The sequence below is a fragment of the Haematobia irritans genome, chromosome 5 (assembly GCF_050003625.1).
Source record: "Haematobia irritans isolate KBUSLIRL chromosome 5, ASM5000362v1, whole genome shotgun sequence".
Taxonomy (NCBI): domain Eukaryota; kingdom Metazoa; phylum Arthropoda; class Insecta; order Diptera; family Muscidae; genus Haematobia; species Haematobia irritans.
In genome coordinates this window covers 118530674-118652569 of record NC_134401.1, presented here as the reverse complement: position 1 = coordinate 118652569, position 121896 = coordinate 118530674, and the positions used below count along the sequence as shown (strand labels likewise).

The window sequence follows — 121896 nt, the reverse complement described above, 5'->3', positions numbered from 1 at the left end:
TTCTCAGACCGCAAAAGGATGCTCGCAGGGGAAAAATTTGGCTGCAATGAAGAGGTGATCGCCGAAACTGAGGCCTGTTTTGAGGCAAAACCGTAGGAGTACTACCAAAATGGTATCAATAAATTGGAAGGTCGTTATAATCGTTGTGTCGCTCTCGAAGGGAACTATGTTGAATAATAAAAACGAATTTTGACAAAAAAATGTGTTTTTCTTTGTTAGACCGGGGACTTATCAGCCAACCTGTTATGTTAGAGAAGCGATTTTTTTTTTGAGGGTGTACAATATTTTATTAAAATATTTGGTCAATTCGACAACAAAGCTATTTAACCGTAAGAGTAAATAAACGGGAAAGACGTACAATATTCAGGACATCCATGCAAGTCCAACGTGATTAATTACTATCTCATTGTGTCGTGTATTTACATACCAAATTACTATGAAATCTGTTAAAATGATACCTCAATTCGAAACACCCTATACTTATCAAGCACCTTCGTATGCAAGAAAATGTCTTTAATATTCACACAATTTACACGCTCTGCTAATTGTAATGTAATTATACTTTCAAAACTATAATAATAATTTTCAAATTTGAATTCATGTTAACGAATGCTATCGAGTTAGTTTAAGAAACTATTCACATTTAAGTATATTCAATTTGAAAAACATCGGTCATCTCATAGCTCACAGAAAATCGGAAATATTGAAAAAAAAATATATAATAAATTAAGAAAATGTCTATCTTCGAAATTCTATTGGTTATGGTACTGACCACCGTTTCAAAATCCATTGCCAAAGGTAATTTTCAATTTTAAATATCCTTGAGGTATTTTTGTTCTTTAATGAAAATAATTCTAATCCAGATAAAATGATCAATTGTTATTTGGGTTCTTGGGTTAATGATAATCGACCTGAGCGCTATACTTTTCAACCGGAAATGATATCCCGACATTGCACTCATGTCAGTTATGCATTTTTTGGTGTAACTCACTTGGGTTCATTTGACGAGTCAAAGACCTATACTGGCCCGGAAAAAGGTATTGTAATCTTTCTATGGAAATCACAAATTACAATTACGCACTATATCTTTTAGATTGGATTGAACGTATGTTGGCTATGAAATTCCAGTATCCTAAACTGAAATTTATAGCTGTGGTGGGTGGTGACATGGTTCCATCTTCTCGACTTTCTTACGTGGCCAAAAATGCCCGGACTCGTCGAATTTTCAAGCTTACAGCATTGGAAGCTTTACAACAAATGGGCTTTGATGGTATGGATTTGCATTGGCTTTTGCCAGGTAGTTCTGGTAATGGAGAGGACAAGGCTAATTTTGTATATTTGCTGGAAGAAATTCGAAGTGGGTAAGATTTAATATGACTTGGAGGAAGTTGCCTATGGTTTAGTGGTTTAGAGCAGCCTAAGCTCACAGTCACAATCCAACCATTGCACTATGGGGCCAACGACCGGATTTTGAGGCAAAAACTATAAAAGTTCATTTATCGGTTTAAAATTTGAAACACATGTTGTACATAACGTCAGAAGAGCTCATAGAAATTTTCAAATCGATTCGCCCACTGACACGCCCACTGAAACCGTTAATATTTATACTACTCACTAGACTGTGGTTTTGTATTCAGTGTTTAGGTCGCAATATGTGTATTGGGTCAGGATAGAGCCTTATTGATTTTGGAGGAAATCGGTTAAGATTTAGATATAGCTCCCATATATATCTTACGTTCGATACGCACATAAAGGGTGATACGGTCAAAATTTGGTCAATATAAACTTGACGCATTTCTTTCAATTTTGCATTTAAAAAACCTGAACACCCCTCATTTTGAAGGTGTGTGTGTGTAGAATGTTGCTCCTATTTTGATTTTGGAATTCACTCTTCAGTTGTCAAAATGCCGCCCAAGCAAGAAGAGCAGTGTATCAAAATTTTGCTCGCGCATCGCGAAAATCCGAGCTACTCGCACGCAAAGCTGGCAAAATCGCTAAAAGTTGCCAAATCAACCGTTACAAATGTAATTAAAGTGTTTGGGGAACGTTTGTCGACAGCAAGGAAGTCTGGATCGGGGGGAAATCGAAAACCGGAAGCCGCTGAGACGACAAAGAGAGTTGCCGGTAGTTTCAAGCGAAACCCTAACCTCTCTCTCCGAGATGCCGCAAATAAGCTGAGTGTATCGTCTACAACCGTGCATCGAGCCGGACTATCGACATACAAGAAGGTAGTGACTCCAAATCTCCAAAGCGATGATAAACAAAATACGACGGCAAAAGCGCGATCCCGGAGGCTGTACACGATGATGCTGACGAAGTTTGGCTGCGTGGTAATGGACGACGAAACCTACGTCAAAGCCGACCACAAACAGCTTCCGGGACATGAGTTTTATACGGCAAAAGGAAGGGGAAAGGTAGCAGATATTTTCAAGCACATAAAACTGTCAAAGTTCGCAAAGAAATATCTGGTTTGGCAAGCCATCTGTACCTGTGGCTTGAAAAGCAGCATTTTCATAGCTTCCGGGACTGTCAACCAAGAAATTTAAGTGAAAGAGTGTTTTAATAAACGTCTGCTGCGAGCAGCAGTTCAAGGCAAACTGGCTTTCTGCGGCGAAGAAGGTGGACAAGGTGGCTGTACAAAATCTGATGGCAGGTGTCAAGCGTGAGGCCCGGCAATTCGGATTTGGAAAAGCGAAAGCCTAACTGAATATTTTTCCTGAATTTTATACTAATTGAACTTGAAAAAGAAATTTAATTTGATTTTTTAAATAAACGATTTCACCGATTTACAAGCGTTTTCCCTTGACCAAATTTTGACCGTATCACCCTTTAGTTCTCCAAACCAAAAATGACTACATTTCCTGTTCTTAGTTTTAAAGAAAATAATCTCCTTTTTGGAATAACGGTGACTGGAAATGTCACTTACTCCCACGAATGGTATGATGTGCCTAACATTGTCAAACATGTGGATTTCATAAACGTCATGTCTTACAATTATACAAATGACCCGGAAAATGATTATGTGGCCCCTCTTCGTGGACATTCAGAATATTCAGTGGAGAAAACCATAGATTTCTGGCGTGACCAAGGTAAGTAATAGCACAAGTCGATGGTAATGGAAATAGTTCATCTTCTTATAAACAATAATTTTCTATAAGAATATATTCGATATATGATACACAGTTAAGTTTTTTCTGAAAATTTCGTTGAAAATTTCAATTGAAAAATTAATTGGATATTGATCCAATCCAATTTCAGGATTGAGTAAAAAAAAAAAAAAACAAGTATATACGGCCGTAAGTTCGGCCATGCCGAAGCTTATGTACCCTCCACCGTGGATTGCGTAGAAACTTCTTCTAAACACTGCCATCCACAATCGAATTACTTAAGTTGCGGTAACGCTTGCCGATGGCACGGTATCTTAAAACCTCCTAACACCGTCTTCTAAATTGTATGTAAGTCTATACGTGGTATATATTAAATCAAACAAGATCGATCAAATACGTATATAATTCAGTTTGACAAAATTTTCTATAGATATAAAATTTTGACAAAATTTTCTATAGAAGTAAAATTTTGACAAAATTTTTTATAGAAATAAAATTTTTACTAAATTTTCTATAGAAATAAAATTTTGACAAAATTTTCTATAGAAATAAAATTTTGACAAAATTTTCTATAGAAATAAAGTTTTGACAAAATTTTCTATAGAAATAAAATTTTGGCAAAATTTTCTATAGAAATAAAATTTTCTATAGAAATAAATTTTTAAACAAATTTTCTATAGAAATAAAATTTTAACAAAATTTTCTATAGAAATAAAATTTTAACAAAATTTTCTATAGAAATAAAATTTTGACAAAATTTTCTATAGAAATAAAATTTTGACAAAATTTTCCATAGAAATAAAATGTTTACAAATTTTTCTATAGAAATAAAATTTAAAAAATTTTCTATAGAAATAAAATTTTGACAAAATTTTCTATAGAAATAAAATTTTGACAAAATTTTCTATAGAAATAAAATTTTGACAAAATTTTCTATAGAAATAAAATTTTGACAAAATTTTCTATAGAAATAAAATTTTGACAAAATTTTCTATAGAAATAAAATTTTAACAAAATTTTCTATAGAAATAAAATTTTAACAAAATTTTCTATAGAAATAAAATTTTGACAAAATTTTCGATAGAAATAAAATTTTGACAAAATTTTCTATAGAAATAAAATTTTGACAAAATTTTCTATAGAAATAAAATTTTGACAAAATTTTCTATTGAAATAAAATTTTAACAAAATTTTCTATAGAAATAAAATTTTCACAACATTTTCTATCGAACAATACAATTTTTACAAAATTTTCTATAGAAAAAAACTGTTGACAAAATTTTCTATAAAAATAAAATTTTGACAAAATTTTCGATAGAAATAAAATTTTGACAAAATTTTCGATAGAAATAAAATTTTAACAAAATTTTCTATAGAAATAAAATTTTAACAAAATTTTCTATAGAAATAAAATTTTGGTAGATTATTTTTGACTCGAGTGGCAACCATAATTATGAACCGATATGGACCAATTTTGGTATGGTTCTTAGCGGCCATATACTAACACCACGTTCCAAATTTGAACCGGATCTAATGAATTTTGCTCCTCCAAGGGGCTCCGGAGGTCAAATCTGGAGAACGGTTTTTATGGGGGCTTACATATAGCCCGGACCGATATGGACCAATTCTGGCACGGTTGTTAGAGACCATATACTAACACCATGTTCCAAATTTCAACCTTATCGGATGAAATATGCTTCTCTTTGAGGCTCCACAAGCCAAATCTGGGGCTGGGTTTATATGGGGGCTATATATAATTGTGGACCGATGTGGACCAATTTTAGCATGGTTTTTAGAGACCATATAACATACCAACACCATGTACCAAATTTCAGCAGGATCGGATAAAATTTGCTTCTCTTAGAAGCTCCGCAAGCCAAATCTGGGGATCGGTTTATATGGGGGCTATATATAATTATGGACCGGTGTGGACTAATTTTAGCATGGTTTTTAGAGACCATATACCAACACCATGTACCAAATTTCAGCCGGATCTGATCCATGTACCACATTTCAGCAAGATATATAATTATGGATCGATATGGACCAATTCTGGCACGGTTGTTAAAGATCATATACTAACACCATGTTCCAAATTACAACCGGATTGGATGAAATTGGCTTCTCTTAGAGATTCCGCAAGCCAAATCTGGGGATCGGTTTATATGGGGGGCTATATATAATTATGGACCGGTGTTGACCAATTTTAGTATGGTTTTTAGAGACCATATACCAGCACCATATACCAAATTTCAGACGGATCTGATCCATGTACCAAATTTCAGCAAGATCGGATGAAATTTGCTTCTCTTTGAGGTGTATACACAAAAAAATATCTAATTCAATTACAAAATTAATTGATCCAAATTATTTTTAATTGAAATGTCTTCAATCACGAAAATGGTAGTATCAATTACAATTTAATTGAGCATAAAAAAATACTTGCTTACAAAATTCATTGATTATTAATTTTTTAATCGATTCAATTAAATTTTTAATTGATGTTGATGACAAAATTCAATTAACCTTTTAATTAAAAACGAAACTATTTTTAATTACTATACAATACTTCAATCACTTTCTATAAATATTTTTAATCCTTCTTTAGTTTGGTTGAAACATTGATTGTTTATAAAAAATTAATTAAAAATTAAAACAAATATCCATAATTTTTAACTGACTCTTCCAAGCTTGATTAAGAAGTTAATTGTATCAATTAATTTCTTAATTAAAAATTTAAAAAATTTTAATCATTGACTTAATTGACTTAATTTTTTTTGTGATTAAAAAATTAATTGTATCAATTAATTTTTTAATTAAAAATTCAATTTCTATCAACTTTTTAATTAGGAATATTTTGATATTTTTTTTCGTTTAGTGATGATTTGGGTACTACATTAATATTTAAATGAGATCTGTATTATAATTTTAGTTTTATGCCTAGATTTAAATCTAAATAATTCCTTAAAAATGGTTTTATTTTCGAGAAGCCGCATCTTTGACTCAGAATCTATACCAAAAACCCTTAAGGGAAGTTCAATATCCTTGAATCCAAAATAACCTATTTTGAGCGTAGAAAATAAATTGACTGTGTTTCTTTTTCTGAATATGCATAAACTTGTGTTTTGCTCACCGCAACTCCAAAATATAATAAAAGTCAGATAAAGCTTTATTTATTAAACGTAATTTATTTCATTTCTAATAAGTTATCATAAGTTAATTTAAAATAGCTTAACCAAAATTGATTAATTGTAATCTAATTCATTTTGCTATGACACTACCTCCACACTGACTCCACACCATTTTGTTTTCCATTTAGGTGCTCCAGCAACTAAATTAAACATGGGCCTAGCATTATATGCTCGCATATATACTTTAGAGGACCATTCTTTAGTGAACGTTCCTAATTTTTTTATATGTGCTATTGAGAAAAATCCACCAATGGAATTTAACAAGGACAAAGTGACAGCTGTTATTCGTCATGTATGGCAGGATAGAACAACAAATTTTATTCCTCAAGAATTGAGAAGGATAAGTCTTGAGACAATTGATACCCTCGAGATGAAAATGGATTATGTCCAAAAGATGAATTTAGGAGGAGTGATGGTATGGTCTTTAGAAAACGATGATTACTGGGGTATATGTGGAAGCAAATATCCGTTGTTGACTTCGATTGCTTGGAAACTGGATGAAAGCTATATATGTCGAGATAAACCTGATGTTAAATGCTAAAAGTGAGGCGAAAGCATAAATCCCAATTCTTCTTAATTAAATTCTATTTTAAATTTCTCGTTTTAAAGTTGCAGGAAATTATCTTGAATTTGAAAATAAACTATCTTTTTAAATATTATAATTAAAATATGTGAAAACAAAACGTTTCGAAATCGTGTATCGCAAATGTTGCTCTTTTGTTGGAGTTTTTTTTTTATAGCCTTCACTATTGTAACACAAAGAAATATTAATCTCAGACCCCAATAGATATATTCCAGATCGTGGTAACATTATGAATCAATCTAGCTTGTGTCCGTCCGTCTGTTTGTTGAAATCACATAAAATTCAAAACGAAACAAGCTATCGCTCTAAAACTTGACACAAGTGGTTTTCATTGATGTAGTTCGGATGGTATTGCACACATTGGATCACCTTGCAGGATAGAAACCTTCATTAACCGATGCCCAGATTTGACTTCCGTACACGATGCCACTCGAGCCAAAAATAATTTGACAAAATTTTCAGAAAATTTTGTCAAAATTTTATTTCTATAGAAAATTTTGTCAAAATTTTATTTTTATCGAAAATTTTGTCAAATTTTTTCTTCTATAGAAAATTTTGTCAAACCTTTATTTCTATAAAAAATGTTAAAATTTAATTTCTATAGGACATTTTATACAAATTTTATTTCTATAGAATATGTTGTCCAAATTTTATTTCTATAGAAAAGTTTGTCAAAAATTTATTTCTAAAGAAAATATTGTCAAAAATGTATTTCTAAAGAAAATTTTGTCACAATTTTATTTCTATAAAAAATTTTGTTGTTGTTTTTTATTGCAGCTTAAAACCATACATTGACTAAACTACAAGTGTAGCTTAACCAACAGCGGAAAAGAATGTTTGTCAAATTTATTTGGACAAAGCCCTATAGACTGCAAGATGGTTGGATGGACGCACGTTTCGGAATTACCACATTCCTCATCAGCATCCTCTACTTGCAGCAAAACTATCAACCAATTATCAGAATAAATTCAGGCAGTTTATTAAACCCAACAAAAACCACACTTGAACCCTCCGAAAAAAGGTTTTACATTGATAGCCGGCTTATGCCGAAATAAATTCGAAACAAACATATCTCTTTTCCTATGCCACTGTCAAATCATCGATTTGAATTCACATGGCTGGGTTTATTTTGAGCGTGCCTCCTCTTCTTTTTCCATATGTTTTGTTTTGTTATTGTTGGTTTTGTTCTTTAAGCATTGTTGTTGTTTTTTATTGCAGCTTAAAACCATACATTGACAAAATTTTATTTCTATAGAAAATTTTGTCAAAATTTTATTTCTATCGAAAATTTTGTCAAAATTTTTCTTCTATAGAAAATTTTGTCAAAAATTTATTTCTATAAAAAATTGTTCCAAAATTTTTATTTATTGTTTATTTTAATCATGCAGTAAATGTATGATAAAAACAAGAAAAGTAGCATTGGCTGCTAAGGCCATCAGCAAATTTTCAAAATTTTATTTCTATAGAAAATTTTGTCTAAATTTAATTTCTATAGGACATTTTATCAAAATTTTATTTCTACAGAAAATTTTATACAAATTTATTTCTATAAAAAATATTGTTAAAATTTTATTTCTATAGAAAATTTTATCAAAATTTTATTTCTATAGAAAATTTTGTCAAAATTTTATTTCTATCGAAAATGTTGTCAAAATCTTATTTCTATAAAAAATTTTGTCAAATTTTTATTTCTATAAAAAATGTTGTCAAAATTTTATTTCTATCGAAGATCTTGTCAAAAATTTATTTCTAAAGAAAATTTTGTCAAAATTTTATTTCTATAGAAAATTTTGTCAAAATTTTATTTCTATAGAAAATTTTGTCAAAATTTTATTTCTATAGAAAAATTTGTCAAAATTTTATTTCTATAGAAAATTTTGTCAAAATTTAATTTCTATAGGACATTTTATACAAATTTTATTTCTATTGAATATGTTGTCCAAATTTTATTTCTATAGAAAAGTTTGTCAAAAATTTATTTCTATACAAAATTTTGTCAAAATTTTATTTCTCTAAAAATATTGTCAAATTTTATTTCTATAAAAAATATTGTCAAAATTTTATTTCTATAAAAAATATTGTCAAAAATTTATTTCTAAAGAAAATTTTGTGAAAATTTTATTTCTATAGAAAAATTATGTCAAAATTTTATTTCTATAGAAAAATTATGTCAAAATTTTATTTCTATAGAAAATTTTGTCAAAATTTTATTTCTATAGAAAATGTTGTCAAAATTATATTTCTATAGAAAATTTTATACAAATTTTATATCTATAGAAAATTTGGTCAAAATTTTACTTCTATAGAAAATTTTGTCAAACGTTTATTTCTATAAAACATTTTGTCAAAATGTAATTTCTATAGGACATTTTATCAAAATTTTATTTTAATAGAAAATTTTTAAAAAATTTTATTTCTACACAAAAGTTTGTCAAAATTTTATTTCTATAGAAAATTTTGTCAAAAATGTATTTCTAAAGAAAATGTTGTCAAAATTTTATTTCTATAGAAAATTTTGTCAAAATGTTATTTCTATAAAAAATTTTGTCCAAATTTTATTTGTTGTTTTTTTTTTTTTGATTTCAGCTTAAAACCATACATTGACTAAACTACAAGTGTAGTTTAGTCAATGTATGGTTTCCAACAGAGGAAAAGAATGTTTGTCAAATTTATTTGGGCAAAGCCCTATAGACTGCAAGATGGTTGGATGGACGCACATTCTCCATCAGCATCCTCTACTTGCAGCAAAACTATCAACCAATTATCAGAATAAATTCAGGCTGTTCATTAAACCCAACAATAAACCACACTTGAACCCTCCGAAAAAAGGTTTTATATTGAGAGCCGGCTATTGCCGAAATAAATTCGTACAAACTTTTCTCTTTTCCTTTGCCACCATCAAATCATCGATTTGAATGAAGTTTCTATAGAAAAATTATGTCAACATTTTATTTCTTTTGAAAATTTTGTCAAAATTTTATTTCTATAAAAAATATTGTACAATTTTATTTCTATAGAAAATTTTGTGAAAAATTTAGGTCTGAAGAAAATTTTGCCGAAATTTTATTTCTATAGAAAATATTGTCAAAATTTTATTTCTATAGAAAATTTTTTAAAAATTTTATTTCAATAGAAATTTTTTTAAAAATTTTTATTTCTATAAAAAATATTGTCAAAATTTTATTTCTATAGAAAATTTTGTCAAAAATTGATTTCTAAAGAAAATTTTGTCAAAATTTTATTTCTATTGAAAAATTTGTCAAAAATTTTATTTCTATTGAAAATTTTGTCAAAATTTTATTTCTATAGAAAATTTTGTCAAAATTTTATTTCTAAAGAAATTTTTGTAAAAATTTTAATTCTATAGAAAATCTTGTTAAAATTTTATTTCTAAGGAAAGTTTTGTGAAACTTTTATTTCTATAGAAAATTTTGTCAAAATTTTATTTTAACAGAAAATAATTTCATTTAATTTTTTAATTTTTTTTTTAATTCGTCATATAATGTTGCATTAAAACGGAGATTAAAATATTTGTTCAATTCAACTTGAAAGCTATTTGATCGTAAGGTAAAATAAACGGGAAAGACAGTACAATGTTCTGGTTGATTCACAAGCAGGACACTCATGAAAGTACAAAGTGATAATTTACTACTACATGGTATCGAGGGCAAATTATTTCGAAAGTTGTCAAGATTATACATCAATTCGGAACACTCTATACTTATGCATGAAAATGTCTTGAATATTAAATAATTTATAAATATAATATACACGCTCGGCTAATTATAATTTATTTATACTTTCAAAACTATTACAATATCTTTCAAATTTGAGCACATGTTCCGGAATGCTATCGAGTGAATTAAGGCAACTATTCATATTTAAGCATATGTAATTTGACAAAAAAAAAAAAAAAAACGTCGGTCGTCTCACCACTCAAAGAATATCGGAAATATTAAAAAATATTGTGAAAATTTTTATGTTATAATAAATTAAGAAAATGTCTATCTTCGAAATTCTGTTGGTTATGGTACTTACTACCGTTTCAAAATCCATTGCCAAAGGTAATTTTTAATGTTAAATATCCTTGATGTATTTATTTCTTTAACGAAAATAATTCTAATTCAGATAAAATGATCAATTGTTATTTGGGTTCTTGGGTTAATGATAATCGACCTGAGCGCTATATCTTTGAACCGGAAATGATATCCCAACATTGCACTCATGTCAGTTATGCATTTTTCGGTGTAACTCACACAGGTTCCTTTGACGACTCAAACACCTATACTGGTCCGAAAAAAGGTATGGTAGTCTATCTAAGGAGATCACAATTACGAACCATATCTTTCAGATTGGATTGAACGTTTGCTTGCTATGAAACTCCAGTATCCTAAATTGAAATTTATTGCTGTGGTGGGTGGTGACATGGTTCCATCTTCTCGATTTTCTTATGTGGCCAAAAATGCCCGGACTCGTCGAATTTTCATGCTTACAGCTTTGGAAGCTTTACAACAAATGGGCTTCGATGGTATGGATATACATTGGCTTTTGCCAGGTAGTTCTGGTAATGAAGAAGACAAGGCTAATTTTATATATCTGCTTGAAGAAATTCGGAGTAGGTAAGATTCTCAGATCAATAATCCAACGAAACCAGCACTTTAAATACGAATGTAGTTTTTCAAATTCGAATTTCAATTTTACCACACACAAAGAAAATTTCATTAAAAGTCAGCCAACGAAAAATTTTCACTGATATAACGAAACATTTTCATTAATACAATGAAAATATTCGTTATTCGAAGTTTCACATCTTTAGAATATACTTCGAAACCCACTTGTCTATCTAATTTGGAGCCATCAGTGTAGAAATCTATATATCTTTTATTCCCCGGAGTCTGTGTACACCACGCCTCACTGTTGGGAATTAGAGTTTCAAACTTTTTGTCGAAAAGTGATTTCGCCAGAGTGTAATCCACTACGTTAGACAGATCTGGCATTATTTTGAGGACCGAACTGTGGCCGTACATTTTTCCGACCGCAGCGATAGCTCACGCAACCGCACAGCCTTTGCAGCTGACTGTTTGGCCAAAATGTCTAAAGGCAATAGATGCAGCATGACATTAAGGGAATCTGTTCCTGTCTTATTGAATGCGCCTGAAATACACAAGCACGCCATACGCTGAACTTTATCTAAACCTGTCGGTTGCTGAAGTGCCGGCCACCAGACTACAACACCATATAGCATTATAGGTCTAACCACTGCCGTGTATAGCCAATGTACAATTTTTGGTTTTAGTCACCACTTTTTTCCTATTGCCTTTTTGCACGAGTACAAAGCTACCGTGGCTTTCCTCGCCCTTTCTTCAATATTAAGCCTAAAGTTCAGCTTCTTGTCCAGAATAACGCCAAGGTATTTTGCACACTCACCAAAGGGAATTTTCAATATCCCCTAAGGATTGGGCTTAACCGTGGGAGTTTTGCGATCTTTGCAGTACATGACTAATTCTGTCTTGGCAGGATTTACTCCAAGGCCATTGTCTTTTGCCCATTTCTCAGTCATCCGTAGGGCTCTTTGTATAACATCTCTGATTGTGGATGGGAATTTTCCCCTGACTGCTAGGGCCACATCGTCTGCGTATGCCACCATCCTTTCTTTTTCTAGGGAAACCAGAAGGTTGTTTATAGCAACATTCCAAAGAAGAGGTGATAGAACTCCTCCTTGGGGAGTGCCTCTGTTCACATACCTTTGTATGTTTGCTTGTCCTAGTGTGGCTGAAATACGTCTCTTCATTAGCAGTTCGTCTAACAGCCTGAGTATACATGGATCAACATTCAGAGTTGCCAGTGAATTTAATAACGAGCTCGGATGGACGTTATTGAATGCCCCCTCGATGTCTAGAAACGCCATGATTGTGTATTCATTGACAGATAGTGAGCTTTCGCTAAAGCTGACTAGTTCATGCAAAGCGGTCTCAGTAGACCTGCCCTTCGAGAATGCATGCTGTCGTTTCGAGAGCAAACTTGAATCGACGCTAGTTCTAAGATAAATGTCTATCATCCTCTCCAGAGTCTTAAGTAGGAATGAGTATAAGCTGATTGGTCGGAAATCCTTCGCACTCGAGTGAGAGGCTTTTCCTGCTTTAGGTATGAAAACGACTTTTGTTTCCCTTTTGTCGGAAATCCTTCGCACTTTTGTGTCGGAAATCCTTCGCACTCGAGTGAGAGGCTTTTCCTGCTTTAGGTATGAAAACGACTTTTGTTTCCCTCCAATTTTGTGGAATATATGCAAAGTTTATACATCCTTTATATATCACCGTCAACGAAGGGATAATTCGGTCAGTCTCTGCTTGTAACTCCGTCGGAGTAATTCCATCAGGTCCGGGGGATTTGAATGACCCAAAGCTATTTAACGCCCATTTTTTCTAGATTCCGATACAATTTCCTCTATAGGAAATGACCGTTGAGCCACTGTGGCACCGCCAGAACATGGTCCAATCGTCTGATTTCCAGGAAAATGTGTGTCCAATAGTACCTCCAGCGTCTCAACACTGAACGTTGTCATGTTGCCCTCCGATGTTTTAATGAAACCTGGAGCGGAGTTAGTGGTTGCTAGTACCTTCCGTAGTCTGGAAGCCTCGGACGAATTCTCAATACTGCTGCAGTAAACATTCCAAGAGTTATGCTGAGCCTTTCACAATTCTCGCTTGTATCCTTTCAGATTCTTCTTGTAAGCGTCCCAATCCTCAGGAGCTCTGGTGGACTTTGCTTTGTTAAATAGATTCCTGCAGGATTTCCTCATATTACTTACCTCCGTAGACCCCTTGGCTTCCCTCTAGGGCATGCAGCTTTCAGTGAGATGTTGAAGGCCTTAGTAATCCGCTCCACTGTGTGTTCGATATCTGGCACAGTGCTCATATTTGTCTCTGGTATTTCCGGTATCATCATATTGAACGATTCCCTATACCTATTCCAAAGCTTTCCTAACATTTGGCTGAAATATGGTCTTTGAAGTACGAACAGCCAATCTGAAACTGATGTAGCGATGATCTGAGAAGCTATGTTCCCTCAAAACTTGTCACTCAGATATCTTATAATTCAGTTCCGGAGAGGCCAATGTGACGTCCCAAACCTCTTGCCTGTTTTTGGTGACGAAGGTTGGTGCATAGCCCTTATTGCAAACTACCAGGTTACTACACAAATTAAACTCTATTAGACTAAGCTGTCTCGATTCTGAATTTATGACAAGCGATCAACGATTGTCACTAATATTTTTTATTTGCTTTTAAATAATTTTGTTTCTCTGACAAGAGGAATCTTCATACGTTTAAAATTTCACTTCTCCGAAAAGAAAACTAGTCTATTCCAATTGTATGGATAAACGCTTTATAGAACTTAAAGAAAATGAAGCTGTCAACTTCCAAAGGATTTGATTTAATCACCTAGAAGAGTATATTTGTGTTCCTTTGTTGTTCCCAAAACGAAATTTTCGTTTGTAAAAAAAAAAAAAAAATATTTATATGACTTTGTAGTTCCCAAACGAATTTTAAGGTTTGGGAGTCCATTTTAATTCAATTTTTGCTTCCTAAAAATGTTTTCGTTTGATTTGAAAAACTTTTTCTTTTAATGCTTTTGTTGTTCCCAAACGAAATTTTGCTTAAATTTTGTTGTTCCCAAACGAAATTTTGCTAAGTTCTCTGAACTAATGACTATATTTCCTGTTCTTAGTTTAAAAGAAAATAATCTCCTTTTTGGAATATCGGTGTCTGGAAATGTCACTTACTCTCACGAATGGTATGATGTGCCCAACATTGTCAAACATGTGGATTTCATTAACGTCATGTCTTACAATTATACAAATGACCCGGTAATTTTTGATGTGACCCCTCTTCGTGGACATACTGAATATTCAGTTGAGAAAACCATAGATTTCTGGCGTGACCAAGGTAAGTAATAGCACCGGGCGATGGTAATGGGAATAATTTATTTTCTAATAAACAATAATTGTCGTTGAGAATGAAACGGATATAAGAAAAAAGTTGTAAAAATGAAGACAAGTTTTTATAGTTTTACACAAGCAGGGGTATTTTTGAATTTGGAAATTTAGATGTAGAGTGTGTGAAAAAAAAACCTGATTTTATTCAAAAACAAATATGATATTCTCAGTTCATTCATTAACAAAAAAAAAAACTTTTATGTGTAAACTTTAATTACTTCGATGCAAAAATTTTTACCTTCCCTTAACAATTCTGATATTACTTTCGAGCCAAAGTTGTGTCTTCTTTAAAAGAAAGACATTTTATAGGAAGCTAACTAGGTTAGGTTAGGTTGCAGCCCGATGTATCAGGCTCACTTAGACTATTCAGTCCATTGTGATACTTCTCTCTCCATTGTGAACTTCTCTCTTAGGAAGCTAACTAGCTTTGAATCTATGCTCTATAAAATTAAAATTTGAATACTGATCTTATTTTTGGATTTTGCACAATTTTTTGGGATGTATTAGCCATTCATTCTATTGATTATAAGGCTATAAGACCTTGGGTGGGTCGGTTGCTTGAATGCTTCGGTTCCTTGATGATCTGTAGTGGATGAGAACGTCGCCTCACAGAAAAAAAATTCACGAAACTTTTTCCAATTAAAGTCTAAATTGAGTTTTAAAATATATCCAACTAAAAATGTAATTGATTCAACAAATTTTTTAATTGAAACAAAAATTAATAGGATCAATTAATTTTTTAATTGGATCAATTAATTTTCTAATTTAATCAATTAATTTTTTAATTGACGTTCAATTAATTTTTTAATTGGATCAATTAATTTTTCAATTGACGTTCAAATTTTTTAATTCATACTATCAATACTGTGATTGAAAACATTTCAATTTAAAAATTTATTGTATCAATTAATTTCGTGATGGAATCAGAAAAAAGTCTTTTGTGTGTTCGGTGGTTCAATTCGGCTCGTTAATGATTGGTACTCAGCGTTGCCACAATGTATTTTTATTTTGGATCAATATTTTTCCAACATTGGACCAAAATTCGTACCAGCGGACCATTTTCCCAATTAAATTGCTATAATTTAAAAGTTTTCCAAAATTTCACTCCGATAAAAAATTTCTATAGAAAATGTTGTCAAAATGTTATTTCTACACAGAAAAAAAAATTTCCGTAGTTAAACTAACGCTAAATTTAACTTATTTTTATTGGAAAAAAATTATTTTATTTTTTTTTATTTAAATTTTATTATTTTTATCAAAATTTTCCACAGCTTAATGAAATCTTCATTTTTTTAAGTATATCTCAAAAATTGTATGAACTAAACGTGAGTATAAAGTTCACATAAGTTCAATATGAACTAAAACAAATGAAAATTTTCGTACGATTCCCAAAAATAGTAAGAATGATTTGGCGCCAATGATTTTCTTCTTTATTTTTAGTTAATTTTTCTTCTTTGAGATGATGTAATTTCGTGAACTGCAGTTAAAAAGTACAACAGGGCATTAAAATTTCCTGGTTTTAACAACGCTTTCTGGAAATCTCAAAATCTGGAGTAAAATTTAGTTCAATTTTCGTGCGTGTTGCAGTTCATTCTTCCTATAAAACAGTTCACTTTTTTTCGGTGTATGGAAAATTTTGTCTTCATTTTATTTCTATAGAAAATTTTGTCCAAATTTTATTTGTATAGAAAATTTTGTCCATATTTTATTTCCATAGAAAATTTTGTCAAAATTTTATTTCTATGGAAAATTGTGTCTTCATTTTATTTCTATAGAAAATTTTGTCCAAATTTTATTTCTATAAAAGGTTAGGTTAGGTTAGGTGGCAGTCCGATGTATCAGGCTCACTGGAGAACTTCTCTCTTATCACTGAGTGCTGCCCGATTCCATGTTAAGCTCAATGACAAGGGACCTACTTTTTATAGCCGATTCCGAACGAAGTTCCACGTTGCACTGAAACCACTTACAGAAGCTTTGAAATACTCAGAAATGTCACCAGCATTACTGAGGTGGGATAATCCATCACTGAAAAACTTTTTGGTGTTAGGTCGAAGCAGGAATTGAATCCACGACCTTGTGTATGCAAGGCGGGCATGCTAATCATTGCACCACGGTGGCTTCTTCTATAGAAAATTTTGTCCAAATTGTATTGCTATAGAAAATTTTGTCCAAATTTTGTCCAAATTTTATTTCTATAGAAGCTTAGGTTAGATGGCAGCCCGATGTATCAAGCTCACTTCGACTATTCAGTCCATTGTGATAGCACATTGGTGAACTTCTCTCAAGCTCAATGACATGGGACCTACCTTTTATTGCTGAGTCCGAACGGTGTTCCACATTACAGTGAAATCACTTAGAGAATCTTTGAAACCCTCAGAAATGTCACCAGCATTACTGAGGTGGGATAATCCACCGCTGAAAAACGTTTTGGTGTTAGGTCGAAGCAGGAATCGAATCCATGACCTTGTGTATGCAAGGCGGTCATGCTAACCATTGCACCATTTTGTCCAAATTTTATTTATATATTTATAGAAAATTTTGTGAAAATTTAATATCTTTAGGAAATATTGTCAAAATTCCATTTCTATAGAAAATTTAGCAAAAATTTTATTTCTATAGAAAATTTTGTCAAACTTTTTCAGAAAGTTATTGCAAAATTTTGTTTCTATATAAAATTTTTACAAAATTTTGCATAATTTTGTATCTATAGCTTTTTTTAATGTTTATTTCTGTACAAAATGTTGGGAACATTTTATTTCTATAGAAACTTTTGTTAAAATTTGATTTCTATAGAAATTTTTATCAAAAATTTATTTCTACAGAAAATTTTGTCAAAATTTTAAAAATTTTGAAAATTTTTAAAATTTGTCGAAAATGGACTAAAATCAACCAAATTCCATTTGGTCCGACATCGGATCAAATTTAAAAGCAAATAAGCTTCGGCATCGTTAGTGGGTTGACAGTGGGTAACAGATTTAGGCCGGTTTTAGTTTTATTGACGACTACCAGACAAAATACACTACTTGCTAGTCTATGAGCTCTCAGTGGTAGAACTGTAGATGCGAAGATCTCAGTGATGCCAACTCTCAAAGGAAAAAAAGCACCAAAAATATTTTATAACTTCTTACATACTAATTCCCAGCACAAAAATTAATTCAAACAGCTAAAATTCAATGTACTATTATTTTTTTAACATTTTATTTTTTTAGTTTAAAATTTAAATTTGTCGACATAAAATTTGGAAATATTCGCTAGTATTTTGTAGTATGTGAACGTGAAGTCTGTTTATTATTTTAGGCGTCCCCGTCCGACTTTAGACTTTTCTTACTTGTTTAAAACTCAATTAAGACTTTAATTGCAAAAATTTTCATGAAATTTGTTTCTGTATGAGATCTGTATTCGAATTTTAATTTTATATCTAAATATAAAGCTAAATAGTTCCCTAAAAAATGGTTTTATTTTTGAGAAGCCTCATCTTTGGCTCGGATTCATTATCAAATCCTTAAGGGAATTTCATTATTTTTACAATCTAAATCAATTCTTTTTTGAGAGTAGAGAATAAATTGACTGTGTTTATTTTTCTAAATCGGGGAGTAAGTAAACTTTTGTTTTGTTCACTGCAGCTCCAAAATATTATAAAATTCATATAAAGCTATTTTTATTAAACTTAATTTATTAACTTAAGTTATCATAAATTAATTTAATGTATTTTAATTAAAGTTGATTAATTTTTCTATGATGTCTACCTCCACATTGACTCCACACCATTTTGTTTTCCATTTAGGTGCCCCTGCAACTAAATTAAACATGGGCTTAGCATTATTTGCTCGCATATATACTTTAGAGGACAAATCTTTAACAAACGTTCCTAATTTTTATATATGCGCTATTGAAAAAAATCCTTTCATTCAATTAGACGAGGATAAAGCAACAGCTGTTATTCGTCACATATGGCGGGATAGAAAAACAAATTTTCCTCAAGAATAGAGAAGGATTAGTCTTGAGACAATTGATACACTTGAGATGAAAATGGATTACGTCCAAAAGATGAATTTAAGTGGAGTGATGGTATGGTCTTTAGAAAACGATGATTACTGGGGTATATGTGGAAGCAAATATCCGTTATTGACTACGATTGCTGGGAAGCTTGATGAAAGCTCTATATGTCCAGATAATCCTGATGATAAATGCTAAAAGTGAGGCGAAAGTATAAATCTCAGTTCTTTTTAATAAAATTCTATTTGAAATTTTTCGTTTTATTCCGGTGTCAGGACATTAAAAAATTATCTTTTGAAATTCCATATAATTAGAATATTTGATCACAATGATTCATTTGGATTTTTCGTAGAATTAAAGCCAAATAAAACAAAAACGTTTCGAGAAGGGTATCGGAAATGTTTTTTTTTATACCTACCATGATAGAATGGTGGGAAAAGACGATTCTGTGGCAAACTTCAGGACGATAGCCCCATTATTGAAGACTGTAGCGTGATTACAACAGACATACAGACGGCTAGACGGACAGACGGACATGCTTATATCGTCTTAAAATTTCTCCCTAATAATGAATATATATACTATATATAATCGGAAATCCATATTTCGATGTATTACAAACAGAATGACAAACTTATTATGTTATACCCCCACATAATAAGTTTGTCATTCCGTTTGTAATACATCGAAATATGGATTTTCGATTATATAAAGTATATATATATTCTTTATCAGGGAGAAATTTTAAGACGATGTAAGCATGTCCGTCTGTCCGTCTAGCCGTCTGTCTGTTGTAATCACGCTACAATCTTCAATAATGCAGCTATCGTCCTGAAATGTGGCACAGAATCGTGTTTTCTGCACGCAGGCCAAGTTCAAAGATGGGCTATATCGGTCTAGGTTTTGATATAGCTTCCATATAAATCGATCGCCCAATTTAGGGTCTTGGGCTTATAGAAACCGTAGTTTTTATCCAATATGTTATGCCTGAAATTGGAAATCTAGCGGTATTCTAAAACCATAAAGAGGTGTGCCGAAAATGGTGTGATATCGGACCATGTTTTTGTACAGCCCCCATATAGATCGTTGTTTTTGATATAGCCTCCTTGTTGTTGTAACAGTTTATTGTGATTTCATCCATTTTTATGTTATACGCTCTGGTACTTCAGCTAGTGGCCAGATCGAGGAACTCTGCGGCTAAGGTGGGTGCATCCAGAGTGATCTGGTGGTAAGTGGGGTTGGTTTAGCAGGGCAAGAAAAACGATGACGCGTGTCGTGTGGCCCTTGGTTGCAAATTGGACATACGTCAGCTAAAAATTGGGCTAAAACTACCCTCGTCTGCCGTGGGAGGTCTCTTTCCTCTGGTGCTATGGGCGGTGGACGGACTCCGAGAACAGGATTAACCTTGTAACTGCTCACCGCTTCAGCTACAGTATCTTCATGAATCCTGTTCAAACCTGCCTGGTACGCTGCTTGATCTAGAGTCTCTCTTTTGTAACGCTGGATCTCGCGCTCTAGATGATGTATATCAACCCTTACGTTCCTGGGTGGTGGTTGTGTATCCATGAGATGGTGGTTTGGATGATTACTGCGATAACAATCCAGGAGATACTGCTTTGACAACATATAATTGCGTCTTGGCACAGGGATGATCTTTGTCTCCACATAAAGGTGATCCAGGGGTGTGCTGCGGAGACACCCAGTCGCAGTTCTAAGGGCAGCGTTCCACTGCGTGTCACTGGTCTGCGGTGTCCACTCTGGAGCTGCATAGTTTACCACAGACCGGCCGATTGGCTTATAAGTAGTTAACAAGGTTTCTTTGTCCGCACCCCAAGTACTGCCGGCAAGTGACTTGAGGAGCTTGTTTCTACCGCGGATCTTATTACATATTGCAGTGGCATGGGCAGATGACCTTAAAAGTCTGTCGAATGTTACCCCGAGTATCTTGGGGTAGTTTACTGTCGGAATTATTTCGCCATCGACTCTAACATTCAACTGCCTACGCACTTCCGCCGTCCATGTAGTAAACAGTGTAACTGAGGATTTGGTGGCAGATATCCTCAGATTTCTGGCAGTGAAATAACTGGTAAGATCAGCAATGTAGACGTTTAAACGATCGCATATGTCATCAACAATGGCCCGGATGCCATGATTGTCGTCCGCATATGATACAATCTCTACGCCATCTGGAGGGGGTGGAATCGAGGACAGGTTGATGTTAAATAGTGCCAGAGATATCACCCCACCCTGGGGAACTCCCTGTTTAACTCTACGGTGTTTCGACTTTTTGTCCCTGAATTCCACGTACGACTGGCGTCCACACATATAATTCAGAACCCAACGTTTCGTTCCTGCCGGTAGGCACGTATTCTATTCATGTCCTCGACTAATGTGGCATGGTTGACCATATCGAATGCTTTCGATAGGTCAAGCGCCACGAGGACCGTCCTATGACATGGCTTGGGCCCCCTATTGATATGTGTTGACAATGGCATCTAAGGCTGTCGTCGCACTGTGTACCTTACGGAATCTATGTTGATGGTGGGCAGCTGGAAAATTCTCCACAAGGCTGGGGAGGAGTAGTGCCTCAAGTGTCTTGGCTACTGGCGAAAGAAGGGATATCGGTCTGTATGATTCACCTTTACTCGAATCTTTGCCTGGCTTCAGTAGTGGAATCACCCTTCCCATCTTCCAGACATCGGGTATAACGAGTGATTCGAAGGACAAATTGAGGAGTCTGGACAGGTACTCAACTCCCAGTATTCCCAGGTACTTCAGCATTAGCATTGAAATTCCGTCGGGGCCCAGCGCCTTGGATTGTTTCGCGCTGTGTGTCATCGGGTCGGAGACCACGTATGCGACGAGTGGCTCTCTTTTTCGCTCTATCACTCTCGCGATGCTCGACAAACTGTCGGTTGAAGTATTAGGCGCATCTCTTCGGATCAGTCACGTCGCCAAAGGTGACTGAAATCCCATCATCCCTTGTAGAGGGGTCGAAAGGGCTCTCACTGTTGACCACAATTTACCTGTTCCTGTGCCTAGGTTACATTGCTTTAGGTGCTCTAATCATGTGTTCCGCTTGTGCTCGTCGACTATCTTACTAATCTCTGGATTCAGCTCCCTGATTCTAGAATCAGCAGGGTTAGCACGACGGCGTTCATCACGCTCGTCTGCGAGTCCCGCCGCTTCAGCTGGGAAGTTAGGCCTCACTTGGGCAATTCGACCAGCTGGAATGAAGCGAGCGGCTGCTGCGTTGATGATGTCCCGGAACACCCTCTGGGCAACATGAACATGATAGGGGGACGGGAGCTCACTGAAGCGGCCATCTATATATTCTCTGAAGCCTTCCCAGTTGGCTTTCTTTTGGTTTATGAACGTCCAGCGTTCAGAGGTTATGACATCGGAGGGTCGGTTAATGGTGAGAATTATGGGGAGGTGGTCTGAACCCAATGAAATGACGTGTTGCCAGGAAACGTCATTTATCAGACCAGTCGATGCTAAGGATAAATCTGGCGAACTGCTGCAATCACCCATAATTCTCGTGGGGGCCTCTTTGTTCACCGTGCAAAATGTGGAGTCATCTATCTGCTCTGCCAAAGTTATGCCTCTCTGGTCATTACCCAGGAGATAATGCCAAAGTTCGTGGTGGGCATTAAAGTCTCCTAGAACCAATCGGTTATGCCCGCACAACAGCCACTCAATGTTTGGGCTATAACCTGGAGCACAGCTACCAACCTGCGGTATATACACAGTGTATAGCTCTATCTCGGCAGCCCCAGACTTGACTGCTACCCGCATACATTCCATGTAGGGGTCACTAGTGTCTGGCAGAAGCGGAATAAGCTTACACTGCACGGACCGGTGTAATATGAAAGCAAGGCCACCACCTCCATTCCTAGTGCGATCCTTACGCAGCACATTGTACCCATCACAATGGCGCAAGCTACAGGTCTCATGTAGCTTTTGCTCTTGGATCGCCGCGACCCTGATCCTCTTCCGATTCATAAAATCTACTATTTCGCTAATCTTCCCTCGAAGCCCATTGCAATTAAATTGCAAAAATGATGCACTTTCCGGAACTGGTACAACAATATTCGGTGTTGGATGCTGCGGCGGAGAATATTGTTGTGCGGGAGATGTCGGGGGGCGTCGCATAGTCTGATGACCCACTGCTGCTATCATTGGCACAGCATCCTGCTACGTAGTCAGTATGACTATACTCCCGTAGCGATGTTAGGCCGGAACAATTCCGGAAGTGCAACCATTCCAAGCACCGGTTACACCTCACCGAAACCGGTCCGGGGTTCTGCTCTATCCCGGCTCGGGCCAAAAGCAAACGGAGAAGGTTCCCCGGGATGCACCCCCTCCAACACAAAAAGACGGACGAAACAACACGTACACTGATGTGGCAGCCGCTGGCCGATGAGTTGGACCCATCGGGTCAATCCGGTACAGAGAACCCGCAGTCGTGGTATTGAGCCTCCTTGTAAAAAATTTTGACAAAATTTTCTATGAGAATAAAATAATATAATATAATTTTCTGTAGACAAAATTTTGACAAAGTTTTCTATAGAAATATATTTTTAATATATGAATAAAATTTTCAGAAAAATTTTGCAAAATCAGGTTTTTTTTTAAATGGATGTTTGGTAAATTGTTCTCCAAAGTTTGGTAGATGGGTCGATAGGCAATCTTGTCTTTAACTTTAAAGTTCCCATATATTTTAACCAATGAAAAGATATCTAAAATTAGGTTTATATCTGTAAGAGTTTGATATTGCCCTCATATACAGCGGTCTATAGATTTAATATCTTGAGCAAATAGAAGTCTAAAGGATGTTGTCTAAAAATCGTAAGGAACGAATTTTTTGCGTGTATATATTGAAACCTCTAGGAAATAGCAAACGAAAAATTGTCCAATTTTCAAAATTCAAAATGTCCAATGTAGAGAGGTTTCTTTGTACTTATCAAGCGCTCTAGTATGCAGGAAAGTGTTCAGTATATTAAAATATTAAACACGCTCCGCTACAATTTTAATTATACTTTCAAAAGTGTAACAAAAACATTTAAATGTTAATACATTGGGGCAAATGGTTAAGCAGCATATTAAAAAATATTCGAAAAATATCACTCGTCTCTTCGCTTAAAAACAAAAAATCGGAAATATTGAAAACATTAAGAAAAAATTATAATAAATTAAGATAATGTATATCTTGGGAATTCTCTGGGTTATGATATTGGCTACTATTTCAAAAACCATTGCCAAAGGTAATTTTCAATACTAAATATGCTATTTTTTGTAATCAAAATAATTCCGATCCAGATAAAATGATCAATTGCTATTTGGGCTCCTGGGTTAATAATAATAAACCGGAACGCTATAATTTTCAACCGGAAATGATATCTCGACATTGCACTCATGTCAGCTATGCATTTTTTGGTGTAAATGATTTAGGTGCATTTGATGCCTCACAGACCAATACTGGCCCTAAAAAAGGTATGGAAATCTAACCAAAGAAATCACAAATTGCAATTACGGACTTTATATTTTAGATTGGATAGAACGTTTGCTTGCAATGAAATCCCAATATCCTAAATTGAAATTTATAGCTGTGGTGGGTGGTAACATGGTACCTTCTTCACATTTTTCTTACGTGGCCAATAATACCAGAACTCGCCAAATTTTCAAGCTTACCGCTTTGGAATCGGTAAAAAAAATGGGCTTCGATGGTATAGATTTGCATTGGCTTTTGCCAGGTAGTTCTGGTAATAAAGCGGACAAGACTAATTTCATACATCTGCTGGAAGAAATACGAAGTGGGTAAGATTTAACATGACTTGGAGAAAAGTCGATCAGTTTTTATGATTTATAGTAGTTCAGGCTCACCGATTCAACAATCCATACATTAGGATAACACAGATGCAAAATTAAATTATTTTTGGGGGAAACAAAATTATATACCAACGACGGTTTCTTTTGTTTTTAATGTTATCCATCCTAAAAATTTTCATTCCGCACAAATGTGGAAAAGGGTACCATAAAGAATATTTATTAACATTTAAAAAGACATTCTTACCAATAGAAGAAAACTCGATTGGCCTAAATTTCGTTTCAGAGGAAAGATTTTTCGTTAGCAGAATTCTACAAAAATTGTAGATTGTTTACTGTTTTGGAAGCGTTTGCAAATTATTCCTCTACAACTAAGAGTTACATCATAAATTTTCTATACAAATAAAATTTTGATAAAATTGTCTAAAAAAAATAAAATTTTGACAAACTTTTCTATAGAAATAAAATTTTGACAAAATTGTCTGTAGAAATAAAATTTTGACAAAATTTTCTATAGAAATAAAATTTTGACAAAATTTTCTATAGAAATAAAATTTTGACAAAATTTTCTATAGAAATAAAATTTGACAAAATTTTCTATAGAAATAAAATTTTGACAAAATTTTCTATAGAAATGAGATTTCGACAAAATTTTCTATAGAAATAAAATTTTGACATAATTTTCTAAAGAAATAAAAATTTTTTCTATAGAAATAATTATTTGTTTGTTTTTGATTTCAGCTTAAAACCATGCATCGACTAAACTACAAGTGTAGCTTAACCAACAGAGGAAATGACAAACATTATTTTCCTCTGTTGGTTAAGCCACACTAGTAGTTTAGACAATGCATGGTTTTAAGCTGAAATCAAAAACAACAAAATGATTGAAGAATAACCCAACAATAACAAAACAAAACGAATGAAATAAAATTTTGACAAAATTTTCAATAGAAATAAAATGTTGACAAAATTTTCTATAGAAATAAAATTTTGACAAAATTTTCTATAGAAATAAAATGTTAACAAAATTTTCTATAAAAATAAAATTTTGACAACATTTTTTATAGAAATAAAATTTTGGCAAAATTTGCTATAGAAATAAAATTTTGACAAAGTTTTCTATAGAAATAAAATTTTGACAAAATTTTCTATTCAAATAAAATTTTGACAAAATTTTCTATTCAAATAAAATTTTGACCAAATTTTCTATAGAAATAAAATTTTGACATAATTTTCTATAGAAATAAAATTTTGACAAAATTTTCTATAGAAATAAAATTTTGATATAATTTTCTATAGAAATAAAATTTTGACAAAATTTTCTATAGAAATAAAATTTTGACAAAATTTTCTAAAGAAATAAAATTTTGACAAAATTTTCTATAGAAATAAAATTTTGACAAAATTTTCTATAGAAATAAAATTTTGACAAAATTTTGCATAGAAATAAAATTTTGACAAGATTTTCTTTAGAAATAAAATTTTGACAAATTTTCGATGGAAATAAAATTTTGACAAAATTTTCTAAAGAAATAAAATTTTCAGAAAATTTTCTATAGAAATAAAATTTTGACAAAATTTTCTAAAGAAATAAAATTTTTAGAAAATTTTCTATAGAAATAAAATTTTGACAAAATTTTCTATAGAAATAAAATTTTGACAAAATTTTGCATAGAAATAAAATTTTGACAAGATTTTCTTTAGAAATAAAATTTTGACAAATTTTCGATGGAAATAAAATTTTGACAAAATTTTCTATAGAAATAAAATGTTGACAACATTTTCTATAGCACTACATTTTTTTTAAGCTACACTTGTAGTTTAGTCAAGGCATGGTTTTAAGCTGAGATCAAAAACAACAACAATAATGATTGAAGAGAAACCAACAATAACAAACAAAACGAATGAAGATAGAGGAACACGCTCAAAAAAACCCAGCCAACTACATTCAAATCGATGATTTGACGGTGGCAAAGGAAAAGAGATATGTTTGTACGAATTTATTTCGGCATAATCCGGCTATCAATGTAAAACCTTTTTTCGGAAGGTTCAAGTGTGGTTCATTGTTGGGTTTAGTGAATTGCCTGAATTTATTCTGATAATTGGTTGATAGTTTTGCTGCAAGTAAAAGATGCTGATGAGGAATGTGGTAATTCCGAAACGTGCGTCCATCCAACCATCTTGCAGTCTATAGGGCTTTGCCCAAATAAATTTGACAAGCATACTTTTCCTCTGTTGGTTAAGCTACACTTGTAGTTTAGTCAATGCATGGTTTTAAGCTGAGATCAAAACCAACAATAATGAAATAAAAATTTGACAAAATTTTCTATAGAAATAAATTTTTTTCTAAAAAATAAAATTTTGACAAAATTTTCTATAAAAATAAAATTTGGAAAAAAATTTCAATAGAAATAAAATGTTGACAAAATTTTCTATAAAAATAAAATTTTGACAACATTTTATATAGAAATAAAATTTTGACACAATTTTCTATAGAAATAATTTTTTCTTCTATAGAAGTAAAATTTTGATAAAATTTTCTTTAGAAATAATTGTTTTTCTGTAGATATAAAATTTTGACAAAATTTCCTATAGAAATGAAATTTTGACAAAATTTTCTAAAGAAATTAAATTTTGACAAAATTTTGTATGGAAATAAAATTTGGAAAAAAATTTTAATAGAAATAAAATGTTGACAACATTTTATATAGAAATAGAATATTGACACAATTTTCTATAGAAATAATTTTTTTCTATAGAAATAAAATTTTGATAAAATTTTCTTTAGATTTTTTTTTCTATAGAAATAAAATGTTGACAAAATTTCCTATAGCAATGAAATTTTGACAAAATTTTCTATAGAAATACAATTTTGTCAAAATTTTCTTTAAAAATAAAATTTTGACAAAATTTTCTGTAGAAATAAAATTTGGAAAAATTTTCAATAGAAATAAAATGTTGACATTTTATATAGAAATAAAATGTTGACATTTTATATAGAAATAAAATGTTGACTCAATTTTCTACAGAAATAATTTTTTTCTATAGAAATAAAATTTTGACAAAATTTTCTTTAGAAATAATTTTTTTTTTATAGAAATACAATTGTGACAACATTCTCTATAGAAATAAAATGTTGACAAAATTTTCTATAAAAATAAAATTTTGACAACATTTTATATAGAAATAAAATTTTGACACAATTTTCTATAGAAATAATTTTTTCTTCTATAGAAGTAAAATTTTGATAAAATTTTCTTTAGAAATAATTGTTTTTCTGTAGATATAAAATTTTGACAAAATTTCCTATAGAAATGAAATTTTGACAAAATTTTCTATAGAAATGAAATTTTGACAAAATTTTCTATAGAAATAAAATTTGGAAAAAAATTTCAATAGAAATAAAATGTTGACAACATTTTATATAGAAATAGAATATTGACACAATTTTCTATAGAAATAAATTTTTTTCTATAGAAATAAAATTTTGATAAAATTTTCTTTAGATTTTTTTTCTATAGAAATAAAATGTTGACAAAATTTCCTATAGCAATGAAATTTTGACAAAATTTTCTATAGAAATACAATTTTGTCAAAATTTTCTTTAAAAATAAAATTTTGACAAAATTTTCTGTAGAAATAAAATTTGGAAAAATTTTCAATAGAAATAAAATGTTGACATATTATATAGAAATAAAATGTTGACACAATTTTCTACAGAAATAATTTTTTTCTATAGAAATAAAATTTTGACAAAATTGTCTATAGAAATAAAATTTTTAAAATTTTCTATAAAAATAAAATTTTGAAAATTTTCTATAAAAATAAAATTTTGAAAATTTTCTATAAAAATAACATTTTCTATAGAAATAACATTTTGACAAAATTTTCTATAGAAATAAAATTTTGACAAAATTTTCTATAGAAATAAAATTTTGACAAAATTTTCTATAGAAATAAAATTTTGATAAAATTTTCTATAGAAATAAAATTTTGACGAAATTTTCTTTGACTCGGAACTGTCACCATCATTATTGTGAGTGAATAATCCACCGCTGAAAAACTTTTTGGTATTTTGTCGAGACATTGAATGAACCCATGACCCATCGTATGTAAGGCGAGAATTGCACCACGGTGGCTTCCGTTCCACCACTACTCCCTCCGTGTTCTTGTTCTTGTAAGGCGAGAATTGCACCACGGTGGCTTCCGTTCCACCACTACTCCCTCCGTGTTCTTGAACCCAGTATGCATCGTCCATTGGTTATGTTTCGTGTTGTCGCTTTTCCGCCAACATCTTCGCCACAATGGCGAAGATGTTGGCTGTTAACCTATGTTGACTTCTTAGGCTTTTGGAGCAGAAATGATATTAAAGTACCTTTCATGTACTCAAACGAAATTTCGGTTTGTTTTAAACGATTTTCTTTTGATCACCTTATTATGTTCACAAAGGATATTTTCGCGTGCTCCAAAGTAATTTTTAATCCCATTTTTGGTGATTTATGCCAAGGGCATCGTTGTTTTTTAAATCACAACAAATCTCTATGCAAACTAAGTTTTATTTTATCTAGTTGGTGCTAATGATTGCTTCATCCCAGAGCAAAAAATTTTTGTGAGGTTTTCCTTTAATATTTTCAATAAATTGTAAATTTTTTTTTTTATTTGCTTTTAAAGAAATTTTTTCTGACCAGAGGAAACTTCATACGTCTAAAATTTCGTTCCTCAGAAAAGAAAACTCTGCTGTCCCAATTGTCTGATTGACGTGTTTTATGGGTAAACGCCTTAGAGAACAAAAAGAAAAGGAAGCTCTCAACGTCTAAGACGTAAGAATTAATCACGTAGAGGAGTATATTTGTGTTCCTTTGTTGTTCCCAAATGAAATTTTCGTTTGTTATACAAAACTTGTCTTTATATGACCTTGTTGTTCGCAAACGAATTTTCAGGTTTGGGAGTACCTTTGAGTTCATTTGTTGCTCCCAAAAACGTTTGCGTTTGATTTAATTTTTTTTTTTTCTTTAGATGCCTTTTTTGCTCCAAAACGAAATTTTCTTTAAGGACTAACAAAACTCATTGATAGTAATCATTATTTTCATTAGTTCTCCAAAGCAAAATGACTACATTTCCTTTTCTTAGTTTTAAAGAAAATAATCTCCTTTTTGGAATAACGGTAACTGGAAATGTTCCTTACTCCTACGACTGGTATGATGTGCCTAACATTGTCAAACATGTGGATTTCATAAACGTCATGTCTTACAATTATACAAATGACCCAGCAAATGATTATGTGGCCCCTCTTCGTGGGCATTCTGAATATTCAGTGGAGGAAAGCATAGATTACTGGCGTGAACATGGTAAGTAGTATCACAGGTCGATGGTAATTGGTATAATGGATGTATATACCATGGTTTTGTTAGGATATATGATGCTAGCATTGATCTACATAAAAATGTTTTTATTTTCCATTTAGGTGCTCCCGAAAGCAAATTGAACATGGGCGTAGCATTATATGCTCGCATATATACTTTAGATAACTTTTCTTTAGTAAACGTTCCCAACTTTTTTATATGCGCAACTCATAAAAATCCAATCTACGAATTAAACAGGGATAAAGCAACAACTATTATTCGTCACATATTGCAGGATAAAACAACGAAGTTTAATCGTCGCGAATTTCGAAGGATAAGTCTGGAGACAATTGATACACTTGAAATAAAGATGGATTACGTCAAAAAAATGAATTTAAGTGGAGTGATGGTTTGGTCTTTAGAGAACGATGATTACCGGGGTATATGTGGTAGCAAATACCCCTTATTGAGTATGATTGCTTGGAAGCTTGATGAACGCTATACATGACGAGATATACCAGATGTTAGATGCTAAAAGTTACCCAAAAGGATAAATACGATTCTTCTTAACTAAATTTTATTTGAAATGTTTCTTTTTAACCCAGTGTCAGGAAATTAACTTCAATTTGACCAAAAAAAAAAACTATCCTTATAAATTCTATAACATATAATTAGAATGTTTGATCACAATGATTCATGTAGATTTTTCGTAGTATTAAAGAAAAAAAGCGTTTCGGTATCGGAAACTTGTTGGAGTTTCATTTATCCATCATAGGCTAACGACATAATAACCCCATAAAGTCTTTATATTCTGGATCATGGTAAAACTCTGAGTCTATCTAGCTCATATCCATCCGTTTGTCTGTTAAAAGCACACTTATTTACAAGTGATTTTGATTCATGAAGGTCGGATGGTATTGCAAATATCTGAATACTTTAAGGTAACAGGTTGGCTGATAAGTCCGCGGTCTGGCACATAAATGGCGTCGCTAGTATTAAATTATTATATTTTATAGAATTTTTATTATATGATATATTATTTTTATATAGTACCAACCTTCAAATGATTCGTGTCAAAATTTGACGTCTGTAAGTCAATTAGTTTGTGAGATAGAGCGTCTTTTGTGAAGCAACTTTTGTTATTGTGAAAAAAATGGAAAAAAGGAATTTCGTGTTTTGATAAAATACTGTTTTCTGAAGGGAAAAAATACGGTGGAAGCAAAAACTTGGCTTGATAATGAGTTTCCAGACTCTGCCCCAGGAAAATCAACAATAATTGATTGGTATGCAAAATTCAAGCGTGGTGAAATGAGCACGGAGGACGATGAACGCAGTGGACGCCCGAAAGAGGTGGTTACCGACGAAAACATCAAAAAATCCAAAAAATGAAGTTTATCGAGATAGCAGAGGCCTTAAAGATATCATAGGAATGTGTTGGTCATATCATTCATCAATATTTGGATATGCGGAAGCTCTGTGCAAAATGGGTCCCGCGCGAGCTCACATTTGACCAAAAACAACAATGTGTTGATGATTCTGAGCGGTGTGTGCAGCTGTTAACTCGTAATACACCCAAGTTTTTCTGTCGATATGTGACAATGGATGAAACATGGCTCCATCACTCCACTCCTGAGTCCAATCGACAGTCGGCTGAGTGGACAGCGACCGGTGAACCATCTCCGAAGCGTGGAAGGACTTAAAAGTCCGCTGGCAAAGTAATAGCCTCTGTTTTTTGGGATGCGCATGGAATAATTTTTATAGATTATCTTGAGAAGGGAAAAACCATCAACAGTGACTATTATATGGCGTTATTGGAGCGTTTGAAGGTCGAAATCGCGGCAAAACGGCCCAATATGAAGAAGAAAAAAGTGTTGTTCCACCAAGACAACGCACCGTGCCCAGGGTTGGCCTGTCGCAAACTGTGATTTTTGCGACATACGTTTACGACGGTTTAATACGTATGTCGCAAAAGTCGTAAACCTAGTGTAGAAAACCTAATTTAGAATTAAAGAAATTGTGAATATTTTTTTAATTTAAGTTAGTTAAGCTCCCCGATAAAAGGTATGCAAAAATGTTTTATATTGTATTTATTCAAAACTCTACTAGATTTACATCTCTCATTCACAACTTCAAACTAATCTTGGTTTTCGTGGTCCAAGCTTTAGCTGCACCAAAGAATGACTAGCTACAATTTTGAAAATGTTTAATTAGTATGGAAATTGGCTCTATTAAGCCAAAAAGTGAGTTTATAAAATTTTCTCTAAACAGTTTCTGCAGTAATTTGTGAAAGGTTAACTATGAGCGAGTACCGACCGTCACGTTTACTGCACCATCGAGTAGTTTATAGTAATTTTGGCTTCGAGTTTACAATTGAAATAATTAACATATATTCTCAAGTTTTTTAAACTCGTTAATATTTTTATGAACATTCCTGAGAATTGAAACTTCTTCGCATATATCATCATCTTGGATATCATTCGCTGCCTATCTGAAGGGTCTAAAGTATTTGGTTTGCGACGTTTGCTACTTTTTCTACATTTACGACGTGTATGTGACGTTTACAACTTTGCGACAGTCGCAAACATTAAAATGTTTGATACAGACCATCTCTGACCGTGCCACAAGTCATTGAGAACGATGGCAAAAACTCATGAATTGGGCTTCGAATTGCTTCCCCACCCAACGTATTCTCCAGATCTGGCACCAGCGACTTTTTCTTGTTCTCAGACCTCAAAAGGATGTTCGCAGGGAAAAAATTGGCTGCAATGAAGAGGTGATTGACGAAACTGAGGCCTATTTTGAGGCAAAACCGAAGGAGTACTACCAAAATGGTATCGAAAAATTGGAAGGTCGTTATAATCGTTGTATCGCTCTTGAAGGGAGCTATGTTGAATAATAAAAACGAATTTTGAAAAAAAATGTGTTTTTCTTTGTTAGACCGGGGACTTATCAGCCAACCTGTTATATGCCCACATAAACCGATACCTAGATTTGATATCTGGAGCCCCTAGTAAACATGCCTAAATTGATTCATATCGGTTTATAATTACATGTATGTACATAACCACCATGTACATAACCACCATATAAACAAACTTCCAAATTTGATTTCTAGACCTCTTGGAGGTACAAATTTCATTCGATTCGGTTGGCATTTGGTGTACGATTTCAGTGTACAGAGAAACAATCACGAAATTAATTGATTCAATTATTTGTTTAATTTAAATGACAATATCAATCACAGTTTTAATTGGACATTAAAACATTATTTTATGAAGCTATTGAAAAGAAAACGCCGGATACTAATATCACAAGCCTAACTAGATATATGTTTCTTTGCTGACTAATGCAAGTTTCCATAGTCTTTGGTGTAGATCTGGCGGGGTGAGATTAAAAAAACTGAAATCATCTCACCACGCCACATCTACACTAAAGACTATGGAAACTTGCATTAGCCAGCAAAGAAACATATGTCTAGTTAGTTTTGTGGGATTGGTATCTTGCTATCTATCAACCAATTATCAGAATAAATTCAGGCAGTTCATTAAACCCAACAATGAACCACACTTGAACCTTCCGAAAAAAGGTTTTACATTGATAGCCGGCTTAGTTTAGTCAATGCATGGTTTTAAGCTGAAATCCAAAAAAACAGTAACAACATTTTATTTCTATAGAAAATGTTGTCAAAATTTTATTTCTACGGAAAATTTTGCCGAAATGTTATTTCTATAGAAAATTATGTCAATATTATCTTTCTATAGAAAATTTTGTCAAAATTTTATTTTTATAGAAAATTTTGTCAAAATTTTATTTCTATAGAAAATTTCGTAAACATTTTATTTCTATAGAAAATTTCGTCAAAATTTTATTTCTTTAGAAAATTTTATCAAAATTTTATTTCTATAGAAAATTATGTTCACATTTTATTTCTATAGGAAATTTTATTTCGATAGGAAATCTTGTCAAAAATTTATTTCTATATAAAATTTTGTCAAAATTTTAATTCTAGAGAAAATTTTGTCAAACTTTAATTTCTATAGAAAATTTCCTCAAAATTTTATTTCTATAGAAAATATTGTCAAAATTTTATTTTTATAAAAAAATTTCGTCAAAATTTTATTTCTATAGAAAATTTCGTCAAAATTTTATTTCTATAGAAACTTTGTCAAAATTTTATTTCTAATAACAATTTTGTCAAAATTTTATTTCTATAGAAAATTTTGTCAAAATTTTATTTCTATAAAAAATTATGTCAAAATTTTATTTCTATAGAAAATTTTGTCAAAATTTTATTTCTATAGAAAATTTTGTCAAAATTTTATTTCTATAGAAAATTTTGTCAAAATTTTATTTCTATAGAAAATTTTGTCAAAATTTTATTTCTATAGAAAATTTTGTCAAAATTTTATTTCTATAGAAAATTTTGTCAAAATATTATTTCTATAAAAATTTTGCCAAATTTTATTTCTACAGAAAATTTTGTCAAAATTTTCTTTCTATAGAAATTTTTGTCAAAAATTTATTTCTATAGAAAATTTTTTTCAAATTTTATTTCTAGAAAAATTTTGTTAAATTTTATTTCTATAAAAAATTTTGTTAAATTTTTGTGTCTATTGACATTTTTTCAAAATTTTCTTTCTATAGGAAATTTTGTCAAAATTTTATTTCTATAAAAATTTTTTTCTATAGAAAATTTTGTCAAAATTTTATTTCAATAGAAAAATTTGTCAAAATTTTATTTCTATAGAAAATTTTGTCAAAATTTTATTTCTATAGAAAATTTTGTCAAAATTTTATTTCTATAGAAAATTTTGTCAAGTCGAGCAAAAATCTGGATGTATCAACAGAACCTACATTGCCAACTACATAATTACGTGACTCAGAGCCCTGGCAGTGATCTATGAGGAAAATTTTGTCAAGGAAAATTTTGTCAAAATTCTATTTTTATAGAATTTTTTTTTCAAAATTTTTTTTCTATAGACATTTTTTTCAAAAATTTATTTCTATAGAAAATTTTGTCAAAATTTTATTTCTATAGAAAATTTTGTCCAAATTTTATTTCTATAGAAAATTTTGTCAAAATTTTATTTCTATAGAAAATTTTGTCAAAATTTTATTTCTTTTTTTTATTGCAGCTTAAAACCATACATTGACTAAACTACAAGTGTAGCTTAACCAACAGAGGAAAAGAATGTTTGTCAAATTTATTTGGGCAAAGCCCTATAGAGTGCAAGATGGTTGGATGGACGCACGTTTCGGAATTACCACATTCGTCATCAGCATCCTCTACTTGCAGCAAAACTATCAACCAATTATCAGAATAAATTCAGGCAGTTTATTAAACCCAACAAAAACCACACTTGAATCCTCCGAAAAAAGATTTTACATTGATAGCCGGCTTATGCCGAAATAAATTCGAAACAAATATATCTCTTTTCCTATGCCACTGTCAAATCATCGATTTGAATTCACATGGCTGGGTTTATTTTGAAACGTGCGTCCATCCAACCATCTTGCAGTCTATAGGGCTTTGCCCAAATAAATTTGACAAACATTCTTTTCCTCTGTTGGTTAAGCTACACTTGTAGTTTAGTCAATGTATGGTTTTAAGCTGCAATAAAAAACAACAACAATGCTTAAAGAACAAAACCAACAATAACAAAACAAAACAAATGAAAAATTTTATTTCTATAAAAAATTTTGTGAACAATATTGTCAGAATTTTATTTCTATAGATTTTTTTTTTCAAAATTTAATTTCTATAGAAAATTTGGTCAAGATTTTAAAATAAAATTCTAAACCTTAACCTATAATAAATATACAAAAGATATGTTAGTCAATTGACAATAACTAACTTATCAAAAATAATTTAAAAATGTAATTTTTATTTGTTCAACCATGTGTCATTAGTATACCTCATTAAAAGCTGTAATTATGCATTCACAACTTTAACAAAAATTTTCAATTATTGCTAGAAGTTAAGGAATATACAACTCCAATTATTGCTATTGACTATTCGCAATTTTTTTTTAAATTTGATTTTAGTTTAGCAAGTTATTTCGAAAAACAAAAAATTATGATTATATTGCAATTTTTATTTATAATGTCAATATTTGCCAATGCAAACACCCTGGTCACAGGTAACCTTCAGTGCTAATGAAACCACAGTAAATGTTCCTCTAATTAATACTTAACCAAAATTGTTCTCTTCATGCTTCTCGAAGATAAAATGATCAATTGTTATTTTGGTTCCTGGGCCAATGATAATCGTAGATACCAATATGAATTTATACCTGCAACAATACCACCTCTTTGCACCCATATCAGCTATGCATTTTTCGGCATAAATCACTTGGGTGTAATTGATGACTCGCACACTAAAGTTGGCGAAAATGCAAGTATGAGTGTTTCTTCTTTAGAATTGAAAATTCTTTTAAAATAGTAATGCTAAAAGTTTTCCTCAGATTGGATTAATAGTATAATTGGATTGAAATCAAAAGACCGCAAATTAAAAATTTTAGCTGTTGTTGGTGGAGACCAAGTATCATCTTCCCATTTTTCACGAATCGCAAAACACTCCTTAACTCGCAGTATATTCGTAGAAACCGCTATAGAATTTTTAGAACAAAAGGGCTTTGATGGCATGGATTTACATTGGTTGTTACCGGGAAGTTCTGGTGTTGCTGAGGACAAAAGTAATTTTGTTGGTCTTGTGCGAGAATTTAAGAAGAGGTAAGATAAGATCGACATTTAGACATTGTTCTTCACTGAGAGTTGAATGGAGATTTATCCAAATAATATTTCTCCATGTTCCAGTAATAGGAAATAGCAACGAATTCGATAATACTCGGACGGAGAAGTTTAGTAGATAATTAATTTTCATATTTTAATATTTTTTTTCCATAAGAATTATAATATGACCCAATGGTTCATTATCTCCCCCCGCCAGTACTATAGTGAAGTCTATGGACATACAATTTTTGTTTTCTGATTCAATCACGAAATTAATTGATCCAATTAATTTTTTAATTGAAATATCTTCAATCACAGAAATTATAGTATCAATTAAAAAAAAATAATTGAAGATCAATTAAAAAATTAATTGATCCAATTAAAAAATTAATTGATACTATTAAATTTTGTGATTGATTTTTGTTTCAATTAAAAAATTTGTTCAATCAATTAAATGTTTATTTGAATATTTTCTAAAACTCAATTAAGACTTTTAAGTGGATTTTTTTTGTTTTTTTTTTTTTTTTTTTATACCCTCCACCATAGGATGGGGGGTATATTAACTTTGTCATTCCGTTTGTAACACATCGAAATATTGCTCTAAGACCCCATAAAGTATATATATTCTGGGTCGTGGTGAAATTCTGAGTCGATCTGAGCATGTCCGTCCGTCCGTCCGTCCGTCCATCCATCGGTTGAAAACACGCTAACTTCCGAACGAAACAAGCTATCGACTTGAAACTTGGCACATAATTATATATAGATCCGGCTGAAATTTGGTACATGGTGTTAGTATATGGTCTCTAACAACCATGCAAAAATTGGTCCACATCGGTTCATAATTATATATAGCCTCCATATAAACCGATCTCCCGATTTGGCTTGCGAGGCCTCTAAGAGAAGCAAATTTCATCCGATCCATCTGAAATTTGGTACATGGTGCTAGTATATGGTCTCTAACAACCATGCAAAAATTGGTCCACATCGGTCCTTAATTATATATAGCCCCCATATAAACCGATCACCAGATTTGACCTCCGGAGCCTCTTGAAAGACCAAAATTCATCCGATCTGGTTGAAATTTGGTACGTGATGGGGTATATTAACTTTGTCATTCCGTTTGTAACACATCGAAATATTGCTCTTAGACCCCATAAAGTATATATATTCTGGGTCGTGGTGAAATTCTGAGTCGATCTAAGCATGTCCGTCCGTCCGTCCGTCCGTCCGTCCGTCTGTTGAAATCACGCTAACTTCCGAACGAAACAACGACTTGAAACTTGGCACAAGTAATTGTTATCGATGTAGGTCGGATGGTATTGAAAATGGGCCATATCGGTCCACTTTTACGTATAGCCCCCATATAAAGGGACCCTCAGATTTGGCTTGTGGAGCCTCTAACAGAAGCATATTTCATCCGATCCGGCTGAAATTTGGTATATGGTGTTGGTATGTGGTCTCTTACAACCATGCAAAACTTGGTCCACATCGGTCCATAATTATATATAGCCCCCATATAAACCGATCTCCAGATTTGGATTGCGGAGCCTAAAAGAGATGCAAATTTCATCCGATCCGGCTGAAATTTGGTACATGGTGTTGGTATATGGTCTCTAACAATCATGCAAAAATTGGTCCATATCGGTCCATAATTATATATAGACCCCATATAAAACATTCTCCAGATTTGACCTCCGGAGCCTCTTGGAGGAGCAAAATTCATCCGATCCGGTTCAAATTAGGCATGTGGTGTTAATATATGGTCGCTAACAACCATTCCAAAATTGGTCCAATCACACAAAAATTGGTCCATATCGGTTCGTAATCATGGTTGCCACTAGAGCCAAAAATAATCTACCAAAATTTTATTTCTATAGAAAATTTTGTCAAAATTTTATTTCTATAGAAAAGTTTGTCAAAATTTTATTTCTATAGAAAATTTTGTTAAAATTTTATTCGGTTCATAATAAAATTTTCATCATTATTTATTTATTTCTATAGAAAATTTTGTCAAAATTTTATTTCTATAGAAAATGTTGTTCAAATTTTATTCGGTTCATAATCATGGTTGCCACTCGAGCCAAAAATAATCTACCAAGATTTTATTTCTATAGAGAATTTTGTCAAAAGTTTATTTCTATAGAAAATTTTGTTAAAATTTTATTTCTTTAGAAATTTTTGTCAAAATTTTCTTTCTATAGAAAATTTTGTCAAAATTTTTATTTCTATAGAAAATTTGGGAAAATTTTATTTCTATATAAAATTTTATTAAAATTTTATTTCTGTAGAAAATTTTGTCAAAATTTTATGTCTACTTCGATTGTGGATGGCAGTGTTTAGATGAAGTTTCTACGCAATCCATGATGGAGGGTACATAAGCTTCGGCCTGGCCGAACTTACGGCCGTATATACTTGTTTTTTTTTTTTTAATTTAAGTGGAAAATGTTCCGTGAAAATTTTTTCTGTGAATGCTTTAGCACCTAGAAAGATACTCCTACCAAAATATTGGTTAAATTTAACCAATAGATTTTTATGTTTTTTTCGTAGTTTCACGGCAAACAAGCTTCAATTTGGAATATCGGTTACTGGAAATTTCACATATGCCGAAAAATGGTATGATGTACCCAATATAGCAAAACACGTTGATTTCATTAATGTCATGACTTATAATTACACAAATGATAAAAGAAACGTGTATCCTTCTCCACTTTATGGAACTGAATATTCCGTTGAGAAAAGTATCGATTTTTGGCTCACAAATGGTAATTATATTAAAATAGAGTGAAGTAAGTGAAAATATATTTTTAAATTGAATAAAATTAAATTAGTTTAAGGCAAAATTAGGTTCAGGTTAATAAATAAACGAAAATAAAATAAATTATATTAAACTAAATAAAAATAAAAATTTCTTTTAAATTATTTCAATAAATATATTTTTTTTATTAAATTAATTGATTAACAACCATAATAAAAAAATTGTTTTGTAAAACAAACCTAACACAGCGATAATGTCAGCGAATCCATAGCGGATTTTCTTCAAAATCCACTCGTAATACGAAAAGAATATTATTCAAATGCATTTATAAATGTGAGTGATTATTGTGAAATTCTAAAAATTAATTTTAACGTTAAAAAAAAATAAATTTTCCTTGAGTTTCAGCCTAAAAATTCTTCTGTTAAAGTTTCAACTTATCTTTAATATTAAAAAAATTTAAGAATATCTCTTTTCCGATTTTTATGTTTGATTTGGTTTAAACAGTTTCATTTAATTTAATTTATTTTTTTATTTTAACTAATTAATAATTTAATTTTTAATTAATTAATAATTTAATTAATTAATAATTTAATTTTAGTTTAATTTAATTTAAGTTTATTCTAATTTACATTTATTATATGTAATAACATCTGACTTTAAACTATTTATTTAGGTACCCCTGAAAGCAAAGTGATTATGGGTTTAGCATTATTTGCACGAGTATATACTATCCAGGACAATTCTTTATTAGCCGTTCCTAATATGGGTATATGCGCTCTCAAGAACAATGCAACCCTTGAATTTAACGAAGATCGAGCAACAAATGTTATTCGTCACCCGTGGGGTACGGCAAGCTTTGAGTCAATTGATACAATTGCGATCAAAATGGATTACGTCCAAATGATGAATTTAGGAGGAGTAATGGTATGGTCATTAGAAAACGATGACTTTAATGCTATGTGTGGACGCAAATACCCTCTATTGGCTACAATTGCACGAAAGCTTGATGAACGCTATGTATGCAGACACCTACCGGGTAGATGTTAAATATGATTTTTGATTTGATTAAAATCAAATATAATAAAATAAAAGGGCGTAGACTGTCGGAATCTATCCACCAGATTTTGACGAAAACATAGGAAGAGCCTATACGTAATGGGTACTTTTCCGAAATAGAAAAGGCATGACGTTTTGTGACGCAACCAAAAAGTGGTAAACATTGGAAGGGTCAAAAAGGGTAAACATTGGAAGGGTCTTTATGTAATATGTAGTTTTAGCCCAAAATATCGACAAGAAAAAAAAGACACGAGAAAAAAGTTACAGAAGGAAAATTTTTCTCAAAATCTTATTTCTTAAGAAAATTTTTTCAAACTTTATTTCTATACAAAATTTTGTCAAAATTTTATTTCTATAGAGAATTTTGTCAAAATTTTATTTTTGTAGAAAAATTTGTCACAATTGTATTTCTGTGGAAAATTTTGTAAAAATTTTATTTTTATAGAAAATTTTATAATTTTTTTTTTTAAATTGGCAACATTTTTTTCTAAAGAAAAATTTGTTAAGATTTTTTTCTATAGAAAATTATGTCAAAATTATATTTATACAGAAAATTTTGTTAAAATTTTATTTCGTTATTGTTGTTTTTGATCTCAGCTTAAAGCCATGCATTGACTAAACAACAAGTGTAGCTTAACCAACAGAGGAAAAGTATGCTTGTCAAATTTATTTCCTCTTTTGGTTACTTTTCCTCTGTTGGTTAAGCTACACTTGTTGTTTAGTCAATGCATGGCTTTAAGCTGAGATCAAAAACAACAATAACGATTGAAGAGAAGCCAACAATAACAAACAAAACGAATATTTTATTTCTATACAAAATTTTGTTAAAATTTTATTTCTATAGAATATTTAGAAAATTTTGTCAAAATTTTATTTCTATAGAAAATTTGGTCAAAATTTTATTTCTACAGAAAATTTTAATTTTACAGAAAATTTTGTCAAAATATTATTTCTATAGAAAATTTTGTCAAAATTTTATTTCTATAGAAAATTTTGTCAAAATTTTATTCCTACAGACAAACATTTTATTTTTTTTTATTCTTATTTATTTTTTTATTTATCTATAGAAAATTTTGTAAAATTTTATATCTATATTTTATTGCTATAGAAAAATTTGTCAATTTTTTTTTATATAGAAAGTTTTGTTAAAATTTTATTTCTATAGAAATTTTTTTAAAAATTGTATATCTATAGAAAATTTTTTCATAATTTTATTTCCTTAGAAAATTTTATCACAATTTTATTTCTGTAGAAAATGTTGTAATAACTTTATTTCTATAGAAAATGTTGTAAAAATTTTAGTTCTTTAGAAAATTTAGTCAATATTTTATTTCTATAGAGAATTTTGTCAACATTTTATTTTTATGGAAATTTTGTCAAAATTTTATTTCTATAGAAAATTTTGTCAAAATTTTATTTCTATAAAACTTTTTTTTTAAAAATTGTATATATATAGAAAATTTTTCCATAATTTTATTTCCATAGAAAATTTTGTCAAAATTTTATTTCCATAGAAAATTTTGTCAAAATTTTATTTCTAAAGAAAATTGTGTCAAAATTTTATTTCTATAGAAAATGTTGTCCAAATTTTATTTTTATAGAAATTTGTCAAAATTTTATTTACTTAGAAAATTTTGTCAAAATTTCTTGTTGTTGTTTTTTTGATTTCAGCTTAAAACCATACATTGACTAAACTACAAGTGTAGCTTAACCAACAGAGGAAAATAATGTTTGTCAAATTTATTTGGGCAAAGCCCTATAGACTGCAAGATGGTTGGATGGACGCACGTTTCGGAATTACCACATTCCTCATCAGCATCGTCTACTTGCAGCAAAACTATCAACCAATTATCAGAATTATCAGAATTTTATTTCTATATAAAATTTTGGCAAGATTTTATTTATTTAGAAAATTTTGACAAAGTTCGAAAATTGAAAAATTTTGTCAAAATTTAATATCTTAGAAAATTTTATCAAAATTTTATTTCTATAGAAAATTTTGTCAAAATTGTATTTTTTTTAGAAAATTTTGTCGAAATTTTATTTCGATAGAAAATTTAGTCAATATTTTATTTCTATAGAGAATTTTGTCAAAATTGTATTTTTATGGAAATTTTGTCAAAATTTTATTTCTATAGAAAATTTTGTCAACATTTTATTTCTATATTTTTTTTTTTGTAAATGTTATATCTATAGAAAATTTTGTCAAAATTTTATTTCTATAGAAAATGTTGTCCAAATATTATTTTTATAGAAAATATTGTAAAAATTTTATTTCTTTAGAAAACTTAGTCAATATTTTATTTCTATAGAGAATTTTATCAAAATTTTATTTTTATAGAAATTTTGTCAAAATTTTATTTCTTTAGAAAAATTTGTCAAAATTTTATTTATTTAGAAAATTTTGTCAAAATTTTATTTCTATATAAAATTTTGTCAAAATTTTATTTCTATATAAAATTTTGTCCAGATTGTATTTATTTAGAAAATTTTGTCAAAGTTCGAAAATCGAATAATTTTGTCAAAATTTAATATCTTAGAAAATTTTGTCCAAATTTTATTTTTATAGAAAACATTGTCAAAATGTTATTTCTATAGAAAATGTTATAAAATTTTTATTTATATAAAAAACATTTCCAAAATTTTATTCTTATGGAAAATTTGTAAAGTATCCCTTAGTTGGAGAGAAATATTTTGCAAAATCTAAAAATGTTGGTAGAATTCTACCAACTGTGACAACCGTGGTAATAATACGCCTTTTGGTGGGATCACTTTTTCATCAATTGGGCGAGAAATCTGGCATTGTACAGCCATATTCTCGAGTATATAATAATGAATGAAGGTACGTATATTAGCCATAATCATTTTTCCTTGTGAATTCCATAAAACGGTGGCCATTACCTCTTCGCCGGGTGCGACAAACTTATTTTTATTTAGCGCACGTGCGGCCGGTTCTGTCTACTGTTTCGATAGGCAAGATCAAAATTTTCAAAAATGATTACCTAGAAAATGAAATTATTTAAAAAGTATCGCAATGTGGCAAAAATATGGCACAATAATTCAAAAAGTATGATTTTAAGTGAATGGCACAGAAAAAAGTTGTACAAAAGTATCAGAAAATGACAATTTTATCAAAAAACATAGGTTGCAACGTCGATATTGACCATGGGAAAATTCATTAAAACATTTATTTCACAATAACCATCGAAGGAAAAAAATCCATATCGGTTGGCGATTAATTTTTGGATTTCCGAGACCGATGAGACCAAAAAGTCCTTTTGTGATGTCTTCCGCAGCGTTATTAGAGGTTTTCTCCCAACGTGGGCATTATTTTCCGTTAATAGGGACGTCATTTTTGAGTTGAGGTTTTGGGTATTTGATGGAGAATTTAAGGGATTTTGTTTGACTGAAATGCGTGTCCGTTTTGGGAATTATTTGGAATGAAAGCATCCTGATTTGGGTACAAGTGTTTGAAAAATACAAGCAATACACGTTTCGGTAATTCAAAGTACCCACCCTCATATAAAGTTCAACCCGACCGAACTTTACGTCATTCTTAAATTTTAATTATTGCTTAGGGCCACTTAATGCATAGACACGATCTGAGTTTTCCTCTTGTTTTGTCATTCCACCGTCATGTATATACCTAACGTCCCATTATTAGCTACAACTTTAGGGGTGTACATCATTTACAAAATTATTATCTTTAGCAAAATGAAAAAATCATTATTACTTATCCTCTTAGCTATGTCTATTAGTTTAGCGAAATCTGCAAGTAAGTTTCCTTCAATCATTCCATTTGGGATCGAATTAAAATGAAGTTTGTGTTTTCTTTTAGGAAAAATGATCTATTGTCGCTACAACTTTCAGTCCTTTTATCGTAGTGATGAGTTCTCATTTGAACCCGAAAATATCGATCCAAAATTATGTACACATTTAGGTTTTGGCATTTTCAATATAACCCAAAATGGGGAATTGGAAACAAAATCATCACATCTTAAGGATCAATTTGGTAAGATTATCACAAAATAATATCCAAATGGAAATCTAATTTCAAGTATCACCACATATCATCATTTAGGTTTGATTAAACGCACAGTGGCTTTGAAAAAGAAAAATACAAAACTGAAAATATTGGCTATTGTTAGGGTCTCTTATGATGGGCTTGACAACAACAAACGTACCAGTTTCGTATATACTTCAGCGAATTTCATTTCACAAAATGGTATACATGGTTTAGATTTGAATATTGTGCTACCACCTGAAATAGATGTGATGGTACTTCGAAATCCCTATGAAACGTTAATGAAGGAATTGCAAAAGAAGTAAGTTTCTTGTATAAAATGGAATATATAGACATCATTTTAAAGTAAAGGTGTTGGAACTCCTTTTTGTCGAGTACCCTTATTCACATTTGTATGTTTAATTGTCCTAGAGTGGCTAAAATATATCTCCTCGTTAAGAGTTCGCCTATCCTCCTATTTTTTTACTTAATCCAAAATACAAATGTAGTGTCTACTTTATATATTGGTCAATATATGAAAGGACTTCTAATGAAGAGATGTATTTTAGTTACTCTAAAGTAAGCAAACATACAAAGCTATGTGAACAATGACAGGAGGGGGTCTGTTGCCTTCACTATGGAATGTTGCTATAAACAGTATTTTGCTCTTGGAAAAATATATGGAAAGAAGAGTTTTTCTGTAGAAAAGCCATATTTTAGCCACTCTAGAGCATTCAAATATTCAAAGATATGTGAAAAGTACATAATATTCCCTAATGACGATTTCTTTCATATTTACTTTTGTATGTTTGTATAAATATAATTTTTCTCACCTTACCAATTTTTTACTTAATCCAAATACAAAGTTAGGTTAGGTTAGGTTAGGTTAGGTGGCAGCCCGATGTATCAGGGTCACTTAGACTATTCATTCAGTCCATTGTGATACCACATTGGTGAACTTCTCTCTTATCACTGAATGCTGCCCGATTCCATGTTAAGCTCAATGACAAGGGACCTCATTTTTATAGCCGAGTCCGAACGGCGTTCCACATTGCAATGAAACCACTTAGAGAAGCTTTGAATCCCTCAGAAATGTCACCAGCATTACTGAGGTGGGATAATCCACCGCTGAAAAACTATTTGATGTTCGGTCGAAGCAGGAATCGAACCCGCGACCTTGTGTATGCAAGGCGGGCATGCTAACCATTGCACCACGGTGGCTAACCATTGCACCACGTAGACCTCGTACCAAATTTCAACCGGATCGGATGAAGTTTGCTCCTCCAAGAGGGTCCGGAGGACAAATCTGGGGATCGGTTTACATAAGGGCTATATATAATTATTGACCGATATGGATACATTTTTGCATGGTTGTTAGAGACCATATACTTACAACACGTACCAAATTTCAACCGGATCGGATGAATTTTGTTCCTCCAATAGGCTTTGGAGGTCAAATCTGGGGATCGGTTTTTATGGGAGTTATATATATTTATGGACCGATATGGATCAATTTTTGCATTGTTGTTAGATACTATATACTAACACCACGTACCAAATTTCAACCGGATCGGATGAATTTTGTTCCTCCAATAGGCTCCGGAGGTCAAATCTGGGGATCGGTTTATATGGGGGCTATACGTGAACGTTGTCCGATATGGTCCATTTGCAATACCATCCGATAACCTATATCAATAACAACTACTTGTGCCAAGTTTCCAGTCGATAGCTTGTTTCGTTCGGAAGTTAGCGTGATTTCCACAGACGGACGGACATAGCTAGATCGACTCCGAATTTCTCCACGTCCCAGAATATATCTACTTTATGGGGTCTTAGACCAAAATTTCGATGTGTGATGGGATTTCCCATCTCGAATTTCTCCACGTCCCAGAATATATATACTTTATGGGGTCTTAGACCAAAATTTCGATGTGTGATGGGATTCCCCATCTCAGTAATGCTGGTGACATTTCTGAGTGTTTCAAAGCTTATCTAAGTGGTTTCGCCACAAGACGGAATACAGTTCGGACTCAGCTATAAAATGGTGATACCTCATCATTGAACTAAATACGATAAGTTCACCACTGTGGTATCACACTGGACTGAATAGAGTAAGTGATCCTGAAAACTACCTGAAATAACCTAACCTAAACTGAAATAACCCTACGAATATATTGTTCGTTCCTTATTGATTACGCGGTCCTAGTATTATCCGAAATTAAAACAGAAACCTATTAAGGGTGCTAAGTAATGAGCAGCAAATTGCCTCCGCTTGTCACTCCAAGGCATGGTGAAAACATCACTGTGGACTCTTTATCACCCAAATCCATGACACCTGAAGGAGGGATCCAAAGGCATCGAATTCGATTTCAGAGAGAAATCATCAAGAATCATCCATCTGATCGCACCAGTGATGAAGAAAAAGGTATTAGATGTGGCGGATACAACGGCGATATCTGTATCGGCATATCTGTTTTCCTGGTGGAGAAAGGGGGGCTAAAAGTCACTGCACTCAAAGAACGTATTTCTTTTCCAGGAAAACGTAGTTGGTTTCACTGCAATGTGGAATGCCGTTCGGACTCGGCTATAAAAAGGAGGTCCTATGTCATTGAGCTTAACATGGAATCGGGCAGCACTCAGTGATAAAAGAGAAGTTCACCAATGTGGTATCACAATGGACTGAATAGTCTAAGTGAGCCTGAATAGTCTAAGTGAGCCTGATACATCGGGTTGCTTCCTAACCTAACCTTTACCGATAAACGAAAATTTCGAAAACTACAATTTTTGGACTGGTAGACTCGTAACTCATGTGAACCGTCTTTTTATCTTTCCCCCAACCAACCTCGTGTTTACTAAATAGGAAAAGGTTATTGAAAGTAACTGCAAGAATGTTCAATAATTTAAATGTTCCGACCATGAATATGGATATCGTCTCTCATGGTTCACCATGAAGAAGGCAGCTTAGAAGGACCAGTGCAGTTCTATTCAATCTACGATAAGATATATCTAGGTACTTAACTAGCGATATCTGACAGCATTCCAAGACGTATACCCCCAGGCTAAGTCTGGTCATTCGTCTCATATCACGAGGCACCTCTTTAAGTGTCTTACGAAACCGAAAGACCTGATACCTATTGCGCTCTGATCGCGTTCAAACGGGGAGAAAACATTTTAAAAAGTGGAAAATTCTATTTCTCCAAATGTTGAATGATCAAAAACCCCAAAAGTCTACATTTCCAAATATTTTGAAGTCTAATGATTGAAAAGTCGTCTTCTTGCTGCAGGGTAATCGAAACATTTTAAATTCAATCAAACTTTTCACTAGAATTGCATACAAATTCCTTTTCTAACCTCCACGAGCCAATCGACTTCCTCTTTAGATTCAAAAGTCAAGACCTTTTACTTGGTATCTCCATAAGTGGATTAACTGATCATGCACGTTTGTTTGCATCGTGGGTTCATTCCTATGTTGCCTTCATCAACATTATGGCCTACAATTATGCCAGGGAAGATACGCTCAGTTTTGATGCACCTCTATCGTCAGAGAGTGGAAGGATTGGTGGACCTGGGGGCATATCAGATGTTAGTACATGCGTGGATTATTGGTTACGTATTGGTAAGATAATGTGATATTTGAAACTTTTGTTCTCTCGCTCCACCGTTTCATTTAATTTTTTTTTTTTGCCATTTAATTTAGGTGCACCAGCTGATAAACTAAACTTGGGTATAAGCCTTCTTGGTTTGGTGTATAGAACGGATAATGCTCTAGTGAAACATGCTGATGCAACTGGAATACTGATAGAGAAATGGCATTTTTCACAAATATGTACGCAAAGAAAGCATTTCACAGAGTCCTTTGACGAAGCACAATCAGTACCTTATATGGCCAATGCATCTACATGGATTTCTTTTGAGAATGCTCGCAGTATTGAAATGAAAGTTGAATTGGCTATAAATGCAAATTTGAAAGGTATCATGATTGCCGATATTGATGATGATGATTTTCGTGGAATGTGTGGTGAACGTTATCATTTGATTAAGTTCGCTAAACGAAAGCTCCAACGTCGTTATGACACCATAAATGGAATATCTTGTTTGAGAGGAGATGCATTCCTAAATCGTTGTTTCAAGGAATATTAAATCGATTGCAATATTAATAATAAGGAAAAGAAAATCTGCTCGATCCATGTATGGAGGGAGATATGAGAAGTTGAACAGTGAAAAAAAAAAATAATAAATACTGGCGTTTGCATAAAATTTCTAATAATGATATTTAGAGTCCTTGCTGTTTCTACAGGCTTCGGAAAGCCAAATTGAGACATCGGACTATATGGAATTTTTTCGAATGTTTGAAATTTGAAGTATCGTCTATTGGCTGCCACTACATTTTCCCATTTTTCTGGTGACTAATGTCTTTTGAATCAATCCGCAAATCGACCTAATTTTTGGCTCATCATTACGGTTGCCACAGTTGGTAGAATTCTACCAAATATAGAAGATTTTTTACAGTTCTTAAAGTTTTGTTAGATTTTGCAAAATATTTCTTCTCTTTCAGTAAGAGATACTTCTATTTTCTATAGAAATAAAATTTTCACAAGTTTTATATAGAACTAAATTTTGACAAAATTGTCTATAGAAATAAAATTTGGCAAAATTTTCAATAGAAATAAAATTTTGACCAAATTTTCTGTAGAAATACAATTTTGACAAAATTTTCTATAGAAATAAAATTTTGACAAAATTTTCTTTAGCAATAAAATTTTGACAAAATTTTCTATAGAAATAAAATTTTGACAAAATTTTCTATAGAAATAAAATTTGACAAAATTTTCTATAGAAATAAAATTATGAAAAAAAAATTCTATAGATATAAAATTTTTAAAAAATTTTCTATAGAAATAAAATTTTGACAAAATTTTCTATAGAAATAAAAATTTCTATAAAAAAAATTTTGACAAAATTTTCTATAGAAATACAATTTTGACAAAATTTTCTATAAAAACAAAATTTTGACAAAACTCAATAGAAATAAAATGTTGACAAAATTTGCTATAAAAATAAAATGTTGACAAAATTTACTATAAAAATAAAATTTTGACAAAATTTTCTATAGAAATAAAATTTTGACAAAATTTTCTATAGAAATTAAATTTTGACAAAATTTTCTATGGAAATAAAATTTTGGCAAAATTTTCTATGGAAATAAAATTTTGACAAAATTTTCTATGGAAATAAAATTTTGACAAAATTTTCTATAGAAATAAAATTTTGACAAAATTTTCTATAGAAATAAAATTTTGACAAAATTTTCTTTAGAAATAAAATTTTGACAAAATTTTCTATAGAAATAAAATTTTGACAAAATTTTCTATAGAAATAAAATTTGACAAAATTTTCTATAGAAATAAAATTATGAAAAAAAAATTCTATAGATATCAAATTTTTAAAAAATTTTCTATAGAAATAAAATTTTGACAAAATTTTCTATAGAAATAAAATTTTCTATAAAAAAAATTTTGACAAAATTTTCTATAGAAATAAAATTTTGACAACATTTTCTATAGAAATACAATTTTGACAAAATTTTCTATAAAAATAAAATTTTGACAAAACTCAATAGAAATAAAATGTTGACAAAATTTGCTATAAAAATAAAATGTTGACAAAATTTACTATAAAAATAAAATGTTGACAAAATTTTCTATAGAAATAAAATTTTGACAAAATTTTCTATAGAAATAAAATTTTGACAAAATTTTCTATGGAAATAAAATTTTGGCAAAATTTTCTATGGAAATAAAATTTTGACAAAATTCTCTATGGAAAGAAAATTTTGACAAAATTTTCTATAGAAATAAAATTTTGACAAAATTTTCTATAGAAATAAAATTTTGACAAAATTTTCTAAAGAAATAAAATTTTGACAAAACTCAATAGAAATAAAATGTTGACAAAATTTGCTATAAAAATAAAATGTTGACAAAATTTTCTATAGAAATAAAATTTTGACAAAATTTTCTATGGAAATATAATTTTGACAAAATTTTTTATAGAAATAAAATTTTGACCAAATTTTCTATAGAAATAAAATTTTGACAAAATTTTCTATAGAAATAAAATTTTGACAAAATTTTCTATAGAAATAAAATTATGAAAAAAATTTCTATAGATATAAAATTTTTAAAAAATTTTCTATAGAAATAAAAATTTCACAAATTTTCTATAGAACTAAATTTCCACAAATTTTCTATAGAAATAAAATTTGACAAAATTTGCTATAGAAATAAAATTTTGACAAAAATTTCTATAGAAATAAAATTTTGACAAAATTTTTTTTTAGAAATACAATTTTGATAAAATTTTCTATAGAAATACAATTTTGACAAAATTTTCTATAAAAATAAAATTTGACAAAATTTTCTATAGAAATAAAATTTTGACAAAATTTTCTATAGAAATAAAATTTTGACAAAATTTTCTATAGAAATAAAATTTTGACAAAATTTTCTATAGAAATACAATTTTAACAAAATTTTCTATAAAAATAAAATTTTGACAGAACTCAATAAAAATAAAATGTTGACAAAATTTTCTATAAAAATAAAATGTTGACAAAATTTTCGATAGAATTAAAATTTTGACAAAAATTTCTATAGAAATAAAATTTTGACAAAATTTTTTATAGAAATACAATTTTGATAAAATTTTCTATAGAAATACAATTTTGACAAAATTTTTTTATAGAAATAAAACGTTGACAAAAATTTCTATAGAAATAAAATTTTGACAAAATTTTCTATGGAAATAAAATGTTGACAAAATTTTCTATATAAATAAAAATTTGCGAAAATTTTCTACGGAAATAAAATTTTGACAAAATTTTCTATAGAAATAAAATTTTGACAAAATGTTCTATAGAAATAAAATTTTGACAAAATTTTCTATTGAAATAAAATTTTGACAAAATTTTCTTTGGAAATAAAATTTTGACAAAATTTTCTACAGAAATAAAATGTTGACATGATCTTCTATAAAAATAAAATTTTCTATAAAAAAAAATTTTGACAAAATTTTCGATAGAAATAAAATTTTGACAAAATTTTCTATAGAAATAAAATTTTGACAAAATTTTCTATAGAAATAAAATTTTCTATAAAAAAAAATTTGACAAAATTTTCTATAGAAATAAAATTTTGACAAAATTTTCTAAAGAAATACAATTTTGACAAAATTTGCTATAAAAATACAATTTTGACAAAACTCAATAGAAATAAAATGTTGACAAAATTTGCTATAAAAATAAAATGTTGACAAAATTTACTATAAAAATAAAATGTTGACAAAATTTTCTATGGAAATAAAATTTTGACAAAATTTTCTATGGAAATAAAATTTTGACAAAATTTTCTATGGAAATAAAATTTTGACAAAATTTTCTATAGAAATAAAATTTTGACAAAATTTTCTATAGAAATAAAATTTTGACAAAATTTTCTAAAGAAATAAAATTTTGACAAAATTTTCTATAGAAAAAAATTTTGACAAAATTTTCTATAAAAATAAAATTTTGACAAAACTCAATAGAAATAAAATGTTGACAAAATTTGCTATAAAAATAAAATGTTGACAAAATTTTCTATAAAAATAAAATGTTGACAAAATTTTCTATAGAAATAAAATTTTGACAAAATTTTCTATGGAAATAAAATTTTGACAAAATTTTCTATAGAAATAAAATTTTGACAAAATTTTCTACAGAAATAAAATTTTGACAAAATGTTCTATAGAAATAAAATTTTGAAAAAATTTTCTATTGAAATAAAATTTTGACAAAATTTTCTACAGAAATAAAATGTTGACATGATTTTCTATAGAAATAAAATTTTGCAAAAATTTTCTATAGAAATAAAATGTTGACAAAAGTATTTTATATACATCACCAAGCGTCTTATTTTTCTCAGTGCATATTTTATTTAAATATTTTATGGATGGTAAATGCCATGGTACATGTCGATGAATATTTATTTTTGAAAGTCTAAAAAATGAATACAAATGTTCATAGGTTGCTAAGAGAATTCAAGTTTCATTGGCTGCCCCTTATTTAATTGTTGGATTTTCCGGTCAAAATATAAAAATATTTTCCTATAATTCACGATATTATTTTTATTTTCCAGAAAATGACTACTAAACTTCTTGATGTATTATTGATCATTTGTATAGTGCCCAGAGTTTTCGTAAAAGCAGCAAAAAATGAAAAAATGGTCAATTGCTATTTGGGTTCATGGTCCTATGATCGTCCCTCTGAAGAAAATTTAAATGCTGAAGCAATTTCCATAGGTCTGTGTACCCATTTGAGTTATGCTTTCATTGGTTTAACTGATGCTGGAGCATTGGATATACAAAAATTCAAAAATGATAAGGAAATTGGTAAGACATACCATTCGCATCCAATTTAAGTTACACGGCAAATTCAATTTTCTATTTTCCTAAAGATTGGCTTAAACGAACCGTTGGCATGAAAAAATATAAACGTAATTTAAAAGTTATAGCTGTTATACGCGGTGATTCCTATATATTTTCCGATCCACAAAAGCATAGCATTTTTAAGGATTCAGTATTGGCATTTCTTAAAAAATATGGATTTGATGGCATAGACTTGTATTGGGTGTATTCGGATACCGATAAGGATACAGAGACGGCATATACCGATAAAAGGAATTTTGTTCTTCTTTTGCGGGATTTACAGGAAGCGTAAGTCGTAAAATCAAGTACATATATGTGAAAAAAGAGTTATCATAGGAAAGTGTAGGGGTTTGGGGTAAGCTACAACAAACTGAAAAAAAAACTTTGTCATGAGTACAAAATTTTTGTGTCCTTAAAATACGAATGATAGTTTAGCTTAGTCTTCAATGATGTATTTCGTTGATACAATCCACAAAAAGTTTACATTAATTTAAAGATTTTCACCTTCACTTAAGGATTTTGGTTTTGATTCTAAGTCAAAGGTGGGGCTTCTTTAAAACATGGACAGTTTTTAGGGAGCTATGTAACATAAAATCTAATCTTTATTTTAAAGAAGCAGAATCTCGGAATCAATACCAAAATCCTTAAGGGAAGGTCAACATCTTTGGATCCAAGTAAACAAGTTTTTGAGTGTAGGCTCTATGAATTTAAAATTAGGATACAAATTTAATTTTTCGAATTTTCTTTCCCTTTTTATGATTTATTAACAAATATAAATAAAATTAAAAAAAAAAATCATATTTTAAAGTAAATATTTTCTTAATTTCCAAAAAAGCTTTGAAGTAAAGATGCAAAAATCCTAAAAATTAGAATTAGCCTGTATTTCTATAGAAAATTTTGTCAAAATTTTATTTCTATAGAAAATTGTGTCAAAATTTTATTTCTATAGAAAATTTTGTCAAAATTTTATTTCCATCGAAAATTTTGACAAAATTTTATTTCTATAGAAAATTTTGTCAAAATTTTATTTCTATAGAAAATTTTGTCAAAATTTTATTTCTATAAAAATTTTTGTCAATATTTTATTTCTACAAAAATTGTTGTCAACATTTCATTTCTATAAAAATTCTTGTCAACATTTTAGTTCTATGGAAATTTTTGCTAATTTTTTTTTGTATGGAAAATTTTGTCAAGATTTTTTTCTATAGAAAATTTTGTCAAATTTTTATTTATATAGAAAATTTTGTCAAAATTTTATTTCTATAGAAAATGTTGCCAAAATTTTATTTCTCTAGAGAATTTTATTAACATTTTATTTCTATAGAACATTTTGTCAACATTTTATTTCTATAGAAAATTGACAAAATTTTAATTCTATAGAAAATTTTTGTCAAAATTGTATTTCTATAAAAATTTTGTCAAAATTTTATTTCTATAAAAAGTTTTGCCAGCATTTTATTTCTATATAAAATCTTGTCAAAATTTTATTCCTATAGAAAATTTTATCAAAATTTTATTTCTATAGAAAATTTTGTCAACATTTTATTTCTATAGAAAATTTTGTCAAAATTTTATTTCCATCGAACATTTTGCCAAAATTATATTTCTATAGAAAATTTTGCCAAACTTTTATTTCTATTGAAAATTTTGTCAAAATTGTATTTCTATAGAAAATTTTGTCAAAATTTTATTTCTATAAAATTTTTGTCAACATTTCATTTCTATAAAAATTCTTTTCAACATTTTATTTCTATAGAAATTTTTGTTATTTTTTTTTTTGTATGGAAAATGTTGTCAAAATTTTATTTTTATAGAAAATTTTGTCAAGATTTTTTTTTCTATAGAAAATTTTGTCAAAATTTTATTTCTATACAAAATTTTGTCAAAATTTTATTTCTATACAAAATTTTGTCAACATTTTATTTCTATACAAAATTTTGTCACAATTTTATTTCTATACAAAATTTTGTCAAAATTTTATTTCTATACAAAATTTTGTCAAAATTTTATTTCTATAGAAAATTTTGTCAAAATTGTATTTCTATAGAAAATTTTGTCAAAAATTTATTTCTATAGAAAATTTTATCAAAATTTTTTTTTTTGTATTGAACATTTTCTCAAAATCTTATTTCTAAGGAAATTTTATCAAATAAAATAAAAAATAAAATATTTCTATAAAAAGTTTTGTCAAGATTTTTTTCTATAGAAAATTTTGTCAAAATTTTATTTCTATAGGAAATTTTGGCAGAATTTTATTTCTATATAAAGTTTTGTCAAGATTTTTTTCTATAGAAAATTTGTCAAAATTTTATTTCTATCGAAAATGTCATTATTTCTATAAAAATTTTTGTCAAGATTGTTTTCTATAGAAAATTTTGTCAAAATTTTATTTCTATAGGAAATTTTGCCAGAATTTTATTTCTATAGAAAATTTTGTCAAAATTTTATTTCTAACGCAAATGTTGTCAAATTTTTATTTTTTGTATTGAAAATTTTCTCAAAGTCTTATTTCTATAGAAAATTTTTTTTAAAATTTTATTTCTATAAAAAGTTTTGTCAAGATTTTTTTCTATAAAAAATTTTGTCAAAATTTTTTTCTATAGAAAATTTTGTCAAAATTTTATTTCTATAGGAAATTTTGCCAAAATTTTATTTCTACAGAAAATGTTGTCAAAATTTTATTTCTTTATAAAATTTTATCAATTTTTTTTTTCTATAAAAAATTTTATCAAAATTTTATTTTTATAATAATTTTCTATAGAAATAAATTATTAGAAATAACTTTTCTATCGAAATATAATTTTGATAAAATTTTATCAAAATTATATTTCGATAGAAAAGTTATTTCTAATAATTTATTTCTATAGAAAATTTTGTCCAAATTTTATTTCTATATACAATTTTCTCAAAATTTTATTTCTGTAAAAAATTTGTAAAAATTTTATTTCTATAGAAAACTTTTCAAAATTTCATTTTTATAGAAAATTTTGTCAAAATTTTATTTATATAGAATATTTTGTCAAAATTTTATTTCTTTAGAAAATTTTGTCAAAATTTTATTTCTATAAAAAATTTTTGTCAAAATTTTATTTCCATAGAAAATTTTGTCAAAATTTTGTTTCTGTAGAAAATTTTGTCAAAATTTTATTTCTAAGAAAATTTTTTTCAAAATTTTATTTCTATAGAAAATTTTGTCAAGATGTTAGTTCTATAGAAAATTTTGTCAAAATTTTATTTCTATAGAAGATTTTATCAAAATTTTATTTCTATAGAAGATTTTATCAAAATTTTATTTATATAGAATATTTTATAAACATTTTATTTCTTTTGCAAAATATTTCATTCTTCCTTCGGTTACATATTATATTGTCTTAACTTCCATTGAATTTCCTTATCTTTAGCATGGATCCATTAAATCTCCAATTGGGAGTAAGTGTAAGTGGTTCGGTGAGTACAGCACATGCTTGGCACGATGTCCCAAGATTATTCAAATTTGTTCATTATGTCAATGTTCTGGTCTATAACTATACGGATGGTACAAAAGCAGCACATACGGCACCATTTAGTGGTACCGATGACAATAACGTGCAAATGGATATACATTATTGGTTAAAATCGGGTATGTAATGGATTTTCGATTCCCCATTGGTAAACGCTATCGATAATTTCCAATATTTCTTCCTCGCTTAAGGTAATTACGATAAAATTAACATAGGTGTAGCCCTAATTGGACGCATGTTTAAATTGAAGGAGAAAAGGCATAATGAACCAGGATCCGAGATTGCAACCGGTAGAGAAAATCCATATCTACCTTATTATGAAATCTGTAAATTGGTTCAGGATTACAATAGGACATTTGATGATCATGCTGGTGCCTCATATGCTTATTTGGATGATAATTGGATTACGTATGAGGATGCCCATAGTCTTGCCCTTAAATTGGATATGATTATGGAAAAACAATTGCGTGGTATCGCCGTATGGTCGGTGGAAAATGATGATTATCGTGCCCAATGTGGAGAGCAATTCCATTTGTTGCAATTCATTAGGAGATATTTTAGTCGTTGGTATTATAGAGTTGGTAGTTTATCGTGTAAATCGTATGGTGAGAAACGTGCTTATTGTTACAAGGAGTATTGATTGGAATTTAAATAATGTAAAATAATGAGAAATAAATTTATTTAATAAAAAAACTTGTATTTTTTTGTCACGATGGCTACTTTGTCAGTTCTATAATTTAAAGGGTGATTATTATCTTTTTCGCAACACTGTTTTAAACAACTGACGCACATTTCAAAAATCTTCAGTTTGGTCTATAATTTAATCATGAATCGAATAACGCTTTAAAATTATTGAATTTTTTTTATCAAAATGCGTACTCTTTTAAGAAAGTTCATCGAGCTCTTCTTCCATTTTATTGTGACTAAATTTTGCTTCAAATTTGCATTGGTGGACATTAGACGCTTACATAGATTTACCGGTAATCAAAAACTTACTACTTGCAGTATTAATATGTTAACTTACCTTACATATTAAAATTAATATGTTAACTTACCTGTGTACCCACTTTGAACTCTGTTCATAGGTTAGGTTAGGATAGGTGGCAACCCGATTTATCAGGCTCACTTAGACTATTCAGTCCATTGTGATACCACATTGGTGAATTTCTCTCTTATCACTGAGTGCTGCCCGATTCCATGTTAAGCTCAATGACAAGGGACCTCCTTTTTATAGCCGAGTCCGAACGGCGTTCCACATTGCAGTGAAACCACTTAGAGAAGTTTTGAAACCCTCAGAAATGTCACCAGTATTACTGAGGTGGGATAATCCACCGCTGAAAAACTTTTTGGTGTTCGGTCGAAGCAGGAATCGAACCCACGACCTTGTGTATGCAAGGCGGGCATGCTAACCATTGCACCACGGTGGCTCCCTAACTCTGTCCATAAAGGAATGATTTAAACCCCAGGCGAAGACCAGTCATTTATATGTCTGTGGAACCACGTTAGCCCACTTTGGACCCCGTCCACAGGAGAAAATCTTAAACCCCAGCCGGGAAATTTTTGTCACTGTGGGATTGCATTAGCCCACTTTGGACTCCGTTCACTAGAGAAAGTCTTAACCCGGCCGACGTTACGAACCCCGATCAAGGGCTGTCCTCCCTTGTCGTTTCAAGTTCGCCTTATCCCATTTCGGACTGTTTATGAGAGAAAGTCTTACATCTCGCCAACCATATCAAATCTGTTGCAATACTATGCTATTCAAATCGCAGAACACGAAAATAGACCACGCTTGAAAACGAAGCACAACCCAAAAAGAAATTTTTGGTTCATATTCATATATGAAATATTGGGGTTAATTTTGATAATGAGCTCCAAAAATAAAATGGAGTTAAACCCTAAAAAGAAATAAAAATCATAAAAAATTGATGTTGTTGTCTTCCATATAATTTTTTTGGGGTCCTACTTCATTGATGTTTTGAGGCTCATTTTCATGTGGAAATTGACCCCAAATCCGAACTTTCACAATATATTTGTGCACCGTAAAAATGAGCCACAATAAACTATGACTGATTCCAAAAAACACGGGCCTATTTTCACATTTGATTTAAAACACCCTTGTGAAAATTAACCCTAACTGCGGGATCGATCAGGGTCCCAAGAAAATGAGCTACCCAACGCAAATGAAATAGGACCTTATATATTGGACAACGCTTTATAAGACCCGTAAAAGTGAGCGCCAACAAAATCGACCCCAAAATCTAGGGCTTATTTTCTCTTATGATTTAAAAGGACGTATGAAAATTGGTCCTAACTAATTGAAAAATATGAAGTTTTAAATACAATCTCAAAAAAGAAGTTGAGGTTCATTTGAATTATGTCAAGTTTTATGCTCATTTTCATGGGGAAATTGACTCCATGAAAATGAGCCCCAAATCTGAAATTTAACAATGAATTTGTGCACCATAAAAATGGGCCACAATAAACTATAACTGATTTCAAAAAACACGGGCCTATTTTCACATTTAATTTAAAACACCCTTGTGAAAATTAACCCTAACTGCTGGATCGATAAGGGCGGTGTGAAAATGAGCCCCAAGATAATGAGCTACCCAACGCAAATGAAATATGTCCTTATATATTGGACAACGCTTTATAAGACCCGTAAAAGTGAGCGCCAACAAAATCGACCCCAAAATCTAGGGTTTAATTTCTCTTATAATTTAAAAGGCCGTATGAAAATGGGCCCTAACTAATTGAAAAATATGAAGTTTTAAATACAATCTCAAAAAAGAAGTTGAGGTTCATTTGAAATATTTCAAGATTGAGGCTCATTTCCATGTGGAAATTGACCCCATGAAAATGAGCCCCAAATCTTAACTTTCACAATGAATTTGTGCACCAAAAAATGAGCCACAATAAATTAAAACTGAAAGGGTCTATTTTCACATTTGACTTAAAACACCCTTGTGAAAAGTAACCCTAACTGTTGGATAAATCAGGGCAGTGTAAAAATGGTCCCCAAGAAAATAAGCCCTATGTGTGAGAGCCAACAAAATCGACTCCAAAACCTGGGGTTTATTTTCTCTTATGGTTTAAAAGGCCGTGTAAAATTGTGCACTAAATAATTGAGAAAATATGAAGTTTTAAACTCAATCTTTTGTATTTATTTTCAAAATGCAAATATACCCGAAAATTAAATAGATTTAATCCCACAAAACATCAAAATTTAGTGTTGTTTTTCAAAAAAAAAATCGCCGTTCCATTTCATTGAGATTTTGAGGCACAGTTTTATGGAGCTCCTATTTATAGTGCCATACCCCAGTGAACGAAAATTGACCCCACTTAAAACGAAATCAAATCTCAATGCGTTATGAAAATGAGCCCCAAAATCTAAATTAAGTAGGAACCAAAAAACTTATATGAAAAACAACAAAACCAAATTCTTATATTTTTGGCGAGGACCTTCATTTTCTTTTTGGGTTTGTTTATCATATGAAAATAAACGTCAATATTTCAAATGAAAATAGAGTCTTAATTCATTTAGGTTTTAGGGCTCATTTTCATGAGACCCCAAAACATAGGGCTTATTTTCTCTTAAGATTTAAAATGACGTATGAAAATTGGCCTTAAATAATTGGAAAAAAAAAAAACAAGTATATACGGCCGTAAGTTCGGCCAGGCCGAATCTTACGTACCCTCCACCATGGATTGCGTAGAAACTTCTACGAAAGACTGTCATGGACAATCGAATTACTTGGGTTGTGGTATCTTAAAACTCCTTAACATCGTTTTCTAAATTGTGAGTTAGTCCATACGTGGTATTAGACAATACATAGAGAGCCAGAATTGAAATATGGGAGTCGCTTATATGGGTTGTGTGATTGGGAATCGATTTATCTGATGGCTATATATAACTATAGACCGATATGGACCTAATTAGGCATGATTGTTAACGGCCATATACTAGCACAATGTACCAAATTTCAACTGACTCGTATGAAATTTGCTCCTCCAAGAGGCTCCAAAACCAAATCTCGGGATCGGTTTATATGGGGGCTATATATGAATATGAACTGATATGGACCACTTTTGGCATAGTTGTTAAATATCATATACTACCACCACGTACCAAATTTTAACCGAATCGGATGAATTTTGCTCTTCCAAGAGGCTCCGGGGGTCAAATCTGGGGATCGGTTTATATAGGGCCTATATATAATTATGGACCGATTTCGATTTGCATGGGTGTTTGAGGCACTATATTAACACCACGTACTAAATTTCAACTGAATCAGATGTCTTTTGGTCTTCCAAGAGGTTCCGCAAGCCAAATCGGGGGATCGGTTTATATGGGGGCTATATATAATTATGGACCGATGTGGACCAATTTTTGCATGGTTTCAGAGACCATATACTAACACCATGTACCAAATTTCAGCCGGATCGGATGATATTTGCTTCTCTTAGAGGATTCGCAAGCCAAATTTGGAGGTCCGTTTATATGGGGGCTATACGTAAAAGTGGACCGATGTGGACCAATTTTTGCATGGTTGTTAGAGACCATATACTAACACCATGTACCAGATCGGATGAAATTTGCTTTTCTTAGAGGATTCGCAAGCCAAATTTGAGGGTCCGTTTATATGGGGGCTATACGTAAAAGTGGACCGATATGGCCCATTTGCAATACCATCCGACCTACATCAATAACAACTACTTGTGCCAAGTTTCAAGGCGATAGCTTGTTTCGTTCGAAGTTAGCGTGATTTCAACAGACGGACGGACGGACATGCTCAGATCGACTCAGAAGTTCACCACGATCCAGAATATATATACTTTATGGGGTCTTAGATCAATATTTCGATGTGTTACAAACGGAATGACAAGTTAATATACCCCCCTTCCTATGGTGGAGGGCATACAAAAAAATTAAATTTTCAATACAATCTCAAAAAAGAAATTGTGGTTCATTTTCTTTTGAAATATTTGGGTTTATTTTCAAAATGCAAATGGGCCCAAAAATCAAAAAAATGGTCTACATCGGTCGATAATTACATATAGCCCCCTTATAAACGATCCTCCGATTTGGCTTGCGGAGCCTCTAAGAGAAGCAAATTTCATCCGATCAGGCTGAAATTTGGTACATGGTGTTAGTATATGGTCTCTAATGACCATGCAAAAATTGATCTACAGCGGTCCATAATTATATATAGCCCCCATATAAACCGATCACCAGATTTGACCTCCAGAGCCTCTTGGAAGACAAAAATTCATCTGATTCAGTTTAAATTTAAATTAAATTTGGTGTTAATATATGACCTCAAACACCCATGCAAAAATTGGTCGAAATCGGTCAATAATTATATATAGGCCCCATATAAACCGATCCCCCAGATTTGACCTCCGGTGCCTTTTGGAGAAGCAAAATTCATCCGATCTGGTTGAAATTTGGTACGTGATGTTAGTATATGGTATCCAACAACCATGCAGGAATTGGTTCCTATCAGTCCATAATCATATAAAGCCCCCATATAAACCGATCCCCAGATTTGACCTCCGGTGCCTTTTGGAGAAGCAAAATTCATCCGATCTCGTTGAAATTTGGTACGTGGTGGTGATATATGATATTTAACAACCATGGCAAAAGTGGTCCACCGATCCCGAGATTTGGTTTTGGAGCCTCTTGGAGGAGCAAATTTCATCCGATCCGGCTGAAATTTGGTACATGGTGTTAGTATATGGTCTCTCACAACCATGCAAAAATTGGTCCACATCGGTCAATAATTATATATAGCCCCCATATAGACCGATCCCCCGATTTGGCTTGCGTAGCCTCTAAGAGAAGCAAATTTCATCCGATCCGGCTGAAATTTGGTGCATGGTGTTCATATATGGCCTCAAACACCCATGCAAAAATTGGTCGAAATCGGTCCATAATTATATATAGCCCCCATATAAACCGATCCTCAGATATGACCTCCGGTGCCTTTTGGAGAAGCAAAATTCATACGATCTGGTTGAAATTTGGTACGTGGTTGTAGTATATGATTTTAACAACCATGCCAATAGTGGTCCATATCAGTCCATAATCATATATAGCCCCCATATGAACCGATCTCGAGATTTGGTTTTGGAGCCTCTTGGAGGAGCAAATTTCATCCGAGTTAGTTGAAATTTGGTACATTGTGCTGGTATGTGGTCATTAACAACCATGCCTAACTAGGTCCATATCGGTCTATAGGTATATATAGCCCTCAGATAAATCGATCCCCAATCACACAAAAATTGGTCCATATCAAGTTCATAATTGTATATAGCCCCCATATAAGTGACCCCCATATTTCAATTCTGGCTTTCTACCACGTATGGACTAACTCACAATTTAGAAAACTATGTTAAGAAGTTTTAAGATACCACAACCCAAGTAATTCGATTGTGGATGACAGCCTTTAGTACAAGTTTCTATGCAATCCATGGTGGAGGGTACATAAGATTCGGCCTGACCGAACTTACGGCCGTATATACTTGTTTTCTTTAAATTTTTGCCATTGATACTTTGAGGCACAGTTTTATGGAGCTCCCATTTGTAGTGCCATACCGCAGTAATCGAAAATTGACCGTACTTAAAACAAAACCAAATCTCAATGCTTTATGAAAATGAGCCCCATGAAAATGAGCCTCAAAATCTAAATGAAGTTCTACTTCCAAAAAATGATATGGAAAACAACAAATGTTTGTTTTGGGGGGAGGGCCCTCATTTTCTTTTTGGATTTGTTTATTATATGAAAATAAACGCCACTATTTTAAATGAAAATTGAATCCTAATTCATTTAGGTGTTGGGGCTCATTTTCATGTGATCTGTGGTAGCTCCATTTTTTTCGTATTTCATTTATGATTATTCTTTTTTATTTTGTTTAGCGGTCTAAGAACTCGATTTGCAATTTCAAATTAATCTTTCAAATGTTTTTTTTTTTTTTTTTGGTTAATCGAATACCCATATTTATTTTTTCCTCTTTGTGGTTTATTGCGATTAAATTAAAAAGAAATATTTTCAATAAATTCAAATTTTTTGTATCTGTCATATTACTTGTTTCGTGGAATGTCTCATATATTATACGATGATACCCAATTTGTAAATTTTTTACATTTCCAAATCAACTATATATTTTATGATGACCTTGATGGCATAACAAAATCATAAGTTTATTGACTAAAAGCTTAATGGTAGAGAATTTTTATTTTCGTTCGTGGATTTCTTGCCTTAATAGTGAAACCAATGAAATATTCACCATTACTAAGATGATAGAAAATTGTTGTAATGCTCCTTATAAAACAAAAATCGATACCGTCATGTACACATATACGAATATAAGTAACATAGATACCTTAATAAAAGTTTTGAGGCGACACATTGTCCAATCACTTACTCGGTGACCCATAGACCGACCTCTATTATTATTTGTTGTTGGGTATATTTTGAAAGGACCTTTGAGAGTGTTTGCGCATTTTAGGATTTAAATAAAAGTTTTATGTCTGCCTCTTCAGGGTCTTCACATAATACAAAGCACAATTAATTATCCTCACACACACACACACGCATATTCAAGCAAACCAATACACAGTCTTTCACACACACGCATACCCACTTAAAGGTTACAATGGCTATGAAAAAGCATCCTTTTCTCTATCGTTATTTTTTTTTTCTAAAAAAAAAGGCAAAGCCAACCAACAAGTGATGGCCAGAGGTATGCAACAAACGAAGAGATAAACAGGAAGGTATTATGAAAGTATATCCTTAACGAGGAGGGGGTTCCCTTGTTAATGTTTTCGATTCTTTTTTTTTGTTATATATCCTTTATAGGGTATCAGACATGTGTGTGTGAGCTCTTGTGATTGTGTGTTCGCATTTAAGGATATCCTTTAAATTTATGAGCAATTTTTGCAAAATTTCTAAGACTACATTCACAGTCGGCACCTCTGCCAACGATGCCATTCTATTAAGTATTACCAAGGGAAAAATATTGCCATCAGCAATTTTCGTTTAGTCTTTTTTTTCCCAACCATAATTATTAATTAATTACTTTTTTGAGGGGGATTACTTGTTGGCTAAATTTCCATGTAAACTCTCATGGCAAAGTGTAGTAGATTACTGCTGTACAAGTATCGAATATAATGGAAATGGAAAAAGTATCTCTTGCCAAATGATGGCGGCTTAGGTAAGATTTTTCGATTGCCAAGGTGTTGGCACTGGCATATTTGCCAACAAGTCCCACATAATTTCGATATCAATTGCCAATGAAAAGGAAAGTCTCAATAGGAAAAAAATTAAATTTTTTAATTTTTTATATCCTCAATCATACACGCAAAGAAACAAAAAACGTTTGAAAAACGTGTACCGAAAACGTTTTTCTTTTGTTAGAGTTTTTTGAATTGCTTCGAAAAGTATACACTTTTATCACCAAAAAAATTCGTTTGTTACAAAATTTTTATTTTTTCAATAAAAAAAGTTATTTTTGAACGAACAACACAGTCCATTTCGTTTATATCAAACACTGTTCTTTTCTGATTTTAGGTCTTTAATAAGACACATTTTACAGTTCATAGTAAAAATTTAATATAGTAGAATGTAATATTGAACATTTTTTCGGAATCTTCCGACCATATCTGGAATATATGAAAAACAAAAAAAAAACTTTGGTCGAAGCAGGGATCGAACCCACGACCCTTGGCATGTAAGTCGGACGTAGCAACCACTGCTCCACGGTGCCCAACTAAATGTATTTTTCTGTTAAATAAACTTTGTTTAATCGGCTCGTGGACGCCGCAAGCTATGCTATATAAATATAACTTGTATGGGTAATTGTCTATTGATGACAATAACGGCTACATAGCTCAGTGGATAGTGTGTTAGCTTACAAATTGCATGGTCCGCGGTTCGATTCTCCGTCCAGGCGAAAGGTAAAAAAATATTTAAAATTTATAAAATCGTATAATTTCTTCTACATTGTTTGTATTACAGAAAAAGGTGCTAATAACTAAAAAACTTCGTGGAAGTGAGAAAGATGTGAGGGAAAATGCAATTTGCTAGAAAAAAAGTTTTTTTGAGGTAGTCTTTATGAAATTGTTTTTACATCCTGGAAGAGAATAAACGTTTATCACAAAACGTATATACTTTTCTTCCAAATACACTTCCTTTCAACGAAAAGCAAATGAGAAACGAACTTTGTTTGTCTAAAAATTCGTTTGGGAGGAAAGAATTATTTTTTGCGTGTAGGATGAGGGGTATATTCGATTTTTCACTCCGTTTATAATACATGAAAATATTGGTCACAGACCCCAGAAAGTCTATATCCCAGCAAAAAAAAATTGGAAGTACTTCTAAAGGCACAACTTTAAAAGCACTTCCAAAAATGTTCTTCCAAAGATGTTCTTTATTTTAACTACTCAGGAAGTTCTTTTAATTAAATTTTTTATAACTCGCTGTTTTCATATTTTTAAAGGGCAATTTTAACTTTTTTTGTTTTAGTGCCATCATGTTAAAAACAGAGTAAGGATTAATAAAATGATAAAAATGATTTAAATTTTGTCGAAAAAAATTCTAAATTCATTCTAGAACAAGTATATACGGCCGTAAGTTCGGCCAGGCCGAATCTTATGTACCCTCCCCCATGGATTGCGTAGAAACTTATACGAAAGATGGTCATCCACAATCGAATTACTGGGTTGTGGTATCTTAAAACTTCTTAACATCGTTTTATAAATTGTGAGTCCATACGTAGTATCTATTAGACAAAAAAGGTATGTGTAGGTAAATCTACAAATAATTACGAATCGCTATGGACTTTTGCACGGTACGTAGAGAGCCAGAATTGAAATATGGGGGTCGCTTATATGGGGGCTATATACAATTATGAACTTGATATGGACCAATTTTTGTGTGATTGGGGATCGATGTATCTGAGGGCTATATATAACTATAGACCGATTTAGTTAGGCATGGTTGTTAATGGCCACATACCAGCACAATGTACCATTTCAACTGACTCGGATGAAATTTGCTCCTCCAAGAGGCTCCAAAACCAAATCTCGGGATCGGTTTATATGGGTGCTATATATGATTATGGACTGATATGGACCACTTTTGGCATGGTTGTTAAATATCATATACTACCACCACGTACCAAATTTCAACCAGATCGGATGAATTTTGCTTCTCCAAAAGGCACCGGAGGTCAAATCTGCGGATCGGTTTATATGGGGGCTATATATAATTATGGACTGATATGAACCAATTCCTGCATGGATGTTGGATACTATATACTAACATCACGTACCAAATTTCAACCGAATCGGATGAATTTTGCTCTTTTAAGGGGCTCCGGAGGTCAAATCTGGGGATCGGTTTATATGGGGCTATATATAATTATTGACCGATTTCGATCAATTTTTGCATGGGTGTTTGAGACTATATATAAACAACACGTACCAAATTTCAACTGAATCAGATGAATTTTGGTCTTCCAAGAGGCTCCGGAGGTCAAATCTGGGGATCGGTTTATATGCGGATGTGTTACAAACGGAATGACAAAGTTAATATATCCCCCATTATATGGTGGAGGGTATAAAAAAATTATCACAAATCTACCAAATTTAAAAAGTTTTGTTTTTGATAAAGTTTTCGTGGCTATTATGAAAAATTTGGTCAAAATTTATTTCTACAGAAAATGTGGTCAAACTCGAAACATGGTCCGATGATCACCATTTTCGGCACATCTCTTAATTTTCCTAGAATACCTCTAGAGTTCCAATTTCAGGCAAATTGGGTAAAAACTACGGATTCTAGAAGCCCAAGAAGTAAAATCGGGAAATCGGTCTATATGGGGCTATATCAAAACATCGACCGGTACTCACCATTTTCGACACACGTCTTTATGGTTCTAGAATACCACTAGATTTCCAATTCCAGGCAAATTGGAATTCGAACCTACGGATTTTAGAAGCCCAAGAATTAAATCTGAAGATCGGTCTATATAGGGGCTATATCAAAACATCGACCGGTACTCACCATATTCGACACACGTCTTTATGGTCCTAGAATACCTATATTTCAAATTTCAGGTAAATTGGATTAAAACTACGGACTCTAGAAGCCCAAGAAGTAAAATCGGGAGATCGGTCTATATGGGGGCTATATCAAAACATGGACCGATACACACCATTTTCGGCACACCACTTTATGGTCCTAGAATACCTCTAGATTTCCAACTTCAGGCAAATCGGATAGAAAATAAACTTTCTAGACTCCCAAGAAGCAAAATCGGGAAATCGGTTCATATATGATGGCTATACCAAAACATGGACCGATAAGCACCATTTTCGGTCCTAAAATACCTCTAGATTTCCAATTTCAGGCAAATTGGATAAAAACTACAGTTTTTATAAGCCCAAGACTCCAAATCGGGAGGTCGGTTTATATGGGGACTATATCAAAACTTGGAGCGATATAGCCCACCTTCGAACGTGACCTGCCTTCAAACAAAAGACGAATCTGTGCCAAATTTCAGGATGAAGGTGCCATTATTGAAGGCTGTAGCGTGATTACAACAGACAGACAGACGGACAGACGGACATGCTTATATCGTCTTAGAATTTCTACCTGATCAAGAATATATATACTTTATATAGTCGGAAATCGATATTTCGATGTGTTACAAACGGAATAACAAACTTATTATACCCCCGTCACCATTCTATGTGGTGGGTATAAAGATAAGTAAATATTTTTGCGCAAGAAAATTTATTAGACGGTATTAATTTTTTTCACTTGTTAAAGAAAATTTTGTAATTTGAAGAAAAAAATTGGAGTTCCAAATTGCAAAAATTTCTTTAAAGTCATACGAAGCTCAAGATGGGCGCATTTGTAGTAAAATTTTAACATTTAAAGAAATTTTGAACTATTTTGTGAAAAGTATGAATTGCTTCTTTTGTGTATATTATTTTCCTGTTTTTATACCCTTCACCACTACTGTGGTACAGGGTATAATAAGTTTGTGCATTTGTATGTAACGCCAAGAAGGAAAAGTCTGAGACCCATCGTTTAGTATACCGATCGTCTTAGAATTAAATTCTGAGTCGATTTGGCGATGTCCGTCTGTCTGTCTGTCTGTCCGTCTGTCTGTCTGTTGATGTATTTTTGTGTGCCAAGTACAGCTCGCAGTTTTAGTCCGATTGTCCTAAAATTTAGTATAGGGTCCTGTTTCGGCTCAAAGACGATCCCTATTGATTTTGGAAAAAATCGGTTCAGATTTAGATATAGCTGCCATATATATTTTTCACCGATTTGGTCATAATTGGCGTGTATATCAACCGATCTTCCTCAAATTCCGTACATCCGAATATTTTATGAGTCTCGAAAAACTTGCAAAATATCAGCCAAATCGGTTCAGATTTAGATATAGCTCCCATATATAGCTTTCGCCCGATTTACACTCAAATGACCACAGAGGCCAAGTTTTTGCTCCGATTTAGTTGAAATTTTGCACAGGGAGTATATTTAGCATTGTAGCTATGGGTGCCAAATTTGGTTGAAATCGGTTCAGATTTAGATATATCTCCCATATATAGCTTTCGCCCGATTTACACTCATATGACCACAGAGGCCATTTTTAAACTCCGATTTAGGTGAAATTTTGCACTGGGAGTAGAATTAACATTGTAGCTATGCGTGCCAAATTTGGTTGAAATCGGTTCAGATTTAGATATATCTCCCATATATAGCTTTCGCCCGATTTACACTCATATGACCACAGAGGCCAATTTTTAGCTCCGATTTAGTTGAAATTTTGCACAGGGAGTAGAATTAGCATTGTAGCTATGCGTGCCAAATTTGGTTGACATCGGTTCAGATTTAGATTTAGCTCCCATATATATGTTTTTCTGATTTCGACCAACATTTTCCTTGTAAAATCGCCACTGCTTAGTCGAAAAGTTGTAAAAATGACTCTAATTTTCCTAAACTTCTAATACATATATATCGAACGATAAATCATAAATAACTTTTTGCGATGTTTCCTTAAAATTGCTTCAGATTTAAATGTTTCCCATATTTTTTTACTAACATTGTGTTCCACCCTAGTGCATTAGACGACTTAAATTTTGAGTCTATAGATTTTGTAGAAGTCTATCAAATTCTGTCCAAATCGAGTGATATTTAAATGTATGTATTTGGGACAAACCTTTATATATAGCCCCCAACACATTTGACGGATGTGATATGGTATCGATAATTTAGATGTACAAAGTGGTGCAGGGTATAATATAGTCGGCCCCGCCCGACTTTAGACTTTCCTTACTTGTTTTTTACTAACATTGTGTTCCACCCTAGTGCATTAGCCGACTTAAATTTTGAGTCTATAGATTTTGTAGATGTCTATCAAATTCTGTCCAGATCGAGTGATATTTAAATGTATGTATTTGGGACAAACTTTTATATACAGCCCCTAACACATTTGACGGATGTGATATGGTATCGAAAATTTAGATCTACAAAGATTTTAGACTTTCCTTACTTGTTTTTTTTTAATTCCATGAACTAAAATTAAGTTTAATTGGCTTTAGTGAAATAGAGGGTTCACTTTCTTTTGAGTATACATAATATAACCCCCATATAACGACGAATTCCGGGGCCTCTCGAAAGAGCACAATTTAATTTTCGATCTCTCCAATCTCCCCTATGTGATTTCTTAGGCTTCTAAACACCCAAGTTTGTATTCGATTTGGTCGAAATTGGAAATCTAGGGGTATTTTAGGTCCATAAATTGGGTATCCCTATATAGACCGATCTTAAAATTGGAATTCTTGGGCGTCTATACACCTCACTTTTTATCCGATTTGCCTTAAATTAGAGATATAGAGGTATTTTAAGTCCATTAATTGATGTGGCGTCCATGTTTTAGTATAATCCACATATAGACCGATCTCCCGAATTGACTTTTTGTGCATCTACACTGAAAAAAATATTTACGTGATATTAAAGATTACGCAACCTCAATTTTAGGATGCTCAATTTACACACTATTAAGGACAAATTTCTTTAAAATAATGAAATTGTAATTAAAAGAAAGTTTAAAATCTTAGCTTCAAAAATTTTTTTCTTTAAATTTAGGAAACACATTTTGAAAATTTGTGTCCCTTCGTTAAAGTTGCATGGCTTTAAACTAAGGCAAATTTTCGTTAAAGTAACGAAACACATTTTTGATTTAAAGAAATCGTCCTTAAATTCACAGAAATTTAAATTCACAGAAATATTGAATCTTTAGATTTAAGAAAAAACGCTTCAAATATAGGCTAAGACTTATTTTGAGGATTTAGCATCTTTGGTTTAAAGTTTTTTTTCGGAATAAAGAAAATAATTTTTATTTCGAAATATCCGTCATAATGTGGATTTTTAAACTGAATAGCTTTATTAATATTGCGGAAAAATAGAATGAAAATTCGATAAATGAGATCTGTATCCTAATTTTAATTTTATAGATCCGAGATTTAAAGCCAGATAGGTCGCAAAAAGATTTCCTTATTTTAAAGAACTCGCATCTTTGGCTCGGAATCAATACCAAAATCCTTAAAGGAAGGTCAAAATCTTTGGTTCCAAGTAAACTTTTTTCAGTGTAGACACAACAAATTTTATCAGATGTGGTCGAAATTGTAAATCTTGAGGTATTTTAGGTCCCTACGTAGGGAGCCACCGTGGTGCAATGGTTAGCATGCCCGCCTTGCATACACAAGGTCGTGGGTTCGATTCCTGCTTCGACCGAACACCAAACATTTTTCAGCGGTGGATTATCCCACCTCAGAAATGCTGGTGACATTACTGAGGGTTTCAAAACTTCTCTAAGTGGTTTCACTGCAATGTGGAACGCTGTTCGGACTCGGCTATAAAAAGGAGGTCCCTTGTCATTGAGCTTAACATGGAATCGGGCAGCACTCAGTGTGATACCAATGTGGTATCACAATGGACTGAATAGTCTAAGTGAGCCTGATATATCGGGCTGCCACCTAACCTAACCTAACCTAACCTAGGAGGGCCAAATGTGGTGGATATCGGTCCAAGATTTGGTGGTATGGCTCCCATATAGATCGAACTTCCGATTTGATTTCACGTGCTTTTCACCAATTTGCCTGAAATTGGAAATGGAAAGATATTTTAGGTCCATATAGGAAAATGTCAAATTTAGTTTATATCTGCGAGAGTTTGGTAAATATCTCGTATTAATTTTCTGAGGGGATAAATGGCGCATTCATCATACAAATTTGCTTGAAAATTAAATTACATTCTAAATCCAATTATCAATAAATAAGAAATAATACAATAAATAGTTGTTTACCACCTCAAATGAGTAATTGAGTTTTGAGGCATAAATCAATTAAATTTATAATTAACCCAATTAAAGAAATATTGAAAGTGCCGAAGAAATTAATTAATTTTTTTAACAAGAATATTTTTAATTTTCCATTAATTCTATGATTGATATTATCATTTTCGTGATTGAATTTGTCAATTAAAAAGCTTATTATTTATTTATCTATTACTTAATTTATTATAATTACAAATTGTAATAATCTTATTTATACGTGTACTAGCTACTAGAGGCTATCGGCGTACAAAAATTTTTATATCGTTATTGAAAATGTTTTGTAATATAAATAATATTTTTGTTTTCTGTGTATCTCATGTTATCAAACTGCAGTGCTAATTATTTTTATTTACATTTTTTGTTCTACTTAATTTATGGATTTTAGCACCAAAAACAAACCACAAATATTTGCTAACCGTATTTAAGAAATTTTCTAATTTAAGATCAATATCATTACGTTTTTGTTTTCACCTTTAAATTTAATATGCCAAAAAATTTATTTAAATAATTAACACTAAAGCGATAATATTAGAACTAAGTTGTTTGGTTTTGTTTCTTTACTCCGTCGATTGAAATTGTTGGCATTGCATTAGCATATTTACAAATTAATACCAAAAACCCATATAACCAGATCATCTTTGTGGGAGTGCATTTAGCCAAAGAGGTTTTTCGTTTTTTTTTTTTTTTTTTTTGGGGTTTCTCGTATTTGTTTTTTGTTAATTTCCACAACTGCTTCCACAATTTTAATTTACACTTGTTATCATCATCTTGGGTATTTTGGCAAAGGCGCGAGAACTTTTCACTTCATTTTGGTATGGCATGTAATTACTAAACAAGTTACTTACATGTGTTACAAAAGTTTGTTTTTTGTGGCATTTTGGATTTGTTAGATCTTTGCCAGCATATTGTAAAGGACGGACGGATGGTAGCAGGGGCAGATATGGCCTGCAATTTTCACTGAACAAATTAGGCTTAACATTAGGGACTAGATAAAAAATTGAAAATTCATTAAATTTATGTATGAAGAATATGGATTATAATCTGAATCCAATATGTGACGTTGGGTTTTGTTTTTCACAATTCGAATTTGAAATTTCGCAAAATCTCGAATTTATAAAAACAAAAAGGGTTTGTTTTGAATCAACCGCATATCGATGTCCTCATTCCAGAGTACGCAAAGTCGACATAGCATTTTTTGATGGAGTTCGTTGTTTTTTATTCGGATTGATGTGAATTGTATCCTGTCAAAAGTTCGAATTTATTGGACAAAAGTGATGGTTAATATTAAATCTAAAGTTTCAATATTTCAGTTAATTTAAGGAAAATTTATTTAATTAAAAAATGTGTTTCTTTACTTTAAGGAAAATTAGCCTTAGTTCAAAGACATGTGACCTTAACGGAGGGACGCAAATTTACAAAAATTTTTAAAGCAAAGTTATAAACTTTATTTTAATTAAAATTTCATTATTTTAAAGAAATTTGCCCTTAATATTTTGTAAATTTCGCATCCTAAAATTTAGGTAGCACAATCTTTAATATCACGTAAATATTTTTATACCCTGCGCCACACTGTGGAACAGGGTATTATAAGTTAGTGCATATGTTTGTAACACCCAGAAGGAGACGAGGTAGACATATGGTGTCTTTGGCAATAATGCTCAGGATGGTTCCCTGAGTCGATATAACCATGTCCGTCAGTCCGTCTGTCTGTCCGTCCGTCCGTCCGTCTGTCTGTGAACACATTTTTGTGATGAAAGTCTAGGTCGCAATATAAGCCTTCAAATTTGACACGTGTTCCTTTTTTGTGTCAGAATAGAACCCTATTGATTTTGGAAGAAATCGGTTCAGATTTAGATATAGCTCCCATATATATCTTTCGCCCGATATGCACTTATATGGCCCCAGAAGCCAGAGTTTTGGCCCAATTTGGTTGAAATTTTGCACTAGGAGTACAATTAGTAGTATAGTCATGTGTGCCAAATTTGATTGAAATCGGTTCAGATTTAGATATAGTTCCCATATATATCTTTCGCCCGATATGGACTAATATGGTCCTAGAAGCCAGAGTTTTGGCCCAATTTGGTTGAAATTTTGAACTAGGAGTACAATTAGTAGTATAGTCATGTGTGCCAAATTTGATTGAAATCGGTTCAGATTTAGATATAGCTCCCATATATATATTTCGCCCGATATGCACTTATATGGACCCAGAAGCCAGAGTTTTATCCCGATTAGCTTGAAATTTTGCACAAGGAGTACAATTAGTAGTATAGTCATGTGTGCCAAATTTGATTGAAATCGGTTCAGATTTAGATATAGTTCCCATATATATCTTTCGCCCGATATGGACTAATATGGTCCTAGAAGCCAGAGTTTTGGCCCAATTTGGTTGAAATTTTGCACTAGGAGTACAATTACCAGTATAGTCATGTGTGCCAAATTTGATTGAAATCGGTTCAGATTTAGATATAGTTCCCATATATATCTTTCGCCCGATATGGACTAATATGGTCCTAGAAGCCAGAGTTTTGGCCCAATTGGGTTGAAATTTTGCACTAGGAGCACAATTAGTAATGTAGTTAATTGTACTCAATTTGATTGAAATCGGTTCAGATTTAGATATAGCTCCCATATATAGCTTTCGCCCGATTTACACTCATATGACCACTGAGGCCGATTTTTTACTCCGATTTAGTTGAAATTCTGCACAGGGAGTATAATTAGCATTGTAGCTGTGCGTGCCAAATTTGGTTTGAATCGGTTCAGATTTAGATATAGCTCCCATATATATGTTTTTCTGATTTCGACAAAAATGGTCAAAATACCAACATTTTCCTTGTAAAATCGCCTCTGCTTAGTCGAAAAGTTGTAAAACTTACTGTAATTTTCCTTAACTTCAAATATATATATATATATATATATATATATATATATATATATATATATATATATATATATATATATATATATATATATATATATATATATATATATATATATATATATATATGTATATATATATATATATATATATATATATATAAGTTAACACAGTTTCGAGTGCTTAGTCACTTTTGTAAAATAACGATCCACCCTAATAATATCATTGTGTTACCAAAATGAATTAACACCTCAGCGAATGATCAACCACAGCATTTCTTGCCAGACAGTAGTGTCAGCAAACAAACGTTTCCCAGCCTAAGCGAAGATACCGGGAAACTTAACACCACGCACGAGGCGCAGTGTCAGCGAATACCAACTTATGGGCACAGGCAACAAACACTAACGATAGGTAGCTTTAAGTTCTTGGTAATTGTTTAAAGTTTAGTTTACTTACGGAACTGAAAATAAATGGTACGTCTGGTAATCAGGTACCGAAATAAAAAACAAACTCTTTTTATTAATATTCAGTAAATAGGATATTAATTAACTGGCGCTCAACGTGAAATAAAATAGAAAAGAATTATTTACAAAAAATAATAAAAAAAAGAAAAAACAATCCAAATTATAGACAAACAACTGGTGCTCAAAGTGAAATAAAATAGAAAAGAATTATTCACAAAAAATTTAAAAAAAAAAAAAGAGAAAAAACAATTAATCCAAATTATAGACAAACATTTGGTGCTCAACGTGAAATAAAATAAAAAAGAATTATTCACAAAAAATATTAAAAAAAAGAAAAGAAACAAGCAATCCAAATTATAGACAAACAACAAAGCTAGTGGGTGAAGAAGAACTAGACAAACAACAAAGCTAGTGTGTGAAGAAAAATTTAAAGTCACCAGGCTTCGAAATAGCCTGGGCAGCGAGAAGGAAGGAAGGCAAAAGTAACGTCAGCAACATCAGCAGTGAGAAGGTTTAACAAAGGAAGGAAGGAAGGCAAAAGTAACATCAGCAACAGAAACAATTCATCAACACCAGCAACAGAAACCATGATTAATAAACTGTAAGCTTAGTTTAATATTATTGATTTTCTTAAAAAAAAAAAAAACAAAAGATTTTTTTTTATTTTATTGTTAAAACGTTTCTAAATATAAATAAAAAATCGTAATTATAATTGTAAAGGGTGACTGAAACGAACAAAGCTTGAACTCATATAGCAAATGAATGAACCAAATATAAATCAAGAACTCGACAATTTGATTGACCATTTCAATAGAATTCCAGTGGACAGAAAAACAGACGAAAATAAAACAATGACAGCGACTGCAGAACATTTACGTGTGCTCATCGATACTGCTATCACAGCAGCTTTAAGTGTTCAAAAGGAGACATTTGAAAAACAGTTAGACGAAATTAATAAAAAGTTCAATAGTCTTTCAACCAAAGCCCCTGAGGTCGAATCGTATAGGGAAATAGAAATCCTTCCAGGACGTCAGTGTGACGAATCCCTTGACATAGTAAAATCACTACCTGATTTTGAAGGTAAACACGAATCATACGTTTCGTGGCGCCAAGCGGCGCATACGGCCTATAAAATATTCGAGAAATTTGAGGGAAGCTCTAAACATTATCAGGCAGTGGCAATTATTCGTAATAAAATAAAAGGTCCGGCAGACATGGTATTGTCCTCCTTCAACACAGTCCTTAATTTCAAGGCAATAATTGCCCGACTTGACTTCACTTATGCGGACAAACGTCCCATTTACCTCATCGAACAAGAACTCTCTACACTTCGCCAAGGGAGCATGACACTCCTGCAATTCTATGACGAGGTAGAGAAAAAACTGACTCTGCTTACAAATAAGACCATAATGACGTACGATGCGAGAACCGCATCAGAGTTCAATGCCAAATACAGGTTAGATGCTCTACGCGTATTTATTTCGGGCACAAAAAAAGAATTGAGTAACGTACTCTTCGCAGCTCAGCCAAGCGACCTGCCATCAGCCCTTGCATTGGCCCAGGAGGTCGAAGCAAATCGTGAAAGATATCTATTTGCGATAAATTTCGCCAAGTCCCGTGAGGACAAAGAAAGACAGCGAAGTGATCCTCAACCAGCAACTGGGGCGCGGAATAAAAATCCCCATTTTACTAGAAGACAAGAATCTGGTAATAAAAATGACCAAAGACGTGATACAATCGAACCAATGGAAGTGGACGATTCGTCACGCTTTAGGCAAACAACAAGGTACCAACTAAATAATACCGGCACTTCACAGAGCCAACATTATGATCAATCAAATACACCGGCATTTAAAAGGCCACATAGCGGTACGACTAGATTTACCGGACCCAAACAACAGAGAATCAATATGATTTCACAGGAAGCTCCTCAGACGGAGCAGGAGTATGACGAATTGGCAGAAACGGAAGTAAATGACGTTGATGCCGATACTACAGATGATTATGACCATATAAATTTTTTAGGAATGGCTCCCTGCTACCATACATAGAAAGAAGTATAGCAGGGAGGACAATCAAATTATTAATAGACACTGGGGCTTCGAAAAATTACATAAAACCTATAAAAGGTTTAAAAAACGTCGTCCCAGTAGATCGTGCTTTTGTAGTGAAATCCATTCATGGTTTCACTACCATTAAAGAAAAGTGTGTCGCTAATGTTTTCGACACTAATAGCTTCTTTTTTATTCTCCCATCGCTCTCAACGTTCGATGGTATAATCGGCCTTGATTTGTTAACACAAACAAGTGCAACATTAGATTTTAAGAATAAAGAAATAAGAACAAAAACTGGAGTAGAAAAGCTTCTATTCCTTGCATGCGCAAATGTAAACTTCACAAAAATTGAGGACATTGAAGTGCCTCCAGTAGTATCTGCGAAATTTAGGGAAGTGATTAGGAAATTATCGGGAGTTTTTGCAAACCCCAATGAATCACTGCCCTACAATACTAACATTATTGCCACCATACGCACCAATACCGACGAACCAGTGTACTCTAAGCTATACCCTTACCCCATGGGCGTAGCGGACTTTGTCAATAAAGAAATAAAAGACCTGCAAAAAAATGGCGTGATAAGACCATCCAGATCCCCATACAATAACCCCATTTGGGTTGTTGACAAAAAAGGGAAGGACGAGCATGGAAATGCGAAAAAACGTCTCGTGATAGATTTCAGAAAATTAAACAATATAACTATCGACGACAAATACCCCATCCCAGAAATTACGGCAATTCTTTCAAATCTTGGTAAAGCAAGATTTTTCTCAACACTCGACCTCAAGTCAGGCTTCCACCAGATCACACTTGCTGAGCGAGACAGGGAAAAAACGGCTTTCTCAGTTGGAAACGGGAAATATGAATTTTGTCGGCTCCCTTTTGGGCTGAAAAATGCCCCCAGCATCTTTCAGAGGGCCATAGACGACGTGTTGAGAGAGCAGATTGGAAAAATGTGCTATGTTTATGTGGACGACGTTATTATTTTCTCTGAGAACGAAGAAGACCACGTCAAGCACATCGCATGGGTGTTAGAAAGACTGTATGAAGCTAACATGAGAATTTCTCGAGAAAAATCACACTTTTTCAAAGAAAGTGTAGAATACCTTGGGTTCGTTGTAACCAGAGGAGGAATAAAAACAAGTCCGGAAAAAGTTGAAGCTATCCGTAACTACGACCAACCCACAACACTTTTTAATGTTAGGTCATTTTTAGGATTGGCAAGCTACTATAGGTGCTTCATTAAGGATTTCGCATCAATAGCAAAACCACTAACCGATATCCTTAAGGGAGAAAACGGAAAGGTTAGCGCATCCCAATCCAAGAAAATAAAGGTAAACTTCAATGAGAAACAGCTTCAGACCTTCGAGAAACTGAAGGAGATTTTGGCCTCTGAAGAGGTCATGTTACTTTATCCAGACTTTAAGAAGCCATTCGACCTAACAACGGACGCGTCCGCAATGGGTTTAGGTGCGGTTCTTTCCCAAGGCGGTAAGCCAATAACGATGATATCAAGGACATTGAAAGACAGAGAACTAAACTACGCAACGAACGAGCGTGAGTTGTTGGCTATTGTTTGGGCTCTTCAGAAGCTAAGAAATTATTTGTACGGCGTGAGAAAGCTTAACATTTATACCGACCACCAACCTCTTACGTTTTCCGTTTCTGACAGAAACCCAAACGCTAAGATTAAACGTTGGATGGCATTTGTAGACGAACACAATGCGAAAATCTTCCACAAACCAGGTAAGGAAAATTATGTGGCAGATGCGCTCTCACGTCATAATATTCATACTCTGATGGCAAAACCGGCATGTGCCATTAATGTTCCTTGTTCCCAACGCTGCCACGTCACCGAAGAGGCACCCTTCTCGGATATTGCTACGATACATAGCGAAATATCCTTAACTCAGACAATTGAATCCACCGAGAAACCAGTCAATTGTTTTAGAAACCAAATAGTTTTACATGAGTCAATCCACCCTTCACGTCGTAATTTCATCATTTTCTCAGAAAAGACTCGTCATATCATCGACTTTACTGATCGTAACACTCTGATCGATGAAGTTAAACTTGCGGTAAACCCAAGCGCTGTAAATGCAATACATTGCGATTTGCCGACGCTAGCCTGTATCCAACATCAATTAGTAAGTTATTTCCCTTCCACTAAATTTTGGCACTGTAAGAACATGGTTCAAGACATTTTCAATAAAGACGAACAAAGGGAGATAGTCGTCATTGAACACAACCGAGCCCACAGAGCGGCTCAGGAGAACGTAAAGCAAATTCTCGCCGATTACTATTTCCCGAAGATGGTTAAATTAACGAATGAAATAGTTGCCAATTGCAAAATCTGCACAAGAGCCAAATACAATAGGCACCCTATAAGACAAGAAATGGGAGCAACACCGTTGCCACATCATGTGGGCGAGATGCTACATATTGATATTTTTTCTACAGACAAGAAGTACTTCTTGACCTGTGTCGATAAATTTTCTAAGTTTGCCGTAGTTCAACCAATACCATCACGCACTATTTTAGATTTAAAAGATCCAATTATGCAATTAATGAATTTTTTTCCGGACACAAAGAATATCTACTATGATAATGAACCATCACTAAAATCTGAAACTATCAAATCCTTATTACGAGACCAATTTGGTGTTGAAATTGCGAATGCTCCTCCCCTCCATAGCACTTCTAACGGACAGGTTGAGCGCTTCCATAGCACTCTGTCTGAAATTGCGAGATGTTTGAAGTTAGAAGGAAAGACAAGTGACACTACCGACCTTATCTTACTGGCGACTATAAAATATAACAGGACGATCCACTCTGTGACGAACAGAAGACCAATAGACGTCATTCACTCCGCTTCACCCGATGTCAGGGAGGAAGTGAGGGAACAAATTACAAAAGCACAACAGTCGTCGCTAGATAGAAATAATGCTTCTAGGCAGAATAGAATATTCGAAGTGGGCGAATCGGTACTGGTCAAAAATAATAAAAGATTGGGAAACAAACTTACTCCTCTGTATTCGGAGGAGATAGTAGAAGCAGACCTGGGAACAACAGTTCTTATAAAGGGGAGGGTGGTCCACAAGGACAATCTGAGATAAACTTCAAAATTCAAGCTACCTCAATGTTATTTTCTGTCATACACTTCTTTTAGGATCTGGATACTAGTACTCATTAGACCAATGGCTTCGAAACTGATTGACTTTACTGGCAATGACTATATACCAATCGAGGATGGTGACGTGGTTGTTTGGAGCGACTTTGATTTCGTAGGACGCACATCAAATTTGACCACCTACTCGTACATTGCGGACGAAACAAAACAACTAACGAAACATTTCCCCTCATCGCACATGGTAGAAATACTTAACTCCGACACAATGCGCATAGAAACCCTGCTAAAATCTCTAGAAGTCCACCATAGACAGGCCAGAAGTATTAACATCCTGGGAACAGCACTTAAAGTAATTGCTGGAACCCCGGATTTTGATGACTTCGAAAATCAAAAATTTCGACAACAGGAACTAATTGACTCCGTAAACAGACAAATACTGATAAACACGAAGACCCAAAAACAAATAAACCAATTGACTGATACCGTAAACAAAATCCTCGGAAACACAAAGGCGCGGATTGATACTGGTCATTTATACGAAACACTTCTGGCCAGAAATAGAATCATAATCGCGGAAATAGAAACACTTTTGATTTCAGTCGCCCTCGCAAAAGCCGGTATAATAAATCCTGTTCTCTTAGACTCCACGGAGACACAGCAAATACTACAATCAAATTTCGTCAATGTAACTATCTCAGACCTATTAGAGGTATCATTTATTAAGGTATTTTTAGATGATAAGCTTTTACACTTTGTAATCAAATACCCAAAACCTACATTAGAATGTAAGAAAATTTGCCTCTACCCTGTGCAACATAATGGAACGGTATTAAACTTGGGCGACGATAACAATGTCGCTAATTGTGGAAGTCGTATAATTCCAATTGAAAAATGCAAAGCTGCACTAACTGCTTCGTTCTGTAGGCAATCTCCAGAACCAACGTGCGCTCTACAACTTCATGCAGGTGATGTGGCACACTGCAGCACAAGGCCGAGTCACCTCGACCCATTGCAGGTAATCGATGACGGTGTGATCATCATTAACGATAACACTGCTACTATAAAAAATGCAGAAGGCTCTGTTACAACAGTTACTGGTACCCACTTGGTAACGTTCGACAATGAAGTCAGCATCAATGGATCCGTTTTTAAGAACCCGAAAGGAATACTAAAAAGAAATCCTACCTCAGCAGCGACAACAATCGTCAATGTCACGAAGCACCAAGAAATATTGAGCCTCCCATACCTCCAGAGGCTAAGCCTGGAAAATTTAAGACACATCAACGAAATCAGAGATAAAACAATCACACGACCAGCACTTTCAGGCATTGCAACAATTTCTCTAATCCTCATCTACTTTGTAATTTCTAAATTACGTCAAAAACGGGTAGTAAGACGTCAGGATATTGAAGCAGTTATCGATAGCTACAAAACGTCCGAGGACGGCCCTAACTTAAGTAAGGGAGGAGTTAACACAGTTTCGAGTGCTTAGTCACTTTTGTAAAATAACGATCCACCCTAATAATATCATTGTGTTACCAAAATGAATTAACACCTCAGCGAATGATCAACCACAGCATTTCTTGCCAGACAGTAGTGTCAGCAAACAAACGTTTCCCAGCCTAAGCGAAGATACCGGGAAACTTAACACCACGCACGAGGCGCAGTGTCAGCGAATACCAACTTATGGGCACAGGCAACAAACACTAACGATAGGTAGCTTTAAGTTCTTGGTAATTGTTTAAAGTTTAGTTTACTTACGGAACTGAAAATAAATGGTACGTCTGGTAATCAGGTACCGAAATAAAAAACAAACTCTTTTTATTAATATTCAGTAAATAGGATATTAATTAACTTATATATATATATATATATATATATATATATATATATATATATATATATATATATATATATATATATATATATATATATATATATATATATATATATATATATATATATATATATATATATATATATATATATATATATATATATATATATATATATATATATATATATATATATATATATATATATATATATATAACCGTATTCTCCAGATCTGGCCCCCAGCGACTTTTTCTTGTTCTCAGACCTCAAAAGGATGCTCGCAGGGAAAAAATGTAGAGGTGATCGCCGAAACTGAGGTCTATTTTGAGGCAAAACCGAAGGAGTACTACCAAAATGGTATCAAAAAATTGGAAGGTCGTTATAATCGTTGTATCGCTCTTAAAGAGAACTATGTTGAATAATAAAAACGAATTTTGACAAAAAAATGTGTTTTTCTTTGTTAGACCGGGGACTTATCAGCCAACCTGTTAATGCTGTTCATTGATGGCTTGAAGAATTCAACGAAATCTAATTTGCGTAAATATTTGTTTATTTACAAACATAAACATAAGTGTTTTTATCATTTTGGTGGGAGTCGAACAAAACTTTTACGACTCCGACTCCATCAAAATCTGAAGACTACGACTCCACATCTCTGGTCAGTGTTCGAAATGGCTCCAAAGCTCTGACTCAGCACTTTTTTTAAAAGGGCTGTTCAGTTTTTTAGTTCTTGCTCTCGGAGCCCTATGAATAAAGTGCCAAAGTGAATGAGCGGCACTGAAAAATAGGCTCTTTTCGAGCTAATTTAAACGAAAAACTCCTGCTCACAAAACTCTTTCATATGTGACACAAAAAATATGTAGTAGAATGTGTGACATAAATTGAAATTGGTTATGCCATATGTGTATTTTTTTTAACTTGAAATACAAATGAAATGAATGGAGACGGGCAAACACGTTGTGAGTTCTGATTTGATTTTTTAATTGTGTTCGTATATAATTTGTATATAACCCTCTAAATATTAAACCACGATAGTAAGCCAGATTTAATGATTGATCGATTACATTTTTTGCTAACAACTTCACCAGGCTCTTCATTGGTTTGAAAATTTGTCCACAGCGAATTATCAATATCAAATTTTGGTACGGCATATTGCTGATTTGCGAAAATTTTTTGCCAACAAAATTTCTGTTAATTTCCGTTATTTTAAAACTTTAGTAAATTTTAAATGTAAGTGTCAATAACACATATTCCAACAACATCGGGAATTGTTAAGGAGATGCCACAAATTCTTGATTGTTTTTTCAAACCATTTTCTTTCAATGGGTCTTAGTTGGTTCTATACTGGACTGATTACCGCCTTTCGGAACGCTCTACATTTATGCGCCCATATACACAACAATTTACTGACAGTTTATCGAAGGAATTTGTATGGTAACAGTAGATTTAGCGTTTACGTTAACTTTCATGAATATGGGTGTTATTTTGAATTTTGTTAAACTTTTTCACATACTTTCATAGTTTCTTGTTATCCCCACATTTGCATATTTTTATTTCCAATTGTTTCCCTAGAAAAATGTTTAAAATTTACAATTTTGCATCTCAGTTATGTATACAAAATTCAAAACAACCCTCATTTTATAGAACAGTTCTAGGAGTTTTTAAAAGGCCTGCTCATTTCATTGGCAGTTGTGAGCGGAGCTGTCATGTCGGCCCGCTCTTTTTGAAAAGCGCCGACCTTCATGTGTGCTCCGGGATTTTATGTTTTTTTTCAGCTCATTTTGAGCAAAATTCAAACACTGTCTCTGGTATTAAGTATATGATTTGTAAGAAAGAGATCGACTAAAGCCGTTTGTTTTCTTTAAATAACGTTTTCTTACGTCAGCTTGTGTACGCCCAACAATGTGGTCTACATTAGCGTAGCTAGACAATTTTCCTAGGGGGGGCTATAGGTAAAACTTTATAGACTGAACTTATAGGTTCAACTAATGTTTTATTTCATAAAATTGAATAAAAAATAGACATCAAAATAACTCGACAATCAATTTATAATAAAGCAACTAAAAGTACCCTACGGAAAATTGGTGCAAATTGCCACTGAACTGGTACCTGAGCTCCAGTTTGTTCCAATTTTCACATTTAGTGAAATAAAATTATCAGAATAACCTTTTGTTCGACATATTTCAAAAGTTTTTTTCTATTTCGGGTTCGATTAGGAGCCCAAATTGAAAGAGATTTCTAAGAGTTTGTCCGAGACTGGTTCCTGAGGACCTGTTTATGGGTTGCTCCTGCTAAATTGTCCCAGGACGTGTCCTTTGGGATGAGTCCAAGACGCGTCTTAAAATATAAGTTTACTCCGTCAATGACAAACCCATGTTAAAGTGGACGGTCCCTTCCATACGTTTTGACCAGAACTGGGACTGGTCCATACACAGTTCTGTGGCAAAAAATTGGGAGTTGTTCTAAAGGCACAACTTTATATATATATATATATATATATATATATATATATATATATATATATATATATATATATATATATATATATATATATATATATATATATATATATATATATATATATATATATCCTTAAAATTGCTTCAGATTTAAATCTTTCCCATATTTTTTTTTACTGACATTGCGTTTCACCCTAGTGCATTAGCCGACTTAAATTTTGAGTCTATAGAATTTGTAGAAGTCTATCAAATTCTGTCCAGATCGAGAGATATTAAAATGTATGTATTTGTGACAAACCTTTTATATATTGCACCCAACACAATTGACGGATGTCGTATGGTATCGAAAATTTAGATCTACAAAGTGGTGCAGGGTATAATATAGTCGGCCCTGCCCGACTTTAGACTTTCCTTACTTGTTTTCAGTATGGGCTTATTTGTCATAGGACGGATGTCCACCATTTCAACAACCTTTGCATTGAATTTGCATCACTTCTTGAAGTGTGATCCGAATTTAGTGTTTCGACTCGAACGAAGGGCTGCAAATTTCAAAGATTCGTGTTCATATTAGATCAATATATTCTTTCATATTAGGTCAATATATTTTCAGTGCGTGTACTTAAAATAAAGAACATCTTTGGGATTACATTTTTGGAAGTGCTTTTAACGTTGTGCCTTTAGAACAACTTCCTTGGAAGCTTATCAAGTTTTTGCTGGGTAGGGTGTAATGAACTTCATCAATTAATTTTAATTATTGATTTAAGATGAAAAATATATATTATTTTGAGGGTAGCTTGTTTTTCTATAACCCGTAGTTTAATGTTTTTTGGAGAGCAAACAAAATGGCAGTATTTTTTGTCAGTGTATATCTATATACGTTTTTATGACGGTTTGTGTCACATTTCATTTGTTACTTAACACAAAACTGTTAATTGGAATGAAATTTGTTCGTTGAGGCAAAATGTTACACTTCTATGTCTATTAACATTACTTTTGTACATGTGATATACTGAACAACCATAACCACACATAGATATCTAAACAGATTAGTTACAAAAATTATAATTATTACCATGAACCAAAAGAAAAACAATATTTAACACAGTTATGCCCTTAAATCTTTTTAAACTTTTGAATATACGAGTATATTGTATTTAAATTGTTATGTAAATTAATTTCTTAAATTAATAAAACTTTTTCATTTCACGAATCCTTTGCCCTTTACAATTTTCAATGTTAATTTTATTCCCATTTTCTTAGAATGGTGCGCGAATGAACTTCCAGTTGACAAGATTGGTGTGTGTGTGTGTTTTGGAAAACAAAAGCCTCCTTGGCTTTGTCGTTGTGTCATGCCGGTGTAATTTTGCATTTACATACTTATTGCCCAAGCGAAATAAACAAAAAACGCGAAATTATAATTTTCAAAATTGCACACATGTGCAAACATTTGCATATTTTGAGAAAAGTTTGTCATAGCTCATACCTCAGGCATAGTGTTTCAATGCCAACTGGAAAGCTTAGCCCAACTAAACCGAAAATTAAAAATTTTAAAGATATTGACTTTATAGAAAATTTTGTCAATAGTTTGTTTCTATAGAAAATTTTATTAAAAATTTTATTCCTGTAGAAAATTTTGTGAACATTTTCTTTCTAACATATAGAAATTTTTGCCAAAATGTTATTTCTATTGAAAATTTTGTCAAAATTTTATTTCTATAGAAAAATTTGTCAAAATTTTATTTCTATAGAAAATTTTGTCGACATTTTTTTTCTATAGAAAATTTTGTCAAAATTTTATCTCTATAGAAAATTTTGTCAAAATTTTATTTCTATTGAAAATTTTGTCAAAATTTTATTTTTATAGAAAATTTTGTCAAAATTTTATTTATATAGAAAATTTTGTCAAAATTTCTATAGAAATTTTATTTCTATTGAAAATTTTGTCAAAATTTTATTTCTATAGAAAATTTGGTCAAAATTTTATTTCTATAGAAAATTTTGTCGACATTTTTTTTTTCTATAGAAAATTTTGTCAAAATGTTATCTCTATAGAAAATTTTGTCAAAATCTTATTTCTATTGAAAATTTTGTCAAATTTTATTTTTATAGAAAAGTTTGTCAAAATTTTATATCTATAGAAAAATTTGTCAAACTTTTTTCCTATTTCTATAGAAAATTTTGTCAATAGTTTGTTTCTATAGAAAATTTTATCAAAATTTTATTTCTGTAGAAAATTTTATGAACATTTTATTTTTATAGAAATTTTTGTCAAAATTTTATTTCTATAGAAAATTTTGTCAAAATTTTATTTCTATAGAAATTTTTGTCAAAATTTTATTTCTATAGAAATTTTTATCAAAATTTTATTTCTATAGAAAATTTTGTCAAATGTTTATTTTTATAGAAGGTTTTATCAAAATTTTATTTCTATTGAAAATTTTGACAAAATTTAAATTCTATTGAAAATGTTGTCAAAATTTTATTTCTATAGAAAATTTTGTTATTGTTGATTTTGTTCTTTAATCATTGTTGTTGTTTTTTTTATTTCAGCTTAAAACCTTGCATTGACTAAACTACAAGTGTAGCTTAACCAACAGAGGAAAAGAATGTTTGTCAAATTTATTTGGGCAAAGCCTTATAGACTGCAAGATGGTTGGATGGACGCACGTTTCGGAATTACCACATTCCTAATCAGCATCCTCTACTTGCAGCAAAACTATCAACCAATTATCAGAATAAATTCAGGCAGTTCATTAAACCCAACAATGAACCACACTTGAACCTTCTGTAAAATTTTGTGGACATTTTATTTCTATAGAAATTTTTGTCAAAATTTTATTTCTATAGAAAATTTTTTCATAAATTGATTTCTATAGAAAAATTTCTCAAAATTTTATTTCTGTAGAAAATTTTGTCAAAATTTTATTTTTATAAAAATTGTATTTCTATAAAATATGTTATTTCCATAGATAATTTTTTAATTTTTTTCTATAGAAAATTTTGTCAAGATTTTATTTCTATAGAAAATGTTGTCAAAATTTTATTTCTATAGAAAATGTTGTCAACATTTTATTTCTATAGCAAATTTCATCAAAATTTTATTTCTATAGAAAATTTTATCAAAAAATGGTTTTTCTATACCAAATTCCTCAAAATTTTATTTCTGTAAAATTTTGTGAACATTTTATTTCTATATAAATTATTGTCAAAATTTTGTCAAAATTTTATTTCTATAGAAAATTTTGTCAAAATTTTATTTCTATAGAAAATTTTGTCAAAATTTTATTTCTATAGAAGATTTTGTCAACATTTTATTTCTATAGAAAATTTTGTCAACATTTTATTTCTATAGAAAATTTTGTCAACATTTTATTTCTATAGCAAATTTCGTCAAAATTTTGTTTCTGTAATATTTTGTGAACATCTTATTTCTATAGAAAATTTTGTCAAATTTTTTTTCTATAGAAAATTTTATCAAAGCTTTTTTCTATAGCAAATTTCGTCAAAATTTTATTTCTATAGAAAATTTTGTCAAAATTGTATTTCTATAGAAAATGTTGTCAAAATTTTATATCTAAAGAAAAATTTGCCAAACTTTTTTCCTATTTTTATAAAAAATTTTGTCAAAATTTTATTTCTATAGAAAATTTTGTCAACATTTTATTTCTATAGAAAATTTTGTCAAAATTTTTTTTCTATAGACATTTTTATCAAAATTTTATTTCTATAGAAAATTTTGTCAAAATTTTATTTCTATAGAAAATTTTGTCAAAATTTTATTTCTATAGAAAATTTTGTCAACATTTTATTTCTATAGAAATTTTTACCAAAATTTAATTCTATAGAAAATTTTGTCAAAATTTTATTTCTATAGAAAATTTTGTCGAAATTTTATTTCTATTGAAAATTTTCTCAAAATTTTATTTCTATAGAAAATTTTGTCAAAATTTTAATTTTTATAGAAAATTTTCTCAAAGCTTTTTTCTATAGCAAATTTCGTCAAAATTTTATTTCTATAGAAAATTTTGTCAAAATTGTATTTCTATAGAAAATGTTGTCAAAATTTTATATCTAAAGAAAAATTTGCCAAACTTTTTTCCTATTTTTATAAAAAATTTTGTCAAAATTTTATTTCTATAGAAAATTTTGTCAACATTTTATTTCTATAGAAAATTTTGTCAAAATTTTTTTTCTATAGACATTTTTATCAAAATTTTATTTCTATAGAAAATTTTGTCAAAATTTTATTTCTATAGAAAATGTTGTCGAAATTTTATTTCTATTGAAAATTTTCTCAAAATTTTATTTCTATAGAAAATTTTGTCAAAATTTAAATTTTTATAGAAAATTTTCTCAAAATTTTATTTCTATAGAAAATTTTGTCAAAATTTTAATTTTTATAGAAAATTTTCTCAAAATTTTATTTCTATAGAAAATTTTGTCAAAATTTTATTTCTATAGAAAATTTTATCAAAATTTTATTTATATTTATTTAAATTTTGTCAAGAATTCTACCAAACAGTAGAAAATCTACCATTTTTGTTAGAATTCTACCAACTGTGGTAACCATAGTACTGATGTGTTACAAACTACGTGGAAAGGTAATCTTCTTTGAAGTCTCCAAATTCTCTATGAAGTAAAGAAATACTGTGGTTCTACCCTAGCATCATGCCATCGCTCCTTTCGTGTGGTCTAATGACCCTGTTTTTCTCTTTTTTTGTTTTCATAGCTTTCGGATGCCCTTGAAAACATGAAAACGAAAACAAACAAAAAAGTTAATATTCCATTTGGCTTTTATTTACGACCGAAATGAATTTTGTACCTTGCCATTTGTTATTTGAAAGCTTTTTGAAGAACTAACACAAAAATTGTCATGCTGAATAGGAAATTTTTTGTAAATTTTGCTGAATCAACTTTATAACTTTGCCACATCTCATATCTTCACGGACGACATGAAATTAAGGGATTTGTGAAAAACACAATTTTTTGTCAGCAAAATTTAAGGTTTTATTTTGTTGAGAGATTATAATATATTTTCAGGATTTATTTTTACTAAAATAATGAATTTTTTAATCTTAAATATGCATTAATTAATATAAATTCTTTGTTTCAGATATTTTCGTTTAAACATTCATCGACTTTTGTAAATACCAAGGTGAGTTTTTAATTCTCCCATTAATATTCGAATAGAAAACTTATGCCCATATTCCTAATAATTTATTGGCAGTTTATCAAAGAAATTTGTATGGTAAAAGTAGGTTTAAAGTTTACGTTAACTTTTTTTGGAATATAGCAGTTTTTATCTGTAAATCTACACTGAAAAAAATATTTACGTGATATTAAAGATTACGCAACCTAAATTTTAGAATGCGAAATTTACAAAATATTAAGGACAAATTTCTTTAAAATAATGAAATTTTAATTAAAATAAAGTTTATAAACTTTCCTTCAAATATTTTTCATTTCATTAAATGTAGGACACAAATTTTGAAAATTTGCGTCGCTTCGTTAGACTTGCATGTCTTTGGAATTAAGGCTAATTTTTTTTTTTAAAGTAAAGAAACACATTTTTGATTTAAAGAAATTGCCCTTAAATTAACTGAAATATTGAAACTTTAGATTTAAGATAAAAATGCTTCAAATATAGGCTAAGACTTATTTTGAGGATTTAGCGTCTTTGATTTAAAGGTTTTTGGAAACATTTTTTACTTTGAAGTATCCGTTATAATTTAGATTTTTAAACTGGCATTTGTTTGTACGTGCGTACCTTTTTTAATAAACTGCGAAAAGAGAATGAAAATTTGAGATCTGTATCCTAATTTTAATTTTTGTTGGTCCTAGGTTTAAAGCCGGATAGGTCGCAAATTTTTTTTTTTATTTTAAAGAAGCCGTATCTTTGGCTTGGAATCAATACCAAAATCCTTAAGGGAAAGTCAAAATCTTTTGATCCAAGTAAATTTTTTTTTGAGTTTAGTAATAAAAACTTGACTAAATTTTCCTATAAAAAGATTATGCAAAAATTTCCCATTAGTATTGAAATTTTTTAAAAATTTCCTATAGATATGAACAATTCCTTTGGCAAGGAAATTTTGCAAAATTTTCATATAGAAATGAAATTCTGACAAAATTTCGTAAAGAAGTGAAATTTGGACAACATTTTCTATAAAAATTAAAATTTTCAGTTCAAAAAGAAATTCTGTCAAATATTTAATTTCTATCCTATAGAAATGAAATTTTGATAAAAACTTTCTACAGAAATTAAATTTTTCAAATATCTTATTGAAATGAATTTTTGCAAAACTTTGCTGTAACGAAGAAATTTTGATAAAATTTCCTATAGAATTGAAATTCTTTATTTTTATATAGATATGAACTTTTGCAAAAATTTACAATGGAAATTAATTAAGAAATTCCAATGGAAATTTTGACAAAATTTTCTATAGAAATGAAATTTTGTTTTGTAAAAATTTTTCAGAGAAGTGAAATTTCCAATAATTTCTTAAGAAATGAAATTTTGCATACATTTCCTATAGAAGTTAAAAAAGAAAATCGTATAGAATTGATTTTTCAACAAAAAATTCTTATTGAAACAAAAATTGGATAAGGTTTCCAAAATCCAATTTTTACATAAATTTGTTATCGAAATTAAATTTTGAAAAGAAATTTTTTCCTACGGAATAAAATTTTGCAGAAATTTGCAATAGCAATGACATTTTGACAAAATTTTTTTTAGAAATGAACTTTTGTAAAAATTTCCTCTAGAAATGAAATTTTGTAAACATTTCTTATAGAAATGAAATTTTGTAAAAATTTCCTATAGAAATGAAATTTTATAAAAATTTCCGACAGCAACAAATTTTTGTAAAAATTTCCTATAGAAATGAAATTTTAAAAAATTTTCTTATACAAATGAAATTTTGCAAAAATTTCCCACAGACATGAAATTTCCAAAAATTTCGTAAGAAATGAAATTTTGCAGACATTTTCTATAGAAGTTAAAAAAGAAAATCGTATAGTATTGATATTTCAACAAAAAATTCTTATTGAAACAAAAATTGAATAAAATTTCCTATGGAATTTTAATAATATTTGTCATAAATTAATATTTTTCCATTCCAACCATTAGCGATTGTTATATATCTGCTCTACAAAAATTTATTGGGTTGTGAAAACTATTTTAAATTGTTCCACATCATTGAAGGTGTTTGTCACTGTTCTCAATACCAATAATATTGTTCTTTGTTACTTCCATTGTTATTACATACACTTTGGAATTATCGCTTCAATGAATCATTCCAAATCATTAAACATTTTAAATGTGGACATATATACAATATAAACTATTGAGTGGGGTGTAGGCACCAATTTGGGACCATATTTAATTGGACACCATTTAATTAAGTTGTACAAGTTTTTTTTCAAGTGGTTACAGACGATTTAATGAAACTTGAACGCAAAAATTAATCTGAGGCTCTTTAATTGGGGATTGCATTGATGGCTTTGCTGAAAGGGTGACAATGGAAGCAAGTGTTTCTATCGTTCTAGTGTTGAAATGATGATAGGTGGATGGTGTCAAATATCTATCAAGTTAATTTGAGTCAAGTCGATATTTGTATAGAATGATCGTCGGCCGATGGTGTAAACGTTTCATAGGTTATGAAATTATTACTGATGCGTTGACATTGTAGGTTGAGTTCAGCTCATAGATCTAAAAACCTATATAAAATAGAGGTCAAAAGTTAAATTAATAGAACTTTGTTTATGTCTGTGGCTTATGTGACTTCTCCATACAATTTAGGCTACACTCGCTACTTCAAATAACTTAAAAGAAAATAGTCGGGTGCTGTCAACTCTGGCGATCGTGCTGGCCAAATAATTTCCGAACTTCTGGAAATTATTCGCTCGCCAAAAATTTGACTTAAAGGGTGATATGGTCAAAATTTGGTCAATATAAACTTGACGTATTTCTTTCAATTTTGCATTTAAAAAACCTGAAAACCCTTCATTTTGAAGGTGAGTGTGTGTAGAATGTTGCTCCTATTTTGATTTTGGAATTCACTCTTCAGTTGTCAAAATGCCGTCCAAGCAAGAAGAGCAGCGTATCCAAATTTTGCTCGCGCATCGCGAAAATCCGAGCTACTCGCACGCAAAGCTGGCAAAATCGCTAAAAGTTGCCAAATCAACCGTTACAAATATAATTAAAGTGTTTGGGGAACGTTTGTCGACAGCCAGGAAGTCTGGATCGGGGGGAAATCGAAAACCGGAAGCCGCTGAGACGACAAAGAGCGTTGCCGGTAGTTTCAAGCGAAACCCTAACGTCTCTCTCCGAGATGCCGCAAATAAGCTGGGTGTATCGTCTACAACCGTGCATCGAGCCAAAAAACGAGCCGGACTATCGACTTACAAGAATGTAGTGACTCCAAATCGCGATGATAAACAAAATACGACGGCCAAAGCGCGATCCCGGAGGCTGTACACGACGATGCTGACGAAGTTTGACTGCGTGGTAATGGACGACGAAACCTACGTCAACGCCGACTACAAGTAGCTTCCGGGACAGGAGTTTTATACGGCAAAAGGAAGGGGAAAGGTAGCAGATATTTTCAAGCACATAAAAATGTCAAAGTTCGCAAAGAAATATCTGGTTTGGCAAGCCATCTGTACCTGTGGCTTGAAAAGCAGCATTTTCATAGCTTCCGGCACTGTCAACCAAGAAATTTACGTGAAAGAGTGTTTGAATAAACGTCTGCTGCCTTTCCTGAAGAAACACGGTTGTTCCGTACTGTTTTGGCCGGATTTGGCATCTTGCCATTACGGCAAAAAGCCACGGAGTGGTACTCCGCGAACAACGTGCAGGTGGTTCCCAAGGACAAGAACCCTCCCAACACGCCAGAGCTCCGCCCAATTGAGAAATACTGGGCTATTGTCAAGCGGAACCTAAAGAAGACCACAAAAACTGCTAAGGACGAGCAGCAGTTCAACGCAAACTGGCTTTCTGCGGCGAAGAAGGTGGACAAGGTGGCTGAACAAAATCTGATGGCAGGTGTCAAGCGTGAGGCCCGGTAATTCGGATTTGGAAAAGCGAAAGCCTAACTGAATATTTTTCCTGAATTTTATACTAATTGAACTTGAACAAGTATATACGGCCGAAAGTTCGGCCAGGCCGAATCTTATGTACCCTCCACCATGAATTGCGTAGAAACTTCTACGAAAGACTGTCATCCACAAATTTCAACTCACTCGGATGAAATTTGCTCCTCCAAAACCAAATCTCGGAATCGGTTTATATGGGAGCTATATATAATTATGGAGTGATAGGAACCAATACCATATACTATACTAACCACATACTAACATCACGTACCAAATTTCAACCGAATGGGAAGAATTTTGCTCTTCCAAGGGGCTCTGGAGGTCAAATCTGGGGATCGGTTTATATGGGGCCTATATATAATTATGGGCCGATTTCGACCAATTTTTGCATGGGAGTTTGAGGCCATATATTAACACCACGTACCAAATTTCAACTGAATCAGATGAATTTTGGTCTTCCAAGAGGCTCCGGAGGTCAAATCTGTAGATCGGTTTATATGGGGGCTATATATAATTATGGACCGATGTGGACCAATTTTTGTATGGTTGTTAGAGACCATATACTAACACTATGTACCAAATTTCAGCCGGATCGGATGAAATTTGCTTCTCTTAGAGGCCTCGCAAGCCAAATCGGGGGATCGGTTCATATGGGGGCTATATATAATTATGGACCGATGTGGACCAATTTTGGCATGGTTGTTAGAGACCGCATACTGACACCATGTACCAAATTTCAGCCGGATCGGATGAAATTTGCTTCTCGTAGAGGCCTCGCAAGCCAAATCGGGGGATCGGTTTATATGGGGGCTATATATAATTATGGACCGATGTGGACCAATTTTTGCATAGTTGTTAGAGACCATATACCAACACCATGTACCAAATTTCAGCCGGATCGGATGAAATTTGCTTCTCTTAGACGCTCCACAAGCCAAATCGGGGGATCGGTCTATATGGGGGCTATATATAATTATTGACCGATATGGACCAATTTTTGCATAGTTGTTAGAGACCATATACCAACACCATGTACCAAATTTCAGCCGGATCGGATGAAATTTGCTTTTCTTAGAGGCTCTGCAAGCCAAATCGTGGGATCTGTCTATATGGGCTATATATAATTATTGACCGATGTGGACCAATTTTTGCATAGTTGTTAGAGACCATATACCAACACCATGTACCAAATTTCAGCCGGATCGGATGAAATTTGCTTCTCTTAGAGGATCGGCAAGCCAAATTTGGGGGTCCGTTTATATGGAGGCTATACATAAAAGTGGACCGATATGGCCCATTTGCAATACCATCCGACCTACATCAATAACAGCTACTTGTGCAAAGTTTCAAGTATATAGCTTTTTTCGTTCGAAAGTTAGCGTGATTTCAACAGACGGACGGGCATGCTCAGATCGACTCAGAATTTCACCACGACCCAGAATAGATATACTTTATGGGGTCTTAGAGCAATATTTCGATGTGTTACAAATGGAATGACAAAGTTAAAGGATGGGGGTATATCCTATGGTGGAGGGTATAATAAATTAATAAATGAACAAGTTATTAAACTTTTACATCCCTTGGTTGCTTTAGGCCTACCCTGTACTTCTAGGCAATATTTGGAACTTGTATAAAATATCTTGGTCAATTTAAAACGAGAAATTTTAGATGGCCTGCTATTGATAAACGCCAAAATTTTTTTCATCTTTTATTTCTACCCACTTTATTAAATATTCTAAGAGTTTGTGTGGGGGGTAGACATTGTTACCTTTTGCAAGTGTGTGTAATCTTATAATTCAACCATCATCAACTTTGTTTGCTTATGCTTCTATGTAGAAGAAGCAACTATTTGCAAGCTGTTTATATCTGTTCGAATATAAGCAAAAGACAAGTTACAAAAGCAACAACAACAACAAAACCTATAAATAGAATGGAAATGTGAAAAAAATAAAAAGCGACAAGTCAATGAATACAAAAAGTGGGGAGGAAATAAGAAAATGTCATTGGATGATGTGTTGACATCACTTTAAACAATTTCCATATCCGGTTATATTGTATGGTTAACGTGTATAGTGTATACGTGCATGTGTCTCTGACTATAGCAGCCTTAAGGTATGCTTCATATATTTTCATAACTTGCTTCTCAGTTTAGTTACGACAAAGAGAAGAGAATAAAACACAATGCGAAACTGAGATCCATATAAGTATGGCTATGTAGTACATGTGTACCATTGTGAGTTAGTAGAATAACACACACCTCTAGAAGACTCATCATCAGTCACCAGTGATTAACAACAACAAACCAATTTAATAAAGAGAAATTATGACACCTACCATCCAACAACAAAACAAACACTACGATATAATAAACAGACGACATTTAAAATACTCTGGCATTAAATATTATACGCAGACACACCTGTCCCATCCCTTAACCAAGCACTTGATGGTCATTGATGGTGAGACAGTTGTATGTGTAGTTGTGAGACATTCTCTATTTGAATTGTTTATGAACCAGGGATGGAAAATCTATTTCTTTTAAATAGAACAAGTATATACGGCCGTAAGTTCGGCCAGGCCATGGATTGCGTAGAAACTTCTACGAAAGACTGACATCCATAATCGAATGAATCGAATCTTAACATCGTTTTCTAAATTGTGAGTTAGTACATACGTGGTAGAGAGCCAAAACAGGTTGGCTGTTAAGTCTCCGGTCTGACACATAGATGGCGTCGCCAGTATTAAATGCATATTATTTTTATATAGTACCAACCTTCAAATGATTCGTGTCAAAATTTGACGTCTGTAAGTCAGTTAGTTTGTGAGATAGAGCGTCTTTTGTGAAGCAACTTTTGTTATTGTGAAAAAATTGGAAAAAAGGAATTTCGTGTTTTGATAAAATACTGTTTTCTGAAGGGAAAAAATACGGTGGAAGCACACACTTGGCTTGGTAATGAGTTTCCGGACTCTGCCCCAGGGAAATCAACAATAATTGATTGGTATGCAAAATTCAAGCGTGGTGAAATGAGCACGGAGGACGGTGAACGCAGTGGACGCCCGAAAGAGGTGGTTACCGACGAAAACATCAAAAAAATCCACAAAATGATTTTGAATGATCGTAAAATGAAGTTGATCGAGATAGCAGAGGCCTTAAAGATATCAAAGGAACTTGTTGTTCATATCATTCATCAATATTTGGATATGCGGAAGCTCTGTGCAAAATGGGTGCAACGCGAGCTCACATTTGACCAAAAACAACAACGTGTTGATGATTCTGAGCGGTGTTTGCAGCTGTTAACTCGTAATACACCAGAGTTTTTCCATCGATATGTGACAATGGATGGAACATGGCTCCATCACTACACTCCTGAGTCCAATCAACAGTCGGCTGAGTGGACAGCGACCAGTGAACCGTCTCCGAAGCGTGGAAAGACTCAAAAGTCCGCTGGCAAAGTAATGGCCAATGTTTTTTGGGATGCGCATGGAATAATTTTTATCGAATATCTTGAGAAGGGGAAAACCATCAACAGTGACTATTATATGGCGTTATTGGAGCGTTTGAATGTTGAAATCGTGGCAAAGCGGCCCTATATGAAGAAGAAAAAAAGTGTCGTTCCACCAAGACAACGCACTGTGCCACAAGTCATTGAGAACGATGGCAAAAATTCATGAATTGGGCTTCGAATTGCTTCCCCACCCACCGTATTCTACAGATCTGGACCCCAGCGACTTTTTCTTGTTCTCAGACCTCAAAAGGATGCTCGCAGGGAAAAAATTTGGCTGCAATGAAGAGGTGATCGCCGAAACTGAGGCCTATTATTTTGAGGCAAAACCGAAGGAGTACTACCAAAATGGTATCAAAAAATTGGAAGATCGTTATAATCTTTGTATCGCTCTTGAAGGGAACTATGTTGAATAATAAAAACGAATTTTGAGAAAAAAAAAATGTGTTTTTCTTTGTTAGACCGGGGACTTATCAGCCAACCTGTTATATGGGGGCTATATACAATTATGAACTTGATATGGACCAATTTTTTGTGATTGGGGATCGATTTATCTGAGAGCTATATATAACTATAGACCGATATGGACCTAGTTAGGCGTGGTTGTTAACGGCCATATACTGGCACAATGTACCAAATTTCAACTGACTCGGATGGAATTTGCTCCTCCAAGAGGCTCCAAAACAAAATCTCGGGATCGGTTTATATGGGGGCTATATACGATTATGGACTGATATGGACCACTTTTGGCATGGCTGTTAAATATCATATACTACCACCACGTACCAAATTTCAACCAGATTGGATGAATTTTGCTTCTCCAAAAGGCACCGGAGGTCAAACTGGGGATCGGTTTATATGGGGGCTATATATAATTATGGACCGATTTCGACCAATTTTTGCATGGGTGTTTGAGGCCATATATTAACACCACGTACCAAATTTCAACCGAATTGGATGAATTTTGGTCTTCCAAGAGTCTCCGGAAGTCAAATCTGGTGATCGGCTTATATGGGGGCTATATAGAATTATGGATCGAAGTGGACCAATTTTTGCATAGTTGTTAGAGACCATATACTTACACCATGTACCAAATTTCAGCCGGATCGGATGAAATTTGCTAGTCTTAGAGACTCCGCAAGCCAAATCGGGGGATCGGTTTATATGGGGGCTATATATAATTATTTACCGATGTGGACCAATTTTTGCGTGGTTGTTAGAGATCATATGCTGACACCATGTACCAATTTTCAGCCGGATCGGATGAATTTTTCTTCTCTTAGAGTCCCCGCAAGCCAAATTTGGGGGTCCGTTTATATGGGGGCTATACGTAAAAGTGGACCGATATGGCCCATTTGCAATACCATCCGACCTACATCAATAACCACTACTTGTGTCTGGTTTCAAGTCGATAGCTTGTTTCGTTCGGAAGTTAGCGTGATTTCAACAGACGGACGTCCGACAGACCGGACATACTTAGATCGACTCAGAATTTCACCACGACCCAGAATATATATACTTTATGGGGTGTTAGAGCAATATTTCGATGTGTTACAAACGGAATGACAACGTTAATATACCCCCCATCCTATGGTGGAGGGTATAAAAAAGAGTTTTTTGAGTGAAAAAGTACCTTCCCCAACATTTTGGTTTTTATAAAACTTTTGGTTAATTTTAGAAAATTTTGATTATTTTTAGAAAATTTTAACTAAACAGTATTACAAACGCTGATATCCCGCCGATATAACAAAAACAAGTAAATATTTTTCGACAAATTCAAGAAAATTTATTAGATATATGTAATTAATTTGCCCTGTCAAAGTTTGATTTCATCCCCCCATCACTGCTATAGCCTCTTAAAGAACACTATAACAAACAACAACTGTGATGTACCAAAACTTTTTGAAAATATTTCGCCGCTATTGTTAGAAGATTCTTTTTTTGTGAAACGCCAAGAATAAATGGCTTCTTATAAATTTTTCAAATACATATTTTTCCATATTGCCATACATCAACATCATTAGGAAAATGAAAATAGTTGTAGTGGATTTTGTAGCGGCAAGGACATTTTATGTGATCTGGCACATAACATGTCCTTGCCGCTGGCATTTTTAAAATAATATGAGAATTAATAAATCTTCAAATCTAAATGCAATACTTATATTTATTTATTTGATTGGTCCTTATTGGCTACGCCTAATTGTTTCAAAATGGAACGAATAGCAAATATACTCCAAAAACCCTTTAATTTCCTAGGAAAAGATATGGAAGTTTTTTCCTAGGAAACTTTAAAAATATTTGTTGTGGCAACCAATTCTTTTGCCAACCAAATTTTTTGGTCCCATCTACTACCAAAATTTGTGAACTGTTGTCTTGCACAACAGTATATCAAACCAATCATTTCTCTGGGTGCAGAAAGTTTTTTTGATTCAATTTTTTATAACTCGCTTCTTTCATAATTTTATTGGGTAATTTTACATTTTTTTGTTTCGAATGGGTTAAAAATAGAGTAAGAATTAATAAAATGGCATAAATCATAAAAAAAAATTATCGATAAAAATGCTAAATCTAATCTAGAAAAATTGCGAATTTTTGAAAATATTTGAAGGCAAACGTTTCAGACAAACAGCAAAAATTATAAAAAATTATAAAATTTTTTTATTTGGCAAAATATCATAATTTTTTTTTAATTAACACTTTTTTCTTTATGCTTTAGATAACCGTAGTATTATAACAGTTCACATTAGTCAAAATTATTTTTATTTTAATTAATTGAAAACTATGTACACCAAAAGGCATTCGCTGGGATACTACGGTACTGACCAGAGTAAAAAAGTATTGAAAAAAGTTCTCTAGTTCTTCATTTTCCATCCCTGGTATGAACTACATTGAGAATTATAAATTTTGGCTTGTATGTGTGTGTGTGTGAATTTCAAAGTTTTCCACTGTTTGGGATTCCTTTGGCTGAAAGCAGACAGTAAGACGAAGTAATTTTAGTCAATTTAAACCGTTTAAGTTATGTTTTTTTTTTTCTTTGTTTTCTTCCGGTTATTGTCCGCAATTTTGTTTTCCTCTTTTGCAAATGACAATAATTTCTGTTAGGTAATTACCAAAATTGAAAATAGCTCATACTTATCCTATTGTCCTTCCACACAGAAAACAATTCAGCAAAATATTTCCAACTGATTAGAGATTAAAACTTTGTCAATTAAAAGAATTAACTGTACAATTAACTTGTCAATTAAAAGAATTAACTGTACAATTAACTTGGGAGCCACCGTGGTACAATGGTTACTATACCCGCCTTGCATACACAAGGTCGTGGGTTCGATTCCTGCTTCGACCGAACACCAAAAAGTTTTTCAGCGGTGGATTATCCCACCTCAGTAATGCTGGTGACATTTCTGAGGGTTTCAAAGCTTCTCTAAGTGGTTTCACTGCAATGTGGAACGCCCTTCGGACTCGGCTATAAAAAGGAGGTCCCTTGTCATTGAGCTTAACATCGAATCGGGCAGCACTCAGTGATAGGAGAGAAGTTCACCAATGTGGCATCAGAATGGACTGAATAGTCTAAGTGAGCCTGATACTTCGGGCTGCCACCTAACCTAACCTAACCTACAATTAACTTTTTAAGGCCATTTTCATGTAGCTCCGTTAGGCTTTAACTAGAAATTAACAGAAAGTAAATTGCAAAATATGTTCTCACAGGTTAATTTTAACTGAAATTTTTGACAATTTTTACAATTTTGACAAAATTTTCTATAGAAATAAAATTTTAACAAAAATTTCTATAAAAATAAAATGTTAACAAAATTTTCTATAGCTATAAATTTTGACAAAAAATTTTTTTAAAATAAAATTTTGACGAAATTTTCTACAGAAATAAAATTTTGGAAAATTTTTCTATAGAAATAAAATTTTTACAAAATTTTCTATAGAAAACAAATTTGAGCAGATTTTCTAAAGAAATACAATTTTGAGCAAATTTTCTATAGACATAAAATTTTTACAAAATTTTCTATAGAAATAAAATTTTGGCAAAATTTTCTATAGAAATAAAATTTTGACAAAATTTTCTATAGAAATAAAATTTTGACAAAATTTTCTATAGAAATAAAATTTTGACAAAATTTTCTATAGAAATAAAATCTTGACAACATCTTCTACAGAAATAAAATTTTGACAACATTTTCTGTAGAAATAAAATTTTGACAAAATTTTCTGTAGAAATGAAATTTTGACACAAATTTCTATAAAAAAATTGATAAGATTTTCCATAGAATTCAAATTTTGAAAAAAATTTCTACAGAAATAAATTTTTGCCAAAATTTTCTATAAAAATAAATTTTTGACAAATTTTATACAGAAATTAAATTTTGACAAAATTTTCTACAGAAAAAAATTTGCGCAAATTTTCTAAAGAAATAAAATTTTGATAAAATTTTCTATAGAAATAAAATTTTGGGAAAATTATCTATAGAAATAAAATTTTGGCAAAATTTTCTATAGAAATAAAATTTTCTATAGAAAAAAAAAATTGAGCAAATTCTCTAAAGAAATAAAATTTTGACAAAATTTTCTATAAAAATAAAATTTTGACAAAATTTTCTATAAAAATAAAATTTTGAGCAAATTTTCTATAGAAATAAAATTTTGACAAAATTTTCTATAGGAATAAAATTTTGATAAAATTTTCTATAGAAATAAAATTTTGATAAAATTTTCTATAGAAATAAAATTTTGATAAAATTTTCTATAAAAATAAAATTTAGAGCAAATTTTCTATACAAATAAAATTTTGACAACAATTTCTATAAAAATAAAATTTTGACAAAATTTTCTATAGAAATAAAATTTTGACAAAGTTCTCTATGGAATCACAGTTTTGACAAAATTTTCTATAGCGATAAAATTTTGACAAAATTTTCTTTAGAAATACAATTTTGACAACATTTGCTACAGAAATAAACATTTTTGACAAAATTTTCTATAGAAATAAGATTTTGACAACATTTTCTATAGAAATAAAATTTTGACAAAATTTTCTATAGAATTAAAATTTTGGGAATATTTTCTACAGAAATACAACTTTGACAAAATTTTCTGTAGAAATAAAATTTTGGGAAAATTTTCTGTAGAAATAAAATTTTGGGAAAATTTTCTATAGAAATAAAATTTTGATAAACTTTTCTATAAAAATAAAAGTTGGAGCAAATTTTCTAAAGAAGTAAAATTTTGACAAAATTTTCTATAAAAATAAAATTTTGAGCAAATTTTCTATAGAAATAAAATTTTGACACAAATTTCTATAGACATAAAATTTTGATAAAAATTTCTATAGAAATAAAATTTTGGCACAAATTTCTATAAAAAAAAATTGACAAAATTTTTTATAGAAATAAAACTTTGAAAACAATTTTCTATAGAAATAAAATTTATACACAAATGTCTATAAAAAAAATTGACAAGATTTTCTATAGAATTCAAATTTTGAAAAAAATTCTACTGAAATAAATTTTTGCCAAAATTTTCTATAAAAATAAAATTTTGACAAGTCTTATACAGAAATAAAATTTTGACAAAATTTTCTTTAGAAATAAAATTTTGACAAAATTTTCTATAGAAATAAAATTTTGACAAAATTTTCAATAGAAATAAAATCTTGACAAAATTTTCTATAGAAATAAAATTTTCTATAAATATAAAATTTTGACAAAATTCTCTACAAAAATAAAATTTTGACAAAATTTTCTATAGGAATAAAATTTTGATAAAATTTTCTATAGAAATAAAATTTTGATAAAATTTTCTATAGAAATAAAATTTTGATAAACTTTTCATAAAAATAAAATTTTGAGCAAATTTTCTATAGTAATAAAATTTTGACAACATTTTTTATAAAAATAAAATTTTGACAAAATTTTCTATAGAATTAAAATTTTGACAATGTTCTCTATGGAATCAAAATTTTGACAAAATTTTCTATAGCGATAAAATGTTGACAAAATTTTCTTTGAAATACAACTTTGACAACATTTTCTATAGAAATAAAATTTTGACAAAATTTTCTATAGAAATAAAATTTTGGGAATATTTTCTATAGAAATAAAATTTCGGGAAAATTTTCTATAGAAATAAAATTTTGGGAAAATTTTCTATAGAAGTAAAATTTTAACAAAATTTTCTAAAGAAATAAAATTTTCTATAAAAAAAAATTGAGCAAATTTTCTAAAGAAATAAAATTTTGACAAAATTTTCTATAAAAATAAAATTTTGAGCAAATTTTCTATAGAAATAAAATGTTGACAAAATTTTCTATAGGAATAAAATTTTGATAAAATTTTCTAAAGAAATAAAATGTTGACGAAATTTTCTATAGGAATAAAATTTTGAGCAAATTTTCTATAGAAATAAAATTTTGATAAAATTTTCTATAGAAATAAAATTTTGAAAAATTTTTCTATAGAAATAAAATTTTAACAAGATTTCCTATAGAAATAAAATTTCGACAAAATTTTCTGTAGAAATAAAATTTTGACATAATTTTGTATAGAAATAAAATATTGACAGATTACGCAACCTAAATGTAAGGACGCGCATTTTACACAATATTAAGGAAACATTTCTGTAAAATAATGAAATTGTAGTTAAAAGAAAGTATATAAAAAGTTGATTCTTCTAACACATTTTCATATGGGTCACCAAAAATCAGTATTTGCAATAGAAAGATTGAAAGTGCTGTGGACGGAATGATAGTTCCTAGTCAAAGTATATGGTTGTGTCAACCAACACTATTGGTCTACAATAAACAATTCCACCAATGATTATCACAACTGGCATGAAGTAGTTATTCCAAACCTGTATTCAGTAATGAGCACCTGTTGATGGTGGAAATAGAATTTGTAAGAAAATTTCTACATTCGGTTATGAGGACCGAATATTAGTTGAAAATCTATATAATGTCAAAAGAATTCACAAAATTCAAATTAATTTTTTTTATTCTTGTGAAGAGCTGGAAAGGAAGGATATATTTCTAGAAAAGATTTCAAATGGTGAGATGGTTTTCAGCAAATATTAATCCTTATTAATGCCATGTAATATTCATTTACTAGTTACTAGTTTCGAGACACACATTTAAATAAAATAAAATATTTAACTTGGAAGGAATTGATTTTTGAATTCGGTCATGAGTAGTTTTAAGGTTGGGTACCATAACCGAATAAAGAAGGTAACCACAACCGATGTCGTCGGCAGACCCAACCAACACAGTATGTGATATTAGTTGTGTCGACCGAATCATTCGGGTGACACAAGTGCCAACTGATAGTAGATGCAACTGCCAAAAGGAGGTTGGCAGTAAATTCAATTTGTATTCTCTGTGTAGATTTAAAACTACAAAGGTCCCTAAAAATGTCATTTTTTTAAAGAAGCCGCATATTTGGCTCGAGATCAATACAAAATCCAGAAGTGTCATGTAATAAGTCTAAAAGAACAGTGAAAGAGATTCCAATCTACCAACCGAAAAACCCGAATCTATAAAACATAATGTTGCTTCAGAATAGAACTGATCTTAAACGTTGCTTATTATTATTGCAAAATACAGTTTTTTGGTTATATTTTAATTGTAATATCTTTCGAAGAAAATTAATTAATCTTAAAAAATAGATTTAGTTAAATTTTCCCCGAATTAGTTCTTTATTGCCCTTAAAACTTTTCTAAGTACCAATACTACTATACTCGTACACTGTATAGTAATCATAGACGTAGTCAGGAATTTTTGATGGGGAGGGCGTGATACACTCACATTATACAGTTTCCGTGTCCATATTTCTTTTATGATAAGAAGGAAAGGTTGACTACAGAATACGAGGTTTAGATTAACCACTCGCCGTCTTTTTGCTACGGCACTGACTGCAGACCCTCCCAAAACTGCTTCATAACACAACTCATGGAATTTAAAGTAGTTCGTATTATTTGTGTCACTAAATCCTTAAATTTGCCTAACACAATCATAGATCCCCCCTTTTGTAAGACAAACACCTCTCCCTAGTGTCATAATTCAGGCGCCACAGGAGAAATTACAGAAGAAAAAACCCCCTCAGACCCACTACTACTATCATTCATTCATTCATTACTAAACAAAAATAAGTCCTTGAAATTCAGTTATAATGCCAACTGACTCGTTGTAAGTCAAACAGACTGTGCTGGTATTTGCCATCTCAGTTTTGTTTTGTTGGAATTATTTTCCCAGCAGGATTTTCCACTCTCACTTGAATCGATGGGGCTGGATTTGGGGTCGGGTATAGGCACGACAGGGAATGAAACAGAAGAAGAACACGAGCAACTGTTTGCCAGAGAGTCATGTAATTTTAATCAAACATTAATTCCATTGTTAAGTCTCAAATGGATTTGGGGAGGATGGATGTCCATGTTTTGGTATTTTGGGCATTTGCTTTCAAATTGAGGTCTCATGCTGGTGGTGAAAATGTTCTCATTGCAAAAACATGAGGGTAATGTATGTTCCTTCTGGCTTAAGCTTCTTTTTCTTGGAAATGTGATTTTTGTTAGAAGGTAACATGTATCGCATAGCACCAATCGATATTTGTAGTTCAATCTCTGAGGTTAAATGAATGCAAAGTGAAAAACACATATACACTAAAAAAACCAAAATGAAAAGTATCCATTTTGTGGTACATAGAAATGTGAAAGGAATACTACCATGCATCCCAATATTTTCGCCAAAAGTCATTTGCTTTTCTTTCTGTCCATATTGGACAGATTCAAGTTTTTGTTTGGTTTTTATTGACTACCACAAGACGGGTTTCCTTAAGGCAATGAACGAAAAAAAAAACACAATATTCCATTCTGTCAATTGCTCATTTGAGATGCTCAAATATTTTGCCGCTGTCATGAAAAGGCCAATGAAATGAAGGAGATTTATTTTGATTGCTGATGCTCGTGTGGTTCTACCGATTCGGTCGTTTGACCTAAGTGGTCTGCGGGAAATGGTCCATTAATAAAAAAAAATACCAATCAATGAAATGCTCTTTGCTGTTCTGAGAGGATAATTCAAAGTAAAATCACAGCAAAAGGATTTCATAGGCTGGGTGAACTATAATTGTTTCACGTATTACCATGGAAATAGGTTTGCTGTTTAACAAAAACCAAGCGAAAACGTGATAACATCCAAAAAGCAAAAGATACATACGCTCAATTTAATTTTAATTTAATTTATTTTTTTTGCGGGTAAGGGTAGGAAAATGTTTTATGCACATGACAATGTGTCCACCCGTGTGCCGGACTCCAAATGGATACCGACTAAAAACCCATCCCATATCCCTCGAGATATGATTGCCAACTCGGAACCGCTTTCGCATTACTTCGAGGTGGACCCCACATGGTCCGTGACGATCTCTTTCTATTCCGCATCCAGATTCCAGCTCACATTACTCATGTCGTAGTTTCCATGTCAATATTTTTCCTGCGGAGAACGTGTTCTACAAATCGTCCTATGGCCTCCCAGTTCTTCTCACTCTGTACAATTTCTCAGAGAGACATGCCAATTTCTTTTTCGTGAGCTCCGTCGTTCTACTCACCGGCTACATTTAAGGAATGTATGTTTGGCATCGTCCGCGTACTCTTCTTCTTCGTAAATACAGTTATCTGAGCTCCATTTCTCCATACGATGCAGATACTTTCGAAAGTATCCGTGACCAGAGAGCATATGAGTCGTGTAATACGTTACTTCCCCATATCATCTCTTTCGTCATAACTCTATGTCTATCTGCCCTTTGTCTCGTTCCTCCATCGTTCCTGCCATCTACCTCAGGTCTCTTGTTGAATGTTCGGTATCACGTCCGTCGCGCCTTGTTGTTTGGCCTCGAAAACTTTTTGCCGCTCAATCGCATTAAGGAATGTATGTTTGGCATCATCCGCGTCCTCTCCTTCTTCGTAAATACAGTTATCTGAGCTCCATTTCTCCATACGATGCAGATACTTTCGAAAGTATCCGTGACCAGAGAGCATATGAGTCATGTAATACGTTACTTCCCCATATCATGTCTTTCGTCATAACTCTATGTCTATCTGCTCTTTGTCTCGTTCCTCCATCGTTCCTGCCATCTACCTCAGGTCTCTTGTTGAATGTTCGGTATCACGTCCGTCGCGCCTTGTTGTTTAGCCTCGAAAACTTTTTGCCGCTCAATCGCCTGGAGGTCTATTGGGATCGTTCTTGCTATCACTAATGCAGCTTGTCCCGAAACCGTGCGGTATTCTGAAGTGATTCTCAGAGCTGCCGTTCTCTGTACTGAAAGCAATTTATTCGCTCTAGTCCGTCTGCCTAGGATCGACGTCCAGATCACAAATCCATAGAGGAGAATACGTTTAGTCATCACCATGAGTATCCTTCTTTGGATACTATGGAAGAAGGCCTCCTATGTTTGCCATCAGCATGCTCAGTCGCGACTTTATGGTAGCAGCCTTCTCTGTACTCTATCAGCTTGGAGTACGTTAGTTTCGAGTCCAGTCTTAGTCCCAAGTACTTGATTGGCTGCTTTGTTGGGATTACCATGTCCTCTATGTGCATGTCTATTTCTAGAGGTAGATGCCGTCTTGTTAATAGTAGCAGTTCGGTCTTGTGCATGGCTAATTGTAGGCCATGCGTGTCTAACCAGTCTTTCGCGCGTATCCTGGTTAGGCGAAATTTTCCCTGAGCCTCTTCAGTATTTCACACTTTTATCACATAGCCTATGTCATCAGCGTAGCCAACAAGGAATGTTTCATCTGACATGGGTATCTTCAGTATTTCGAAGTATGTTGCGTTCCAGAGATCTGCGGCAAAGATTGAGCCTTTTGCGGCACCTGAGGTTACCTCCATTTTTCTTAGGCCCTGTACAGTGTCATATACCAAAATTCGGTCCTTGAGATATTCTTTCATTATTCTTGTCAAGTATTTCTGTATGTAAAATATGGACTCTTGGGCGTATATTACGTCTGCCCAACTTTTGGCTGTTGAAAGCGTTCTAGTAGGATTATACAACTCGATAAGAATTAGACTTTTTCTTTCCACACTTTTGGATGACTCCTTCTACTAGGCAGTATGATCTCGGGTCGGTTGGTACCTATTTCCTTAATTACCTCTGCGCGTATGCCGTCAGGACCAGGTGCCTTCTTGTCCTTGAGGCTTTTGGCGGCATTTTTCAGTTCCTCTGTTGTAAAGACAGCGGTGTTTTGGAGCGTTTTCTCTGATTTCATGTCTTGGGAATAACGTTTCCACGATGTAGAACCCTCCATTCTCGTATCTTCTAATTAGGTTAGGTAGCAGCCCGATGTATCAGGCTCGCATAGACTATTCAGTCGATTGTGATACCACATTGGTGAGCTTCTCTCTTATCACTGAGTGCCGCCCGATTCCATGTTAAGCTCAATGACAAGGGACCTCCTTTTTATAGCCGAATCCGAACGGCGTTCCACATTGCTGTGAAACCACTTAGAGAAGCTTTGAAACCCTCAGAAATGTCACCGGCATTACTGAGGTGGGATAATCCACCGCTGAAAAACTTTTTGGTGTTCGGTCGAAGCAGGAATCGAACCCACGACCTTGTGTATGCAAGGCGGGCATGCTAACCATTGCACCACGGTGGCTCCCTCAGACACCCTCAGACACATCAGTAAAATCCGGAATGGGGCCCTCACAGCCGGGTCGCCGGAATGTAGCTGTAGTGCCAATGTTCGCAACAGTCATGCCTATCCGTGCGAGTATATCTAGAATTTTCTTTCCTCTTGGGTTTGTAACTGACCACTTCATCGCCGGTGAGTTAAAGTCCCCCGCCATAACCAGATCACTGCTGTCTTTTATGGGTGGCTTGCAAGTTGGAGACCCTATTGCAGTCTCATAATCGAGTCAAAATCCGTTTGCCCACTAATAATAACAAAATCGCCATCCTCCCTTTTCACAATCTGAGACAGGGGAGCGTGTGCCACTTTTGATCTGTGTATGTTTGCTTGTAAGAACTTCACTACATGTTGTTTGTAGTGGAGCTACAGCTACGGGAGCCCGGCATATGAACTGTTGCTTTGCCCTCGCTCTTAGAGCAAATGCAACATTTCATGGCATTCGTGCATTCCTTCATGTTGTGACCCGTCCTTCCACATTTTATACAGAGACGCATTCCCTTTCCGTCTGGTCCTTTGCAGTCCCACTGCATGTGTCTCGATTCAAAGCAGCGGAAACAACGTTTGACGACTTCTTTGTACTTAATAAGACAGTTGATCCTTCCTATTATACTTCTTGTCTCATTAAAAAGTATATTAACATCGGCACTCGGTAGCGAGACAAAGGCACTCTTATGTTCTCTGAAGTTTGTCACCGTCACTTGCCTAATAGACTGTCTTCCTGGAACGCTATTGTGGCGTTCATTTTGATGGTCTTATCCTTCATTGTACCCGAGATAGTCTCGCGGAAGGTATCTTTGTCTCCCCCTTTCCCACCACATTTTATGCAGAGGCCCATTGCCTTCCCGTCTGGTCGTTTGCAGTCCCATTGCATGTGTCCCGATTCAAAGCAGCGGAAACAACGTTTGACGTCTTCTTTGTACTTAATAAGAGAGTTGATCCATACTATTATAATTCTTGTCTCTCTTGTATATTAGCATCGGCACCCGGTAGCGAGACAAAGGCACCCTTATGTTCTCTGAAGTTTGTCACCGTCACTTGCCTAATAGACTCTCTTACTTCTGTCGTGAGCGCATCCATGTCCTGGAACGCTATTGTGGCGTTCATTTTGATGGTCTGTACAACGGCCTTATCCTTCATTGTACCTGACATAGTCTCGTGGAAGGTATCTTTGCCTCCCCCTTTCCCATCACTAAAAGAATGGAGACAGCCTTAGTCTTCCGAAAGGCTTGAACTGCCACCTCAGCTTCCTTTGGATTCACCTTATCACTCAAACTTTTCAACACATCCCCATAACTGTGCCCGTCGCAGGGCTGTATAACTACGGCGTCAGCACGTTTCCTTGGTCCCTTTTGTCGTGGTTCTCTCTTCGGTTTCCGTCCTTTTGCACTCGGAAACTTTATGTTGGAAGCTTTATTTTTATTTTATTATTATTTTCATTTCTTTTAATTTCATTCCATTTCATTTAATTTGGTGGATTTTAATTTAATTTACCCTTATTTTCATGAAGCTCCGTTAGTGCTACGTTAGCTAACGAACTTTGAAACCGTACTATGGACATGTCTGTCATCTTGCCTATATATTTCATAGGCCAGTTAGGAATTTAACTGCTAAAAATTTTTCAGTTAAAGTTAACCGGAGAGAAGATATTTCGATTTTACTTTCTGCTAACTGGGAGTTAAAGTCTAACGGAGATACATGAAAATGGCCGTTAGTGTAGTTTAATTTAACTTATTTACTTTGATTTTATTTAGTAATATTTGTATAGTCAGAGTCGACGATCTGATATAAATTTTTTACTTATTTCCCTCATGCAAAAACTTGAAAGCTCTATTCCCAGAATATGTCAACCTCTTGTCAAATGAACATGGACCGCCACATCTTATGATCCCCATTATACGATTACTTAACTTCTTCCTATTATCATAGTCGATTATAGTCTCTTGAGCCCATCTCTTGTTTTATTGTTCACAATTTGTCATTTTTATTCATATTTTTTTTTTTATTTCCTATTTATTCCCCTTGAGACTTGCCACCTCCATCTCAGTGACTTTTCGACGTCAATTGTAATTAAATTTATTTGATAATTTCAATTTGTATCACTTTCGCTTAGCTTTGTATATCGTATCCAGTGGTCGCCTGAGCGACAATCAAATGAAATGTGACCATCAAATTTATTATCTATGTTAAGCGTTTTTTTATTTGTTTTGATTTAATTTAATTTAGAGTCATTTCATATCTTGCGATTTCGTATTTGATGATTTTAGAAAAAAAAAAAAAACAAATTTTAATGCAATTATTTTTGTGGTAGTTGTGTTGTTGCTGCTCCACGATAGAATACTGAGGGTTAGGTCAGTTCTAGGGAGACAAATTAAATTCATTTCAATGGTAAATGTTTGATAACTTATCACTTTTCGTCCTTATTTCTTTAGCATGTATGCGATAATCTCTGAATTGCAACCGGTTTGCTTTAAAGACTATTTTATAATAACTTATTATTTTGTTGAAAGTTCACTCACTTCAAAATTGTTATCATTTAATTGCAATATTCGCAATATTTTGTAGCAAGAAAGACCTACCTTACAATTTCCCCATTATTTCGTTATTGAATTTAGAGATAGGAAGAATAAAATCTAATCCAAATTATCAAGTATGAAACACTTTTGTGATAATAGTTGTCACATATTTAACTTAAAAATAATCTTTATGAGATTAAGGGGGATTTTTTAAGAGTTCGAAAGGAAAGTGCTGTAAGAAATAGTAGGATGAAATGAAATATTAAGGCACGATATGCGGAGAATTTGATGTAGATACAGGGATATTTAGGCGTTTATGAATTTTGATTATTATTGACATTGTATATTAGTGATGATTCTTTACAACTGGCTACTTATTCGATGCACCCAGAGGGAATAGGATAACCTTAAACATATTTTAAGAGCAAAATGTTATTTTTGGACGGGGAATATGCTACATGTTTGTCGAAACTATGTTATGTTCTCGAAAATTATGTACCTGATTTTGTAAATCACGTATATGTTTTCCGAGAACAGACAAAATGGTCTATGCTCACCGTCCAAAAATAACATTTTGAACTTGAAACATGTTTGAGGTGTTCATATTCCCTCTCAGCGTTTCATTGAATCATATCATTTCCTTAAAAGACACAAACCTTCCCAGGTTAAATCGTCTACAGACATTTTACTAATTTTCTGTGGTAAAATACTGTGAGGGCCATTTTTTGATGTATCAAAAGGAATCCGAACCAAAGATATCGGGAAAATTATTATTGCCATTGGTCAAAAGATTATTGATGCCATTTAGTGTTAAACTATTGGTCACCAATGTACTGCATCGTAAAGCGGAGATTTTTGATGCTGGATGACACTCCCACGTACTCAGGTACCAGAATGACACAACTGTCAGCTTGTTGATTCTATTCCCATTCATAGTTCAAATCATAGTCCATATTCGTGATTCCATGCCAATACCATTTCAATATTCTCCGAATCCAAGGGAAACCAAGCGACCAAACGTCGCCATAGTCGTACATAGTATTGTACATGCTGGACACAGCTGCAAAACTATTCGAACGGCTTATCAAACCAAGACTTGACGAGGCTATCAGGACGGTTGGGGTTCTGTCGGCGAGACAATACCGATTTACACCTGGAAAATCGAATCTTGGAGCCCTTAGGTTAGGTTAGGTTCATTCATAGTCCATATTCGTGATTCCATGTCAATACCATTTCTATATTCTCCGAGTCCAGAGAAACCAAGCGATCAAGCGTCGTAAAACTATTCGAACGACTTGCAAAACTATTCGAAAGGCTTATCAAACCAAGACTTGACGAGGCTATCAGGACGGTTGGGGTTCTGTCGGCGAGACAATACGGATTTACACCTGGAAAATCGACTCTTGGAGCCCTTTGGTTAGGATAGGTTCATTCATAGTCCATATTCGTGATTCCATGTCAATACCATTTCTATATTCTCCGAGTCCAAGGGAAACTAAGCGACCAAAAGTCGCCATATTCGTACAGAGTATTGTACATGCTGGACACAGCTGCAAAACTATTCGAACGGCTTATCAAACCAAGACTTGACGAGGCTATCAGGACGGTTGGGGTTCTGTCGGCGAGACAATACGGATTTACACCTGGAAAATCGACTCTTGGAGCCCTTTGGTTAGGATAGGTTCATTCATAGTCCATATTCGTGATTCCATGTCAATACCATTTCTATATTCTCCGAGTCCAAGAGAAACCAAGCGACCAAACGTCGCCATAGTCGTACAGACTATTGTACATGCTGGACACAGCTGCAAAGACTTGACGAAGCTATCAGGACGGTTGGGGTTCTGTCGGCGAGACAATACCGATTTACACCTGGAAAATCGACTCTTGGAACCCTTAGGTTAGGTTAGGTGGCAGCCCGATTCAGTCCATTGTGATACCATTTCAATATTCTCCGAATCCAAGGGAAACCAAGCGACCAAACGTCGCCATAGTCGTACATAGTATTGTACATGCTGGACACAGCTGCAAAACTATTCGAACGGCTTATCAAACCAAGACTTGACGAGGCTATCAGGACGGTTGGGGTTCTGTCGGCGAGACAATACCGATTTACACCTGGAAAATCGAATCTTGGAGCCCTTAGGTTAGGTTAGGTTCATTCATAGTCCATATTCGTGATTCCATGTCAATACCATTTCTATATTCTCCGAGTCCAGAGAAACCAAGCGATCAAGCGTCGTAAAACTATTCGAACGACTTGCAAAACTATTCGAAAGGCTTATCAAACCAAGACTTGACGAGGCTATCAGGACGGTTGGGGTTCTGTCGGCGAGACAATACGGATTTACACCTGGAAAATCGACTCTTGGAGCCCTTTGGTTAGGATAGGTTCATTCATAGTCCATATTCGTGATTCCATGTCAATACCATTTCTATATTCTCCGAGTCCAAGGGAAACTAAGCGACCAAAAGTCGCCATATTCGTACAGAGTATTGTACATGCTGGACACAGCTGCAAAACTATTCGAACGGCTTATCAAACCAAGACTTGACGAGGCTATCAGGACGGTTGGGGTTCTGTCGGCGAGACAATACGGATTTACACCTGGAAAATCGACTCTTGGAGCCCTTTGGTTAGGATAGGTTCATTCATAGTCCATATTCGTGATTCCATGTCAATACCATTTCTATATTCTCCGAGTCCAAGAGAAACCAAGCGACCAAACGTCGCCATAGTCGTACAGACTATTGTACATGCTGGACACAGCTGCAAAGACTTGACGAAGCTATCAGGACGGTTGGGGTTCTGTCGGCGAGACAATACCGATTTACACCTGGAAAATCGACTCTTGGAACCCTTAGGTTAGGTTAGGTGGCAGCCCGATTCAGTCCATTGTGATACCATTTCAATATTCTCCGAATCCAAGGGAAACCAAGCGACCAAACGTCGCCATAGTCGTACATAGTATTGTACATGCTGGACACAGCTGCAAAACTATTCGAACGGCTTATCAAACCAAGACTTGACGAGGCTATCAGGACGGTTGGGGTTCTGTCGGCGAGACAATACCGATTTACACCTGGAAAATCGAATCTTGGAGCCCTTAGGTTAGGTTAGGTTCATTCATAGTCCATATTCGTGATTCCATGTCAATACCATTTCTATATTCTCCGAGTCCAGAGAAACCAAGCGATCAAGCGTCGCAAAACTATTCGAACGACTTGCAAAACTATTCGAAAGGCTTATCAAACCAAGACTTGACGAGGCTATCAGGACGGTTGGGGTTCTGTCGGCGAGACAATACGGATTTACACCTGGAAAATCGACTCTTGGAGCCCTTTGGTTAGGATAGGTTCATTCATAGTCCATATTCGTGATTCCATGTCAATACCATTTCTATATTCTCCGAGTCCAAGGGAAACTAAGCGACCAAACGTCGCCATATTCGTACAGAGTATTGTACATGCTGGACACAGCTGCAAAACTATTCGAACGGCTTATCAAACCAAGACTTGACGAGGCTATCAGGACGGTTGGGGTTCTGTCGGCGAGACAATACGGATTTACACCTGGAAAATCGACTCTTGGAGCCCTTTGGTTAGGATAGGTTCATTCATAGTCCATATTCGTGATTCCATGTCAATACCATTTCTATATTCTCCGAGTCCAAGAGAAACCAAGCGACCAAACGTCGCCATAGTCGTACAGACTATTGTACATGCTGGACACAGCTGCAAAGACTTGACGAAGCTATCAGGACGGTTGGGGTTCTGTCGGCGAGACAATACCGATTTACACCTGGAAAATCGACTCTTGGAACCCTTAGGTTAGGTTAGGTGGCAGCCCGATTCAGTCCATTGTGATACCACATTGGTGAACTTCTCTCTTATCACTGAGTGCTGCCCGATTCCATGTTAAGCACAATGACAAAGGACCTCATTTTTATAGCCGAGTCCGAACAGCGTTCCACATTAAAGTGAAACCACTTAGAGAAGCTTTGAAACACTCAGAAATGTCACCAGCATTACTAAAATGGGGTAATCCACCGCTGACAAAACTTTTTGGCGTTCGTTCGAAGCAGGAATCGAACCCCACGACCTTGTATATGCAAGGCGGGCATGCTAACCATTTCACCACGGTGGATCCCAAGCCCTTAAGGAAGTATCGCCCATCCGGGCGACACAACAGAATAGTCACGCTTCGAGATCTAAAAGGTCTACTGCCGACACTAGATATTAAGAACGATTTCAATAGACTAAGGTGGACAGTAATACACTCTAGAGTTGATATTTCCCATACCGATATACTTGACGAGAATATTGAAAGACTATCTCAAGGACCGAGTTTTGATATATGACTCTATACAGGGCCTAAGAATAATGGAGGTAACCTCAGGTGGCTCACAAGGCTCAATCCTTGGACCAGATCTCTGGAATGCGACATACGTCGAGATACTGAAGATACCCATGTCAGATGATACATACTTTGTTGTCTACGCTGATGACATAGCCGCTGTGATAAAGGCAAGAAATACTAAAGAGACTTAACGGAATCTTTGCTAAACCATGATACACGCGAAAGACTAGCTAGACACGTATGGCCCACAATTAGCCATGCAAAAGACCGAACTGCTACTACTAACAACACGACATCTTCTTCTAGAAATAGAGATGCACATAGACGGCATGGCAATCCCAACAAAGCAGTTATTCAAGTACTTGGGATTAAGGCTGCAGTCGAAACTCACGTACTCCAAGCATATAGAGTACGCAACGAAGAAACCTGCTACGATAAAGTCGCGACTGTGCAGGCTGATGGCAAATGTAGGAGGCTCTCTTCCGAAGCAGAAGAAATATACTCATAGAGATGACTAAAAGTATACTCCTCTATGGATGCGAGATCTGGGCGTCGATTCCATGCAGACGGACTACTGCGAAAAAACTGCTTTCAGTACAGATAACGGCAGCACTGAGAATGACTTCAGCATACCGCACGGTTTTGGGGGAAGCCGCTTTAGTGTTAACAGGAACGATCGCAATAGACCTTCAAGCTATTAAGCGGCAAAATATATTTGAGGCTAAACAACAAGGCACAATGGACTTGATACTGAACATTCAACAAAGAGACCAATGATTGATGACAGGAACGAGACAAAGGGCAGATGGACACACCGCTTTATAAGTGCCATACATGCGAGACAGAAGATAGGGGGAAGTGACGTATTACATGACCCAGGTGCTCTCTGGTCACGGATACATTCGATAGTACGTGCATCGCAAGGTCGTGGGTTCGATTCCTGCTACGACCGAACACCAAAATGTTTTTCAATGGTGGATTATCCCACCTCAGTAATGCTGGTGACATTTCTGAGGGTTTCAAAGCTTCTCTAAGTGGTTTCACTGCAATGTGGAACGCCGTTCGGACTCGGCTATAAAAAGGAGGTCGCTTGTCATTGAGCTTAACATGGAATCGGGCAGCACTCAGTGATAAGAGAGAAGTTCACCAATGTGGTATTTATCACAATGGACTGAATAGTCTAAGTGAGCGTGATACATCGGGCTGCCACCTAACCTAACCTAACCTATCGCATAGGGAAATGCAGCACAGAAAACGAAAAAGAAGAGGTCGCGGACGAAGCCGAACATATATTCTTTAGCTGTAGCCGGTGGGCAGAACGACGGACAGCGATAGAAGATGAAATTGAAAATATCTCTCCGAGAAATATAGTCCGGAAAATGGTGCAGAGTGAGAAGAAATGGCAGGCCACAGGGCGATTTGTAGAACATGTTCTCCACAGTAAAATAGTTGGCATGGACACTACGGCATTAGGTTAGGTGCACTGTTAGAAAAATATGTTTTTCATATGTTCCGATATAAACAAAATGTGTTTCGGGCACGATTTTAAACCACAATATATTTAAGTGCGAACATGTAATGTTCCTAAACTAACACTAAATGTTTGGGACATCTATGTTAATATGTTAGAATATATTATGTTTGGGGCATGAATGTTTCATAAAAATAATATGTGTGAATGCAAACATATATAAATTTACAAATTTCGAGTAATCATATATATGTTGTGATAGAAATAGAGTTGGAAACCGGGAGAGTTGACGAAAGATATCAACATAACACAGCGAAAGAATCAAAAGACAACAATTTCTGTGAAACCGCTTGTATGTTGTTTCGGAAAACTGTTTTATGATCAGGCCAAAAATTTGATATGCTTAAGTCTAAATATTATTTAATTTGAATAAAGAGAATAGACATTCGGAACAAAGAGAATAGACATTTGAAAAACAAACTGCATATGTTTTCGCCTTGAGAGCAGCATTTTATGCATGTGTGAACATGTGTTTTGTTTATCATTTTGGCATTATGGGCACAATTTTTCGTTAAAATAAATCAGGGGTCTTCATAAAAATAACGAAAGGGCATTATACTCTTTTTAGAGTTGGGACAGTAAAATGAAATAAGGAGGAAATAGTGAAAAATTACACAGTAAAATGTAAAAAAACAAACTTTAGTTCCTCTTTATTAAAAAGTAGTCCACGAGGAGTTGACGGACACCATCAAATATAAAAGCGGGCATTAAGTTCGAGTTTTGCAGCTAAAACAATTTAAAAAGTTTATTTTCTTTAAAATGAATTATTAAAGAAAAATAAAAGGAATTTTAGAGCGATGGTGTTAAATGCTAGTAAAAAACTGTTCACTCCTAAATAAATTTATGTTTATATTATAAAATTATGTATGTATGTTTATACTCGACTCCACGTTCTTTTGTTAGTTTTTGAATTCCTTCCAAATTTTAAAGTTTTGTACATAAACAGGTTTTTATTAAAAAATTGTTATTTTTGCAATAAAAAAAATATTTTAAGCAAAAATCAGTCAATTTCGTTTATATCAAGCACTGTTACTGACTATAAATCTTTAATAACACACATTTCGAAGTTTCATTTAAAAAAAATTAATATAGTATAAATATAAACGTGTAAATTAAAAAAAAAAAAAGAAACAAAAAAAAAAGTTCGGTCGGATCAGGGATTGAACCCACGACCCTTTGCATGCAAGGCAGACATGCTAACCACTGCTCCACGCGGCAAACAAATGTATGTTTCTGTTAAATAATGTTATGTTTGCATGGGCTCGTGGGCGCTGCAAACTATGCTATATAAATGTAACTTAAAACGATAATTATCTACTGGTGACTATAACAGCTACGTAGCCCAGTGGATAGAGTGTTGGCTTACAAACTGTATGGTCCTCGGTTCGATTCGCCGTGCAGGCGAAAGGTAAAATTTAAAAAATTTATAAAAGTGAATAATTTCTTCAACATTATTTGTATTACAGAAAAAGGTGCCAATAACTAAAAAATTTCGTGGAAGTGAAAATTACGAGTATGTTAGGGAATGAGCACAATCGTGTTTGGGAAAAATTCTTCCAAGCATATAATATTTTTCGCTCAAAGTGCTTCCAAACATATAATATGTTCACATAAAACAAAAATATTAATGTTTCGGCAGTATGCAATAATATATGTGCTTCCTGCAAAATATGTTTGGAACATATGTTAAAGAAGCGATTTTTTTGAGGGTGTGGCAGCCCGAAGTATCAGGCTCATTTAGACTATTCAGTCCGTTGTGATACCACATTGATGAACTTTTCTCTTATCACTGAGTGCTGCCCGATTCCATGTTGAGCTCAATGACAAGGGACCTCGTTTTTATAGCTGAGTCCGAACGGCGTTCCACATTGCGGTGAAACCACTTAGAGAAGTTTTGAAACTCTCACAAATGTCAAATATTAAACCAATATTTATTGGATTAAATTAATAAAATCACTAAAATCCCCTCAACGCTACACCTTTGTCCCCATTGTCTCGCAAAGACGGTGAGAAAATCTAAAAGCGAAACTTTCGCAGAAGGAAATTAATCGTTTGTAGCTGCGAAACTATCACAAAAAAAATTCTTATCGTACATTTTTATCGCATTAATGGCTACATCTTAAGTGGATGATGTTAACAACAGCAGCAGTGGGGCGGGTGGTGTGTCCTTCACTTGCTCCATACTTTCTTGTGCTACCAGTTCTGCTTTCGACTATAATGGATTAATCTTATCTCAGTGATTAAATCTGAAGTGCTGTGCTGTGAGTGCTTTCGAAGCATGGGTGTTAGATAGCAGCATATTCATTCTTATTTCTTCTCGAATAAATATTTGGGATTCTAGCCACTAAGAAAGCTCATTATATCATTATACTTTAATGGTATTTTCAAACTGGTATGATTAAACATTTGGAGGCATGGTTTTAGCAATCATTTTTTGTAGTGGTTAACAGTTATTAATAGGTTTGTACAAAGTTTCCTATGGAAATTAACTAAATTTCGTATCAGATAAAGTTGACATAGTCTGCCGAAAAAACATGCTTTCTATTTAATCATATCAAATTGGAATTTTATGTTGTGTTGTTTAAATCGTACGAGCCTATATCAGAATAGTAAAAAATCATAAATTTTCTCATTCACTTTATTCTTTTTGGTTTTGCGTTTTTACGTACACTAAAAAAAAGCTTTTCCAATTTCAAAGATTTTGTTTTTTGCTTAAGTTATTTTTAGGTTTAGGTTTTGTGTACTTGATACTGGGACACAAATCTTAAATTATTCGAATTTTCGGGATTAGAAAACAAAGACAAATAGTAGTCTTCGAAAATCGCTTTATTTTCTACTAAGATCTATAAATTTTTGCATTTGAACCAATTGCCGAAGCACTTTTGCATTCTGAATAATTCAACCGCTTCTTCAGGTATCGAAATACTTTTACCTCTCATTTTATTTTGTACGTACGCGATTAAAACAGTAATCATTCGGTCCCAAGGCAGGACTATACGGCGGCTGACCCATCAATTCGATGTTTAGAGTGCTCAAAAATGCAGTTGTTTGATCCGATGCGTGAGAGCTCGCATTGTTGAGGTGATGAGTGATCCTTCTTCGGCGGTTGGTTTTCCTGATTGCTTGGAAGTCAACTGGCAAACAAATCGTTGTGTATCACTCAGAATAGACTTTTCTGCGTTGTTCTAGTGGTATAATTGCGTCATTTCCAATTTTTCGGAAAAAACAGTGTATCATTTGCTTGGAAAAGCTTCGTACGAGAGCTATTTTTGCTGGAACTTTTTGATAGCCACCGTGGTGCAATGGTTAGCATGCCCGCCTTGTGGCTTCGATTCCTGCTACGACCGAACACCAAAAAGTTTTTCAGCGATGGATTATCCCACATCAGTAATGCTGGTAACATTTCTGAGGGTTTCAAAGCTTCTCTAAGTGGTTTCACTGCAATGTGGAATGCCCTTCGGACTCGGCCATAAAAAGGAGGTCCCTTGTCATTGAGCTTAACATGTAATCGGGCACCACTCAGTGATAAGAGAGAAGTTCATCAATGTGGTATCACAATGGACTGAATAGTCTAAGTGAACCTGATACATCGGGCTGCCACCTAACCTAACCTAACCTTACCTTTGCTGGATTTGACATGACGAAATTTACGGATAACCTGGAGGAGGTTATCAAATTTATATGGGATACCTGATTGTTTAATATTTGTTCGGGGAAGAATAAAAGGGCATACCGTGAAACAATAAAACTTTCCCAATTTGAAATTAATATAGGATACCTGAGATTGTGATATTTGGTTGGGAAAAGGCGCCTTTAGTTTTGAAAGTTGGCCTTGTGATTTGCTTAAAATTTTCAGGGAAGGTTGGGGTGATCTTTACACAAAGATACTCTACATCATTTTTCGATATTTGGTCGGGGAGGGGGACCTACTCTAAAACTAAACAAAAAAAAACTAAAATAATCAAGTTTACATGAGATTTACAAACGCCGACGTTCGATTGGGTCATGTGATGTACCCGTAAAAAATAGAGGAAAATCTAATTTTACGATATCTGATTGGGAAAGAGGAATAGTAGAAAATCTAAACTTACACCCGTAAAAAAATTATGTTCTAAATTTATAAAGAACTTTTATTGAAGACATTTTTTTCTTATTTTTTACGTTTCTAAAATACATAAACTAAATCTTTACATAACGTTTGCTTTGACAGAAAATACATACTTAAATGTTTAGTCATAGAAAATATTTATATGTGTAAAATTTTAGCTATATATCAAAATGAAATTATAATAGTTTGATTAACTAATACGATATAGTATTGCACTTGTTTATTAGAACTTGCTGTAATCGGTGAGGCATAGAACATACCAAGTTTTTCAGAGTTGTCATATCGATTTTTTCCCATTCTGCCGTAATTGCAGACTTCAGTTCT

General features: G+C 32.6%; 5 protein-coding genes across 6 annotated transcripts; all 5 read left to right on the top strand.

Annotated features, from left to right (window-relative positions):
* The first annotated feature begins 632 nt into the window (after positions 1 to 632).
* On the top strand, positions 633 to 6966 carry LOC142237484 (chitotriosidase-1-like). The gene is made up of 5 exons (XM_075308817.1): positions 633 to 798; positions 864 to 1037; positions 1094 to 1361; positions 2872 to 3089; positions 6427 to 6966. Exons 1-5 carry the CDS (start codon positions 735 to 737, stop codon positions 6837 to 6839), a joined length of 1137 nt encoding a protein of 378 aa, XP_075164932.1. The 5' UTR covers positions 633 to 734; the 3' UTR covers positions 6840 to 6966.
* Positions 6967 to 10777: 3811 nt separating this feature from the next.
* On the top strand, positions 10778 to 19121 carry LOC142237486 (chitotriosidase-1-like). Of its 2 annotated transcripts, none has more exons than XM_075308821.1 (5): positions 10778 to 10945; positions 11142 to 11183; positions 11233 to 11500; positions 14607 to 14824; positions 18659 to 19121. In XM_075308821.1, exons 1-5 carry the CDS (start codon positions 10882 to 10884, stop codon positions 18859 to 18861), a joined length of 795 nt encoding a protein of 264 aa, XP_075164936.1. In that variant the 5' UTR covers positions 10778 to 10881; the 3' UTR covers positions 18862 to 19121. The 2 variants fall into 2 exon arrangements, with proteins under 2 accessions (XP_075164936.1, XP_075164935.1); XM_075308820.1 differs by having other exon boundaries at positions 10779 to 10945; positions 11010 to 11183.
* A 4833-nt stretch (positions 19122 to 23954) lies between these two features.
* Positions 23955 to 30628, top strand: LOC142237485 (endochitinase-like). Its single transcript, XM_075308819.1, has 5 exons — positions 23955 to 24137; positions 24193 to 24366; positions 24423 to 24690; positions 29830 to 30047; positions 30164 to 30628. The coding sequence occupies exons 1-5, from the start codon at positions 24074 to 24076 to the stop codon at positions 30547 to 30549; spliced, it is 1110 nt and encodes a 369-aa protein (XP_075164934.1). The 5' UTR covers positions 23955 to 24073; the 3' UTR covers positions 30550 to 30628.
* Positions 30629 to 36031: 5403 nt separating this feature from the next.
* Positions 36032 to 57259, top strand: LOC142240009 (putative chitinase 10). The gene is made up of 9 exons (XM_075311728.1): positions 36032 to 36181; positions 36266 to 36439; positions 36506 to 36773; positions 39321 to 39535; positions 40202 to 40570; positions 52727 to 53014; positions 53080 to 53338; positions 56452 to 56669; positions 56742 to 57259. The coding sequence occupies exons 1-9, from the start codon at positions 36118 to 36120 to the stop codon at positions 57188 to 57190; spliced, it is 2304 nt and encodes a 767-aa protein (XP_075167843.1). The 5' UTR covers positions 36032 to 36117; the 3' UTR covers positions 57191 to 57259.
* Positions 44243 to 48854, top strand: LOC142237483 (chitinase-3-like protein 1). Its single transcript, XM_075308816.1, has 5 exons — positions 44243 to 44359; positions 44423 to 44596; positions 44666 to 44909; positions 47968 to 48203; positions 48285 to 48854. The coding sequence occupies exons 1-5, from the start codon at positions 44299 to 44301 to the stop codon at positions 48725 to 48727; spliced, it is 1158 nt and encodes a 385-aa protein (XP_075164931.1). The 5' UTR covers positions 44243 to 44298; the 3' UTR covers positions 48728 to 48854.
* Positions 57260 to 121896: the final 64637 nt, after the last annotated feature.

What these genes read in the sequence shown, in the direction of transcription:
- LOC142237486 (XM_075308820.1), top strand. Translation starts at nt 10,882, where the DNA reads ATGTCTATCTTCGAAATTCTGTTGGTTATGGTACTTACTACCGTTTCA. An exon ending in CTATACTGGTCCGAAAAAAG is followed by an intron (nt 11,184 to 11,232) that starts GTATGGTAGTCT and finishes CATATCTTTCAG; the next exon opens with ATTGGATTGAACGTTTGCTT. An exon ending in CTTGAAGAAATTCGGAGTAG is followed by an intron (nt 11,501 to 14,606) that starts GTAAGATTCTCA and finishes TCCTGTTCTTAG; the next exon opens with TTTAAAAGAAAATAATCTCC.
- LOC142240009 (XM_075311728.1), top strand. Translation starts at nt 36,118, where the DNA reads ATGATTATATTGCAATTTTTATTTATAATGTCAATATTTGCCAATGCA. An exon ending in GTGCGAGAATTTAAGAAGAG is followed by an intron (nt 36,774 to 39,320) that starts GTAAGATAAGAT and finishes TTTTTTTCGTAG; the next exon opens with TTTCACGGCAAACAAGCTTC. An exon ending in CGATTTTTGGCTCACAAATG is followed by an intron (nt 39,536 to 40,201) that starts GTAATTATATTA and finishes CTATTTATTTAG; the next exon opens with GTACCCCTGAAAGCAAAGTG.
- LOC142237485 (XM_075308819.1), top strand. Translation starts at nt 24,074, where the DNA reads ATGTATATCTTGGGAATTCTCTGGGTTATGATATTGGCTACTATTTCA. An exon ending in TTCAAAAACCATTGCCAAAG is followed by an intron (nt 24,138 to 24,192) that starts GTAATTTTCAAT and finishes ATTCCGATCCAG; the next exon opens with ATAAAATGATCAATTGCTAT. An exon ending in CAATACTGGCCCTAAAAAAG is followed by an intron (nt 24,367 to 24,422) that starts GTATGGAAATCT and finishes TTTATATTTTAG; the next exon opens with ATTGGATAGAACGTTTGCTT.
- LOC142237484 (XM_075308817.1), top strand. Translation starts at nt 735, where the DNA reads ATGTCTATCTTCGAAATTCTATTGGTTATGGTACTGACCACCGTTTCA. An exon ending in TTCAAAATCCATTGCCAAAG is followed by an intron (nt 799 to 863) that starts GTAATTTTCAAT and finishes ATTCTAATCCAG; the next exon opens with ATAAAATGATCAATTGTTAT. An exon ending in CTGGAAGAAATTCGAAGTGG is followed by an intron (nt 1,362 to 2,871) that starts GTAAGATTTAAT and finishes TCCTGTTCTTAG; the next exon opens with TTTTAAAGAAAATAATCTCC.
- LOC142237483 (XM_075308816.1), top strand. Translation starts at nt 44,299, where the DNA reads ATGAAAAAATCATTATTACTTATCCTCTTAGCTATGTCTATTAGTTTA. An exon ending in TAGTTTAGCGAAATCTGCAA is followed by an intron (nt 44,360 to 44,422) that starts GTAAGTTTCCTT and finishes GTTTTCTTTTAG; the next exon opens with GAAAAATGATCTATTGTCGC. An exon ending in GGATTATTGGTTACGTATTG is followed by an intron (nt 48,204 to 48,284) that starts GTAAGATAATGT and finishes CATTTAATTTAG; the next exon opens with GTGCACCAGCTGATAAACTA.